This window comes from Taudactylus pleione, unplaced genomic scaffold (genome assembly GCF_031769625.1).
Source record: "Taudactylus pleione unplaced genomic scaffold, aTauple2 ptg000117l, whole genome shotgun sequence".
NCBI lineage: Eukaryota > Metazoa > Chordata > Amphibia > Anura > Myobatrachidae > Taudactylus > Taudactylus pleione.
Genome location: NW_028284519.1, coordinates 20,164,604 through 20,308,782, shown reverse-complemented (window position 1 = coordinate 20,308,782; position 144,179 = coordinate 20,164,604).

Genomic DNA, 144,179 nt, shown 5'->3' with positions numbered 1-144,179 from the left:
TGTCACCCAGGTGTTATTAGGAACTAAGATTAAAGTATTGATGTCACCCAGGTGTTATTAATGACTAAGATGACAAATAGTATTAATGTCACCCAGGTGTTTTAGTGACTATTTAGATGACCAATAGTTTTAATGTCACCCGTGTGTTATTAATGACTAAGATGATTAATAGTATTAATGTCACCCAGATGTTTGTAAGGACTAAGATGACAAATTGTATTAATGTCACCCAGGTGTTGTTAAGGACTAAGATGACAAATAGTATTAATGTCAATTAGTTGTTATTTAGGATTAATATAACAAATAGTATTAATGTCACCCTTGTGTTATTAAGGACTCTGATGACAAATAGTATTAACATCACCCAGGTTTTATTAAGGACTAAGATGTCAAATAGTATTAATGTCACCTAGTTGTTCTTAAGGACTAAGATGATGAATAGTATTAATGTCACCCAAGTGTTTTTAAGCACTAAGATGATAAATGTTTTATGGTCACCCAGGTGTTATTAGGGGACTAAGATGACAAATAGTACCCAGGTGCTTATAGGGACTAAGCTGAGAAGTAGTTTTAATGTCACCCAGGTGTTATCATGGACTACGATTACAGTATTAATGTCACCCAGGTGTTATTAAGGACTAAGATGCCAAATAATACTAATGTCACCAAAGAATTGTTAATCTATTAGAGTACTAAGATGATAAATAGTATTATTGTCATCCAGGTGTTTTTAGGGGACTAAAATGATTCATAATGATGATTAATAATAATAATGACAAATAGTACTAAAGTCACCCAATGTGTTATTAAGGACTATGGTGAGAAATAGTATTGACCCAGCTGTTCGTAGTGGTAAGTTGACAAATAGTGTAAATGTCACCTAGGTGTCATTAGGACTAAGATGACAAATAGTATTAATGTCACCCAGCTGTGTTTAGGGGACTAAGATGACAAATAATATTAATGTCACCCATTTGTTATTAGGGTATTAAGATGACAAATAGTTTTAATGTCACCCAGGTGTTATTAGGGACTAAGATGACAAATAGTATTAATGTCACCTAGTTGTTATTAAGGACTAAGAAGATGAATAGTATTAATGTCATCCAGGTGTTATTAGGGACCAAGGTTACAGTATTATTGTCACCCAGGTGTTATTAAGGACTTAGATGACTAAAAGTATTAATGTCACCCAGGTATTAGTGAGGACTAAGATGACAAATACTATTAATGTCACCTAGTTGTTATTAAAGACTAAGATGACATATAGTTTTATTGTCACCCATGTGTTATTAAGTACTAAGATAACAGTATTAATGTCACACAGGTGTTATTAGTGGATTAAGATGACAAATTTTACTAAAGTCACCCATGTCTTATTAAGGACTAAGATGATAAATAGTATAAATTTCACCCAGGTGTTATTAAGACTAAGATGACAAATAGTATTAATGTCACCCAGGTGTTATTAATCAGTAAGATGGCAAATAGTATTAATGTTACCCAGGTGTTTTAGGGTTCAAAATGACAAATAGTTTTAATTTCACCCATGTGTTATTAGGGACTAAGATGAAAGTATTGATGTCACCCAGGTGTTATTAATGACTAAGATGACAAATAGTACTAATGTTACCCAGATGTTATTAAGGACTAAGATGACAAATTGTGTTAATGTCACCCAGGTGTTTTTTAGTACTAAGATGACAAATAGTATTAACGTCACCTAGTTGTTATTAAAGACTAAGATGACACATAGTTTTAATGTCACCCATGTGTTATTAAGGACAGAGATGACAAATAGTATTAATGTCACCCAGGTGTTTTAAGGGCTAAGATGACAAACAGTTTTAATGTCACCCAGCTGTTATTAGGAACTAAAATGAAAGTATTGATGTCACCCAGGTTTTATTAAGGATTTAGATGACAAATAGTACTAATGTCTCCCATGTGTTATTAAGGACAGAGATGACAAATAGTTTTAATGTCACCCATGTGTTTTAAGGACTAAGATGACAAATAGTTTTAATGTCATCCATGTGTTATTAAGGACTAAGCTGACAAATAGTTTTAATGTTACCGAGGTGTTATTAGGGACTAAGATAAAAGTACTGATGTTACCCAGGTGTTATTAAGGACTAAGATAAGAAATAGTATTAATGTAACCCAGATGTTTAATAAGGACTAACATGACAAATAGTATTAAAGTCAGCCAGGTGTTATTAAGAACTAAGATGATAATTAGTTTTAATGTCACCCAGGTGTTATTAGGGACTACGATGACAGTATTTATGTTACCCAGATGTTATTAAGGACTAAGATGACAATTTTTGTTCATCTCACCCAGGTGCTATTTAGGACTAAGATGACAAATAGTTTTAATGTCACCTAGTTGTTATTAAAGACTAAGGTGACACATAGTTTTAATGTCACCCATGTGTTATTAAGGACTAAGATGACAGTATTAATGTCACCCAGGTGTTATTAATGACTCGATGACAAATAGTATTAATGTCACCCAGGTGTTTTAAGGGCTAAGATGACAAATAGTTTTAATGTCACCCAGGTGTTATTAGGAACTAAGATTAAAGTACTGATGTCACCCAGGTGTTATTAATGACTAAGATGACAAATAGTATTAATGTCACCCAGGTGTTTTAGTGACTAAGATGACCAATAGTTTTAATGTCACCCGTGTGTTATTAAGGACTAAGATGATTAATAGTATTAATGTCACCCAGATGTTTGTAAGGACTAAGATGACAAATTGTATTAATGTCACCCAGGTGTTGTTAAGGACTAAGATGACAAATAGTATTAATGTCAATTAGTTGTTATTTAGGATTAATATAACAAATAGTATTAATGTCACCCTTGTGTTATTAAGGACTCTGATGACAAATAGTATTAACATCACCCAGGTTTTATTAAGGACTAAGATGTCAAATGGTATTAATGTCACCTAGTTGTTCTTAAGGACTAAGATGATGAATAGTATTAATGTCACCCAAGTGTTTTTAAGGACTAAGATGATAAATGTTTTATGGTCACCCAGGTGTTATTAGGGGACTAAGATGACAAATAGTACCCAGGTGCTTATAGGGACTAAGCTGAGAAGTAGTTTTAATGTCACCCAGGTGTTATCATGGACTACGATTACAGTATTAATGTCACCCAGGTGTTATTAAGGACTAAGATGCCAAATAATACTAATGTCACCAAAGAATTGTTAAGCTATTAGGGTACTAAGATGATAAATAGTATTATTGTCATCCAGGTGTTTTTAGGGGACTAAAATTATTCATAATGATGATTAATAATAATAATGACAAATAGTACTAAAGTCACCCAATGTGTTATTAAGGACTATGGTGACAAATAGTATTGACCCAGCTGTTCGTAGTGGTAAGTTGACAAATAGTGTAAATGTCACCTAGGTGTCATTAGGACTAAGATGACAAATAGTATTAATGTCCCACAGCTGTGTTTAGGGGACTAAGATGACAAATAATATTAATGTCACCCATTTGTTATTAGGGTATTAAGATGACAAATAGTTTTAATGTCACCCAGGTGTTATTAGGGACTAAGATGACAAATTGTATTAATGTCACCTAGTTGTTATTAAGGACTAAGATGACAAATAGTAATAATGTCACCCATGTGTTATTAAGTACTAAGAAGATGAATAGTATTAATGTCATCCAGGTGTTATTAGGGACTAAGGTGACAGTATTATTGTCACCCAGGTGTTATTAAGGACTTAGATGACTAAAAGTATTAATGTCACCCAGGTGTTATTAAGGACTAAGATGACAAATAGTATTAATGTCACCCAGGTATTAGTGAGGACTAAGATGACAAATACTATTAATGTCACCTAGTTGTTATTAAAGACTAAGATGACATATAGTTTTATTGTCACCCATGTGTTATTAAGTACTAAGATAACAGTATTAATGTCACACAGGTGTTATTAGTGGATTAAGATGACAAATATTACTAAAGTCACCCATGTGTTATTAAGGACTAAGATGATAAATAGTATAAATTTCACCCAGGTGTTATTAAGACTAAGATGACAAATAGTATTAATGTCACCCAGGTGTTATTAATCAGTAAGATGGCAAATAGTATTAATGTTACCCAGGTGTTTTAGGGTTCAAAATGACAAATAGTTTTAATTTCACCCATGTGTTATTAGGGACTAAGATGAAAGTATTGATGTCACCCAGGTGTTATTAATGACTAAGATGACAAATAGTACTAATGTTACCCAGATGTTATTAAGGAGTAAGATGACAAATTGTGTTAATGTCACCCAGGTGTTTTTTAGTACTAAGATGACAAATAGTAATAACGTCACCTAGTTGTTATTAAAGACTAAGATGACAAATAGTATTAATGTCACCCAGGTGTTTTAACGGCTAAGATGACAAACAGTTTTAATGTCACCCAGCTGTTATTAGGAACTAAAATGAAAGTATTGATGTCACCCAGATTTTATTAAGGATTTAGATGACAAATAGTACTAATGTCTCCCATGTGTTATTAAGGACAGAGATGACAAATAGTTTTAATGTCACCCATGTGTTTTAAGGACTAAGATGACAAATAGTTTTAATGTCATCCTTGTGTTATTAAGGACTAAGCTGACAAATAGTTTTAATGTTACCGAGGTGTTATTAGGGACTAAGATAAAAGTACTGATGTTACCCAGGTGTTATTAAGGACTAAGATAAGAAATAGTATTAATGTAACCCAGATGTTATTAAGGTCTAACATGACAAATAGTATTAAAGTCAGCCAGGTGTTATTAAGAACTAAGATGATAATTAGTTTTAATGTCACCCAGGTGTTATTAGGGACTACGATGACAGTATTAATGTTACCCAGATGTTATTAAGGACTAAGATGACAATTTGTGTTCATGTCACCCAGGTGTTATTTAGGACTAAGATGACAAATAGTTTTAATGTCACCTAGTTGTTATTAAAGACTAAGGTGACACATAGTTTTAATGTCACCCATGTGTTATTAAGGACTAAGATGACAGTATTAATGTCACCCAGGTGTTATTAATGACTAGATGACAAATAGTATTAATGTCACCCAGGTGTTTTAAGGGCTAAGATGACAAATAGTTTTAATGTCACCCAGGTGTTATTAGGAACTAAGATTAAAGTATTGATGTCACCCAGGTGTTATTAATGACTAAGATGACAAATAGTATTAATGTCACCCAGGTGTTTTAGTGACTAAGATGACCAATAGTTTTAATGTCACCCGTGTGTTATTAATGACTAAGATGATTAATAGTATTAATGTCACCCAGATGTTTGTAAGGACTAAGATGACAAATTGTATTAATGTCACCCAGGTGTTGTTAAGGACTAAGATGACAAATAGTATTAATGTCAATTAGTTGTTATTTAGGATTAATATAACAAATAGTATTAATGTCACCCTTGTGTTATTAAGGACTCTGATGACAAATAGTATTACCATCACCCAGGTTTTATTAAGGACTAAGATGTCAAATAGTATTAATGTCACCTAGTTGTTCTTAAGGACTAAGATGATGAATAGTATTAATGTCACCCAAGTGTTTTTAAGGACTAAGATGATAAATGTTTTATGGTCACCCAGGTGTTATTAGGGGACTAAGATGACAAATAGTACCCAGGTGCTTATAGGGACTAAGCTGAGAAGTAGTTTTAATGTCACCCAGGTGTTATCATGGACTACGATTACAGTATTAATGTCACCCAGGTGTTATTAAGGACTAAGATGCCAAATAATACTAATGTCACCAAAGAATTGTTAAGCTATTAGGGTACTAAGATGATAAATAGTATTATTGTCATCCAGGTGTTTTTAGGGGACTAAAATTATTCATAATGATGATTAATAATAATAATGACAAATAGTACTAAAGTCACCCAATGTGTTATTAAGGACTATGGTGACAAATAGTATTGACCCAGTTGTTCGTAGTGGTAAGTTGACAAATAGTTTAAATGTCACCTAGGTGTCATTAGGACTAAGATGACAAATAGTATTAATGTCACACAGCTGTGTTTAGGGGACTAAGATGACAAATAATATTAATGTCACCCATTTGTTATTAGGGTATTAAGATGACAAATAGTTTTAATGTCACCCAGGTGTTATTAGGGACTAAGATGACAAATAGTATTAATGTCACCTAGTTGTTATTAAGGACTAAGATGACAAATAGTAATAATGTCACCCATGTGTTATTAAGTACTAAGAAGATGAATAGTATTAATGTCATCCAGGTGTTATTAGGGACTAAGGTGACAGTATTATTGTCACCCAGGTGTTATTAAGGACTTAGATGACTAAAAGTATTAATGTCACCCAGGTGTTATTAAGGACTAAGATGACAAATAGTATTAATGTCACCCAGGTATTAGTGAGGACTAAGATGACAAATACTATTAATGTCACCTAGTTGTTATTAAAGACTAAGATGACATATAGTTTTATTGTCACCCATGTGTTATTAAGTACTAAGATAACAGTATTAATGTCACACAGGTGTTATTAGTGGATTAAGATGACAAATATTACTAAAGTCACCCATGTGTTATTAAGGACTAAGATGATAAATAGTATACATTTCACCCAGGTGTTATTAAGACTAAGATGACAAATAGTATTAATGTCACCCAGGTGTTATTAATCAGTAAGATGGCAAATAGTATTAATGTTACCCAGATGTTTTAGGGTTCAAAATGACAAATAGTTTTAATTTCACCCATGTGTTATTAGGGACTAAGATGAAAGTATTGATGTCACCCAGGTGTTATTAATGACTAAGATGACAAATAGTACTAATGTTACCCAGATGTTATTAAGGAGTAAGATGAAAAATTGTGTTAATGTCACCCAGGTGTTTTTTAGTACTAAGATGACAAATAGTATTAACGTCACCTAGTTGTTATTAAAGACTAAGATGACACATAGTTTTAATGTCACCCATGTGTTATTAACGACTAAGATGACAGTATTAATGTCACCCAGGTGTTATTAATGACTAGATGACAAATAGTATTAATTTCACCCAGGTGTTTTAAGTGCTAAGATGACAAACAGTTTTAATGTCACCCAGCTGTTATTAGGAACTAAAATGAAAGTATTGATGTCACCCAGATTTTATTAAGGATTTAGATGACAAATAGTACTAATGTCTCCCATGTGTTATTAAGGACAAAGATGACAAATAGTTTTAATGTCATCCATGTGTTATTAAGGACTAAGATGACAAATAGTATTAATGTCACCCAGATGTTTGTAAGGACTAAGATGACAAATTGTATTACTGTCACCCAGGTGTTGTTAAGGACTAAGAGGACAAATAGTATTAATGTCAACTAGTTGTTATTTAGGATTAATATAACAAATAGTATTAATGTCACCCTTGTGTTATTAAGTACTCTGATGACAAATAGTATTAACATCACCCAGGTTTTATTAAGGACTAAAATGTCAAATAGTATTAATGTCACCCAGGTGTTTTAAGGGCTAAGATGACAAACAGTTTTAATGTCACCCAGCTGTTATTAGGAACTAAAATGAAAGTATTGATGTAACCCAGGTTTTATTAAGGATTTAGATGACAAATAGTACTAATGTCTCCCATGTGTTATTAAGGACAGAGATGACAAATAGTTTTAATGTCACCCATGTGTTATTAAGGACTAAGATGACAAATAGTTTTAATGTCACCCATGTGTTATTAAGGACTAAGCTGACAAATAGTTTTAATGTTACCGAGGTGTTATTAGGGACTAAGATAAAAGTACTGATGTTACCCAGGTGTTATTAAGGACTAAGATAAGAAATAGTATTAATGTAACCCAGATGTTATTAAGGACTAACATGACAAATAGTATTAAAGTCAGCCAGGTGTTATTAAGAACTAAGATGATAATTAGTTTTAATGTCACCCAGGTGTTATTAGGGACTATGATGACAGTATTAATGTTACCCAGATGTTATTAAGGACTAAGATGACAATTTGTGTTCATGTCACCCAGGTGTTATTTAGGACTAAGATGACAAATAGTATTAATGTCACCTAGTTGTTATTAAAGACTATGGTGACACATAGTTTTAATGTCACCCATGTGTTATTAAGGACTAAGATGACAGTATTAATGTCACCCAGGTGTTAATAATGACTAGATGACAAATAGTATTAATGTCACCCAGGTGTTTTAAGGGCTAAGATGACAAATAGTTTTAATGTCACCCAGGTGTTATTAGGAACTAAGATTAAAGTATTGATGTCACCTAGGTGTTATTAATGACTAAGATGACAAATAGTATTAATGTCACCCGTGTGTTTTAGTGACTAAGATGACCAATAGTTTTAATGTCACCCGTGTGTTATTAAGGACTAAGATGATTAATAGTATTAATGTCACCCAGATGTTTGTAAGGACTAAGATGACAAATTGTATTACTGTCACCCAGGTGTTGTTAAGGACTAAGATGACAAATAGTATTAATGTCAACTAGTTGTTATTTAGGATTAATATAACAAATAGTATTAATGTCACCATTGTGTTATTAAGGACTCTGATGACAAATAGTATTAACATCACCCAGGTTTTATTAAGGACTAAGATGTCAAATAGTATTAATGTCACCTAGTTGTTCTTAAGGACTAAGATGATGAATAGTATTAATGTCACCCAAGTGTTTTTATGGACTAAAATGATAAATGTTTTATGGTCACCCAGGTGTTATTAGCGGACTAAGATGACAAATAGTACCCAGGTGCTAATAAGGACTAAGCTGAGAAGTAGTTTTAATGTCACCCAGGTGTTATCATGGACTACGATTACAGTATTAATGTCACCCAGGTGTTATTAAGGACTAAGATGCCAAATAATACTAATGTCACCAAAGAATTGTTAAGCTATTAGGGTACTAAGATGATAAATAGTATTATTGTCATCCAGGTGTTTTTAGGGGACTAAAATGATTAATAATGATGATTAATAATAATAATGACAAATAGTACTAAAGTCACCCAATGTGTTATTAAGGACTATGGTGACAAATAGTATTGACCCAGGTGTTCGTAGTGGTAAGTTGACAAATAGTATAAATGTCACCTAGGTGTCATTAGGACTAAGAAGACAAATAGTATTAATGTCACACAGCTGTGTTTAGGGGACTAAGATGACAAATAATATTAATATCACCCATTTGTTATTAGGGTATTAAGATGACAAATAGTTTTAATGTCACCCAGGTGTTATTAGGGACTAAGATGACAAATAGTATTAATGTCACCTAGTTGTTACTAAGGACTAAGATGACAAATAGTAATAATGTCATCCATGTGTTATTAAGTACTAAGAAGATGAATAGTATTAATGTCATCCAGGTGTTATTAGGGACTAGGGGCCTGATTCAGACCCACTCGCGAGCGGCTGTCAGCTCGCAAGTGGGTCGATGTTCTGGACTGAGCATGCGCACGACGGAGGGAGCTCCGTCGTGCGCGTGCGCCAGACGTGACGAGCGAAGGAAAGTCCTTCGCTCGTTGTGTCTGATCAAAGGGGGCGTGCTGTCGATGTTGATTGACAGCACGCCCCCTTTGGTAGGCATGCCGGGGGTGTGCCTCCCTGACGGGGGCGTTCCCACGGGAACGCCTCCTGTCAGAAGCCGGCCCACTGACATCACTAGTGATGTCAGTGGGAGTGATTTTGGCTCTGATAGAGCCAAAATCACTCCGGAGCTTGCGGTTGAAAACCTCAACCGCAGGCTCCGGCTCGCAGTTTCGATGGTCGCGATGGTCAAGATCATCGCGGCCATCAAACTGCACGCTCGTATAGCCTGTGGGTGGTGACCCACAGCTATACGAGCGTCCAGGAGGACGCTCCATTTTCATGGGGGCCGGCCCTCATTCAGAGCGTGCGCTCTGCTCAGAGCGTACGGCTCTGAATGAGGGCCTAAGATGACAGTATTATTGTCACACAGGTGTTATTAATGACTTAGATGACTAAAAGTATTAATGTCACCCAGGTGTTATTAAGGACTAAGATGACAAATAGTATTAATGTCACCCAGGTATTATTGAGGACTAAGATGACAAATACTATTAATATCACCTAGTTGTTATTAAAGACTAAGATGACATATAGTTTTATTGTCACCCATGTGTTATTAAGTACTAAGATAACAGTATTAATGTCACACAGGTGTTATTAGTGGATTAAGATGACAAATATTACTAAAGTCACCCATGTGTTATTAAGGACTAAGATGACAAATAGTATAAATTTCACCCAGGTGTTATTAAGACTAAGATGACAAATAGTATTAATGTCACCAAGGTGGTATTAAGTAATAAGTAGATAAATAGTATTAATGTCACCCAGGTGTTATTAAGGACTAAGAAGACAAATAGTATTAATGTCACCCAGGTGTTATTAACAACTAAAATGACAAATAGTATTAATGTCACCTAGTTGTTATTAAGGACTAAAATGACAAATAGTCTAAGGACTAAGGTGACGAAAAGTATTATGTCACCCAGGTGTTTTTAGGGGTTAAGATGACAAAAAGTATTAATATTACCCCGCTCTAATTAGGGACTACTATGGCAAATAGTATTAATATCACCCAGGTGTTTTTAGGGACTAATATGAAAAATTGTTTTCATGTCACCCTTGTGTTATTAGGGGACTATGATGACAAATAGTATTAATGTAACCCAGGTATTATTAGGGACTAAGATGACAATTAGTATTAAAGTCACCTAGGTGTTATTAAGGTATAAGATGACAAATAGTATTAATGTCTCCCAGGTGTTGTTAGGGACTAAGATGATAAATGAAAAGAATAATTGGTCACTGCGCATAATAAATAGTGTGGGGTGGGCTGTAGTTGTTAGAAGGATGCCCGGCCTTAATAAGTACATAGAATCACCCTCTGAGACAACCCTAAAAATATATTTTAAAAATAGACAGCTATTTGATTCCTTTCTAACTTCACAGGCACAACAACGCCTGGATTATACAGGTTGAGTCTCCCATATCCAAATATTCCGAAATACGGAATAATTTTGGCATGACTGAGATAATAAAACCTTTGTTTTTTGATGGTTCAATGTACACAAACTTTGTCTAGGGCACAAATTATTAAAAATATGGTATAAAATTACCTTCAGGCTGTGTGTGTAGGGTGTAAATGTAACATAAATTTATTTCATGTATGTACACAAACTTTGCTTGAGCCACAAAATTATTGAAAATATTGAATAAAATGAGCTGCAGGCTATGTGTATAAGGTGTATATAACACATAAATGCATTCTGTGTGTATATTGGGGTCCCATTCCCAAGATATTTCATTATGATGTGCAATTATTCCAAAATACGGAATATTCCATTATCCAAAATACCCCTGGTCCCAAGCATTTTGGATATGGGAGACTCAACCTGTACAATACAATCCTACTACACTTGGGGAAACCGCTCGGGCAAATTGTTGGGTGCAATGTCCAAGCCTTGGAAAAATCACTAATTTGTTACTGCGTTGCGGTTTGTCTCCTCGAACACAAACTATACCCATACTAAAGACATATTGGAACAATTTCATCAATTTACTCCAACTTATATAGCCCTATCCCTACACAGGAGGCTACACATGCTCGCCTATTATCTCAAGCTAAATTGCCCAAACTAATGCAATCTCAATGGGCGGTTTTGGAGGGAGAGATCAAGGAGGAGGAATTGGACTGTGTGATTGCTGGCTTGTTGCCTCACAAGGCCCCCGGGCTGGATGGTTTCACTGGAGCATATTTTAAGATGCTCAAAGGTGAAATCATACCCTCACTCCTTGAAATGTTTAATACAATTTATAGATCCCATCCTGAATACCCTTCCTTTACCAAAGCATTCACTACCCTTATTCCTAAACTGGGAAAAGACCCGATGTCGGTGGAATCTTACAGGCCAATTGCTCTCCTAAACAAAAATTTTAAAGAATTTTCAAAGATACTGGCTAATAGGTTACATCAGATCCTTCCGGAGCTTCTAACTTCCCAACAACTAGGTATTGTTTGGGGACGACACTCTGTAAAAGCAATACGCACTGCAATAGCGGCAACAGTGGCTGCGTCTCAAGGGAGAAAAGGGGGACATATGCTCTTAAGTTTAGACACACATAAGGCCTTTGACACCGTGGCCTGGCCCCATCTGTTTAAGGTGTTGGAGGACAGAGAATTTGATGACTACTTTATAAAACGTATTCGTTACTTTTATACAATGCCCTCCACTTCCCTTCTAGTTAACCGCCATAGAGGAGAACAAATGACTATGCAGCGGGGTACAAGGCAAGGGTGCCCATTATTGCCGCTTCTCTTTAATTGACCCTTTACTGCATCTTGTGCAACATTCATCTACATTTTAGAGAATCCAAATAGGTAATATAGAGGTAAAAATATCTGCGTTTGCGGATGATATATTGCTATATATAAACAGCCACCAAAATTCTCTGCCCAAAGTCCTTGATCTCTTGCGAGACTTCGGAAGTGTGTCAGGATTTGAGGTAAACTTCTCAAAGTCATTAGGTATGTACTTAGGACCAGGGGTAAATAGGCCAACTTGGAGCCGAGAACTTCCGCTCAATTGGGCAAAATCCCACTTTACATATTTGGGCATTAAGCTATCTAAACATCCCTCAGAACTATATTGGTTAAACATAGGGGAGGCAATATCGGCTATTTCAAGTGAATTAGAAGGATGGAATAATTTGACTCTTTCCTACCTAGGCAGAGCGAATGTAATTAAGATGTCAACTTTCCCACATCTTTTGTATTTAATGCAATCCCTACCACTACTGATAAGCAATACTGACCTGATAAAAATGAATGGTCTTTTCCGCAAATTCATTTGAAAAGGAAAGAGACCAAGGATAGCAATGATAAAGCTCCAACAACATAAATCGAACGGAGGTATTAACTTTCCCCAGATTCAAATATACAATCATGCAGCTATAATGAGACATCTGCGAGATTGGATTTCAAACAGCGACATTTATACTAACACAGCGTTAGACGCCCAATTCCTTTTAAAAGGTAATCTAACAACCCTTCTTCACTGCTTTGAAGCGGAGATAGTTCAGGACATAAAAGATAACCTTTTACTCTGGTCGACATATCGCTTATGGCATAGACTGAGGCGTAAAGATAATCTAAATGAATACAAGTCTCTATTTCTGACATTTCTAGATAATAAGGCTTTCCAGCACGGGGAGGCTGCTCATTATTTTACAGTTTTTTGGGAAAAGGGACTTAAAAATCTTAGAGGGGTAGAGGACTCGTCTGCCAGAAAGATTTGATGCTTTGATGAGGCCAAAACAAACTTTCCAATTCTACAACGCTTCCCACTGGCTTATTTCCAAATGCAACATTACGCTGCCTCTGTTGCAGAGAGATTCTCGGAAGGAAATTGGTCGAATACGCTAGATGAAATGTTGGGTTCCCCGCCTGCCGCCAGAAAAGCCATATCTGCACATTACATATTTTTATGTTCCCCGATGGACCATTCTACTAGTCATTCAGGAGTACAACAATGGCTAGTGGATTTCCCAGATCTTAATTGTCCCTTATTAGTTAAAAACTTAATTTCTTCATGTCGCTTAATCCCTCCAATGGATCTTCAGAGTCGAATTAAACACTCACTTAATAACACAGAATGGTATGAGACAAGATTTCTACTTGGTGAGCCTCCCATGTTACTAGAGAACTTGCTTTTACTTGATAGATTGTCTATTGATTTTGGGCTCTTCTTGGCTCTCCTCATCTCTAGGTCCTAGCTGGAATATATCTCCAAGATATCAGCTAGGCTGCGGTATATACGCCTATGTATAGGAGAACTGCCGCTTTATTTATATGTATCAGTCTGTAATTTTGTATTCTGTTGTGTGGAAGTACAGACGCATATATATGTACACCAATATATCCTTTATTGTATTATACTATGATCGACTATTGTAATTTGATGTGATGCTTAAATAAAAGTATTTGAAAATAAAAAAAAGAAGGATGCCCGGCCTTCAACAATAAATATTATAAACAATAGGAAAGAAAAACTGCGCTCTATAAACCTCTACTGTTATGTGTCAATAATGAGTGAAAAAGAAAAGACCAAATAACATGTTTAGTAAAATATCTTTACTTAATGAGTGTGTAAAGGACAATTAAATCTGATGTCATCTTACAATAAAGCCGATACCATACATGTATACATACCATGCATCAAACAAAAGATTGATAGGGATCACTAAATACAAACTGATGCTGGAGATCTTTGTGGTCCACTTGTATGCCGATATAGGGTATGGTCTGATTATATGCATATACAGGGTATGAGAGGTTATGCAATGATTCCTTTATGGCCACGGATTGTGAGGACATTGGCCAAATGGTGTGAGTCAGGTCTGGGTAGAAGGGAGTCAATAGGATCCACTGGTGGATGTGGACGATGTGATTCACTTGGATATAGTGCTAGATGCACTTGAAATTGAGTTCCAGGTATAGTGCAGCAACCCACTATTCATCCTTCTTGATGGTCTGAGTCTCTGTGTTGTGAATGCCGCAATGTTGGTCTCCATTGCCTGGGGTGTTTGCAGGGTTGATTGTAGGTAGGCCAGGGGGTTGGAAGCAGGGACTCTGTACTGGAACACAGAATCCGACGCACTGACCTGAACTGTATCTAGTGATGGATGCCACTCTTGGTCTGTGTCTTGTGGGAGCTGTATCCTCTACCTGGCAAGGGGATGTCGCCAGTATCGATGGTTAGATCTGTGCCAGGCACATCCTCCAACTAAAGAGACTCGCCTGCCATCTTCCCAGATGCTGCGGCTGCTCTGTCATCCTAGTTTAATCTAGGATCCTCTCCTGCTCGGGAACTGTGTGTTTGGTCCGGCGCCTGTGGAGTGCAGCTAACTTCCGGGTCACATGACTTGGTGGGAGACAATGTAGAACAGACTTAAATACTTGTACAAGTTTGCTGTTAGAATGTATTGACGTTAAGTCTATGATTAACTCCTTATTCACCTACGTGTTTCACTTTCAACACTCATGGGGTCTTCTTCTGGAAATAGAACAGTGTGAGTGGTGTCTGTCGGCAGGGAAAGGGTGTTATCTGTCTTTATATACTGCCTCTTTTTTGATTGGTTATCCTGTCTTTTTGGTGTGACAGGTTGGGTGTTTCATCTTGCACCTTATTGGTTTGATTATCAGTCACTCAACCAGGGTATCTGGCATAAGTGGATTTCTTTAGTGGATAAAGCATAGGTGAAATGTCCGGAAGGGGACTAAGTTGACAAATAGTATTAATAAAATATTATTACTGTCACCCAGGTGTTATTAGGGGACTAAGATGGCAGATATTATTACTGTCACCCAGATGTTATTATTAGGGGACAGAGATGGTAAATATTATTACTGTCACCCAGTTGTTTTTAGGGGACTAAGATGGTAAATATTATTACTGTCACCCAGATGTTATTATTAGGGGACTAAGATGGTAAATATTATTGCTGTCACCCAGATGTTATTAGGGGACTAAGATGGTAAATATTATTACTGTCACCCAGATGTTATTATTAGGGGACTAAGATGGTAAATATTATTACTGTCACCCAGATGTTATTAGGGGACTAAGATGGAAAATATTATTACTGTCACCCAGATGTTATTATTAGGGGACTAAGATGGTAAATTTTATTACTGTCACCCAGATGTTATTAGGGGACACAGCAACAGAGCAGCTGTCGACATCTTTTCCGCAGGTAATGTAGCGCTGATTGCAGACGTGATCTCTTCTTTTTTGTGCCATTATCTGATGACTGATCCCTGTCTGCATCAGGCATGATGTCTTCTTCTATTTCTCCATCTCTTCCGAGTTCACCTGGTGGAGATATAAATTATATATATACAGTATGTTATATGTGTCCTCTAAAGTGATATGAATAGTTCTGGCAGTATGACTATTACCAGACAATCTACTAGTTATTACTCAGACATTGTACAATAACTAGTGGGTTCCATGTTTAACTCATTAAAGATAACTCATATCCTATATATAAGGAACTATATGCTGCGGCAGTGATTACTTCTTAACTAGGTATTTGAAGGCCCCATAGCAAAGGTTTATAAGGGCCCCAATGTACCACCCAATGGAAAAAATGTATATAACACATGTAACTTTGACAAAGAAAATGGGCCCCCCCTAAGCTCTGGGCTCCATAGCAGCTGCACCCCTTGTACCTATGGTAGTTACAGCCATGATAGTAAATGCAGAGATCTCAGTTACATACAATTGCAAACATATGGTTAAGCCACCAGCCACACCAAGGTGTTTCTGCTCTTGGTGGTCCTACGTTATATAATAATAGCACCCACTTTGGGTCATATGTATTTATAATTTCTGAGCTACCTCACCTGGTGGCCACCTATATCCTCCAATATGGCACAACAAGGATCAGCACACATTCCAACTACTGATCCCATCAATGGAAAGTAAACCAGAAAGTATATGCCACCCGTGAAAAAAGAAATATATATACCTATTGTTATAAGGGATGGCACTCCTGGCCTCACATTAACAATGCACAGTAACAGTGACCCTTGTCAATTCCAATGTTTCATGTCTTTATGACATTTCTTCAGGGCTACTACATTACCTTACTGGTGGGAGGAGCACTCTGACAAGCTGTACAGTGGTTGTGACGAGTGCCGGTCATTGTATACTATATATTCTATATCCACACACACAGGTGCAAGATTCTAATTTTCATCAGGGTACATACAGACATAATACCTAATACCCACACCGGACCGCCCATGGCGCCACTTCAATGCATGTGATGACATCACAGATCTCACGAGATTCAGTGCCATGGGACATCCACACCACAAGTGAGCTGTATATAAAGAATGTGATTGGGATCCTGCTGCACCATTGTTGGTCACTTGAAAAAGGAGCGTGGTCACTAGAAAAGAGGGCATGCCCAGCACTCACGGAGATGCTGGGCTGCCTCCATGCTTTCTCAGCAGTGTAAATAGATGCCATGTGCATGTGCATGGCATCTATTCACTTGGCCGAGTTGCTGGTGACTGTTTCATTGAAACTTTTCCCCCATGCGGGACACAGCAGCCTGCAGGTGGGATGGCTGTTTCAGTGGGGCGCCTTTCAGTTACTTCAAATCAGGCAGGGTGCAGCATCCTGTTGAGATGGCCTAGGAGGAACACTATAGATATACGGGTTAATGCGGCCCTGGATGCCACATAAGTAAACCGTAGCTAGACATTTTGGTGCCCTGTGCTAGAAAGAGAATTAGTACCAATTTACATTACACTGCACAGTAGTGGTCGTTTGTCACATTAGACCATACTTGCCTACCTTTTGCTTGTCCTCCCCGCCGTTACAGAGGAGTGCATATTTTAGCCAATGCAATGCCAAACGCAGCTTGGGCTTGCACTGCATGCGATGAGGTTAGCAATTTCTGAGTAAGGTCAGATGTTGTGCAAGTGTGCGTGAGGCTGCAATGGTACTCGATGTTCCAGATGCTTTCGCAGACTTGTTAAGTGTGATGGATGTTTGTAAGGTAAAGTGGGTGTCCTTATGTTTGGCTGGGACGGCATTGTGATTGCAATCATTAGCATATTTTCGCACTGAGACTGCATGCGATTATGGAGCTGCGATAGCAATAGTGATCCATGCTGAATGAGGCCCAATGTTACATTATACATGTTACACCACACTGTAGTTACCTTTATACACACAGACGGTGTAATTTTTAGCATTACTGCCTCACAGCATTGAGGTTGTGGGTTTGACTCTCACTATACCCACAACTGTGTACAGTTTGTATATTCTCCCTGTGCTTGCGTGGGTTTCCTCTGGGTATTCTGGATTCCTCCCACACTCTAAAAATATACTGGTAGATTAATTGGCTCCCAACAAATTTAACCCCTAGTGTGTATGTGTGTGTACATGTTGTAGGGAATATAGATTGTAAGCTCCACTGGGGCAGGGACTGATGTGAATGGGCAAATATTCTCTCTGTAAGGCACTGCGGAATATGTGTGCACTATATAAATAATAACTGGCAATAAATAAATAATATACGTTACACTACACAGTAGTGCCCCTTGTACACATTATGCCACACAGTAGTGCCCTTTGTACACATTACACCACAGTAGACCCCTTATACATGTTACACCACAGTAGACCCCTTATACATGTTACACCACAGTAGACCCCTTATACATGTTACACCACAGTAGACCCCTTATACATGTTACACCACAGTAGAGCTGCTTATACACATTACACCACAGTACAGCTACTTATACACATTACACCACAGTAGAGCCCCTTATACATGTTACACCACAGTAGAGCCCCTTATACACATTAAGCTACAGTAGAGCCCTTATACACATTACACCACAGTAGAGCCCCTTATACACATTATGCCATGGTAGAGCCCCTTATACACATATACCATGGTAGAGCCCCTTCACCTCATTCCTCCTCCTCATTAAATTACAGTAAGTCATGTGCAGCTAAAGTCACAGCCCAGCATCTCTAGTACACTGTGAGTGGTGTTTTTCTGCAGTCTGTGATGCAAATAACATGCATAATTTAAAGAGAAAGATGGTAAGCTACACCTTTCTACGTGGCTCAGTCGCACCAGGCTTCTTGTGCCATAAGGCGCAAACACACTGGGGATATGAGGACTCATCTGTAGTAAATTTATTATGACTATTTACTTGTGCATATAAGTGATTACGCACCATGGTAACTTCATTGGTGATCATAAGATGTGGCAAGTTATCACGTTGATGGGGCACATCATTATATGACAGGATCTCACTCTGTAATAAAGAAAACCATAGTCCATTTAGAATAAAACAATGACCTTATTACTATGGGGGCTCAAATTTTACTCATTTATTGAACATATTTTGAGAGAAATCCCTCATCCCCTGGATGCTATGGTTCCCCATGTCATTATTACTATGGGGGCCCATATCTTACACATAAATATTGATTAAGTATTCTCTATAAAGCACTTATTTATGAAACAAATTTTGAGATAATTCCCTCATCCCCTGGATGCTATGGTTCCCCTGTGTCAGTTTGCACTTGCAGCCCCCATAAGTTTCTATGGGGGCAGCTATATTGTGAAATTTACCAATGTGAAGCATTCTGGAGCTTTGCCCCTGTAGCTAACTCCATCTTTATCCTATAGTCTACATATGGCACAATTTGCCAGTAGAGCAATCCATTGGATACCCCTCTGGTAATGGGCATTTCAATATGTGCAATCTGAAGACCACGCATACCCACTAGTGTGCCAGGGATCCCGCAGCAGAAAGTACAGTGGGCCTGATTCAGCACGGATTCCAACTGCAACAGCATATGCAGATTGGAAGATGGTGCATAGCGCGCATGCATGTGCACCGCGGTGCGCAGGCATGAGATAGCATTGCGATGGTACTGCAATCTCTGCACGCAGAAAGAAAGCCATCACAGAGTGGGTGACAAGCAGTGACCTTTTGGAGGTGGTGACGGGGGAGTGGTCTGAGAAACGCATGCGTGCCTGTCCTTTTGAATGGCGTTGCATGGGCGTGCATAAATTAGCCACTGTGACAGCATATAGCTGCGGGAGACGAGGTTAGCAATTTCTGAGTAAGGTCAGACCTCCTGTAATTGTGCATGAGGGACCAATGTTACTTGATGTTTCCAATGTGTACGCAGGACTCCAAAGTATTACGGATGTGAGATAGTGGTAGTGGCTGTCTCTATGCTGGCTGTGTGACGGCTTTGTGATTCCATTCATTAGCAGATTTTCACAGCAGACCTGTGTGTGCAATCGCAGCCGCGATCGTAATAGCAATCCATGCTAAATCAGACCCAGAGATCGCATCACCGATCACTTTACTCATCGCAGGGATGGGCTCCTATTAGCCCCTGTCCCTGGATGTGTTCCTTCATATATCTGGGAGGTATATAATTTCTTGCTGGTGAGAATATCAGTGATAGAAAATTATAATTATTGGGTCTAAACCTGATAATTGATAAATATGCCGCTTTGTAAAGTATTTAGGTTATTTCAGGGTTGATAATAATAGTAAAACTACTACTACTACTACTACTACTGCTACTAATTATAATACTATTACTACTACTACTTTTTTTACTACTACTACTAATAATTATAATACTATTAGCAATTTACTTGTGTAGTAAAGTGATTACTCACCATTGTAATTCCCTGTGTGATTAAATATTGCGTCTCGTAGTTATTGGACACATCGTACAGGCTAGCGATGACTCTCAGTCCTGCCTATAATATAAATATGTATAGAACAGCCCATTAGAGATTAAAAAAAAAATGTTTTTGTTACATTGGCTGGCCAAAATGTAATCATAAATATTGATTACAAAATATTCTTTATAAAACACTGTGTAGTATATTTGAACTACAGTACATAAAGGATATTGATAATAATAATTTGGCATTGTAGCTAAGATATAACTCACCATTGTATGTGCTTGGGTTACAAAATATTCTGTACTGTTGCCGTTTAAATCTTCAGACACATATGAATATGTTCTTACATTGGTCTGTAATACAGATAATAGTAATCCTTTTTGATTAAAAACAATGTGCCAAAATAAAATAAAAAAATAATTAAAAACTGTAAAGTGCTGTGTATAATATTTGTGAATATACTACTATTACTTCTGATAAAAATACTATTATCAACAACAACAATAATAATAATAATAATAATAATAATAATAATAATAATAATAATAATAATAATAATAATAATAACAATATAATTTACCAGTGCACTGAAATGATGACTCACCATTGTAATTTGCTGAAACATCAATGTTTCGATTATGTAACCGCTGGGAGTCATATAAGTGTTGATGTAGACTCTGACCTCATTCTGTAATATAGATACCAGTAGTTTGTTTATATTAAAATCAATGTCTTTCTGACACATGGAGCCCAAAATGGACTAAAAAAACCTTTTAAACATTCTCTAAAAAGCACTGTGTAATATATTTGTTTAATATAAATAAAGTATAGTAATAATAATAATAATAATAATAATAATAATAAGGTATCTGTGTAGGGAAGTAATACATTGCCATTGTCATTTGCTGTGTTTGACTGTCTAATGTCTCCTTACTTCTGTATGATTATTAATGTACAACCAGGCTCTTATATCGGTCTGTAATACAGAGACCAGCTGTCTGTATGATTATTAATGTACAACCAGGCTCTTATATTGGTCTGTAATACAGAGACCAGCTGTCTGTATGATTATTAATATACAACCAGGCTCTTATATCGGTCTGTAATACAGAGACCAGCTGTCTGTATGATTATTAATATACAACCAGGCTCTTATACCGGTCTGTAATACAGAGACCAGCTGTCTGTATGAAGAATACTTGCCAACATTTTTAATCTTCTCTTAGGTACAGTAAAAGCCCAGAGAGGAGATGCTTCATTTAGGGGGCAGGGCTGGGCCTATTACATCATTAGGTATGCGGTTGCATAATTTTAGCTCTCTCCCCTGGGTGGGATGCAGGAGATTCAGTCACTCTTCCAAGTGTGCGGGGGCTACTCGAAAAATCATAATCCTCCTGCACCTTCCGGGAGAGGAGGCTAGTATGGTATGAAGGGGCTGCAAAAGAAACAAAAAGTGCCTGCTTATACATGTAATATCTGCAGAATTTACTGCAGGAAAAGAGGAAGCACATTGTACATACTGTATGCCATCATTCAGTTACACCATACTGCCGAACACTCTTAAAAAGTCCCAATGAAGGGAAGTCCTATGCACAGGCAGCACCCAGATAGGTATTTCCGACAAGAGTCTAAGGTTCTGTGTAACAAAAATTCTGCCAACTCCCTTTCTCTCACTCCCAGTCCCAGCCTGGACCACGGTCTAGGAAATTTGAAGTTATTTTTAAAATGGACTGTGCTACAGGGACATGACCCAAACCTGCATGTGCCACTAAAAAGCTCTTGGTAGCCTCATCTAGGGCAGGATGTAGCAAGGGGCGAAATGTGGTCAAACCCCCAAAATTCTGGTTGGCAGCATTTCTCATATGCACAAAGCCCTGGAATGTGATACCCTACGGGGCCTGGTTCCTGATGGCATTACCCTATAGAAGCCTATGGGCTTCTACCGGGAGAGTGCTGTGAAAGGGATCTAATTCTATCCCTCCCAGCACCCCCCGTGGCGCTTGGGTCCTTGTTCTTACACCGCAAAGGGCTGCTGTTACCGAGAGATTGGTCCTTTGCCGTGTTCATCATGCAAACTGGCGTATGCTAACGCTGGCATACATGCGAGGGGTGGCAGGATGCTTTACATTCCGAATGCGATGCCTCATGCATCCCAACCCTAGACAGACAAATGAAATATAATTTGGGCACTTAGGGGGTCATTCAGACCCATTCGCGAGCAAAGGACGCTCACAAACGGGTCGATGTTGCCCCACTGCGCATGCTCACGACGGAGGGAGCTCCGTCGTGCGCATGCGCGAGACCAGGACTGCGACAGCCAAGCTGTCGCTCCGGGTCTCGCACCAAAAGGGGCGTGCTGTCGATGGTGAGTGACAGCACGTCCCCTTTGGTGGATGTGCCGGGGGCGTGATGGCCAGACGGAGGTGTTCCCATGGGAACGCCTACCGTCTGAAGCTGGCCCCACTGACATCACTAGTGATGTCAGTGGGAGTGATTTTGGCTCTGATAGAGCCAAAATCACTCCAGGGCTTGTGGCAGGGAGACCTACCGCAGGGTCTCCGTCGCAAGTCCGATGGTCGCGATGGTCAAGACCATCGCGACCATCATCATGGGCGCTCGCATAAGCTGTGGGTGGTAACCCACAGCTATGCGAGCGTCCATGAGGACGCTTCTAAAACATGTAGGAGGGCCCTGATTCAGAGCGAGCGCTCTGGTCAGATAGTCCGGCTCTGAATCAGGCCCCTAATGTTCTCCTGCTTTAGTGAATCAACTATAAAACATGTAAAAGGACAGTTACTGTATCCTGTAGATAGCTATTCCAGTTTGTGAAAAGTACTCATATTCTAGTTGGTGGGGCCAAAAACTTTTCCCCCTTCAGTGCTGGAGAAACACCAAGCTATTGTTATTAGCCTTCCCAGTGTGGACACACTGCCCTGCAGACTTAACATAGGGATGTGTCATGTCAGCACATCTGGCAAATCATGGTACAGCTATCTGAATTCTGCACACTGACCTTATGACATGTGTAAGTGATAGAGTGGTTACTATGGGTGTTGAAGCTTGCATATATCATTATGGTTGCTGCTATTTCCTAGTTGGAGAAAGGACCTCTGTGACGTATCCACCACGTGACCGCTGCAGGAGGCTGGACCGCTCCTGTGTTACCATCTACTAGGGCATAGAGGGGGAATAAATATTTGTGGTGAGCACAGCGAGCCACCGTGCCCGAAGCGTGGCGAGCGCAGCGAGCCCGCGAGGGGACACTTTTGGTCCCCCGTTAGCATCCCCGCCCTTCCCCCTTTCAGGCCGGGTCACGTGGGTGTGACGTCACAGGTCCATCTGCGCTGTATAGTTTAGTCCTAACCATATCATTATGTCTAGTGTAGAGCAAAACCATGCATCCCTACTCTGTGGCCTGTAAAGCAGGCTGGTTTTTTCCTTTGTGGCGCCCAATATCAGGGTGGCTCCCTGGTGATGAGGATTGTGGTACAAAGAGAGCAACCCCATAACTCTGGAATGGAAGGTTGGTAATGGTAACTTACTTTTAATTGTGATAAAACTGAATTTCCTCTTTATTAGCATAGATATACTGTATATGGTATTATGTTCTATTTGTATATCATAGTTTATTAGCATAAATGTGTAAACATTTTGTAAACTACAGTAACTGGATTAACACTACAGTCATGGTCATTATCACTTACCCAGGTTACATATCTTGTAGGTGTTTCTCCCCAAGTGTCACCTGGAGGCCAGCCTTCCATAGCTACCTATTAGGCACAAATAGCAGTTGGATTATATGCACCCTGTATGTGTATATAGGAAGAGAACATAACCTCATAACTACAAATACTGGCAAGTTTCTCTCAGAAATGGTATCTGGCTCCATACTGAGTCTATCAATAGATCAAATAGTGTTCCTTGCTCCGCAATTAATACACAGAGTAATGGGCACTGTTCTACATGTAATATCTGCCCATCTTCTCTGCTTTGCTGACTGTAAGCTCTGGTAAATGTCAGGAGCCTATATCTACACAATACATTATATATAGAAAACATATTGAGGCAAGTATTAAAATCAATTAAAATCTTAGAAATGTTTTTCAATACAATACACATTTGGAGATGCCACACATCAAGCACCTTATATAGAATAGCAGGAATAGTCATCAAAATAGATATTGTGCACAGTATATTTTAATGAATGTAAGAGGCCTATTGGCAACTAAATTCAGTTGGTAGTAATGCCTGATGTCACTTCTTTTGTTTCCTATTGGTTCTATTGGTTCATGCAATCTGTAACTCATCTACTCTACTCTCTGTACTATTACATAAAAGTCCTATATCTCCCTTCTGTATTGTTCACTTCTGAGCTGGGAGAAATATATGTGTTATGACAAGATTAGAATTGGACCCATTATACCACTAGTGATTGGCACTAGTTAAACCTGGGTACAGAGTATTGAGCTGATGATAATTCAGTCTGGCCATCAATGATATAATCATATGGTTGGGGAGGTGTTAAAATAATGAAAATAAAATCCTTCCAACTGAAGCTATCTCTAAACATGGCCATAGCAGGCCTGCCCTCTGAAATTTCTCATGTTGTGGAATGACATCACATTGAGGAGGTGGGTCCACAAGGACAAGGAGGAAGAAGAGTTCCCAGGAATGTTCAAAGAATGATCCAGCAGCTCTACAGGGTGCAGGATACGTGCCTGGAGCACCCAAAGGTGGCTCTGTGACAGCTCTATAGGTTACATTTCAGACACCCTAAAAGCCAAATGCAGGTGCAACAGGGCAGTTGCAGTGTCACCCCAGGCATTGTGCCATGGATGGTGGCACCACGCACACATTCCTTGTTGCGGCTCTGAACTTAAAGTTCATACAAATTAATAGAAAATATCAATAAACTAAAAGTTAAAAAACAAATTCTAAATGAAGGGCCTGCAGCATCTATACATCCCCACTGCCATCACTAGCTCATGTATACAATACTCACTATGCCATTGGTTGGTTGGTTGGTGTGAGACACAGGATATGCTTTGAGTTATCTAGTCCCTATAGCATTCACATAATATTATAGATATAGTTTTACTTTGGTTCCCAAATATCACTAAAACCTTTAATTATTTTTTATACATTTATAACCCAAATTCAATATCTATTTTCTGATTCACTCTTGATGCCTTTATCAGTATTGTTCTGTCAATTGATAATAATGATGTCTGAAACTATTACCATAACTTTTCATGTTGCAGTTTTATTACTAGAATAAATCCCTGACACAATGCAGCTGGCAATGTTATAGTTTCAGGCTAATAGGAGGAGTAGAACAAGAGACATCACCAAATAAGAAACCTACTCGTTATAAGAAGTCATATATGAGAACCTACTATAGTCACTTATATCTCTCACTTGCCTTATAGCAAAGCTTCTGACTTATCACTATATAAAGGTGTTTGTAATTGTAATGTCCAGAGCCTCTGGTCTGTATTATCTGTATATACTGTATTTAGGCCAATATGATGCATGCATTATTCCTTAGTAAAATACATATATATATATATATATATATATATATATATATATATATAATAAATAAATTAAGTGGGCAGATGATTTCTATGTACTATAACTACAGTTCCTAAAGAGGTGTGTGTCTACCCAGTCTAGCTATAGTATTAATATAACAGATTAAACAAATATTATGAACCACTATGAGATCTCAGTTTCATTACCTGTTCAGGTGAAGAAGCGGCCTCCCGGAATTGGGTTTTGAATCTATAGTATAAAGAAAAATCCTATAACTGTGCAAATATCTGTCCTGGGACAAATTCTCTGACAACCTCCCTGTCCAACCAACTCTCTCAGAGTGATGAGAATCCTGTGACATCACAGAGCTCTGGGGGACCTGACTATGACATAACAATGGAATTTCAGCCTTTTATGCTTTCATCATAAACACCTACCGTATATTTAGTGTAGCCTAAATTATGGCCTAATGAATACACAGTAAGAATGAGTGAATGGTATAATGATATCATTAGCATTTTGAAATCCAAATTGACAAATGGCAAAATCCTATAGTACTTTTACAAGGACACAATAAAAACACAGATTTTGCATTACATTATATTTGAAGATGCAACATCAATGCCATCAAGAAGGCGGTTTATTTCTTATTTATTGTATTTACATATACCTTAGTCACCACATTTCCCTATTTATTATGTGTAGGCCAAGTGGAGAATAGAATAACAACAAGCAACTATGATGATGTGAGCTGGGCATCCATCACACGGCCTACTAATCACAGATGCAGAATGGGATGTATAAGGGGCGTTCATTCATATAATGATCTATACAGAAAAGTCCAACCAATTGGAAAAGCAGATAAATGGTTTTATTTCAAAAGAAGATGAGCGGGTCTGGATTAGTTCAGATTTCCACGCCGAGTTCAGATTTTTCCCGGCAAAAACAGGACTCCGAAAGAGGCAAAACATTATTTTTCATGGACAAACATCATCATTCCTGGACTTTTGAACAGGAATGATGATGTTTGTCCATGAAAGATGACATTTTGCCTCTTTCTGAGTCCCGTTTTTTGCCAGAAAAATCCAAACTCGGCGTGGAATTCCAAACCCGCTCATCTCTGATTTCAATATTATTCAGCATTTGCACATAGTGAGCTATACTGTAATTTCCAACTCACTCACTGCAGACAATATGAAACATTTTAAATGAACCTATATATACAGTGTGATTAAAGGGAACCTCCATACAGTATTTAGGTATTTTGCATTACATTATATTTGCGGATGCAATATCAATACCATCAAGAAGGTGGTTTATTTCTTAGTATTAGTATTGGTATGTGTCTTGTCACACATACTAATAATATGCAAATGCCAGCTGACGGAATGTTACGGGTTTCCCAAATCCCGCCAGCCAATCAGAGGCCGATTCACATCTAGCAGCCTCTCATTGGCTGGAACCCATTTGTACCCCTACTAATGAGAGGCTGCTAGATGTGAAGCGGCCTCTGATTGGCTGGCGGAACGTGGGAAACCCCATGACGTCCAGTCAGCTCACATTCACATAGTATTGGTATGTGTGACAAGACACATACCAGTTCTAGTCTGTATGGTATCGGGTAAGCGTGTTCTTATTTTGCCAAAATTCCCCCGGGATCCTACGGAGACCAGTGTGAGGATCAGGTGAGTATAGGATCTTTGTTGCTGGTCCATACACACGGATTCTACTTGGAGAAGAGAACAGAAACATCTGGTAGAAAGTAAGTATGTGTGATTGATGTATGTGTAATAAATCTTTACTAACTATGGTGTGTGTGTCATGTCTTTATTTACTATTTATTTTACAGTGGGGGTACGTGTGCCGGCCGCCAGCTAGTTCTTGTAGGTCCACAAGTGCCAAAGGGCAGGCATGCTGGCACCTGTAGTTCCACGATAAAATACAACAGTTTACATCTATTTTATACTTTATTACCCACATACCAACAGCCCAGGGGTGTGGGGAAGAGCCCCACGCTTCAGGCCAAGCCTGAGGTTATGGGAGAGGGGAACCCATTTTTTTTTCGGGGGTCCCCACCTCCCCTGAGATCCCCGGCTTGGCCTGACCGACTTGGTGTGAGAATGCTTTGGCTCTGGAGACCCGGTAATAGGGTCTCTGGGTTGTGGCAAAACACCCTGGTCGTTTTGGGTCCGGTGCTGGTTTTATTTATAGTGGGACTCCTACGCTATTTTTTTCCCCCTATAATTAAAACCAGTACTGGCCCTGCAGCCTGATGCAAGTACAAATAGATAAAAATAGTAAAATATAGCAGCAAAGTCTTTTGATAAGCAAACCACACTGTCACATATAGCACGGTTTCTTTGCAGAAAAAGGTGGCCGGTTTTGAAATACTGTAACTATATCACGTACATTCCTTCTCAAATCAAAGAGGCAATTTTCATGTAGAATAATCAGTGGAGTGATTATGTGATTGTTGGCTCATAGAAGCAGTTTTTATGCAGAAAAGACAGTAGAGCAATAATGTAATTTTTAGCTCACTGGACTTTTGGAAGTATAGGGTATGCGGCAATAGACACACCGGCAGATGCCAGAAGCCGGGGTCGTTGTGGTCCCCAGCCGCTAAACCTCCCTCTTCTGCACGTCGCTGATGGATGCAATTAGGGATCCGGCAATGCATCCCGCACTTGGAAATCAGTACTGACCGCCTCAACATGCTGCTACTATTTATGTATTAATGTTACCCAGGTGTTATTAAGGACTTAGATAACAAATACTATTAACATCATGGGTTTTCAAATCAACAGTATAACCAGCAAACTGACTCTACACTCAGAAATACAAATACCATGCTATTTGTGAATCAGCACAATATAGCCAGTAAGTATATTAATTCCACCACTAAACGCCTATGGCCTATTGTCAACATGGATCACACTATTAAATCTCTATTAAACTCTAAGATTATGCTTGGATATAACCGTGGGAAGAATCTAAAAGACTGGCTGGTGCACAACGATGTTAGTTGTGGGCCTCCCAATACGGACCACTTTCTCACTAAAAAACCTGGATGTTATCGGTGCACTGGTTGCACTACCTGTGGATACTTGGAAACAGGACCTGATGTTGTACATCCACACTCTGGGAAACGCATACCCATCAAACATGTGTTGTCTTGTACCACCAAGTATATCATTTATATGATTCGCTGCCCTTGTGAACTTGTCTACATAGGGAAAACTACCTGTACAACCCGGATCCGAATGGCCCAACATCGGACCGCAATCAGACAGGCCCTAGAGGGGAAGGAAGTGGATCAACCCGTGGCATGTCACTTCAAGAATCTATGACACTCCTTATCTACTTTGGTGTACAAGATAATTGATCACATCCCCCCTACAAAACGAGGGGGTGACAGAGAGAAGAAACTTCTCCAACTCAAGATTTTTTGGATTTATAAGATGAACACGGTTTCCCCTTCTGGACTGAACGAACAGTTATCTTTTTCATGTTATTACTGAAAAAGATTTTCCTGATATTAGAGCTAACTTACTCTCCAGCACATACTGGGTATTTCTTACCCTCCATGGTCCAGCAAGGCATTTTACATCTCATGGACTGTGGCGATAGTATTTCTGCCATTGTTTTCCCTTGTTTTTCCTTGTTTTTGCCCTTTCCCATCTTTCCCACTTCCCCTTGGACGTGTTTGGCACAGTGGGCCCATCAGCCGTGCATATACTCTGGATTATTTATGTCCTGATTACAGCGATTCTACACTGGATACGCCTTATACTGTCTGATCTTTGAAGCTAAGCAGTGTAGGCCGGGTCAGTACTTGGATGGGAGACCACCTTGGAATACCTGGTGCTGTAACTAGACACTATCCTTAATTGCACTTCAGCCTTCCTTGTTTTCCATATTTTCCTCATGTTTTGTCCCCTCCTTTTCCACTATTTTAATTATAATATATATGCATTTTTGTTGTGTCTATGAAGTACAGCAGCATTTGAGACCTACAGCATCTTTGGTTTGCCTTATTCCTTAGTGAGTTTCCAGTTGTGTCACTGTGGACATATATATATTTATATATTTATATACATTTATATTATGGTCCCAGTTTTGTCATGGCCACACACCATTTGTTGGTTCTGTTAAAATTTATTCAGGGCCACTCGTATAGGGTCTTTTCATTATGTACCCATGACCTCTGTTTTTTTACATATATACTTTAATTGTATGTGTACTCCCTTTCCCTGCGGCTTGTACTCATGGGATTTCTTTGCCATATGCAATTCTATTTGCACATTATTTTCATTTACTTATTTTATTTTGCTCACTGTTTGTTGGGTCACACTTTACTGTATTGTATTATATTTTATTGACTTACCTGCCCGTGCATTCATGCTTACATACATTGATTACATTCGCATTATATTTCTGACACTGGCGCTACAATTATGATTACATAGACCATATGTTGGTATCATGTGCCGTATGTATTGCTTTTTGATGTTTTCTGCTCTATTATCCAGTTACCTGCGACTGCTACTCTGAACCGGGTTGCCACGGCAACCTCCAGTGGCGTCCTCGGTTCATAGCGGCCGTGTCACCATGTATGCGCCGGTCCTTCCTGAGTGACGTCATTCACTCGGCGGGCGGCAAGGCAGGATGCATGTTCACTTTATGGGATGTATGGGGGTATAAAGGTATGTTTGTCATCACGTTGTTGCTGTTCTTGATAAAAGTCCAATCGACGGAAACTTTGAACGCAGACCTTGTGGGGTCGTGAGTCTTATTTTTTTCAAGTCCTGAGAGTGCCGCTGTTGTTTTGTTCATATATATATATATATATATATATATATATATATATATATATATATATTAGGGGTGTGCACCGGCCACTTTTCGTGTTTTGGTTTTGGATCTGGATCTTTCTTCATGTTTTGGATCTGGATTGGTTTTGCCAAAACCACCCTTCCGTGTTTTGGGTTCTGGGTTTTGTGTTTTGGATCTGTATTTTTTTGAAAAAAAGCATAAAAACAGCCAAAATCACAGAATTTGTGGGTTTTTCTGCTCCTATGCTATTATTAACCTCAATAACCTTAATTTCCACTAATTTCCAGTCTATTCTGAACATCTCACACCTCACAATAGTGTTTTTATGTCCAAAAGGTGGCACCGAGGTAGCTGGATGACTATGCTAAGCGACACGAGTGGGCGGCACAAACACGTGACCCATCTAGGAGTGACACTGCAGTGGCAGACAGGAGGGCAGTTTGAAAAACTAGGCCCCAAACTGTACATAATGCAAAGAAAAAAAAGAGGTGCAAGATGGAATTGTCCTTGGGCCCTCCCACCCACCCTTATGTTGTATAAACAGGACATGCACACTTTAACAAATCAATCATTTCAGCGCCAGGGTCTGCCACACAACTGTGGCTGAAATGATTGGTTCGTTTGGGCCCCCACAAAACAAGCTGGCAATTAATGTGTCCCTGCACAAACTGGCTCTACGGAGGCAAGATGTCATCCTCATCCTCCTCATCCACCGATTCCTCACCCTCTTCAGTGTGTACATCCTCATCCTCACAGAGTATTAACTCGTCCTCACTTGAATCCACCACCACAGGTCCCTCTGTACGTTCTGGAGGCTGGTCTCCCTGGAAGAGCTGATAATTCATTTTGATGAACATCATCTTCTCCACATTCTGTGGAAGCAACCTCCTACGCCTTTCGCTGACAAGGTTCCCGGCTGCACTAAACACTCTTTCGGAGTACACACTGGAGGGGGGGCAACTCAGGTAAAATAGAGCCAGTTTGTACAGGGGCCTCCAAATTGCCTCTTTTTCCTGCCAGTACAGGTATGGACTGTCTGACATGCCTACTTGGATGCTGTCACCGATGTAATCCTCCACCATTCTGTCAATGGTGACAGTATCATATGCAGTGACAGTAGACATGTCAGAAATTGTTGCCAGGTCCTTCAGTCCGGACCAGATGTCCAAACTTGGTCCTGCCTGCCCTGCATCACCGCCAGCGGGTTGCTTAGGATACCTAAGTTTTTTCCTGGCAGCCCCAGTTGCGGGAGAATATGAAGGAGCCGTTGACGTGTCACGTTCCGCTTCAGCTGACAGTGTGTTCACCAGCAGGTCTTTGCACCTCTGCAGGCTTGTGTCGGCCGGAAAGAGAGACACCACATAGGCTTTAAACCTAGGATCTAGCACGGTGGCCAAAATGTAGTGGTCTGATTTCAGCAGATTGACCACCCTGGAATCCTGGCAAAGCGAATGAAGGGCTTCATCCACAAGTCCCACATGCCGAGCAGAATCGCTCCGTCTTAGCTCCTCCTTCACTTTCTCCAGCTGCTTCTGCAAAAGCCTGATGAGGGGAATGACCTGACTCAAGCTGGCAGTGTCTGAACTGACTTCACGTGTGGCAAGTTCGAAGGGCTGGAGAACCTTGCACAACACGGAAATCATTCTCCACTGCGCTTGAGTCAGGTGCATACCCCCTCCTTTGCCTATGTCAGAGGTGGATGTATAGGCTTGTATGGCCTTTTGCTGCTCCTCCATCCTCTGAAGCATATAGAGGGTTGAGTTCCACCGCGTCACAACCTCTTGCTTCAGGTGATGGCGGGGCAGGTTCAAGAGTGTTTGCTGGCGCTCCAGTCTTCGGCACGCAGTCACTGAATGGTGAAAGTGGCCAGAAATTTTTCGGGCCACCCAAAGCGTCTCCTGCACGCCCTTGTCGCTTTTCAGAAAATTCTGCACAACCAAGTTTATTGTGTGAGCAAAACATGGGACGTGCTGGAATTTGCCCAGATGTAATGCCCACACAATATTGGTGGCGTTGTCAGATATCACAAATCCCCAGGAGAGTCTAAGTGGGGTAAGCCACTGGGCGATGATTTCCCTCAGTTTCTCTAAGAGGTTGTCGGCGGTGTGCCTCTTACTGAAACCGGTGATACACAGCGTAGCCTGCCTTGTAACGAGCTGGCATTTCTGAGATGCTGCTACTGGTGACGCTGCTGCTGTTGCAGCGTAAGGTGATACATCTACCCAGTGGGCTGTCACAGTCATATAGTCCTTAGTCTGCCCTGTTCCACTTGTCCACATGTCCGTGGTTAAGTGGACATTGTGTACAACGGCATTTTTCAGGACACTGAGGACACTTTTTCTGACGTTTCTGTACAGTCTCGGTATCGCCTGCCTAGTGAAGTGGAATCTAGACGGGATTTGGAACCGGGGACACACTACCTCCATCAATTGTCTAAATCCCACTGCACTAATGGCGGATACCGGACGCACGTCTAACACCAACATAGCAGTCAAGGCCTCAGTTATACGTTTTGCTTCAGGATGACTGCTGTCGTACTTCATCCTCCTCGCTAAGGACTGTTGGAGGGTCAATTGTTTAGTAAAAGTAGTGGTGTTCCTACTTCCTCTCTGGGATGATGAACGACTCCCAGCAGCAGCAACAGCAGCAGCGGCAGCAGTAGGCGTAGCAATGCAGGATCCTCCGGAGGAATCCCGGATAGGAGAGTCAGTCATGCCAGTGACATGGCCTGCAGGACTACTTCCGATCCTGACTAAGGAGGAAATTGACGAGGAGGGAGTTGACGGTGTGGTTTGCAGGCGCTTGGATACAACAGGACAACGGGATTTAGGTGTCCCTGGACTGCTTACGGTCTTAGCCAAAGTTTCTGAACTTGACAGTAACTTTTTATGAACGCGCTGCAGGTGCCGTATAAGGGAGGATGTTCCTAGGTGGTTGACGTCCCTACCCCTACTTATTTCACCTTTACATATGGTACATATGGCAAGACAGTTGTTGTCCGGATTTGGATAGAAATATTGCCAGACCAAAGAGGTGGAATGTTTGGTCTTCTGCCCAGGCATGACCGTGATGGGCTTTTTCATCCCACGGACAACAACTGTCTCCCCCGGAGCCTGATTTAAACAAACCACATCACCATCAGAATCCTCCTCGCCAACTTCCTCCTCAGCGCCAGCTACACCAGTATCCTCATCCTGTTGTACTTCAACAGTGACATCTTCAATTTGCATATCAGCAAGTGGACTGTGGGTGCTCCTTTCAACACCTCTTCCCGTCCAGTGCTGGGAAGGTCAGGCATCGCAACCACCACCACACTTGGACTCTCCTTGGGGATTTGTGATATCTTCTTAGAAAGCACAGTTCTTCGCTGTGCTTTTGCCAGCTTAACTCTTTTGATTTTTTTAGTGGGAGGAGGGCTTCCATCGTCATGTGAAGCTGAACCACTAGTCATGAACATACTAGGGATCGACCTTAGCCGTTCCTTGCCACTCCGTGTCGTAAATGGCATATTGGCAAGTTTACGTTTCTCTTCAGCTGATTTAAATGTCTTTTTCAAGGTCATTTTCCTGAACTTTGCCATTTGGGATTGTATGTGCCCTCTACTATGACATTGGGCATCGGCCTTGGCAGACGACGTTGATGGCATGTTATCGTCTATGTCATGACTAGTGGCAGCAGCTTCAGCACTAGGAGGAAGTGGTTCTTGATCTTTCTCTATTTTATTTTTATTGGAGAAAGTTTGGTCCTCCATTTATGTTATATCGATTTGATATATACGTGCGGCTAAACACAGAAAATAATTTTTTTTTTGGTTTGGACTGGAGTGTACTTTCGGGGGTTACAGCACCCTTAACGGTCAAGCCAGCCGGCCCTTTACTTATGACACAGGCGCACGCTTGGCACTACTTTGTTGATGCACGTGCGGCTACTGCGCACACAATTCACAAACACAGAAAATATATAATTTTTTTTTTGGTTTGGACTGGAGTGTACTTTCGGGGGTTACAGCACCCTTTAACGGTCAAGCCAGCCGGCCCTTTACTTATGACACAGGCGCACGCTTGGCACTACTTTGTTGATGCACGTGCGGCTACAGCGCACACAATTCACAAACACAGAAAATAATTTTTTTTTTGGTTTGGACTGGAGTGTACTTTCGGGGGTTACAGCACCCTTAACGGTCAAGCCAGCCGGCCCTTTACTTATGACACAGGCGCACGCTTGGCACTACTTTGTTGATGCACGTGCGGCTACTGCGCACACAATTCACAAACACAGAAAATGTTTTTTTTTTTGGTTTGGACTGGAGTGTACTTTCGGGAGTTACAGCACCCTTAATGGTCAAGCCAGCCGGCCCTTTACTTATGACACAGGCGCACGCTTGGCACTACTTTGTTGATGCACGTGCGGCTACAGCGCACACAATTCACAAACACAGAAAATATATAATTTTTTTTTTGGTTTGGACTGGAGTGTACTTTCGGGGGTTACAGCACCCTTTAACGGTCAAGCCAGCCGGCCCTTTACTTATGACACAGGCGCACGCTTGGCACTACTTTGTTGATGCACGTGCGGCTACTGCGCACACAATTCACAAACACAGAAAATAATTTTTTTTTTGGTTTGGACTGGAGTGTACTTTCGGGGGTTACAGCACCCTTTAACGGTCAAGCCAGACGGCCCTTTACTTATGACACAGGCGCACGCTTGGCACTACTTTGTTGATGCACGTGCGGCTACTGCGCACACAATTCACAAACACAGAAAATATTTTTTTTTTTGGTTTGGACTGGAGTGTACTTTCGGGGGTTACAGCACCCTTAACGGTCAAGCCAGCCGGCCCTTTACTTATGACACAGGCGCACGCTTGGCACTACTTTGTTGATGCACGTGCGGCTACTGCGCACACAATTCACAAACACAGAAAATATATAATTTTTTTTTTGGTTTGGACTGGAGTGTACTTTCGGGGGTTACAGCACCCTTTAACGGTCAAGCCAGCCGGCCCTTTACTTATGACACAGGCGCACGCTTGGCACTACTTTGTTGATGCACGTGCGGCTACTGCGCACACAATTCACAAACACAGAAAATAATTTTTTTTTTGGTTTGGACTGGAGTGTACTTTTGGAGGTTACAGCACCCTTAACGGTCAAGCCAGCCGGCCCTTTACTTATGACACAGGCGCACGCTTGGCACTACTTTGTTGATGCACGTGAGGCTACTGCGCACACAATTCACAAACACAGAAAATAATTTTTTTTTTGGTTTGGACTGGAGTGTACTTTCAGGGGTTACAGCACCCTTAACGGTCAAGCCAGCCGGCCCTTTACTTATGACACAGGCGCACGCTTGGCACTACTTTGTTGATGCACGTGCGGCTACTGCGCACACAATTCACAAACACAGAAAATATATAATTTTTTTTTTGGTTTGGACTGGAGTGTACTTTCGGGGGTTACAGCACCCTTTAACGGTCAAGCCAGCTGGCCCTTTACTTATGACACAGGCGCACGCTTGGCACTACTTTGTTGATGCACGTGCGGCTACTGCGCACACAATTCACAAACACAGAAAATAATTTTTTTTTGGGTTTGGACTGGAGTGTACTTTGGGGGTTACAGCACCCTTAACGGTCAAGCCAGCCGGCCCTTTACTTATGACACAGGCGCACGCTTGGCACTACTTTGTTGATGCACATGCGGCTACTGCGCACACAATTCACAAACACAGAAAATAATTTTTTTTTTGGTTTGGACTGGAGTGTACTTTCGGGGGTTACAGCACCCTTAACGGTCAAGCCAGCCGGCCCTTTACTTATGACACAGGCGCACGCTTGGCACTACTTTGTTGATGCACGTGCGGCTACTGCGCACACAATTCACAAAAACAGAAAATGTTTTTTTTTTTGGTTTGGACTGGAGTGTACTTTCGGGAGTTACAGCACCCTTAACGGTCAAGCCAGCCGGCCCTTTACTTATGACACAGGCGCACGCTTGGCACTACTTTGTTGATGCACGTGCGGCTACAGCGCACACAATTCACAAACACAGAAAATATATAATTTTTTTTTTGGTTTGGACTGGAGTGTACTTTCGGGGGTTACAGCACCCTTTAACGGTCAAGCCAGCCGGCCCTTTACTTATGACACAGGCGCACGCTTGGCACTACTTTGTTGATGCACGTGCGGCTACTGCGCACACAATTCACAAACACAGAAAATAATTTTTTTGGGGGTTTGGACTGGAGTGTACTTTCGGGGGTTACAGCACCCTTTAACGGTCAAGCCAGCCGGCCCTTTACTTATGACACAGGCGCACGCTTGGCACTACTTTGTTGATGCACGTGCGGCTACTGCGCACACAATTCACAAACACAGAAAATATTTTTTTTTTTGGTTTGGACTGGAGTGTACTTTCGGGGGTTACAGCACCCTTAACGGTCAAGCCAGCCGGCCCTTTACTTATGACACAGGCGCAAGCTTGGCACTACTTTGTTGATGCACGTGCGGCTACTGCGCACACAATTCACAAACACAGAAAATATATAATTTTTTTTTTGGTTTGGACTGGAGTGTACTTTCGGGGGTTACAGCACCCTTTAACGGTCAAGCCAGCCGGCCCTTTACTTATGACACAGGCGCACGCTTGGCACTTCTTTGTTGATGCACGTGCGGCTACTGCGCACACAATTCACAAACACAGAAAATATATAATTTTTTTTTTGGTTTGGACTGGAGTGTACTTTCGGGGTTTACAGCACCCTTTAACGGTCAAGCCAGCCGGCCCTTTACTTATGACACAGGCGCACGCTTGGCACTACTTTGTTGATGCACGTGCGGCTACTGCGCACACAATTCACAAACAGAAAATAATTTTTTTTTTGGTTTGGACTGGAGTGTACTTTGGGGGTTACAGCACCCTTAACGGTCAAGCCAGCCGGCCCTTTACTTATGACACAGGCGCACGCTTGGCACTTCTTTGTTGATGCACGTGCGGCTACTGCGCACACAATTCACAAACACAGAAAATAATTTTTTTTTTGGTTTGGACTGGAGTGTACTTTAGGGGGTTACAGCACCCTTAACGGTCAAGCCAGCCGGCCCTTTACTTATGACACAGGCGCACGCTTGGCACTACTTTGTTGATGCACGTGCGGCTACTGCGCACACAATTCACAAACACAGAAAATGTTTTTTTTTTTGGTTTGGACTGGAGTGTACTTTCGGGGGTTACAGCACCCTTAACGGTCAAGCCAGCCGGCCCTTTACTTATGACACAGGCGCACGCTTGGCACTACTTTGTTGATGCACGTGCGGCTACAGCGCACACAATTCACAAACACAGAAAATATATAATTTTTTTTTTGGTTTGGACTGGAGTGTACTTTCGGGGGTTACAGCACCCTTTAACAGTCAAGCCAGCCGGCCCTTTACTTATGACACAGGTGCACGCTTGGCACTACTTTGTTGATGCACGTGCGGCTACTGCGCACACAATTCACAAACACAGAAAATAATTTTTTTTTTGGTTTGGACTGGAGTGTACTTTCGGGGGTTACAGCACCCTTTAACGGCCAAGCCAGACGGCCCTTTACTTATGACACAGGCGCACGCTTGGCACTACTTTGTTGATGCACGTGCGGCTACTGCGCACACAATTCACAAACACAGAAAATATTTTTTTTTTTGGTTTGGACTGGAGTGTACTTTCGGGGGTTACAGCACCCTTAACGGTCAAGCCAGCCGGCCCTTTACTTATGACACAGGCGCACGCTTGGCACTACTTTGTTGATGCACGTGCGGCTACTGCGCACACAATTCACAAACACAGAAAATATATAATTTTTTTTTTGGTTTGGACTGGAGTGTACTTTCGGGGGTTACAGCACCCTTTAACGTCAAGCCAGCCGGCCCTTTACTTATGACACAGGCGCACGCTTGGCACTACTTTGTTGATGCACGTGCGGCTACTGCGCACACAATTCACAAACACAGAAAATAATTTTTTAGTTTGGTTTGGACTGGAGTGTACTTTCGGGGGTTACAGCACCCTTAACGGTCAAGCCAGCCGGCCCTTTACTTATGACACAGGCGCACGCTTGGCACTACTTTGTTGATGCACGTGCGGCTACTGCGCACACAATTCACAAACACAGAAAATATATAATTTTTTTTTTGGTTTGGACTGGAGTGTACTTTCGGGGGTTACAGCACCCATTAACGGTCATGCCAGCCGGCCCTTTACTTATGACACAGACGCACGCTTGGCACTACTTTGTTGATGCACGTGCGGCTACTGCGCACACAATTCACAAACACAGAAAATCTATAATTTTTTTTTGGTTTGGACTGGAGTGTACTTTCGGGGGTTACAGCACCCTTTAACGGTCAAGCCAGCCGGCCCTTTACTTATGACACAGGCGCACGCTTGGCACTACTTTGTTGATGCACGTGCGGCTACTGCGCACACAATTCACAAACACAGAAAATATATAATTTTTTTTTTGGTTTGGACTGGAGTGTACTTTGGGAGTTACAGCACCCTTTAACGGTCAAGCCAGCCGGCCCTTTACTTATGACACAGGCGCACGCTTGGCACTACTTTGTTGATGCACATGCGGCTACAGCGCACACAATTCACAAACACAGAAAATAATTATTTTTTTGGTGGGGACTGGAGTGTACTTTGGGGGTTACAGCACCCTTTAACGGTCAAGCCAGCCGGCCCTTTACTTATGACACAGGCGCACGCTTGGCACTACTTTGTTGATGCACGTGCGGCTACTGCGCACACAATTCACAAACACAGAAAACAGTTTTTCTTTTGGTTTGGACTGGAGTGTACTTTGGGGGTTACAGCACCCTTTAACGGTCAAGCCAGCCGGCCCTTTACTTATGACACAGGCGCACGCTTGGCACTACTTTGTTGATGCATGTGCGGCTACTGCGCACACAATTCACAAACACAGAAAATAATTTTTTTTTTGGTTTGGACTGGAGTGTACTTTGGGGGTTACAGCACCCTTTAACGGTCAAGCCAGCCGGCCCTTTACTTATGACACAGGCGCACGCTTGGCACTACTTTGTTGATGCACGTGCGGCTACTGCGCACACAATTCACAAACACAGAAAATAATTTTTTGTTTGGTTTGGACTGGAGTGTACTTTCCGGGGTTACAGCACCCTTAACGGTCAAGCCAGCCGGCCCTTTACTTATGACACAGGCGCACGCTTGGCACTACTTTGTTGATGCACGTGCGGCTACTGCGCACACAATTCACAAACACAGAAAATAATTTTTTTTTTGGTTTGGACTGGAGTGTACTTTCGGGGGTTACAGCACCCTTAACGGTCAAGCCAGCCGGCCCTTTACTTATGACACAGGCGCACGCTTGGCACTACTTTGTTGATGCACGTGAGGCTACTGCGCACACAATTCACAAACATAGAAAATTTTTTTTTTTTTGGTTTGGACTGGAGTGTACTTTCGAGGGTTACAGCACCCTTAACGGTCAAGCCAGCCGGCCCTTTACTTATGACACAGGCGCACGCTTGGCACTACTTTGTTGATGCACGTGCAGCTACTGCGCACACAATTCACAAACACAGAAAATATATAATTTTTTTAGCACTTGGGGGGAGCACCCCTGATGGACAGAGCACCCCCTGGACAACACTACAGCACCCCTTTAGGACTGGGACACTGCACAGGACTTTGGAGTGGACACAGCCCCTATGGAGAACTGACTACACAACACAGTCCAGCCAGCCCCTATGGACTTTGAAGTAGTGGACACAGCCCCTATTAACAACAGCAGCACAGCACAACACAGCCAGCCCCTATGGACTTTGAAGTAGTGGACAACAGCAGCACTACACTACACTACACAGCCCTAACTCCCACCCTCCCTCTTCACTGTCCACAGCCGTGAGAAAATCGCGCCAACGCGTGTAACTTATATAGGATCCTAAACCCCCGAGACTCGGAAGGCGGGATGATGACGTTTTGCCTCGATTTCAGATCCGAGTCAGGCGGGAAAAGTCGAGCCTGACTCGAATCGGACTCGGATCGGGGGGTTTCGGGGGGGTTCGGATTTCAGAACTCCGAACCCGCTCACCCCTAATATATATATATATATATATATATATATATATATATTAGGGGTGTGCACCCGCCACTTTTCGTGTTTTGTGTTTTGGTTTTGGATCTGGATCTTTCTTCGTGCTTTGGATCTGGATTGGTTTTGCCAAAACCACCCTTCCGTGTTTTGGGTTCTGGGTTTTGTGTTTTGGATCTGTATTTTATTGAAAAAAAGCATAAAAACAGCCAAAATCACAGAATTTGTGGGTTTTTCTGCTCCTATGCTATTATTAACCTCAATAACCTTAATTTCCACTAATTTCCAGTCTATTCTGAACACCTCACACCTCACAATAGTGTTTTTATGTCCAAAAGGTTGCACCGAGGTAGCTGGATGACGATGCTAAGCGACACGAGTGGGCGGCACAAACACGTGGCCCATCTAGGAGTGACACTGCACTGGCAGACAGGATGGCAGTTTGAAAAACTAGGCCTCAAACAGTACATAATGCAAAGAATAAAAAAGAGGTGCAAGATGGAATTGTCCTTGGGCCCTCCCACCCACCCTTATGTTGTATAAACAGGACATGCACACTTTAACAAACCAATCATTTCAGCACCAGGGTCTGCCACACAACTGTGGCTGAAATGATTGGTTCGTTTGGGCCCCCACAAAACAAGCTGGCAATTAATCTGTCCCTGCACAAACTGGCTCTATGGAGGCAAGATGTCGTCCTCATTCACCGATTCCTCACCCTCTTGTTGTGTACATCCTCATCCTCACAGAGTATTAATTCATCCCCTCTGGAATCCACCACCACAGGTCCCTCTGTACATTCTGGAGGTTGGTCTTCCTGGAAGATTTGATCATTCATTTTTATGAACATCATCTTCTCCACATTTTGTGGAAGCAACCTCCTACGCCTTTCGCTGACAAGGTTCCCGGCTGCACTAAACACTCTTTCGGAGTACACACTGGAGGGGGGGCAACTCAGGTAAAATAGAGTCAGTTTGTACAGGGGCCTCCAAATTGCCTCTTTTTCCTGGAAGTACAGGTACGGACTGTCTGACATGCCTACTTGGATGCTGTCACCGATGTAATCCTCCACCATTTTGTCAATCATATGCAGTGACAGTAGACATGTCAGAAATTGTTGCCAGGTCCTTCAGTCTGGACCAGATGTCCAAACTTGGTCCTGCCTGCACTGCATCACCACCAGCGGGTTGCTTAGGATACCTAAGTTTTTTCCTGGCAGCCCCAGTTGTGGGAGAAAATGAAGAAGGAGCTGTTGACGTGTCACCTTCCGCTTCAGCTGGCAGTATTTTCACCAAGAGGTCTTTGCACCTCTGCAGGCTTGTGTCAGCCGGAAAGAGAGACACCACATAGGCTTTAAACCTAGGATCAAGCACAGTGGCCAAAATGTAGTGGTTTGATTTCAACAGATTGACCACCCTGGAATCCTGGCAAAGCGAATGAAGGGCTTCATCCACAAGTCCCACATGCTGAGCGGAATCGCTCCGTCGTAGCTCCTCCTTCGCTTTCTCAGCTGCTTCTGCAAAAGCCTGATAAGGGGAATGACCTGACTCAAGCTGGCAGTGTCTGAACTGACTTCATGTGTGGCAAGTTCAAAGGGCTGGAGAACCTTGCACAACACGGAAATCATTCTCCACTGTGCTTGAGTCAGGTGCATACCCCCTCCTTTGCCTACGTCATAGGTGGATGTATAGGCTTGAATGGCCTTTTGCTGCTCCCCCATCCTCTGAAGCAAATAGAGGGTTGAGTTCCATCGCGTCACAACCTCTTGCTTCAGGTGATGGCAGGGCAGGTTCAAGAGTGTTTGCTGGTGCTCCAGTCTTCAGCACGCAGTCGCTGAATGGCGAAAGTGGCCAGAAATTTTTTGGGCCACCCAAAGCGTCTCCTGCATGCCCCTGTCGCTTTTCAGAAAATTCTGCACCACCAAATTTATTGTGTGAGCAAAACATGGGATGTGCTGAAATTTGCCCAGATGTAATGCCCGCACAATATTGGTGGCGTTGTCAGATATCACAATCCCCAGGAGAGTCTAAGTGAGGTAAGCCACTGGGCGATGATTTCCCTCAGTTTCTCTAAGAGGTTGTCAGCGGTGTGCCTCTTACTGAAACCGGTGATACACAGCGTAGCCTGCCTTGGAACGAGCTGGCGTTTCTGAGCTGCTGCTACTGGTGACGCTGCTGTTGTTGCTACATAAGGTGATACATCTACCCAGTGGGCTGTCACAGTCATATAGTCCTTAGTCTGCCCTGTTCCACTTGTCCACATGTCCGTGGTTAAGTGGACATTGGGTACAACCACATTTTTCAGGACACTGAGGACACTTTTTCTGACGTTTCTGTACAGTCTCAGTATCGCCTGCCTAGTGAAGTGGAATCTAGACGGGATTTGGAACCGGGGACACACTAACTCCATCAATTGTCTAAATCCCACTGCACTAATGGCGGATACCGGATGCACGTCTAACACCAACATAGCAGTCAAGGCCTCAGTTATACGTTTTGCTACAGGATGACTGCTGTCGTACTTCATCATCCTCGCTAAGGACTGTTGGAGGGTCAATTGTTTAGTAAAAGTAGTGGTGTTCCTACTTCCTTTCTGGGATGATGAATGACTCCCAGCAGCAACAGCAGCAGCGGCAGCAGTAGGCATAGCAATGTAGGATCCTCCGGAGGAATCCCGGAGAGGATAGTCAGTCATGCCAGTGACATGGCCTGCAGGACTACTTCCGATCCTGATTAAGGAGGAAATTGACGAGGAGGGAGTTGACGGTGTGGTTTGCAGGCATTTGGATACAACAGGATGAAGGGATTTAGGTGTCCCTGGACTGCTTAAGGTCTTAGCCAAAGTTTCTGAACTTGACAGTAACTTTTTATGAACTCGCTGCAGTTGACGTATAAGGGAGGATGTTCCTAGGTGGTTAACGTCCCTACCCCTACTTATTTCACCTTTACATATGGTACATATGGCAAGACAGTTGTTGTCCGGATTTGGATAGAAATATTGCCAGACCAAAGAGGTGGAATGTTTGGTCTTCTGCCCAGGCATGACATTGATGGGCTTTTTCATCCCACGGACAACAACTGTCTCCACCGGAGCGTGATTTAAACAAACCACATCACCATCAGAATCCTCTTCGCCAACTTCCTCCTCAGTGCCAGCTACACCAGTATCCTCATCCTGTTGTACTTCAACAGTGACATCTTCAATTTGCATATCAGCAAGTGGACTGTGCTGTCAGCACTTGCAGAGGGCGTGCAAATGGTGGAAAGAGCCATCTCTTCCCGTCCAGTGCTGGGAAGGTCAGGCATCGCAACCGCCACCACACTTGAACTCTCTTTGGGGATTTGTAATATCTTCTTAGAGCGCACAGTTCTTCGCTGTGCTTTTGCCAGCTTAACTTGTTTGATTTTTTTAGCGGGAGGAGGGCTTCCATCGTCATGTGAAGCTGAACCACTAGTCATGAAAATAGGGAAAGACCTTAGCCGTTCCTTGCCACTCCATGTCGTCAATGGCATATTGGCAAGTTTACGTTTCTCCTCAGATGATTTAAATGTTTTTTTTAAGGTCATTTTCCTGAACTTTGTAATTTGGGATTGTATATGCCCTCTACTATGACATTGGGCATCGGCCTTGGCAGACGACACTGATGGCATGTTATCGTCTATGTCATGACTAGTGGCAGCAGCTTCAGCACTAGGAGGAAGTGGTTCTTGATCTTTCCCTATTTTATTTTTATCGGAGAAAGTTTGGTCCTCCATTTATGTTATATTGATATATACATGCGGCTAAGGCGCACACAAACACAGAAAATAATTTTTTATTTTTGTTGGAGACTAGTGCACTTTGTGGGTTACACCACCCTTTAAGAAATGAGCAAGCCGGCTATTTACTTATGGGACACAGGCGCACGCTTGGCGCTACTCCTTTGTTGATACACGTGCAGCTACAGTGCACACGATTCACAAAGACAGAAAAAAAAGAAGAATTTTTTATTTTTTGTGGAGAGCACTTTGAGGGTTACACCACGCTTTAACAGACAGATGCACGCTTGGCGCTGCTGCTTTGAGGATGCATGTGCAGTGCAGACAATTCACAAACACAGAAGAAGATGTTTTTTTTTGTTGGAGTGCACTTTTAGCGGGTTACTGCACCCTTTAACAGACAGACGCACGTTTGGCGCTGCTGCTTTGAGGATGCACGTACAGTGCAGACAATTCACAAACACAGAAGAAAATGTTTTTTTTGTTGGAGTGCACTTTGGGGGTTACACCACCCTTTAACAGACAGACGCATGCATGGCGCTGCTGCTTTGAGGATGCACGTACAGTGCACACAATTCACAAAGACAGAAAAAAATGTTTTATTTTTGTTGGAGTGCACTTTGGGGGTTGCACCACCCTTTAACTGACAGACGCACACATGGCGCTGCTGTGAGGATGCACGTACACTGCACACAATTCACAAACACAGAAAAACATATATTTTTTGGAGTGCACTTTGGGGGTTACAGCACCCTTTAACGGACAAGCCAACCGGCCCTTTACTTATGACACAGGCGCACGCTTGGCGTGCTCCTTTGTTGATGCACGTGCAGCCACAGTGCACACAATTCACAAACACAGAAAATTATTTGTTATTTTGTTTGGAGTGCACTTTGGGGGTTACACCACCCTTTAACAGACGAGTCAGCCGGCCCTTTACTTATGACACAGGCGCACACTTGGCGCTACTTTGTTGATGCATGTGCGGCCACAGTGCACACAATTCACAAACACAGAAAAAAATAAAAATTTTTGGAGTGCACTTTAGGGGAGCACCCCTGATGCACAGATCACCCCCTGGACAACACTACAGCACCCCTCTAGGACTACAGCCTTTATGGGACACTGCACAACACAGTCCAGCCAGCCCCTATAGACTTTGGAGTGGACACAGCCCCTATGGACAACTGACTGCACAACACAGCCCAGCCAGCCCCTATGACAGCAGCACAACACAGCCCAGCCAGCCCCTATGACAGCAGCACAACACAGCCCAGCCAGCCCCTATGACAGCAGCACAACACAGTCCAGTCAGCCCCTATGGACAACAGCAGCACAATACACCCCAGCCAGCCCTAGCTCTCACCCTCCCTCTTCACTGTCCACAGCCAGAGTGAGAAATGACGCCGACGCGGGGACCTTTTATAGAATCCAAAACCCGCGAGATCCGGAAGGCGGGATGATGACGTTTTGCCTCGATTTCAGATCCGAGTCAGGCGGGAAAAGTCGAGCCTGACTCGGATACGACTCGGATCGGGGGGGCTCGGGGTGGTTCGGATTTCAGAAATCCGAACCCGCTCATCCCTAATATATATATATATATATATATATATATATATATATATATTCAAAGTATTGTATTCTCCGGTATATAAAGTTTTCGGTGGGAAAAACGCGTTCTAGTGACTTATGGCTGTAGTAGGATATTATCAGTAAGCATTTGGCAACAAAGCAAATATTTCCTTTAGCATACTGTATTTCTCTTTCATCAAGGAAATACACTGTGAATGTGGAGAGCGTTAATGTCACCAGAAACTGTAATGATCACATAGCTAACAAAAGTAAAGATATTTTTACACCAGAAAAATTGATTTATGACTTATTGGAAGTTATGATGCTTGTAGTCCATATATGATATATGTAGTCCAAGTCCAGATGGTTGGCACTCATATTTATCCAAACCAACAGCTGGGGTGATAAAGATCCTTAAAATAGGAGCAACAATTCCAATCAAAATACAGAGGTAACAGTCAAAGTGAGCAAAATAACAATATTTATTTACCACATTAGAATTTTATCAATTTGAAGGTCAAAAGTTGACGTTTTGGCCTAGAATGGGTCTTTGTCAAGACCTCTCAAATATGTACTGTATTTGCAAGTGGAATACCCATAACGCTGCTTAATATACCTACACTTAATAAATTCCAACATTTGGTAAGATTAAACTTACTCTAATTTATTTTACTGTATAATCCTTAATTTAATTTTGTATATGGTGTATTAGTGTCATCTCTTTTTCTGTTGTGTTTAGTAATATGTAACCATGTGGTACCTTTCTGCATGCATATTATATATTGATATTGTATATATTGATAAATGCCTTCCACTGTGAAATGCTTAATGGTAAATATCCGGTGGGTATGTTGCTTGGCAACTATTGATATTACAGTGCGGTGAGCTGGCATTTGGCAGCAGCTCTCTTGAGAGGTGTGCTGTATTGATGACAGCCCATACTTGATTGGGTCCTGGTTGAGAACTGTTTGTGTTCCAATGTGGTATGTTTGCCAGAAGCTGGTTGTGTTCCTTCCCTAAATATTCTGTTGATGGGTGACCACAAAAATTGTAGTGTGACACAGTCCTCTTGTGTTAGACACTGGCTCTCTGATGGTGGACCTTGATCCCGGGATTAAAAGTATACAAAGTATTATATATGCATTCCAGCGCACATACAGTATATATATATATATATATATATATATATATATTCAATCAATCAATCCAATAACCTTTATCACGTGCTTCTTACAAATGAATCTTACAGCCTGTTATATTTACCTGTGCTGGCCTCTGGCCTTTGATCTACAGTAGTTCTTGATTAAAGAAAACATTCTATAGCATTGTATAGTTTATATTAAACTGCCATCCTCTCTTCCACTTCAGTGCCACTATGTTTCCTAGATGTGCTATATTCTTTTATAAACTGTCATCTGTTTGTTCCGCTGCTCTGTCGCTTAGTTTAGCCAGTCATCTAGCTGCAGTTTTTGGCCAATATGGGTAAAAACTGAAAACAATATTGTGCGCTGTGAGGTTGTCAAAATTGACTGGAAATGCCTGGAAAATAATGTTATTGAGGCTAATAATACTGTGGGAACAGGCCCAAATTAGATGATTTTAACTGTTTTTTATCCATTTTTAAAGAACTCCAGATCCAAAACCAAAACACTTGGGGGCCTATTCCTTTTGCAGAATGGCCAACTGTCCCCATACACTAGTATGGGAACAGAATTCATCAAGCTACGAAAATACAATATTTTTGGAGCTTAAGGCCCTCATTCAGAGCCGTTCGCTATTTGCGGTCGTTCGTTTAAAAACAAGGGGTGGCTATTCAAATGATCCGTACGCACATTGCTGTCTGTTCACACCTCTAAGTCTGAACGAGCGTGCAAAACATACGCTCGTTTATTTCTTAAAAACGCCCCCTGGCCACTCGCATCCTACGTCATGTCCGCTATTTATTAGATTAATCGAGTACATCGACCAGCGTATGAACTGCTCGCTATTCTTGTGGTTGGTGTTTGCTACCACAAATTTGCGTGCAGTTCTGGCTATAAAATAACCCAGTGACGTGGTCAATGACGCTGCTGTTTTAAATATACACACCCATAAAACGCCCGTTTTGACCTTTAAGCACGCCTGCGTTCGGATCTCCACTCCCCATTTTCAAGCACCTTCCCCTGTTACCACCCACATACGCCTCATTCTGTCACTCAAAATAGCAGGCACTCGCTATATAGCGTACAAAGGATTTTCGGCCGCACTGACTGGTTCGCGCATGCGTACTAAAACGCGTACGCATGCGCAGATGTGCAAACATCGCTCGGAACGAGCGTACTGCCGCTAACGAGCGGCTCTGAATGAGGGCCTAAGTGCGGTAGCATTCGTCATCTTCCCGCTTGTGGATCGCAAGAGGGATCCTTTAGGACCCCTCCGCCCCAGTCCGGTTCCTTCAGCTGCGGTTCTTGTGCGCACGCATGCGCACTACCATCACTGCTCTGAAAGGAGCAGTGAAATGATTCACTGCTCCGACAGCTGATGCACAATCAGCTGATGCTCACGGGGACAGCTGAAGCCCCGGAGCGATGATGAATTGCTCCAAATTCTGTGGCGAGTTAGAATGTTAATAAACATCATGAATAGGCCCCTTGAGGGTGGTTTTGACAAAATCAAAACCTTTGAGGGTGGTTTTAGCAAAACCAAAACATGAGGGGTTTTGGGCACATCTTGACTTTATGTTATTATTTATTATTATTATCGTTTATTTACATGGCGCCACAAGTGTTCCACAGCGCCTTACAATGTACATAAACAAATTAGTGACTTACAATATAATGCAGGACAAGGATTTGGATAATATGAGCATAACACCCAAATAAGCAACAGAGCATAGCGACCAAGTGTTAGGTGCCCTTGTGGGGAGTAAGAAGAAGGTGAAAATAAAGTAAGGAGAAGCACAATAGAGTAGAGGGCCCTGCTTGCAAGAGTTTACATTCTAAAGGGGCGGGGCAGGTAAACAGGCTTGACACAAAAGGGTAGACAGGGAGGAAGGAGCATGTAGCAGCAAGTTAGGATGAGAGCTGGAAGGCTTTGATGAAGTAGTGGATCTTGAGAGCCATTTGAAGGATTGTAGAGAGGTGGAGAGTCTGATGTTGATAGGGAGAGAGTTCCAAAGGTGGTGAGCAGCACGGGCAAAATCTTGAAGGCGGGAGTGGAAGGAAGTAATTAGTTGGCATGAGAGGCAGCGTGCATTTGTTGAATGAAGACGGTGGGCAGGAGAGTTAAGGGAGATGAGGTCAGAGATGTAAATGGGAGAGGAATGGCTGAGGGCTTTGTAAGCGAGTGTGAGAACCTTGAATTGGGTTCTGAAGGGGAAGGGGAGCCAGTGGAGGGCTTGTAGGAGAGGGGAGGCAGATGTAAAGCATTTTGGAGAGAAAGATGAGCTGAGCAGCAGCATTGAGAACAGATTGGAGAAAAGAGAGATGGGAGTTGGGGAGGCCAGATAGGAGGAGTTTACAGTAGTCCAATCTGGAGATTACCAGTGAGTGTATTAGGGTCTTAGTAGCATCCTGGGTGAGAAAGGGTCTGATCCTGGAAATATTTTTGAGATAGAAATGACAGGAGATCACAAGAACTGGTGAGTTCACTTAGAGAGGACTTATAGAGGGAGAATAGTAGAGGTCCAAGAACAGAACCTTGGGGAACACCTACTGTAAGAGGATGTGGGGGGGAAGAAGAGTCATGAGAGGAGACAGAGAAGGATCGGTCAGAGAGGTAGGAGGACAGCCAGGAGAGGGCAGTGTCACGTAGATCAAGTGAGTGAAGGATTTGCAGCAGGAGAGGGTGGTCCACAGTGTCAAAAGCAGCATTGAGGTCAAGGAGAATGAACAGAGAGTAGTGGCCCTTGGACTTGGCAGCAAGGAGGTCATTGCTAACTTTCATGAGGACAGTTTCAGTGGAGTGTAGAGAATGGAAGGGTCAAGGAGGGAGTGGGAGGAAAGAAAGGTGGAAAGGCAGTTGTAATCAATATGCTCAAGGAGTTTGGAGGCAAAAGGCATGAGAGAGATGGGTCGGTAGTTGGCGAGAGTGTTACAATCAAGGGTAGGTTTTTTAAGAATGGGGGAGACAAGGGCATGTTTGAATGCAGAAGGGACAGTGTGAGATGAGAAGAAAAGATTGAGGAGGTGGGCAAGATGGGAACAGGCACAAGAAGAGAAATGTAGCAGAGGAGATGTGAAAGGATAGGATCAAGGGGGGAGGTGGAAGGGGGAGAACCGAATGAGGGCCATGACTTCCTTTCCAGATACAGGGGAGAAGGATGTCAGAGTAGGTAAAATGAATGGGGGGGGGGCAGATGTGAGGGTAATGAGTTTGGATGCAGAGGATTCTTTGGGGATATTAATTTGAATATTGAAGCCTCCTAGGATAATGGAGGGAAGGTCTGAGGAGTGAAAGTGAGGGAACCTCAAGCAAAGTTGTCAAGGAATTTGGAAGGAGGGCCAGGGGGGTGGTAAATGACAGCTACTTGCAGGTGTACTGGTTGGAAGATGCATATAGTATGAACCTCAAATGTAAAGAATGTAAGGGATGTTCAAAGGGTATGAGTTGGTAGGAGTAACCGGGGGATAGAAGGACCCCAACACCACCACCATGGTGACCCCCGGGCCAAGGGGTGTGAGAGAAAGTGAGGCCCCCAGAGGAGAGAGCTTCAGGAGAAGTGGTGTCAGATTGTGAAATCCAGGTTTCAGTAATGACTAGGAGATGCAAGTTGTTGGAGATGAAAAGGTCATGGGTGGGAACCAGTTTATTACAGACCGATCTGGCATTCCAGAGGGCACAGGATATATGGACAGTGTTTGTGGGGGAGATGTGAATGAGATTATCAGGGTTGCTGTAATGAGTAGGTGAGATTAATTTGGGGACTGAGATGAATAGAGTGGAAAGATTGTGCAGGCAGCAGTGCTGGGAAGGAAACCTTTAGGTGGTGGGCAGGGAGGGAGATTAACAAGATGTGGATGGAGGTGGGATGAGGTGATTTGGAGAGGAGGATTGGAGGAGAGATTAATGGTGGGGTAGTAGGACCATGGTGGGGAAGAAGAGAATGAAAGTGGAGTAATTGGAGAGGAGAGGGAGGAAGGCAGACATAGGAGGGGAGATAAGGGAAGGAGGAGCTGGAGGAGACAAGGGGGAAAGGATAAAGGTGGAAGAAGGGGGCAGAGCAGATAATTAGGTAGACACTGAGTGAAGGGGAAGTGGAAGAAAACATGGTCATGATGTGGCTAAGGTGAAAAGGGGGTGGAGAACTGGAAGTAGGAATAAAGTATGAATGTGACTGAAAGTGCAGGAGATTTGCAGAAAAGCAAGTGAAAGTACAGTGAAGGAAAAGGTGTCTGCACACCTTTTCCTCCACTTATTCCGCTCAGTAATAACAAAAGTTTATTATTGAGCGGAGTAAAAGTGGAGACTTAATGGGTTAAGAAAATGAAGAATAATGTAGACTGTGTTAGAAGATAGATGACATGAGGCTAGATAAAGAACTAAGGTAGAAATACATTATTTCTATGAAGTAGACTGACATTGGCTCAGATACAGTATGTTTTGAGGTATTTGTGAAACTACAGAGTTAGCAAAGATATTTGCAAGTGAAGTGTTAAGTTCTTACAGTGAGCAAACAGAGTCCAGTGATGAATGTCCTGGTTATGCAGACAGCAGGTGTTTGTAGTGAACATATTTTGAACTCACATTTCTTGTTTCTAAAATGTTGTCATTATCTTCTGATTTTAATCTTTAACATTATTTAGTCACTGCCACACTTACTGATTTAATGAATATCAATAAAGATTATTAAGTCTTATTTTATGCCCAGTGCACCTTTTGTGAGGAGACCCATTTTGAACTATACAGTTACGATGGCTATGTTGCTGGTTCCTCCCATGTAACTTCCCCACATTAAAAAAAGACTGTACTTCTGAAGAAATATAATTAATACTGGTATGGGTCTTGCTGTTCTGTTGTAGAAAATTTAAGCTCTTTAAATGAACATAAATTGCGCCTGGCTACAATTGCGGTCAACACTGCATCAGCCCTATTGAGTACAATTGAGGGCATAATGTGCCTTTCCTGAGAATGTTGATTCAGTTTCAACAAACAGTATTGACAGTGAGGACTCTGCACCTGAACTTAACAATTGAGCCTGCTACTTTTAAGATAGTAGAACTTTTTTTAAATAAAGGCGCAAATAAAGTTCCATTAATCTAAATAAATATAAAAATATACAAATCAAAGCAGCCGTCAATCCGAGGATTACCACTGTCATAGCACTATATATATGAGATAAAAAAATCCAGAAGGTATTGTGACTAAATCACTGGAAAAGTTATTGATGAGAGTTATATATGCCACAGGTTCCTTCTGTTAGCCATCCAGATAATGAGCAGCCTTGATTGTCAGATCACCTGTTAGAGGCTTATAAAAGGTGTGTGTTACAAGTCGCGGTCACGCCTTGTCTCCCTCTAGCAGTTTACCTTCTCATGACGCTGTTGTTCCGGTTCCCTCAGTTGCTAGGAGATCTGCATGCCTCAGGAGGTCACATGTTATCCATAGCACAGCGTGATTGGTTTGTCTTCCTATTTGTACACACTGGCCTTTTGCTGCCTTGCAGACTATAGGTCCTCATGGCTCAGCTGCACCATCAGCATTCTGTATAATCTTGGGGAAGGGTACTCTGGTACTCCAGTGGTATTACCTTGCTCCTGGCTCTCAGTCTCTCCAATGGCTCCCTAGCCGCACCAGCAGCTTCCATGCTGCTACTGACTCACCAGCCTTTTCAACGACTCCCTAGCCAAACCATCAGCTTATGTCCTGCTACCAACTCACCAGCCTTCTCTACGGCTCCCTAGCTGCATCAGCAGCTTCTGTGCTGCCCCCGACTCACCAGCCTTTTCTACAGCTCCCTGTCACTGACTCATCAGCCTTTCCTATGGCTCCCTAACCGCACCAGCAGCTTACGTGCTGCTGTCGTCTCCCTAACCACTCTACTGGCTTCTTAGCTGCACCAGCGGCCTCCGTGCTGCCACCGGCTCTCAAAGCCATATCACAGTATACGGACTTATGTACTGCCTCTCAAAGCCGCAGTACACAAACTAGTAAACAAACTTGTGTACCGGCCCTCAAAGCTGCAGTACACGTATTCGTACATAAACTAGTACACAAACTTGTGTACCAGCTCTCAAAGCCGCAGTACATGAATCAGTACACTAACTAGTACACAAACTTGTGTACCGGCTCTCAAAGCCACATCAATTGTGAACATTCTTCTGCCATCGGCTCCAAGCCGCACCATCGGCTCTCAAAGCCGCATCAATTGTGAACTTCCATCTTCTAACTGCTCCAAGCCGCACCATCGACTCACAAAGCCACATCAAGTGTGTTATTTCTTCTGCTACTGGCTCCAAGCCACACCATTGGCTGTCAAAGCCACATCAATTGTGTACTTTCTTCTGCAACCGGCTCCAAAGCCACTACACATGCATACCAACTTCTACAATTGGCTCCTGCTGCATCATCGGCTCACAAGCCACACCATCGGCTGTCAAAGCCACATCACTTGTACTCCAAACTCTGCTACCAGTTCTTACTGCACCATTGGTTCCCGAACCGCAACTTCAGTTCACTAAGTCGTACCATCGACTCTCAAGCCTTACCTGAATCTGTAGATTAAAAAATAGGGGGTATACTGCGCACTAAGCTGTGGGTTAGTTGTGCAGGGGGGGGCAGCGTTAGAAATGGATGGGTATCTGGCCTCCTGTTTAGTAAACAATAAACATATTGGATTTAACGCACTCTATAAAACCCCTTTGCGTGAGGGCTCTAACCTGAAATGGTTTGGGGAAATCATATGTTGAAAATACATTTATGCAAGGAATGAATCTGGCAATATAAAACCTAATAGAAAGGAAATAACGTGATGTGTTCATTATATCTTTACTGTGAGCATGACAAAAAGGTCTGACAAAACAGAGAACATGAAAAGGTTAAAAAATATTAATAATCAATATACATGTAACGATGGGAGCAGGCTCTCCACATCAAAATACTTGAGTCACCAAAAGGAAACGAATAAAGCAATACGGTAACCAAACAGCCGTAGTAGTGGATAGGAAAGTCAGCGGACATATGGGAATAATAACAGGTAGCAATCTGGCAAGTGTCCACCTGTATAGAAATCCCTGGTTTGTCTGAAACTGTGCTGAGGCACTGTGGGTTTGTGCAGTTTGTAAGGCAGAGGCGAATGTCAATAGATGCTCTCTGAAGGTGTTGAGGGGTTAATAGGGTGTCAATGGTAGCGGCGTCCCACTGGAGGATGTATACAGTTCCCTGGGATGGATTCTTCCCGGGGTAGGAGTACGGGACTCTGGAGGGTGTGAGGGTGGTCAGTCCCCTGGCTCGCGTCTGCCGTACCTGCTCCGAGCGGCAGCGTGGGTCCAAATGAACGGGCCGTGCGCTGCCGGCACTGATGGGGTGGACTTCGTCTGCCTCGGGAGGAGGTATGACGGCAGCTGCCGCTCGGAGCAGGTGAGTCCTTGGAGTAAGTATGTGCATATGATTCACGTACGGTAAAGCCTAGAGCGCGGATATTTGTTTGCGACCTGTAGTACTGGTTGTGTAAATTCACAATTTTGGGTTGAGAATGATCTGATTTTAATGGGCAAGTAATGGGGGTGACTTGCTGTGCCATTGCTGTCGATCCTACACCGATGTAAGAGCACATCGCGGACATCGTCCGCAATTGAATTATTGCATACAGTATCTCTACTAATAAAATAAAAACATTGTGTCTGTCTGTTTGTTTCAAGTTGGCACAAGAACTACTAAATAGATTTTCATGAAAACTGCATAATTCTGTACTGGAAACGCCTAGATATAACCTACACTTTGTTTCATCTCGATTTGTCAAGTTAAACCTAAGGAATAACGAAAACAAAATATATTGACATCATTAATGCAAGAGATAGGTGTGGAACAATGCGCGCGGCCGGTAAGTGGTGGGGGGAGAGGTGCTTTGGGCATGCGTTCACTTGAATAGGATAGGCTACTGTACATAGCAGTCTGTACACAGGGCACACAGTGATATTGGTGTGAGTGGTTGGTGAATAGGATAGGCTACATAGCAGTCTGTACACAGGACACACAGTGACGTTGGTGTGAGTGGTGGGTGAATAGGATAGGCTACATAGCAGTCTGTACACAGGACACACAGTGACATTGGTGTGAGTGGTGGATGAATAGGAGACTACATAGCAGTCTGTACACAGGGCACACAGTGACATTGGTGTGAGTAGTGGATGAATAGGAGACTACATAGCAGTCTGTACACAGGCACACAGTGACATTGGTGTGAGTGGTGGATGAATAGGAGACTACATAGCAGTCTGTACACAGGGCACACAGTGACATTGGTGTGAGTGGTGGATGAATAGGATAGGCTACATAGCAGTCTGTGCACAGGGCACACAGTGACATTGGTGTGAGTGGTGGGTAAATAGGATAGGCTACATAGCAGTCTGTGCACAGGGCACACAGTGACATTGGTGTGAGCGGTGGATGAATAGGATAGGCTACATAGCAGTCTGTACACAGGGCACACAGTGACATTGGTGTGAGCGGTGGATGAATAGGAGGCTACATAGCAGTCTGTACACAGGGCACACAGTGACATTGGTGTGAGTGGTGGATGAATAGGAGACTACATAGCAGTCTGTACACAGGGCACACAGTGACATTGGTGTGAGTGGTGGGTGAATAGGATAGGCTACATAGCAGTCTGTGCACAGGGCACACAGTGACATTGGTGTGAGTGGTGGGTAAATAGGATAGGCTACATAGCAGTCTGTGCACAGGGCACACAGTGACATTGGTGTGAGTGATGGATGAATAGGAAAGGCTACATAGCAGTCTGTGCACAGGGCACTCAGTGAGATATATGTGAGTGGTGGGTGATGGCGCTGCTGCCACCAGTCTGTATAGCGCTGCTGGTCACGTGGGCCACTCTGGTGATAGGGCCCCTATGCAAAGCAATACAACTTACCCACTCTTCAGTTGTCTTTTCAGGGAGCAGCCGGAGAGGACCTGCTACTCTCAGCTTTGGGGAGGGGGGGGGGCAGAGCCAGGCGATAGTCGTCATTAGGCCCCGCCTCTTTATAGTAAAACCCAGCAATTTGCGGGTAAGTGAGGAGGGGGCGGGGCTTATTGACGTGATTTGCGTCATTTAGCCCCGCCACCTCCCTATGGACCCACAAATTTCTTGGAAAACCTCCCCATCCTGCCCACTTCACTAGGAAGTGGACGGGATGCGGAAGATCTGCCTAAGCTTCTAGGGCTGTGGGGGGTTACCCGAAGACTCGGGAGCCTCCCGCGACTCCCAGGAGAGTAGGCAAGTATGCTAGAACACCTCAATTAAAAAAATGTTGGCAGAAGCGATTTCATCTTGGGCAAAACTGTGGGTAACAGCTGGTTTTTATATATGTTTTGGATTCTTTGATCTAGTATAGAATGTTGTCTTTAAAATATATATGTATGCTAGCTGCAGTACCTGTCTCCGCTCAGGTGGAAGTCAGTGAACATGGAAGTCGAGCAAGCCCTTTTCCCTGCAGCACTGTCACGACCAAGGGAAAATTGTCTCCTAGGCATTGGATCCCCGCGGATCCCTGTCCACAGCCCCCTGACGACTGATCATGATGATTCTTAAGGGGCATACACACAAGACGATATCTTTGAACGATATGAACGATAACGATATTGTTCAACGATATCGTTCAACAATATATAATTCATATTGTTCCGTGTGTATGCAATGAACAAGCAACGTCCCGCTGGACGATAACTATATCTTTGGTCGTCCGTACATGCAGGCCAGTTTGAACGATATCGTCAAGAATTACCTGTTCAGAGATGTGGCAGGATGACTTCACTGAAAGATATCTTTCAAAGTTATCTATCAGTGTGTACACCCAATATCGTTTGTCCTGCACTACAGAAAGTTCAAGGGAAATCTTTCACCAGTATCGTTTGGAGTTTATCGCATTCAGGCAAACAAACAAACAAACAAACAAACAAACTGACAGACGTTCTCATTTATAAGATGTATAGATAGCTATAGAACACATTGGCACTGTCACACTATATATATGCATACAGAACACCGGGCACTGTCACACTGTGTATGTATGTATGTGTATATATATATATATATATATATACATTTCTCACCTTTCAGCGCAGACTGCAGGTCCCTCCATCGTACGCATGCGCATTCGGGCACCATCGACCCGCTTGCGAGCATCCTTCGCTCGCGAGCGGGTCTGAATCAGGCCCTGTGTGCACTGTGGCCGCACGTGCATCAACAAAATAGCGCCAAGCGTGCGCCTGTGTCCCATAAGTCTGTTAAAGGGTGGTGTAACCCCCAAAGTGCACTCCACAAAAAATAAACAATTCTTTTTTTTCTGTGTTTGTGTGCGAAATGTATGCGCAGTAGCCGCACATGCATCCTCAAAGCAGCAGCGACAAGTGTGCGTCTGTCTGTTAAAGGATTACATCGGTGATAGCATCCAAGTAGGCATGTCAGACAGTCCGTACCTGTACTGGCAGGAAAAAGAGGCAATTTGGAGGCCCCTGTACAAACTGGCTCTATTTTACCTGAGTTGCCCCCCCTCCAGTGTGTACTCCAAAAGAGTGTTTAGTGCAGCCGGGAACCTTGTCAGCGAAAGGCATAGGAGGTTGCTTCCACAAAATGTGGAGAAGATGATGTTCATAAAAATGAATTATCAACTCTTCCAGGGAGACCAGCCTCCAGAACGTACAGAGGGACCTGTGGTGGTGGATTCCAGCGGGGACGAATTAATACTCTGTGAGGATGAGGATGTACACAACACTGAAGAGGGTGAGGAATCGGTGGATGAGGACGACATCTTGCCTCCGTAGAGCCAATTTGTGCAGGGACAGATTAATTGCCAGCTTGTTTTGTGGGGGCCCAAACGAACCAATCATTTCAGCCACAGTCGTGTGGCAGACCCTGGCGCTGAAATGATTGGTTTGTTAAAGTGTGCATGTCCTGTTTATACAACATAAGGGTGGGCGGGAGGGCCCAAGGACAATTCCATCTTGCACCTCTTTTTTTTCTTTGCATTATGCACTGTTTGGGGCCTAGTTTTTCAAACTGGCATCCTGTCTGCCAGTGCAGTGTCACTCCTAGATGGGCCACTTGTTTGTGCCGCCCACTCGTGTCGCTTAGCATAGTCATCCAGCTACCTCGGTGCAACCTTTTGGACATAAAAACACTATTGTGAGGTGTTCAGAATAGACTGAAAATGAGTGGAAATTAAGGTTATTGAGGTTAATAATAGCATAGGAGCAGAAAAGCCCACAAATTCTGTGATTTTAGTTGTCTTTTTGCTTTTAAAAAAAAAAAAAAATACAGATCCAAAACACAAAACCCAGAACCCAAAACACGGAAAGGTGGTTTTGGCAAAACCAATCCAGATCCAAAACACGAAGAAAGATCCAGATCCAAAACCAAAACACGAAAAGTTTACAGAAATATGTAACTGTGGTAATCAAATATCTAGTGATGTTAACTAGACATATCCATATGATGATGTTGAAAATGTTATGGTTACAGCTTGTCATTTTATTTTTTTAAGGATATTGAGTTGGTGTAAACAAGGATCTACCAAAAAATTCTGGTCCTATTTGTTTCATTTTAAAGGCTTGTTTAATGCCTCACAGCTATATCCGCACTTAACAATGTTCACATTGTCTACGCTTCGACAATATCAATCCATACATACATATGGAGTACTTTGGGTTCTGAAGTAAATATGCACTTTTATTTATTTTTATACTATTGTTTGGTTTTGAATTGTGTTGTATTTTGTGCAACATTATTTCCTATGTAAGAAATATGTGCTTTCAGACTTCGTATGCAACTTAAACAAAAGGCCTTTATTAAAATAAAAGATTTTTTGAACAATTCAAAAATGATGTATTTCTATTTATTACAATAACACCATAGAATTTAATGTGATTTTCTGTGTAAAACTCTGAAAAACTCTGCTCTTGTCTGAATGGGGTCTACCTGTAGTGTGAAAGGGGGGTCTCTACCAAATACCCAGGATTTTGCACAGGAGAAATTCCCGGGTCTGAGTAGGAAATTTCCCGGGTTGTATATCTTAATAGGGTATCAGTGGTGGAGGAGTTACATAACAGAGTTAGTTGGTATAGTAGGTGTCACATGTTACAACTTTTAGAACCACACATGCACGGACTGATCAAGAGTTGGACTACGGGCAACATTTTTTTCACCTCTTATTGGAATAACTAATAACTAACTAGCCCATATAACAATCACATAGATAAATAGAGCTAACATGAACAGAACGTAGAATATTAATATCAGACGGTCCAACACTAAGGCGGTCAGGCACCACTCGAACTTGGCAACATCTTGCTCTTTAGTGCTGATCAAAAATTTGTGTATCTTTAGAATTGTTAACAGCAGCCGCTTTAACAGCTTCACCTCTGGGGTGACATCCACTTCTGTTGCTGAGTCCATTGGTATCTCCAGAAGCTCCATGTTTGTCTTTCTTTCGTTGCCATCTAGAATAGACCATAGTAAGACAATGGCCAACAAACCCTCAGTGCTAGTTCCTAACCTCCACTAGTACTCACCACTTTCCAGAACCACCGTAGTGACTGGATCAGAAGGCGTTTTTCTTTTGAAAATCAGGAGAAATGACAGATATTTAATGAATATTATCTTTACCCAAACTGGGACACGTCTTTGCTCCTTAGACAAATCTACAATGTAGGATGTCACTTGTGATCCAAGTATACTGATTACCATGGCGGCCATGCACAGACAGCAAAATATACCTGTGAAACAAATAAAACTTGTTTAACAACAGTGTCCTATACCAGATTGCTAAGGATTTTCTGAACTCGCTACCATTTATATAAAGAAGACTTTAAAGGAAAAAGACAGCTTTGAGAAATGTGAACATCGTTCTTTAGGCAGATTTCGATACGTCAAAAATCGGCATCAGTATGAATGGTATACAAGAGCTTATTTCCCACTATGCCAAGGTAATCTGAACGTGCAAGTAGTGGAACAACCATAACGTATTGATATAAAAAATATTGTGTCATTGTTCATTTTTAATTGATAAAATACTGAGACAAGGCAGAAATTGATAAGCTTCTTTGGGTGTGGGTTCTGTGCCACCCCTCTGAATAGAGGTTTCATAATTAGTTATGCTGCCACTAGGAAATGAAGGGGAATCCAGGATCCACTTTGATAATAAAGAAAACAAGAAATTATCTCTTGGGCACAGATAAACTAGAAAACTAGAATGTCCAAGTGTAAGCAGTCCTGAAATGTTCACTTAGGGAAAGGTCATTAATTACCACTTCGGACTTGAACAGAGTGGATGTCTCTATCCAAGGAACGAAACCCCACTATTTTATCTATTGAATGCTTCTGTGTAACACTTTTGATCCTCATATCTGCACAACAAGTAAGTTTCCATATATGAGGAAGCCGTAAGTGAGATGCCCTTCACAATGAAAAGCGGCTTCATTGATAAGAGTAATCCTGGTATATTTCTGGAGTTCACTAGCGGTGGTGAGCCTGTCACCATTCCTCCATTTGGAAAGGAGACCCCACGGCTGTGAGCGGTAGTGGAGATCTGTATACCGGGTGGCCACCTGTGTATGCGCCGGGCCTGGGATCATTAACAGCAGGTGGGGTGTCTCTTAATAAAACAAATTTCACACATTCGTCAGTCCGAGTCCATGTTTCTTTAAATTCTGGGACTTGTGGTTCTTCATTCTAAGATTCACAACTGGAAATTCTGTTTTAATCAGTGTCATTACAACTGAAACTTTAAGGATATTAACTCCAAACAGCTTGATGTATCGTGTATGTAATTATTAGGGGTGTGCACCGGCCACTTTTCGTGTTTTGGTTTTGGATCTGGATCTTTCTTCGTGTTTTGGATCTGGATTGGTTTTGCCAAAACCACCCTTCCGTGTTTTGGGTTCTGGGTTTTGTGTTTTGGATCTGTATTTTTTTGAAAAAAAGCATAAAAACAGCTAAAATCACAGAATTTGTAGGTTTTTCTGCTCCTATGCTATTATTAACCTCAATAACCTTAATTTCCACTCATTTCCAGTCTATTCTGAATACCTCACACCTCACAATAGTGTTTTTATGTCCAAAAGGTTGCACCGAGGTAGCTGGATGACTATGCTAAGCGACACGAGTGGGCGGCACAAACACGTGACCCATCTAGGCGTGAAACTGCAGTGGCAGACAGGATGGCATTGAAAAACTAGGCCCCAAACTGTACATAATGCAAAGAAAAAAAAGAGGTGCAAGATGGAATTGTCCTTGGGCCCTCCCACCCACCCTTATGTTGTATAAACAGGACATGCACACTTTAACAAACCAATCATTTCAGCGCCAGGGTCTGCCACACAACTGTGGCTGAAATGATTGGTTCGTTTGGGCCCCCACAAAACAAGCTGGCAATTAATCCGTCCCTGCACAAACTGGCTCTACGGAGGCAAGAAGTCGTCCTCATCCTCCTCATCCACAGATTCCTCACCCTCTTCAGTGTTATGTACATCCTCATCCTCACAGAGTATTAATTCGTCCCTGCTGGAACCACAGGTCCCTCTGTACGTTCTGGAGGCTGGTCTCCCTGGAAGAGTTGATCATTCATTTTATGAACATCATCTTCTCCACATTTTGTGGAAGCAACCTCCTACGCCTTTCGCTAACAAGGTTCCCGGCTGCACTAAACACTCTTTCGGAGTACACACTGGAGGGGGGGCAACTCAGGTAAAATAGAGCCAGTTTGTACAGGGACCTCCAAATTGCTTCTTTTTCCTGCCAGTACAGGTACGGACTGTCTGACATGCCTACTTGGATGCTGTCACCGATGTAATCCTTTAACAGACAGACGCACGCTTGTCGCTGCTGCTTTGAGGATTCAAGTGCGGCTACAGCCCACACAATTCACAAAGACAGAAAAAAAAAAAGAATATTTTTATTGTTTGTGGAGCACACTTTGAGGGTTACACCACCCTCTAACAGACAGACGCACGCTTGTCGCTGCTGCTTTGAGGATGCAAGTGCGGCTACATCGCACACAAGTCACAAACACATAAAAAAAATAGTTTTTTATTTTTTGGAGCACTTTGAGAGTTACACCACCCTTTAACAGACAGACGCATGCTTGTCGCTGCTGCTTTAAGGATGCAGGTGCGGCTACAGCCCACACATTTCACAAAGACCGAAAAAAAAGAACAATATTTTAATTGTTTGTGTAGAACACTTTGAGGGTGTCACCACCCTTTAACAGACAGACGCACGCTTGTCGCTGCTGCTTTAAGGATGCAGGTGCGGCTACAGCCCACACAATTCACATAGACAGATAAAAGAAGAAGAATATTTTTATTGTTTGTGTAGCACACTTTGAGGGTGTCACCACCCTTTAACAGACAGACGCACGCTTGTCGCTGCTGCTTTAAGGATGCAGGTGCGGCTACAGCCCACACATTTCACAAAGACCGAAAAAAAAAGAACAATATTTTAATTGTTTGTGTAGCACACTTTGAGGGTGTCACCACCCTTTAACAGACAGACGCACGCTTGTCGCTGCTGCTTTGAGGATGCAAGTGCGGCTACATCGCACACAAGTCACAAACACATAAAAAAAATAGTTTTTTATTTTTTGGAGCACTTCGTGAGTTACACCACCCTTTAACAGACAGACGCACGCTTGTCGCTGCTGCTTTAAGGATGCAGGTGCGGCTACAGCCCACACAATTCACAAAGACAGAAAAAAGAAGAATATTTTTATTGTTTGTGTAGCACACTTTGAGGGTGTCACCACCCTTTAACAGACAGACGCACGCTTGTCGCTGCTGCTTTGAGGATGCAAGTGTGGCTACATCGCACACAAGTCACAAACACATAAAAAAAATTTTTTTGATTTTTTAGAGCACTTTGAGAGTTACAACACCCTTTAACAGACAGACGCATGCTTGTCGCTGCTGCTTTAAGGATGCAGGTGCGGCTACAGCCCACACATTTCACAAAGACAGAAAAAAAAAGAACAATATTTTAATTGTTTGTGTAGCACACTTTGAGGGTGTCACCACCCTTTAACAGACAGACGCACGCTTGTCGCTGCTGCTTTGAGGATGCAGGTGGAATCTAGACGGGATTTGGAACCGAGGACACACTACCTCCATCAATTGTCTAAATCCCACTGCACTAATGTCAGATACCGGACGCACGTCTAACACCAACATAGCAGTCAAGGCCTCAGTTATACGTTTTGCTTCAGGATGACTGCTGTCGTACTTCATCCTCATCGCTAGGGACTGTTGGAGGGTCAATTGTTTAGTAAAAGTAGTGATGTTCCTACTTCCTCTCTGGGATGATGAACAACTCCCAGCAGCAGCAACAGCACTAGTAGGAAGTGGTTCTTGATCTTTCCCTATTTTATTTTTATCAGAGAAAGTTTGGTCCTCCATTTATGTTATATTGATATATATACGTGCGGCTAAAGCGCACACAAACACAGAAAATATTTTTTTAATTTTGCTGGAGAGTAGTGCACTTTGTGGGTTACACCACCCTTTAAGAAATGAGCCAGCCGGCTCTTTACTTATGGGACACAGGCGCACGCTTGGCGCTGCTCCGTTGTTGATGCACGTGCAGCCACAGTGCACACAAGTCACAAACACAGAAAATATATATTTTTTTGGTTTGGAGTGTACTTTGGGGGTTACAGAACCCTTTAACGGTCAAGCCAGCCGGCCCTTTACTTATGACACAGGCGCACGCTTGGCACTACTTTGTTGATGCACGTGCGGCTACTGCGCACACAATTCACAAACACAGAAAATAATTTTTTTTTTGGTTTGGACTGGAGTGTACTTTCGGGGGTTACAGCACCCTTTAACGGTCAAGCCAGCCGGCCCTTTACTTATGACACAGGCGCACACTTGGCACTACTTTGTTGATGCACGTGCGGCTACTGCGCACACAATTCACAAACACAGAAAATATTTTTTTTTCGGTTTGGACTGGAGTGTACTTTGGGGGTTACAGCACCCTTTAACGGTCAAGCCAGCCGGCCCTTTACTTATGACACAGGCACACGCTTGGCACTACTTTGTTGATGCACGTGCGGCTACTGCGCACACAATTCACAAACACAGAAAATAATTTTTTTTTTGGTTTGGACTGGAGTGTACTTTCGGGGGTTACAGCACCCTTAACGGTCAAGCCAGCCGGCCCTTTACTTATGACACAGGCGCACGCTTGGCACTACTTTGTTGATGCACGTGCGGCTACTGCGCACACAATTCACAAACACAGAAAATAATTTTTTTTTTGGTTTGGACTGGAGTGTACTTTCGGGGGTTACAGCACCCTTAACGGTCAAGCCAGCCGGCCCTTTACTTATGACACAGGCGCACGCTTGGCACTACTTTGTTGATGCACGTGCGGCTACTGCGCACACAATTCACAAACACAGAAAATAATTTTTTTTTTGGTTTGGACTGGAGTGTACTTTCGGGGGTTACAGCACCCTTAACGGTCAAGCCAGCCGGCCCTTTACTTATGACACAGGCGCACGCTTGGCACTACTTTGTTGATGCACGTGCGGCTACTGCGCACACAATTCACAAACACAGAAAATAATTTTTTTTTTGGTTTGGACTGGAGTGTACTTTCGGGGGTTACAGCACCCTTAACGGTCAAGCCAGCCGGCCCTTTACTTATGACACAGGCGCACGCTTGGCACTACTTTGTTGATGCACGTGCGGCTACTGCGCACACAATTCACAAACACAGAAAATAATTTTTTTTTTGGTTTGGACTGGAGTGTACTTTCGGGGGTTACAGCACCCTTAACGGTCAAGCCAGCCGGCCCTTTACTTATGACACAGGCGCACGCTTGGCACTACTTTGTTGATGCACGTGCGGCTACTGCGCACACAATTCACAAACACAGAAAATAATTTTTTTTGGGTTTGGACTGGAGTGTACTTTCGGGGGTTACAGCACCCTTTAACGGTCAAGCCAGCCGGCCCTTTACTTATGACACAGGCGCACGCTTGGCACTACTTTGTTGATGCACGTGCGGCTACTGCGCACACAATTCACAAACACAGAAAATATATTATTTTTTTAGCACTTGGGGGGAGCACCCCTGATGGACAGAGCACCCCCTGGACAACACTACAGCACCTCTTTAGGACTGGGACACTGCACAGGACTTTGGAGTGGACACAGCCCCTATGGAGAACTGACTGCACAACACAGTCCAGCCAGCCCCTATGGACTTTGAAGTAGTGGACACAGCCCCTATTAACAACAGCAGCACAGCACAACACAGCCAGCCGCTATGGACTTTGAAGTAGTGGACAACAGCAGCACTACACTACACTACACTACACAGCCCTAACTCCCACCCTCCCTCTTCACTGTCCACAGCCGAGTGAGAAAATGGCGCCGACGTGGGTACCTTATATAGGATCCAAAACCCGCGAGACTCGGAAGGCGGGAAGATGACGTTTTGCCTCGATTTCAGAATCCGAGTCAGGCGGGAAAAGTCGAGCCTGACTCGGATCGGACTCGTATCGGGGGGGCTCGGGGGGGTTCGGATTTCAGAAATCCGAACCCGCTCACCCCTAGTAATTATATGCATTTGGATCTGGATTCACCTTTGTGTTTTGGTTTTGCAATACCACCCTCACGTGTTTTGGTTTTGGAAATGTAGTTTTGTATTTATTCTTTTAAATTTAAAAAAAATCTAAAATCATTTAATTTGGACATGTTTACATGCAATCCAAAACCCGAGTTCTGTTTTTAAATCAGAGTTCCGAACTGACTACAGAACCGAACCAGACTTCCGTTTTACTTGGAACCCCAAAGTAATTCTGAACTTGGACTTGGTTTGACTCAGAACCCCTAAATACAGTTGTTGTCGGTTCTCTGGGAACCAGCCAGTTATAGAGATATATAACCTTTAGCAAGCTCAGTTCCACATCTCTCTGTTTTTGAAAAACAACTATTACCTACTTGTATCCCAGGAATGATTGTATAACTGGTGAAACTGCACTCCAATATTCATCTGCAACTGGGAGCTTCTATAACTAGTGGGAAAATTCCCTTGCCCAGTTAGTTAGGGAGAAGATAGTCACAGGGCCGTCTCTTCCATTGGGCTTGTTGGGCAGTTGCTCAAGGGCCCGAAGCTTCAAGGGGCCCAGCCAGTAGGAGAGATCAGGTGGCTGCAGCAGCAGGGCACTCACACAGGCAGGTAGAGAGTTTTTTTAGTTTCACTTTCACTTTCTGCCTGTGAGGCTTACGTGAGCTAATGCAGAGTGCAGAGAAGAAGCCAGGCAACACCCGCGGAGCTGGTGACAGACTCGGCTCCACCACACAGGATAAAGGTAAGAGTTGGAATAGGGGAGGCAGATACATTTGGGAGTGGGGGCTGATGGCACTATTATGGGAGGGGGAAACAAAGACATATGGGGAGTAGGGGCTCAGGGAGCTGATGAAACTGCTATGGGGGAAGGGGAGATATATACATATGGGGAGTGGTGGCTGATGGCATGCTATGGGAGGGTGAGACAAATACATGGGGAGTAGGGTCTCAGGGAGCTGATGATACTGCTATAGGGGAGGGGGAGGCAGATACATATGGGGAGTGGGGGCTGATGGCACTGCTATGGGAGGGTGAGACAAAGACATGGGGAGTAGGGACTCAGGGAGCTGATGATACTACTATGGGGGAGGAGGAGGAGGCAGATATATGTGGGGGCTGATGACCTGTTATGGGTGGGAGGCAGAGACAAGGGTGTGTGGCAGCTCAGGGCTGAGGACTGCTATTGGGGGGAGGGCAGAAGGCAGAAACACATGGGGAGTGGGGGCTCAGGGTGTTTATGACACTGCTTTGGAGGAAAGGAGGAGATATATTGGGAGTGGGGCCAAGGGGGATAGGACACTGGTGGACTCCATCATCCACATTGATAATAAGGGACCCAGCGTTGACAGTCTTCTGGCGTCATCATTCATTCTGATTCCCAATACGGGCAGCAGACTCTCTTGTGTACTATATAGTGGCTGTGTCATATCATTGCTCTGGGCAGCATATATGACCATTTACATCTTTTTCCCGTGAATGAGTGGGTAGTGGCCCCAGTGCATTGCTTTGCCCAGGGCCCACACTGCTGTTAAGACAGCCCTGGATAGTCATACTTGTTTCTATGCATTGTAGTAAAGTGTTTAAAGCTAAACATGTGTCAGCTAGGCAGTGTATATAGGGATTATCAGATTTTTTTTACAAAGTGTTATTTACCTTATCTGATTATTGACAAATTGTACTGCCATTAGATCTGTATTACTATTGCTATATACAAATGGATAAAGCTGTGCTCAAGAAAGTTACAGAATAAAATCTAATGAATTAACCAATTACATCTGTATACATTAATTTATTACAATACATACACATATACTGATTAGTTGTTGTTACTAACAAGGTGTCAGGATGCGGCCTGGGATCAGCCCACTGAACTGACGTTTTTGGACTCTGAGACATTCAGACGCCAGGTGTAGTGATGAGCTATGGCTGAGTATTATCCCCGGGGCCTGCTAAGGCTTCCATGCGTGCGTCCTGGTTCCCGTGGTAGCGGGCATGAGCGCAGCCATGTCAGTTCATCTCACCTGATCAGTCTCTGCCAATGGCAGTCCTGTGGTCTCTCAGCTGATCTCATGATCCAATTGACCAACTGCCTAGGGGTATTTAGGTCTCATTCCTGCAACAGGAAGTTGCCTGATCAACTTCGCTGTAAAGAAAGAACACTGCTGTTTTCTTGTGACATCCTTCTCATATTCCAGAGGCTGTATTACTTTCCTCAGTGTTCCTGGCTTCCTGTTGTCTTATGCAACCTCCGTGTACTCACTACATGTGTGCCTGAACAAGTCCATGTTCGCACTCATCATGTGTCTCAAGTAGCATCTTTGTGTACTCAGGGCCTGATTCAGACCCGCTTGCTAAGCCACGTTTGCACGCTATGGACAATTGTCGCCCATCTGCGCATGCGTATGTGGCAATATGCGCATGCGCGAGCCACTCACTGCGATCGGGAATCGTGCGCTCGTAGTACACAGACTGGACGCTATTTTGAGTAACAGATAGTGTCACTCAGTGCATGCATCTGTCTGCTATCATGCATGATCTAATGATATGCAAATCATTACATTGTGTATGATCGATCTTGTGTCACATCGTGCAGCTTTTGTTGCACAAAGTGTCCTGGAGTGCCGGGAAGCTGCCAGGGAGGGTTCAAGGTAAATTGCTCACGATAGCACAACATTGAGCACATTGGACCTGATCCAGATCCGCTCGCTAGTAAGTGGCCGCTCGTTGCAGACGATGTTCGCTAATGTGCGCATGCATGTAGTTCGCAGTGCGTGTGCAGCAAAGTAGTACAAGCGATCGGAATGTGCTCGCTCACCCTGCAAAGACAGCCCAGTGGAATGAGTGACAGGGGCAGGCCAGTAGTAACGGGGGAGTGGAGTTGTGGACGCAGGCGTGCCAGAGTGTTTCAACGCCATTTCTGGGACGTGCATAATTAACAGGCAGCGTCATAGTACACGTCACCTTGTTGGATAATACACTGAAGTGATCGCAGTGCTTGCGGTAGGGTACAGTCAACCGCAAGCACTGCGGTCAGATCCGATGCAACTCGATGTACCGATGGTTGTATATACTTCATGGAGATGACGTACGCAAGTGGGCAGCTAAAGACAGGCTGATGGGCATCTGTAAGCACAAAATGATCGCGAGCGGCTGCCTTAACGTCACTTAGCTGAATTTCCATACGCTGGGAGCGAGCGGCCGCATCTAGCTAGTGGGTCAGAATCCGGTCCATTGTTCCATGTGTAGGCACATTTACACTTTCAAATGGCTTTAGTAGCATGCATACAACTGAAATTATTCTGCAGTGTGTTGTAGTAAGGTAACATTTCCCTTCTCTCCCTATATCATGGTTATATGTGTAGCTCTTGATGGTTTGCCGCTGTTCCTCTAGTTGCTCAAGCATATAAAGTGTGGAATTTCACCTCATTAATACTTCTTGCTTTTGCTGATGATATGGCAGGTCATATTTTTTTGCAGATGTAACAATTTTCTAGAAGACATCGTAGAATGCTGAAAAAGCTCCAACATTTTACTGGCCTCTGGGATCTTAAGTTACCTTTGAAGTCAATGGTGGCACCCATCCATTGGCTGAGAGGCGGAAGACTCGTCTCTCTCAGCCAATGAAAGCTCAGCATCGGGATTCAGCAGTCATTCAGCGGTCATTCGGATAGTACTGTCCTTAGAGGACAGTACCTAGGGCCTGATTCAGACCCGCTCGCTAAGATGCATTCTCTTGCTGCTGCCGATGGTATGCAGTGTGTATGTAGTGTGCGCATGTGCATACCTTAGCGAACGTTCACAATGCATTCGCTTGCTGTGCATAGACAGCCCAGCAGAGTGAGTGACAGGGGAAGCCGTTTGTTGGTAGTAACAGGGGCTGGCCATTAAAAACGAGGGAGTGGTGGTGAAAACGCAGGCATGTCTGAGCATCTCAACGGCGTTTTAGAGGTGTGCATGATTAAAAGACAGCATCATAGTACACGTCACCTGGCTTGTTTTTACACTGAAGTGCTCGCAGTGCTTGTGACAGGGTATGGTCAACCACAAGCGCTGCGATCGCATCCGATGTTACCCGATGTACCGATGGTTGCATACACTTCCTGGACATTACATGCACAAATGGGCATCTTAAGACAGGCTGGTGGGTGTCTGCATACACTATGTGATCGCTCTCTAAGAAATACTGGGCGTGCTAATGCATTGCTGTGCGGAAGCAGTGCCTACGCAATTTGCATAAACATCTTGCGAGCGGCTCTGAATCAGGCCCTGTTTTGCCCGTGGATGCCTACATGGACAGAAGAGGACATGATCTACGCATAGGAGGAGGTGAGTATGGATTTTTAATTACAGGTACCCTATGGATTTCTACTGGAGAAGGGGACATGATGGCTTCAGGGATACATAGGTGAGTATGGGGCCTATTCATCATACCTAAAAATTTGATAGAGGTAATTAGGTTTAGAACTCGCATGGAGTTTTACCTAATTACCGGAGGAATTCATCATTCCTCCTCTCCATAACTATCTATTTAGAAAAACTGTCATTTTTGCGATTTTTAGGGAAATAGATAGTTTTCCCTCTCTACACTAACTTACCGCAGCTGGAATCCGTGTTGGGCATGCGCTGTTACATCTGTAAAACCATCACTACCTACAGCTGCGGCAATTTTGTGTCCCCCTCACCCCCCCTCCCCCTTCCGCTCACCTCCCCCGTCCCCGCACTTACCTGCCCCCTGCAGCGCCTCCGGCTCCGGTGGCTGGTCTGACACGTGATCTCCCAGCAGTACACTGTACAGTTTAAAAAAAATAAAAGTTTTTTTTTTTCTAAACTTTATTGTGTTCTGCTGGGAGAACACGTCTCAGAACCAGAGGAGGGACCAGAGCGATGGAGGAAGACGCCGTGGGACCTGCCCACGCTGACACAGGTAAGTTTTAAGTGCTATTAGCCACCTCACAGTGGCGAATAGTAACACCATCAAATTCCGAAAACACATCATTTTCGGAATTTGATGAATAGCATAATTTCCACATCCCCTTACTAATGTATGGGGAGTGTGGAAATTAACGCAGGGGGACTTAACCAGGAGATATCAGTGATATCTCCTGTGTTAAGTCTCTTCATGAATACTAAAATAACGTTAATTAAGTAAAATATCCTTAAACATGTTATTTTAGTGTTGATGAATAGGCCCCTATGTGAGATAGTGAGTGTGAGTGTACATGCGTGTGCATATATGTGTTGATAAACTTGTACTGTCACGGTGTGTGTGTGTTCTGTGTTTTTTTAATATATATTTTGCTGTGGAACTACAGGTACCAGTTGGCCTGTAATGGGCCCATAATGCCCTGCATGCTGGTACTTGTGGTTCTCCAAGCTCCAGCATGCAGGGGAGGCTTGCTGGGACCTGTAGTTCCACAACAAAATACAATATTATCTCAGATTTTTTTACACCAAACTACACTATCAACCCGGTACCCATCTGCCTGGGGATAGCCCCGGGCTATCAGCCTAGGCCTGGGGTGCCCTGAAGAGGTGACCCCTTTATTGGAGGTCCCCAGCTCCTCAGGGTTCCCCGGGGAGAGCTGACTAGCGGTCAGGGGTAATGCTTTGGCTGGGGGACCCAGTGAAAGGGTTCCCCTGGCTGTGGCATTACCCCCCCCCCTCTAGAAACAGTCTGGTGCTGGTTATGGAATCTACAGTGGACCCCTACGCTTTTTGTCCCCTGTATTTCCATATCCAGGACCACACAGAGCACAGTGCTTGTTGTGCTAAATACGTCTTTTGTCCCCTGTATATTGACAACCATGGCTAGTTCTGAATAGCCTGGTGCTGGTTGTGCTTAATACAGGGGTCCCTACATCATTTGTCCCCTGTATTTAGCACAACCAGTACTGGGTCTCCAAAGCCCGGGGCTGGTTGTTTTTTTGGGGAGGGGGCCACAACGTTTTTTTTCTAATTTTACACAGGTTTTAATTTTTTAAACACAGAAGCAAAGATGGATCTCACTGATCCCGTACGTGCTTCTGTGTTTGTTTATTTATTTACACACAGATGCATGTATCACAGATCTCCCTGATTCATGCCTGCATCTGTGTAGGTTCAGATGTGAAATTCGAATGGAAAAAGGAATTCTATCTGAGATTTCTTCATGGGTTCTTTTTTGTGTCTTTTGTGGACGATTTGCACTATATTTCGGCTGTTAAAACTGTTAAAATACGAATCATTAGTAAATTTCAAGGTCCTATTGATGTCTATGGCAAAGTGCTGCTGAGTTGTATCGATGGTCTATGTGTCCGAAAAACATGTTACCATCCAAGTTACAGCTATTGTCGGCAGAGTTTTAGACATCGAATGGAGCAAAGTCGGCAGAGTTTAGTCTTTAGTAATTTCCGAAATAGCATTTAACGGCCAAATTGCCCCATTCGATGTCATTTGACCTTTGTAAATTTACTTCTTTACTAGTAATTCTATGCGATGTTTGGGCGGACTAAAGGATTTCTTCTTGCACCCTCCTGGGATGTGAGGAGAAATCCGACAAAAGTGTCGGCCCCGTGGCTGTTTTCCGGCTTATCGATGGTGACAGTCCAGCCAGCATTGATGGTGGGCTTCCAATGTCCATCCCTACTCCCTACCTCCTAGAAAATAATATCTATAAGCCAGAATACCTGAAAATAGGGGCAGTCGATCTTAGGAGCACATGTGGCAAAGATGGCATTTTGTTGAAAATTGCAATATATTTAACCTTTTTTTCAGGGAGGGATTCTTGGACCCCCTCTTAAACGTCTACGCTGATGGATTGTATCCAACTGTGGGCCTAATTCAGACCCGCTCGCGAGCGCTGAGCGCTCGCAAGCGGGTCGATGTTGGCCCAGTGCGCATGTGCACGACGGACTCGGCTCCGTTGTGCGCATGCGCGAGACCCGGATAGCGACGGGCAAGCCGTCGCTATGGATGGGAACGCCTACCGTCTGGGGCCAGCCCCACTGACATCACAAGTGATGTCAGAGGGAGTGCTTTCGGCTCTGATAGAGCCAAAAACACTCCAGGGCTTGCAGCAACGAGACCCTACCACAAGGGTCTCGTCTCAAGCTCGATGGTCGCGATGGTCTTGACTAGGGGTGAGCGGGTTCGGTTTTACTCAGATTTACTCGGATCTTTAAATGGCATTTTATTGGCTATCGCCTATCATGTGTTTTGGATAGCCAATATAATAAATCCGAATTTGTGGTAAAGTGGCGATAAGAACCGTGTAAATCCGAGTAAAACCGAGCCTGCACATCCCTAGTCTTGACCATCGCGACCATCTTCCTGGCCGCTCGCTATAGCTGTGGGTGGTCACCCACAGCTATATGAGTGGCCAGGAGGCCGCTCTAAAAATTCAGAAGGACACCCTGATTCAGAGTGAGCAGTCTGTCAGAGCGTCCGGCTCTGAATCAGGGCCTGTGTTCGAATGAAGAGTTTTCACCTAAGAAAACAACTTAATTGCGAATATATGTGCCCCAAAACCGTGATTGCAAAATATCCTAATTTGTGCTACATTTTTAAAACTTCAGGTGCCTGCTGGGAATAGTAAAAATGATCCGACCGCGCTGAAATTTTGCGCAAGAGTTGCTGTTATGGACCCACAACTTTTCAGCTCTATTGGAATTTCGAACTCGCAAATTGTTTTTTTGACCCACTCTAACCAAGAACCCATCAGGGAATGCAGTGGTAGGGGCCTAAGCTTAATGGTATTGTCAGCTACCAGAATGGGTGTGGCCAGCCACCAAAGAGGGACTTGGCCAACCATTAAGAGACATGCAAAGAACAGGCCCCTTTATAAAGGAGGGGACAAGGGTCTGTCCCGAGAACCACCCACTGTGATTGGCAGAGGGCTAATCTTGGTGTAGTTTCCAAACAAACAAACCAAGCACCCAACTTCATTCATGATCCTGCTCCACCAGATTACTGACCCTTAGAGGAGGGGTTGCTGCCCTCAGCCAGTGGGGCCCAGCAGGAATTTTCCCAGCACACCTTCGGGCCAGTCCTAACGTGTACAATATTTTAGGGAGCTTACATTTGCTCCATTGTCATTTTATGTACAATATCAATCAATCTATATACAAATACATTTTATTAGTAGCTTATTTATTTATTTAGATTTAGTGATCTATTCCTAACAGGAATGGCTTGCTTTAGGGTAGCATGCATACCACAGATTAACCTATTGTAAGAGTTAACAGACTTACCTATTAATGGTGCTGTATCTGATAAAGGTAATATTTCATTCAGAATCAAGAGAAGCACAGAGAATCCGAATAATATGGTGACTTTAAAGCCAAGTCTGTCTCCTTTATCCACCTGAATAAACATACTGGCAATATCCATCAATATCATGAAGCAGACGGGCAAGATTAAAGTCACAACATGAATTTCAGAGACTCTTTCTATTGTAATCTAGAAAATAGAATATAAATCATTAGTATCCTACAGAGAATGCATGTTCAACATATATACTAAATTAAACAACTTAAAAAAAAAAGACAACATAAATGCATCACATTTCCTAATCACACTAAGGGCTCTATTTACTACAATCCGCATTGGTAATGCAGATTGTAGTATGATATTACCGACTGAATTCGCATTGCGAATTCAGGCAATATCACAGGGATTTACTACAAATCCCTTGCAGGGACAAAGCTTGCGATAAAGCTCTGTCCCTGCAAATCCCCCTCGGAGCCTTATCACAGTATTTTCGCAAAAAATACCGTGATTAAGTGCCCGCGCATGCGCCGACCGGTCGCCGCTGCTAACCCCCCTCTGGCGCTAAGCCCCCGCCCCCCGGTGCTAAGCCCCGCCCCCCGCAATCATGGACCCCCCGCGACCGCCCCTCCCTTAATAGCACTTACCTGCATGCTCCAGGCCTCCGGTGATGTGCTCCATTCCTCCCATACTGCACTGGGGCCCGATCACCTGATGACCGGGCCGCAGTGCACTGTGGGAGACCAGCTGACCGGAGGGGAGCCATCACCGGAGGCTCGATAACCGGTCCCTGGAGTCAGGTAAGTAATTTATTTTTTTACTATTTTTTTTTTTTCTTTTTTTTTACAGTAATCAGCTTGCGGTCAGTTTAGACCACACAGCTGATTACTGGGACCGACTCCCGGCTCTGCTCTCCCCGTTAGAGCAGGCCAGGAGTCCGGTAACCGGGGGAGATCCTGGATAACGCCACCTCCGGGTGGCGTTATTATCGGCTTTCCCCGATATTTTTTTCACATTTATTTTTAGTAACTATGGTCGGATCACATTTCCCATTACAGTTATGGGAACTGCGATTTGCTTTACTAAAAATAAGTGATAATTAGGGGTTGGAGTAGAATTTTACGAATTCTACTCCAATTGCCCTATAGTAACTATAGGTGATACTAAAATAATGTGAAAAGGGTGTGAAAACACCCTTTTTCACTTTATTTTAGTAAAAATAATGTTAATAAATAGAGCCCTAAGGGCTCTGTTTATTAACATTATTTTTAGTAAAATAAAGTGAAAAAGGCTGTTTTCACACTCTTTTCACATTATTCCACCTAAATTTACCCTTTTCACATTATTTCACCTAAATTATTTCACCTAAATTTACTAAAGGGCGAATACTCCCGCTCTGGCATCGCAAAACGCTCCTTCCCTATGGGAAGAAGGTCCGGGTTGTGAAGAGGGATCCTTTCAGCAAACACCTGCAATCAAAAAACACCTCACCCATACTTGCAGGCCCCCCAAAATCTATTTGGCTATTTTTTATGTTTGTACCCCCACTTTGCACTTTTCTGCCCTCTTTTTTAAAATGCTTTTTGGGGTGTTCCTCACTTTTTTTTTTGGAGGGGGGGGCAGGTTTGACGCAATTATCCTTTGGTGGTTTCCCCACCTTTTCACCCCAAATAGCGATTTTGCACTTTTTTTCTCCACCTATTCATAAACGTGTTTGCAATGGAATATGGAGACAAGTTTCCGCTTGGCGAAAAGTCGCAATCGGTGATACTTTTTTGCGGATCTCGGCTTTTCGCCTCGAACTGAATACGGGCCTAAGTCTGAGTCTGTGGGGGAGATGTACTAAACCTTGCAGAGAGTTAAAGTGGAGAGAAATAAAGTACCAACCAATCAGCTCCTACCTGTCATTTGTCAAACACAGCCTGTAAAATGACAGGAGCTGATTGGTTGGTACTTTATCTCTCTCCACTTTATCTCCAAGGCTTAGTACATCTCCCCCTGTACACAGGGATGTAGTCGGGATGCGGCCCCGGAAAACAAAGCTGTGCTGTTAAAATTGCAGCCTGGCATCTCTGATACAGACTGAGTGGTGTTCCGCTACGTCTGCAATGCGAATAACATGCAAATTTAAAGAGAAAGACTCTACACCCTTCTGTTCGTTACACTCGCACCAGGCGTCTCTTGCGTCGCATGGCATATTGGGGCTAGGGGTGTGGGACACATCTGTATGAGGCATGCAGAGGCCTTGTTTGATCTATCTGCCTATTTATTCTAAAACATCTACAAACTTATATCAGTAATACATTTACAAAATGTTGAGTAGTGGAGATAATAACAGTTATTAAAAACAAAATGTTGAAACATAAGAAGTTGACGGAGGGTAAAGGCCCCTGAAAGCAGTGACTGACACAGGGGAGGCTGGAAGCCAGGAAGGGAAGTGAGAACATACATTTTGCAGCCACATGTGATGTGTATCAGGGGAGAAAGGTCTTCAATTACTTCATGGGTGGAAGGGCCCTGCTCACCATGAGCACTGATGTTGTGTTATCTGTGTCTTTGCGTCACATATGTGCATTTGACATTTGTGTTTACCATATACTTCATTATGGAACTCATTTTCAATGCAGGTTGAGTCTCCCATATCCTTGGGCCAGGGGTATTTTATACAATGTAATATTCCGTATTTTGGAATATTTGCATACAATAATGAGATATCTTGGGAACGGGACCCAAATCTGCACACAGAATGCATTTATGTTGTATATACATCTTATACACACAGCCTAACGGTAATTTGACACAATATTTGTATAATTTTGTGTCTTAAACAAAGTTTGTGCACACTGAACCATCAAAAAGCAAAAGGTGTCACTATCGTAGTCATGCTAAAAAAAATCTGTATTTTCGGAATATTTGGATATGGTAGTCTCATCCTCTATTGCAATGTTCAGGAAGTTTGAAAGGTTTATTGCATAGATCAGATAGAGGAAAATACCTCCATCATTTAACTGGGCCAGAATGTAAAACAATATTGTTTACCAACATAATTGCTCCTTTATCTGCAATGAATAATGCCTTTTGAACAAGTATGACTTTGGATTTCACGAAACAATAACGGGAATGCAGATGTACTGCACAGTATCACCTCTGTACTTTAATGGCAATTAAGCAACATTTTCTTTTTTACCGTGTAAATAACTTTGCTGTAATTTGCTCCATCTGTAGGAAAGTTTTGATCTGTCACAGTGACGTTTATAAGTCTCCAGTCGCCTTTGTATAGAAAACAAGATTCTGACTCATCATAGACGTGTGTGGAGTTGCTTGCAGGGATCATAACAACTTCAGCATCTGCAGAGAAACACAGTGTTTTCTATATGCACATATTAATGTACTTCCTCTATAAAATGGGCCTATAGATGTGTCCTTTCTTAAACTGGGTACACGCTTGTCCAATTATCATCCAATCCAACTTCAGACCAACTGGTTTGTCAGACATTGGCATTCTGGTTTCATACAATCTTGGTCTTCTGGTCTTGTGAAAAGATTTTTAAACCTGCTGAAAAATCAGGAGACCATATCGCCAATCACAGACCAATTTAGAAGTGTGTAAGCTCCTGAGACTGATTTCTCCAATTATTCTCCCAATTCATCCCAGTGAGTGGCAGCTGGTCTGCCAAACATTGGAAGAGTGTGCATTGTGACTTTCATAAGATTGTTTCAGCAGATGGAGATTGGAGGTCTGCTGAAAAATTGGACAGGTGTGTACGCAAGGATTGGATGTAGAATATGCTACCAGTAGGATTGTGGAAACAGTTTGATCTGCAGTTGGATCCCCTGAGAATTGACAAGTGTGTACCCAGCTTTACTGTGCTTCAATTGTGCCAAATAGCTCTTTTCTCGCTAACAATGTGGTGTCTTATTCACATAATAAAACAACTGGGAATTGTGCTTCATGTGCTACATTATACTGGTGTAAAACCAATGCCGGTGGTCCGAATCCTGACTGCTGACATCCCGACGGTAAGTATTAGGCTGCCCATCCACTAGGCGATTAAACCTAGCGATGGAGCGATAATGATGGTCGTTATCGCTCCATCACTTGGTAATCGCCTGCAAATTGGGCAGTAAAAGGTTAAAAACGACCAGCGATGCGTGTGCTCGCTGGTCGATTTTAAAATCAATCATTGCCCGAACATGATGGTCAACCTGACGACTGCTGTCAGGTTGCCATGTTCGGGGATGATCGATCTGCATACACTGAACGTCTGAACGTTCAGTGTATGCAGTTCACCCCGCGGGAGACGACGGCATCATAATCGTGCCGTCGACCCCCGCATTGTTAAGTGGATGGGCAGCATTAGGGTTAGGGGTTAGGTTTAGGCACTAGGGGGAGGGTTAGAGTCAGGGTTAGGCTGTGGAAGGGGAGGGTTAGGCTGTGGGAGGGGAGTGTTAGGGTTAGGCTGCAGGAAAGGTGGTTGGGTACTTACCTGCATGCGGGATTGTGAATGTCAGGATGCCGCTGTCGGTATTCTGACTGTCGGCATCCCAAGCCCTGACACACTGTATGTGGCTTTTCAAAGCATCTGCATTGCAACTAAGAAGCAAAACTTAAAGAGATATATGGTACACTACTCCTCTTGGGATGTCTCAGTCGCATCTTGCACCATATGGCCTACGGACAACCAGTAAGCGAGGACACATCTGTACAATGTGGCTCAGCTTACTGAAGGTCAAACGTTTGTCCCCTTCAACCAAGACCATATTGCTGCACACATGTGCTATACTAGAGCTGTAGAGAGCAAAAGGTCCTTAGATAAAGGGAGAGGTGTGGCCATAGGCGTAGCTTCAGTAGGTGCAGGGATGTGGCTGCTATGGAGCCCACCTGTGTCTGGGGTTAGGCTTTCCCCCAGCACCCATTTATGCTGTCATCCACGCTCTTACCTCCCGATGCCCGTGGGCAGCTTCTTCTTTCTTAGCAGTGTTACTGCTGCAATGCACAATGCTGTCTCTCCTCACTAATGCTGGGAGGAGGAGTAACCAGGTGAGCTTGCTGTGACATCCCTGGACCAAGGTCAAGCCTCTTTCCAGCATCAGCCAGTGAGAAGAGACCAGGAGAGCAGATGTGCCTGCAGGCAGCAACACATGAACACACCGCTAAGGTGAAGCCACCTGCGGTTTTCAGGAGAGTAAAAATTTAGGTATGAGGTTCCCCCAAGACTAGTTATGCCCCTGGGCATCACCAAATCCTGAGGGCATGGTCACGTCTGGTTCCATTATACCTCTACAATTTCCAGTGTTGATAAATTATCCCTACTAGCTCAGACAGACTGATCAGTGTAGTGTGTTGTTGTTCTTCTGTTAATAAAATATATGATATATTTGCTCTATTGGTAATAAAGTACATTCTACTGAATGGTAAACCAATTGCAGAACTCCAGGTTTGTATTTGGAAGGGCAGTCGGTGTGGCTCCCCTATTTGAATTTTGGACTGCTCTGCTCCTCTCCCCACCTCTGGAGCCGGAACTGCTCTGCTTGCTTTACTCTATGCTGCTGCAGCTCTCTGTGTCTTTAAATGTGGACAAGGTGGCGCCTCAACGTTGATCTGATGTTTGCAATAAAACTTCAAAATAAGCTTGGGCACTATCTGCAAACACTCTGTATGACTTGGACACTTTCTGCATACACTTTGTGTGTCTTGAACACTTTACAATCTTTGCCTTTATACAGTAGTGCACCCTGGGTGCGTTAATACAGTTGTGCAGCCTGAGCCCATAACCTGTTGAAAATGTGTGCACAACTTGGTAGTTTAGCGGAGTTGTATACACACCAGCGGATATGTAATTAATCCAGGACATTAGTCTAGTGAAACTTAACCAATTTGTGAGGTCTACTAAATAGGAGGATTTTACAGCCGTACTCACTGTTGCACTAATGTCCAGAGCATGAAGCGGAGCTGGGTTAGGCAGCTCATAAGCCAGTGACTGTCACAGGTATTGCTGTAACGTTGCAGGCGCTAGAACAGCTGTCACAGGTACTTGTCTCAGAAGCAAGATGGCACCGTGCATGCATAGTAATACTGTAGTATCGGCAGCCATCTTGGTAAGGGAAATGAAGTACAGTATCCCTTGAGGAGTTATATTGCTGTAGATTGCGCAGTAGTGTACTCCACTTCCAACACCTAGAATGTTCCAAGCAGTGCTCTTTTTCCTGGTGCCAGTGACCATGACCCCTCAGAGTAACAAATGTAAATTATTGAGGTTCTTAAGGATTATTGAGGATGCTCTTCCTATAGAGTCTTAGGGGTAAATTTACTATAGTGAGAGTTTTTAGAAGTGAGTTTTAGAGATGTTGCCCATAGCAACCAATCAGATCCTAGCTGTTATCTTCTAGAAGGTGCTAGTTAAATGTTAAGTAGAATACGATTGGTTGCTGTGGGCAACATCTCTTCTAAAACTCACTTCTAAAAACTCTAATTTTAGTCAATTTACCCCTTAGTATTTAATCCTATCCTGTATTGAGGAGTCCTACTGTTAACTCCATATTTAGAGTGTGAAAAGGGAAGAAAGAACGATGGAGGGGAGGGGGGGGACCGGGACGGGTACTTAATGCATAGTAAACCCTTTGAAAAGGTAATTATTTAAAACTGCATAAGTAGAGGGAAATATTCACCCTTAACTTTAAATTTCATAACACAACTTTTAATATTTAATAAGTAAAACATTTTTTATATATAAAATGTAAGTATTTGCAGCAAAATGTGAAAAATATAGAGTGTGAAGTTAGAAACTTGTGAATCTAAAATGTTATTAAATACTGGAGGTTTTCCGCCTTTGACACATTGTATTTATTCCTCCAATAAATAATTTTTCATATGAATATTTATATCTGCATACGGATATGTTGTCACTTTCGATATATAAGATATCTGATTGATAAACCTATCACTAAAAGTTTGCTGTTATTCACAGTTCAAGTATGAAATAAATACAGTATAATAGAGTAAATGTAATAACAAGGGAATTGCAGGGATCGCGCGTTCCAACAAATTACAGGCTATTACAGTTACCCCCATGTATTTTCTGTCATTTGGAGAACCATTACATTACATTTAAAGCTTACCCCTTTTTACCAGTTTGGAATTGCCCCTCTTATTAAATTGTCTAGCAGTGCTCCTCACAGTAATTATAGCAAGAAAAGCTGGGTGACAATTGTCTTTATTACCAAAAAGCAACAATTATTTACTGTATTCATTTCTGTCTGTCTGTCTGTCTGATGGGATATTTTTACTAAATGATCCTATATTTATAGAGCCTGCACTAACCGAACATCTGTATCGATGATTATCGTTGCAATAAAGATTTAAGTATCGCTACTATTTAGCAATCCAGATATCCTTGTAGTGATCACTGATTTCTCTACAGTGGCCCCAGTGGCCTAACTATAAATTTTGCTCCCCCCTGCCAAAAAAGTTTCTTAATATTTTTTCAGAATTATCCAATAAAAATCTTTTGGTCTGCCGTGAAAGAAAATGCTGATATTCTAGGGTGCCGTGATTCAAGAATGTTTGGGAACCAATACATTAGATATAATATTCCACCTTGTGTACCAATAAGTTGGCTGGTGTGCAAACTGACTAGTGCCCTCTCCTGCGGCTATTGACTCCATCTCCAGCTTTTCATTACACCCTCGCTCCAGGAGCGCAAGAATCTATATTCAAATGTTGGCTATGACCTGTAAGTCATTAATAGTAAATGCACAGCTGCTGAGCATTGACTGTCAACAAAATACATATCGGTGCTGACATATGATAGTAGTATCTTGTCCTTCTGTCGCCAAGGAGAAGTCCTGGACAGCCAAGGATGAGTAGAGTTGCATCATGAGAGGCAGAGAGTGGAGCCATATGCTGTGCAGATGCCAGTATGTACTAAAGATTTACCTGCAGCTTTAGTGGATATTGGTGGGTGTAGGTTGGGGGGCCCATGTGCACTGCACACCCTGCATGCATTATTAATACACCTGTGGCACAGTGACCTATTACAGTTTGCGAAAAACTGGTTTAAAAACATACCTGGATAAATATAAGAACTAAAGGACAGATTACAATGTTGTCTGTCAAAGGGGAACTTGTAGACGTCGATTCTGCAAGAACTAACAATCCGCATTGCCTTTAGTTTAGTGATGTTGCCATTGCTATCGAGAATGCAGAAGGGGGTTATTTGAGACTTATCCTCAGTTTGAATCCTGGATAAAAAAAAGAAATCATAAATGATGATGCAAAACACAAGAAATTCAATTTGCCGTTATGTCTTGTATAGGGGTGGAAGGAACACCGTAAGGGTTTTTTTTTATCCGTATAGGTTTCCTATATATTATTTTGTACATAAATTACTATGGGGCCTATTCATCAACACTAAATGTCCCGGTAACCATGCGCTAGTTTGCGCATATTTTAGTTACCAGGCCATTCATCATCAGGGGTCAGAAAAGGACCCATGATATTCATCAGTTTGCTTCCGAGAATAAGCGCCATCTTCAGACGGTGCTTGTTCTCTGATCCCAACTGCTTCCTATGGGAAGGAGTTCCGGGGATGCATAAAGGGATTCGACTGGATCCCTCCGCCACCTCCTCACTACCTCCCTGGCGGCTGTGCGCATGCTTGACCTCGCTAATAACCGAGGGGACAGCTGCTTTTCGGGGCAGTTGTCCCCGCACCGGAGCAATGAAGAATTGCTCCGGTGTTAAGTTTCCCCTGCTGCGAGTTGGATACGTAAGTATCCCTCGCAGCAAGATGATTACTTAATCAATCAATGATGAATAGGCCCCTATGCATTTTTAATTAACACAGATGAACAAAATGAACTAATTGCCTGATCTGTACGACACATCGCATTATGTTTTCAGCCTCAAACTGCAAGATTCGCTATTTGTTCTATTCAGCATCGTGCCCTATCCTATAGGGATTCCATGTAAAACAACCGGGGCTTACACTCAGAGAGACCAGGCCCAATGTTCCTCCTGCTATTCCTGACTGGTGGTGATAAAAATAAAATATTGTATCCATCCTGGGGGCACTACAAGTTGGCCTCTGTTTAATAAACTCTAAAAAAGTTTGACTCCTTTGATGACATAATAAATAATTGTACCTGTCACATGTACTGCACCTGGCAGGCTGCAGTAGGTTCAAGGTTTGGATACTAGTTGATGGAACTAAAGGGTTTAAACAGGGCCAAAGTCAAAGATTTGGTATATGTGTAGGCGTGCGGAAGTCCAAAGCAAGTAACTGAAGGTTACATTACAGCCATAGTCAAGAAAGAAGCAGAGGGTAACAGGGCCGGAAAGGTAGTGCAAAGGAACACAAAGTCCAAAAAGTCAAACAACAGGATCACATACTGGGAGCAGATTAAAGTGCAAACAAAATAGCCAACTTCTAATTTTCTGGTTCTCCAACCTTCAATATTCACAGGCTGCAGATAATTGGTTGTGGCCAGAGAGTATGCAGAGTTAGTATATCCAGAATGTTTAAACATTTTTAAGCATGAACCTACAGTAGATTATCTTCATCCACTGTGGCTCAACTGCCAAGACCACTGAGCAGATAAGGGAGGAACAGATATTCTTCTAAGTATTCATCTTTTTCTTAGGCATAGTACTGGTAAGTTTGTTGAATGAAGCACAGTGATAACAAAGACTTCTTCCCATCTGCGGTTTGTTCACTCTCTGTGAGGTGATGCCGTATGGCTCCTATCTGCATTGGTTCTTTTCTTCTGACCAGGGGTTAGTCATTTGCAGCAGGTATGGACTGGACTAGGATGGAAACATAATCCCTCTTGCGCTCTAAGGGATATATTTACTAAAGCTTCTAAAACAGACAAATTGGAAATGTTGCCCATAGCAACCAATCAATCAGATTTTGTGTATCATTTTCTACAAGAGAGAGAAATGATAGCTAGAATCTGATTGGTTGCTATGGGCAACATTACCACTTGTCTGTTTTAGGATCTTTAGTAAATATACCTCTAAAATGTAATTCTGACAGCAATAGATCAATATTCATACACTTTTGTATACATTTATTGAGTGTAGTAGGAGTGTCAATGTAAGACAACTCATCTTTATTTTTGTATGATAAGCCTCAACAATACTGTTAAGGTGCGTACACACAGGGCGATAAAGTGGACGCCTGAACGATAACGATATCGTTATCGTTCAGTTGTCAACTTTATCGTCCATTTTTAACCCCAAAAAGATGAACGATGACGACGACGAGCGTTCCCGCGGGTCGTTCGTCATCGTCGTTCATCGGGCTGACATGCAGGCCAACCTGACGATCTCGTCAGGTTGCTGCATGTCAGGGAATGGGGGAGAGAGCCCGGCGCTGAACGATATCGTTAATGATATCATTCAGCGGCTGTGCTCAATGTCATGAACGACACTGAGCACAGCCTGCCGGGGACAACACTACACGATATCGCTCAGGGAGCATATCGTGTAGTGTGTACCCACCATTACAGATGAGCAGCCTCATTCTAGTGCGTTTCATAAATCCAGTGAGGAAACTCTGACATGTACATTACACTGGCAAGTTATCCGAGCTACAGTCATGGAACTGAGCCGCAGGTCACCAATTCAGAAGTCAGTGCAGTGAGGAAAATGGGCAGGAATGTCAGTATCTAGTCACGTTTCTCCAAATAGGTTGTAACCCAGGTCAAGGCCTCATTCTTGAGTAAAGATAAAATCAAACTCACTTTCCGAATGTCTGTGTCTTTATAAGACTGCAACTTCCATCTAGAGATCCAGATTACAGTGAGCGAGGAATGCCTGGAAGCATGCATGATCTCTGGCAAATTTCTATAAAAGCCACCCAAGGTTTCTGAAGAATTTCCGAAATATTCAGGTGGTTTTGTAATAGATACACTGTAGTATGTAATCGAGTTGCCTTTGCTGGCTTTTCTTCCATTTTCTGAACAAACTGCAAAATGACAGCGTCTGCTTATGAAGTGTCAGTATACATGGTACTGCAGGTGTTCTAGTAGGGAGTAACGTCCATTTTTAATGTTTTGTCATGTAAGCTGGCAGACAACAGCACTGTACATTCAGGATTTTGATCTCAGTTGCTGGAAACTAAGGACCTCATTCAGACCCGCTCGCTAGTGCTGTGTGCTCGCAAGCAGCCTGATGGTTTGCGAACACGCATGCGCACGCTTCGTTCTGCGCGTCCGCAAACTACTCTGTGCGTTCGCAGCCTGCTCACTCGCCCAGCAAAGACAGCCCAGTGAAATGAGTGACAGGAGAGGCCGTTTGTGGGTGGTTACAGGGGCAGTACACTAATAATGGGGGTGTGGAGGTGCGAAGCAGGCGTGCCTCTGTGTTTCAACGCCGTTTTTAAGGCGTGCATAATTAACAGGCAGCGTCATAGTACACGTCACATGCCTGTTTTTTTACACTGAAGTCCTCACAGTGCTTGAGGCAGGGTAAGGCAACCACAAGCTGTTCGATCGCTACCGATGATGCTCTATGTACCAATGTTTTAATACACTTCCTGGAGATGACGTGCGCTAGTTAGCGTCTCAACATATGCTAATGGATGTCTGCATACACAGAGCGATCGCTCGCACAGCCTAAGTAGGTGTGCTTCTGCCTTGGCGAGCGATCGCTTCCCATGCCGTCACTTTCACAAATTTGCATGCATATGCTGGATGCGAATGATCGCATCTAGCGAGTGGGTCTGAATGAATGAGGTCCTAAAGGGTTTAAACAAAGTCAAAGTCCAAGACAGAGGCTGTATACATGGGTACACAGGCAGGAGTCCAAAGCTCGTACCCAAAGGACAAATCAAAGCCATCATCAGGAACATAGCCAGGGGTAACAGAGCCAGAAAGGAAGCCAACCTAAAGTCAGAGTTGAAGTCCAGGGAGTAAAACAACAGGATCACACACCAGGAGCAACTAGATTAAGTTGGAAACACAAACATCAGCCCCGGATTGTCTGGTTCTCCAGCCTTAAATGCTCACATGTTCCAGAGGATTTGGTGTGGACAGGAAGTGGGCTGATTGTGAGCTCGTCTAGTATTTCTGAGCAGGAAGTTAGATCAACAGCAGCTGCTGTGGCTCAACTGACAGGACACTGGTCCATTGACCACAATGTCTTGAGACCAGGTCCCATACCTCCCAACAGTCCTGAATTTGGCTGGACAGACCTGTTTTTTTCGGGTACTGTCCCACCATCACACCACAGACTGTGGTGTCTTGTGGTGGGCGGAAGTTTGTGAGACCTCCTCTCACCTACTGCTCTACTAGCAGAGCAAGCAGTGAATAGCTGTTGTACCCATGCATGCTGCTTCTATTCACTTGAGAGTGGGGCTAGGGATGTACTTAATAAGTCTGGTGTCATGAAAACGGGGGGAGGGGGGGTGGAGGGCAAGATTTGCTGGTGTGACATTTTATGCTAGGTCACTTCCCCGTTCAGAGGTCCCAATCCGCACTATAAAAAAGTTGGGAGGTATAAAGTCCCATAGAGTGCATTGTTTGTTTCTTTCTGTAACGGATGGGAGAGCAAATTGTGAGATGGGGATGGGATAGCACAGTGTGGAATGGGGGATATGCTAGCACAGTGGGGATGGCAGAGCTCAGTGTGGGATGGGGGATTGGAGAGCACATTGTGGGAATGGGATGGGATAGCACAGTGTGGAATGGGGGATGTGCTAGCACAGTGGTGATGGGAGAGCACATTGTGGGATGGGGATGGGATAGCACAGTGTGGAATGCGGGATGTGCTAGCACAGTGGGAATGGGAGAGCACATTGTGAGATGGGGATGGGATAGCACAGTGTGGAATGGGGGATGTGCTAGCACAGTGGGGATGGGAGAGCTCAGTGTGGGATGGGGGATTGGAGAGCACATTGTGGGATGGGGATGGGATAGCACAGTGTGGAATGGGGGATGTGCTAGCACAGTGGGAATGGGAGAGCACATTGTGAGATGGGGATGGGATAGCACAGTGTGGAATGGGGGATGTGCTAGCACAGTGGGGATGGGAGAGCTCAGTGTGGGATGGGGGATGGGAGAGCACATTGTGGGATGGGGATGGGATAGCACAGTGTGGAATGGGGGATGTGCTAGCACAGTGGGGATGGGAGAGCTCAGTGTGGGATGGGGGATGGGAGAGCACATTGTGGGATGGGGATGACAAAGTATAGTGTTAGATGGAACGAGCGTCACTCCTAAGTCTGCGTTGCAGCGTTAAATGACAGCCATACATGTGAACTGATGGTTAAGGAAAAAGGGTTAATTAAAACCCGAAATGTGAGTTCACATGTATGGCTTTTTGACTGTCATTTAACGCTGCAACGCAAAACCAGGAGTGCTGCTCATTCTAATCTATGTATTGTTAACTTTGTGGGCTGCCATCCGGGCAGGAATTGCATATACAGGCGTGCCAATCATTGGATCTGTATATATATATATATATATATATATATATGAGCATAGGAGCTCTGAAACGTTGACAACTACCTATACAATTTACTGTATTTTTTGAAATGTCAGTCCCGGAGCTATATTGTTGTATATATATATATATATATATATATATATATATTACATAGATATATAAAATTTGCTTATGCAAAGGATCTAATACCAGCCCCCATGCTGCTTAGGTTAAGTCTGTCGAGAATCAAGTAGCCAGTGGAGTCAAGCCAGCACCGAGAGTCAAGAGAGAATCCAACGCATGGTGAGCTGAGGAGTGGCGCTGACCCACAGAAATGACACCCAAGCAGAGATGCCGTGGCAGGCAGACATAGAATAAGGTAAGTGTGGTAAGGACACTGAGGGCATGGAGGGACACTGTGGGGGATCAAAGGTTCCCCAGAGAAAACACATAGATGTAAGGCAGACTTTCGTGCAAATGGCCTGTACCTGCCAGGGACCCTGGGATGGGGGGCCCCTAAAAAAATTGGTCTGCCGGGCCCCATGATTTCTATTGCCGGCCCTGGTGATGGATGCTATATTATACAATAAATAAATAAATAATAATACTTTTGACAGTCAATGGCAAAAGATTAACTGTGTAGGTTTATAGATCAGACCCAATGAATGGAATGGAAAGTGTGATAGGGAGATCTGGGCCCAGAAGGTGGAAAGTCTCTCTAACATGATTCAGAAGAATGTTAAAAGTACAGTTACTAATTTCAATGCACTTACTTCCTAAAGTTGTTCCAATAAAGTAATTAGTAGAAAAGAGCAGCAAAACCATTATAAGATGTCTTAAGGGGTAGATTCAATTAGCCCTGTAAAGTTATCCGGGGTGAAAAAGAGTGATAGCCTTGGGCTTTATCCACTGATGCTATTCAATTAGAAGCCCTTTTTGCACCAGAGCTTTTGTTAAACTCTTGTTAAAAATGGGCGTTAAATTTTGTTAACAGGTGTTAATGCATAGATGGGAAGATGTACTAAGCCTTGGAGAAAGATAATGTGGAGAGAGATAATGTACCAAGCAATCAAATCCTAACTGTCATTTTTCAAACAGGTCCAGATGTACTAAGCTCTGAAAAGTGGTAAGCTGGAGAGTGATAAACCACCAGCCAATCAGCTCCCAACTGTCATTTTTCAAATACAGCCTGCAACATGACAGTTGGGGGCTGAGTGGCTGGTCATTTATCACTTCTCAGAGCTTAGTACATCTCCCCCAGAGCCTGTAATGTGACAGTTAAGTGGAGAGAGATAAAGTACCAACCAATCAGCTCCTGTCATTTGACAGGCTGTGTTTGACAAATGACAGTTAGGAGCTGATTAGTTGGTACTTTATCTCTCTCCACTTTATCTCTCTCCAAGGCTTAGTATATGTCCCCCAGAGTCCGTGATAAGTTCACCTACCTATGTGTTAACTGGGTCTTTTCACCAGTTAATAGCATAGTTATTGGGGATATCTTTTAAAGTCTCATGAGACCTGAAAAAAAAATCCTGTTAAGTGGGGCTAATTGAATAGCCCCGGGCGATCAATTATCCTGCTGCAATTTATCACGGCTAATTGAATCTCCCTCTTATGGCAGAAAACACGCATTTTTGTATTAGTGTGAAAACAAGACAACTACTCTGCATAAAACAGAAACGTTAAATTCAGATGCAGAAGCTCCTAGGGCCTCATTCAGAGGCGGTCGTAGGATGCAACAGCGCAGCCGCTTGCATCCCGAACGGCCGCCTCCATGACGGTCGTTAGGCTGTGGGTTAACACCCACAGCTCTAACGACCGACAAGGGTGATGGTCGCGATGGTCAAGACCATCGCGACCATCGGGGCTTACGACGAGACCCTAAGGTAGGGTCTCGTCAACCTTAAGCCCCAGGGAGCTTCCTGCTCTGATCGAGCAGGAAGCTCCCCACTGACATTACTGATGATGTCAGTGGGGCCGCCCCCAAACGGCAAGCATTCCTACTGGAACGCCTCCGTTTGGCCAGGCACGCCCCCGGCCCGCCCAGAAAAGGGGGCGAGCTGTCACTCAACATTGACAGCTCGCCCCGTCTACGACGAGACCCCTAACGATGGATCACCCGTCGTTAGCCGGGTCTCGCGCATGCGCACGACGGAGCCGACTCTGAATGAGCTCCCTAGTGTGGCCACAATGTTAGCACCACATGACAATGCTTAGTGATATTTTGTATATTTTAAGTAATTAATTAAATTATTACTTATTTTGTATATTAAGTAATTTACATTCCCTTTTTATCCATTAATACGGTGAATCTCAAAATACCTTGATTTATTACTGTACGTGTTTTTATTTAATAAACAAATCATTGCAATTTAATATTTTTTTAAACTTACATTTCATAGACATAGAGGTCCGGTTGCCACAATTGTTCACCTGTTATATATATCTCATTGATCCCACAATATAAATCTGGCTCCCATGATACATATTCATTATTCCATGTCTGCAGACAGAAAAGGTTCAGTCTAAGAAATGACATTAGCAAACACAGACCAGCATATTGCCATAATGGAAAGAACAGTATTTATTATGGAAAACAACAGGCTACATATGAAAATTAAATAAAAAAACTAATTGATGCATAACTAAAATACACTAATTTATGTAATTTCTGTAGTGGTCTGAGGACCTCATTCAGAGCCGGACGCTAATTGCGGTCGTTCGTTCAGAAAAAAGGGGTGGCTATTCAAATGAACCGTTCGCTCTTTGCGGTCTGTTCACGGCTCTATGTCTGAATGAGCGAACAAAACTTGCGGTCATTTTTTGGATAACTACGCCCCCTGGCCGCTCGCATCCTATGTCATGTCCGCTATTTATTAGATTAATCGAGTACATCGACCAGCGTATGGACTGCTCGCTATTCTTGTGGTTGGTTTTTCCTACCACAATCTTGCGAGCAGTTCTGACTATAAAATAACCCAGTGACGTGGTCAGTGACGCTGCTGTATTAATTATGCACACCCATAAAACGCCCGTTTTGACCTTTAAGCACGCCTGCGTTCTGATCTCCACTCCCCGTTTTCAAGCACCTTCCCCTGTTACCACCCACATACACCTCCTCCTGTCACTCAAAATAGCAGGCATTCGCCATTTAGCGAACAAATGATTTTCGGCCGCACTGACTGGTTCGCGCATGCGTATTACGATCCGTACGCATGCGCAGTTGGGCAAACATCACTCGGAACAAACGAGCGGCCGCTTAGAGCGGCTCTGAATCAGGCCCTGAGTGTACAGTAGATGTTTTGGTGATTGGAAAAACTTCAGCGGTAGCATAAACACAACTTGCTAACTTCGGGTCATGTACAAGTTGTGTGAAATCACAAGCGTAAAATGCAGAATGCAAATTAAATTTTTATGGATGCGTTTTACATTTGCGATTACTTGAGATGTGCGTGGACCCCCGTATTTTGGCTTTGGTTCTAATTTATCATGGTGTTTTGGTTTTGGCAAAACCACCCTCAAGTGTTTTGCTTCGGCTATAAATTCCTTAAAAATTTATTTCAAAATTGTATAAAAACAGCTAAATTTATATTATTTGGACCTGTTCACATGCAATCCAAAACGCGAGTTCAGTTTTTAAATCTGAATTCTGAAATGACATCAGACCTGAGCCGGAACTTGGCCCTCTGCACCCCAAAGTGATTCCAAACTGGGACTGGATTCGACTCGTAACTCCTAAGTTCGGTTGTGTTCGTATTTCAGGAAAACCGAACCACACCGAAACACATCTCTAGCAATTACTCGCAACTTGTGTCTAGTGCTGGTACAGTAGCAGCAAAATCAGGGAGATGAAAAACAAATAATCCCTTTGAAAAATGCCACTACCAACACTAGGCTTAGCCAGTCAGGACTATAGCAGGGAAACCTGCAGCGAAGGGTCCCCCTGTCCTAGTGCTAAACCATGACAGCATGGTGCTGTTTTCCCTAGAGAGATTGGGGACTGTTGGTATATGTTTCTAGAGGTAACTGGTATGGAAGAGTGAGCGTATACACCAGCAGATGCTCTGAGACAATGAAATGTCCAGTACTTAACCAGTGGGGTGATTTATTTAGAAGCAATGTGATTATACCAGGGCCGGCTCTAGGGGTGTTCGACCAGTGCAGTCGAACAGGGGTACCACCCATAGAGAGCGCACCCCTCCCCAACATCCCGATTTCAGCCTGCTGTTCCACCCGTGGGCTGAAGTGGCCCACAGGTGGTCAATGCGGGCACGCCTCCAAATAACATCATGTAGGGGGCATGGCCTATGGTAATTAGACCACACCCCCATTTTTAGTCGCGCATCACAGTGAGCCGGCACAGAGTGCTCCTACCCCTGGAGCCGGCCCTGGATTATACAGCCATGCCCACAGTATGGCTGTATAATCACATTGTATAATACATAGCATTTGTTGCATGGAAATCAGCTTAAGCCAGGGCTTGACAAATGTTTCTAAAATCCATGAGCCAGGATGAAAGTGTAGGAGCCAGACCCCCCCCTTCCCCCGGGGCAGCATTACTGAGCACCTATGCCCCGGGCAACCAACCCTCATGGCCATACCACTAACGGGGTACCCCAGGTAAACCACCCTCCCACAGCCACATTACTGAGCAGCTAACCACCCTCTCCAGGCAACCAACGCCCAGAAAGACCACCCCACCGCAGCCAAAAAACCCTGGGCAAGCAAAGCCACTGTCCGCAGTGGCCGAACTAGAGAATGGTGGGACCATGTGCAAGAATATACTTTGGGCACCCCTATGCAGTGCTCCCAGTAGTAGTCTGCTATGCAGTGCCCACAGTAGTGCCCAATATACAGTGCCCCCAATAGTGCCCCATTAACAGTGCCCCTTATACAGTGCCCCCAGAAATGGTCCCCCTATGCATTGCCTCCAGTAGTCCCCCCTATGCAGTGGCCGAACTAGAGAATGGTGGGACCATGTGCAAGAATATGCTTTGGGCACCCCTATGCAGTGCTCCCAGTAGTAGTCCGCTATGCAGTGCCCACAGTAGTGCCCAATATACAGTGCCCCCAATAGTGCCCCATTAACAGTGCCCCTTATACAGTGCCCCCAGAAATGGTCCCCCTATGCATTGCCTCCAGTAGTCCCCCCTATGCTTTGCCCCCAGTAGTAGTCCCCCCTATACAGTGCCCCCAGTAGTAGTCCCCCTATGCAGTGCCCATAGTAGTAGTCCCCACTATGCATTGCCCCTAGTAGCACCCTCCCTATACAGTGCCCTAGTAGCACCCCCCCCTTACACAGTGCCCCAGTAGCGGCCACCTCCCCATACAGTGCCCCCAGTAGCGGCCATCCCCCTATGCATTGCACCCAGTAGTGGTACCCATATACAGTGCTTCCAGAAGTGGCACCTCTACGCATTGCCCCCAGTAATTGTCCCCCCAGTAGTAGTCCCCCCTATGCAGTGACCCCATTAGTTGTCCCCACTATGCATTGCCCCTAGTAGCGGCCCCACCCTGTACAGTGCCTCAGCAGCGGCCCCCCCATACAGTGTCCCCAGTAGCGGCCAAACCCCTATGCAGTGCCCCCTACACACACAAAAAAACCCACAACTTACCCGATCCCCGCTCCAGCCGACGACCGCCGCTATCCGCTCCTCCTGGCCTGCTCTGCACTATGGGAGAGACGTAATGACGTCTCTCCCATCACCCGCTGTGGGGGGGAGCCGGAAGGCAGAGCTCATGAGTGAGCTCCTGCCGGCTCCCTCCATGGACGACACAGCAGCCAATGAGAGTTTGTCTGACTCTCATCGGCTGCTATAACAACCACACAGCTGCCGCTGGCAGCTGTGTGTTTGATACTCTGTAGTTTGGACCGCACTCGCGGTCTGCACTACACTAGCGGCAGCAGGGGATTGCTACAAATCTGGTCGCCAGGCAGCCAAATCTGGTCACCATGACGACCTGGCCCCCGGGTTTTGTTGAGCCCTGGATAAGCAGAGTATACAGTTCACCAGCCGGTGACAGGATGCAAGCAGAACCATGCTCTCTAGCGGTGGTAGCAGCTCTCTGGTGGTGTGGAATGGCGGTAGTCACAAGTCTCTCTGGAGCTAAGTGGAAGACTACAGGCTTCCACTGTGGCACTCTAACACATTTACAAGATGGTGCCACACATGTGCAGTAATAGGGTCAGTGGCCATCGTGGTCAGGAATTCGAAGTCTCCTTGTAGGACCTTAAGCATGGAGTCTGCACAGTAGCACTCACCAACTCTAATAGGGACCCCCCAAAAAATGCACCCTCTGTGTGACATCATAACATCACATGTTCAGGAGGGGGCGTGGGGAACTGCCATAACATGTTGCTTACTTGAAGACACTGGGATATGTTATCATCCTGGTCATGCTGGGTCCTGTAGATTTCCAAGAAAAAATTATAGAAAACAAAGACATATTCACCACGAATAATATTTTATTGAAATAAAGACACTCCCACATATTGGGGCACATGCAAAGTGGCTATAGCTGCGGGCAGCCGCAGTAGCCTGATCTACTACCTTATGCTAATACATGTATCTGTTTAACTAATGTGTGGGATCGTGAGTGTGCAACCGGAAATCCATGCCGTCCATTCATTTTATGCTGCCCACTGCAACTGTCAACATCAGTATCTGCACTTGTAATATCCCCATGCTAAGCGCAAGAGATCCATCAGAAACAGGCTTGCTACTCCTGTATGCACAACTCAGAATCACACAGAGCTTTTGAAACAAGCCTTTGACCAGAGCCGTAACTAGACATTTTGGTGCCCTGTGCCAGAGAGAACATTGGCGCCCCCCCATTTTTTAAATAGGAACATAAGATAGTGCACCTGAAAAAGGGCCGTGGCTTCATGGGGAAGGGCCAGGGAAGAGATAGGGGTACTCCTGGGGCAGCCAGTAGATGCTGGGTATAAAAGAAGAGGAAGCTACAAATGAGAATGATAATAAATAGGAAAATTGACAGGCCCAAACAGCGCCCCCTGCCCATGGCACAGGTCGCAGTACGCTAGTTACAGCCCTGCCTTTGACACTCCCACCAGTCAGGGTAGATACGTGCGATTACATTGCCTGCAACTCAGGGGGGAGGTCTTCTGCGTTCCATGCAGCATCCATGATCCTTGCCTTGGTAAAATAAAAACTTCATAAAACACTACAAGACTGGATGTAGGAGCCCTGATGCAAATAATAGCTTCTATATCTGTTTGTTGCTTCTATGTAACCAATCAGAATGGCTTATCACAAGCTAGACCAAGCAGAGGGAACCATTAAAATGACAGACTTAGAACTTGTCATATGTAACAGGGCATCTATAGGGAGCAGTCTTGCAGTGTTTCACGTGGTTATTATTTTGCCAAGCCAACGACTGTGAATGGTACATTTAAAAAATAAAATAAAAAATAAAAAATGTGCAGACAAATAATGAATTATGAGTTTGAAAATTTACTTTAAAAGCCTTCTGAATCTCAATAAAAATTATTTCTGTAACAATAATTTCTGTAACAAGTGTAATACAGGTTGAGTCTCCCATATCCAAATATTCCGAAATACAGATTATTTTTTTTTAGGGTGACTGAGTGACACCTTTGGTTTTAGATGGTTCAATGTATATAAACTTTTGTTTAATGCACAAAATTCTTAGAAATATTGTATAAAATTATCTTCAGCCTGTGTATATAAGGTGTATATGAAACATAAATGCATTATTTGTTTAGACTTGAGTCCAATCCCCAATATATCTCATTATGGTATGCAAATATTCCAAATACGGTAAAATATGATATACAAAATACCGCTCGTCCAAACATTTTGGATATAGGAGACTCAACCTGTACAGACAAATATGTTGACTTTTTAGGGGATTGAACACTTTAGCAAGCCACCATATTTATTTCTGATGGTATCAACTAATGGACGATCAATCTTATCACCATTGATTTTGAACCAGAGGTCGAACAACCACAAGCGATCCTCCTCCAAATAGATTTGTATATGACGGTGGACTGAGAGTCTCCAAGTCCCACCTAAAAGTCATGTTGGATATTATGCGGGTGCATCTGATTGCTCAAACTGGATTTAGACATGTGTACACTACAAGTGGCGGCATGGCCCTTGGTAGGCAGATAGACAATCCATCTACCCACAGTAATATGTATCAACATGCAATAATATGTATCAAGAATAGAGGGCCTGATTCAGACCCTGTCGCTATGAGCGTATGCTCGCATGATGCGTATGCAAATATTTGAAGGTGACGCGGCAGGGAGCGGTCACTCGCCAAGGCATATGCACGCCCATCGTACCTGTACGAGCGTTCACTTTGTGTATGCAGATTCCCCTTAGTGTATGCAGAGACGCCCACTGCCCCACGTCATCTCCTGGAAGTTTACGAAAACATTGGTACATCGACCACTATCGGATGTGAACACAGTGCTTGTGGTAACTTTTTTTTACCGCGAGGAAAACAGAGGAAAAAAATGGCTGGTGACGTGTACTATGACGCTGCCTGTTAATTATGTACGCCTCTAAATGGCATTGGAACACTCGGGCACGCCTGCGTTCTCATCTCCAACCCCCCGTTTTTACTGGACTTCCCCTGTCACCACCCACAAACGGCCTCTCCTGTTACTCACTCTGCTATGCTGGTTTTGCTGGGCGAGCGAGGGATCTGTGATCGCACAGTGTAGTTCGCACATGCGCACTGCGATGCATACACATGCGCAGATTAGCAACCATCGGCAATTGCGAACGGACTGCAGATACTGGCCCTGATTCAGAGCCGGACGCTATTTGCGCTCGCTCGTTCATTAAAAAAGGGGTGGCTAGTCAAATGAACCGTTCGCACTTTGCGGTCTGTTCACGCCTCTATGTCTGAACGAGTGAACAAAACTTGCGGTCGTAATTTTGAAAAAGACGCCCCCTGGCCGCTCGCATCATACGTCATGTCCGCTATTTAATAGATTAATCGAGTACATCGAACAGCGTATGAACTGCTCGCTATTCTTGTGGTTGGTTTTTCCTACCGCAATCTTGCGAGCAGTTCTGACTATAAATCAACCAAGTGACGTGGTCAATGAAGCGCCTATATTAATTATGCACACCCATAAAACGCCCGTTTTGACCTTTAAGCACGCCTGCGTTCTGATTTCCACTCCCAGTTTTCAAGCACCTTCCCCTGTTACCACCCACATACGCCTCATTCTGTCACTCAAAATAGTAGGCATTCGCTATTTAGCGAACAAATGATTTTCGGTCGCACTGACTGGTTCGCGCATGCGTATTAAAATCCGTACGCATGCGCAGATGTGCAAACATCGTTCATAACGAACGAACGGCCGCTTACGAGCGACTCTGAATCAGGGCCACTGTCCGGATCTGAATAAGGCCCAGAGTTTCTTAAGCTATGAGTTGGAACCCAAAGCATGGGTCTCTGTGATCTATGGCCCCGATTCAGAGCCGGACGCTGTGACCAGAGCGCTCGCTCTGAATCAGGGCCCACCTCCATAAATATGGAGCGTCCTCCTGGACGCTCGTATAGCTGTGGGTCACCACCCACAGCATATACGAGCGTGCAGGATGATGGTCGCGATGGTCTTGACCATCGCGACCATCGCCAGTGCGAGCAGAAGCCTGCGGTTGAGTTTCTCAACCGCAAGGCCAGGAGTGATTTTGGCTCTATCAGAGCCAAAATCACTCCCACTGACATCACTAGTGATGTCAGTGGGGCCGGCTTCTGACGGTAGGCGTTCCCTTGGGAACGCCTCCGTCTGGCAGGCACTCCCCCGGCACGCCCACCAAAGGGGGCGTGCTGTCAATCAACATCGACAGCACGCCCCCTTTGATCAGACACAACGAGCGAAGGAAAGTCCTTCGCTCGTCGCGTCTCGCGCATGCGCACGACGGAGCTCCCTCCGTCGTGCGCATGCGCAGTGCAGACCATCGACCCACTTGCGAGCGGACAGCCGCTCGCGAGTGGGTCTGAATCAGGCCCTATATTTGCAAACCATTTGTGGGTTTATTATCAGTAACATTAATATGCTTCATTTGACAGAAAAAAGTAACACTAAATTATTTTTGTTCTTGCCAAAAAAATATTAAGAAAGCCTAGTGTAAAAAATCATTGGATAAACTTGAAGAACATAGAATATTATAGTAAACTTCTACTAGATTTCACACTTACCATAGTGAATACAATAATTGTAGTAAGAGACTGCAAACTTGTATCCTGATGGGAGAGAAAAAAAAATAAGACTTAGCAGGCAAAGCATTCTGATACTATCCTGATAGTAATGACACTTATTTCTGCAATCAGTAAAACGATTAGAAGTAGTATAGTAAAATAAAGGGCAACGGTCTTAAAAGGTAACATAAGATCATTAAAGACAAAATTATACTGTGGAGAAAAGTAGGTGTGTACTAGAGGCCTGGTTCATCGCAGATCGCTTTTGCGATCGTGGCTGCGATTACACACGCAAGTTTGCTGCGAAAATGTGCAAAATGAATGCAAACACACAACCGTCACACAGACAGCAGAGAGACGCCCACTGGCGCTATCTCACATCCGTAATACCTTGCAGTCCTGCTTATACATTGGGAACATCGAGTAACATCGGCCCCTCACTCACAATTACAACAGGTCTGACCTTACTCAGAAATTTCTAACCTTGTTGCACGCAGTGAGTACTCAAGCTGCGTATGCCGTCGCAGTGACTAATTTATGCACGACCCTGCAACGGCGTTCAAACGGACAGGCACGCCTGTGTTTCTCCAACCACTCCCTCGTCACCACCACCAAACGCTGATGTCCAGTCCCTTGATTGGCGATGGCTTTGCATCTGCGTAGGAGATTGTAGTGGGATCGCAATGCTAAAGCACGCATGCGCACTGTGGTGCAAACGCATGCGCAGTATGCACCATCGGCCCTTCTGTGTACGCTGTTGCAGTTGTGATCCGTGATGAATCAGGGCCCGGGAACTCATAATAAAGGTTGCTCCCTTTATTAAGCCACTTTCTGTGAGACTCAGGGCCTGATTCAGACCCGAACGCTAAGAAGTGTTCGCTCGTAGCTGCCGATGGTTCGCGTTGTGCGCATGTGTATGCATCGCAGTGTGTGTGCACAAACCACTGCGAAAGATCGGGAAGTAATCGCTCGCCCAGCATAGACAGTCCAGCTGAATGAGTGACGGGTCAAGCCGTTTGTGGGTGGTAACGGGCTGGCCACTACAAATGGGGGGAGTAGAGGTGCGAATACAGGCATGCCTGAGCGTCTTAACGCCATTTCAGAGGCGTGCATAATTAATAGAGATGTGCGCTGACCCTCGTGTTTTGGTTTTGGTTTTGGATCTGGATCTACTCTGGTTTTGGATCTGGATTGGTTTTGCCAAAACCTCACCTCTGTGTTTTGTTTTCGTGTTTTGGTTTTGGATCTGGATTATTTCTTAAAAAATCATAAAAACAGCTAAATTCTAGGGGTGAGCGGGTTCGGATTTCTGAAATCCGAACCCCCCCGATCCGAGGCCGATCTGAGTCAGGCTCGACTTTTCCTGCCTGACTCGGATCTGAAATCGAGGCAAAACGTCATCATCCCGCCTTCCGGGTCTCGCGGGTTTTGGATTCTATATAAGGTACCCGCGTCGGCACCATTTTCTCACTCGGCTGTGGACAGTGAAGAGGGAGGGTGGGAGTTAGGGCTGGCTGGGCTGTGTAGTGTAGTGTAGTGTTGTGCTGCGCTGTGCTGCTGTTGTCCACTCCTCCAAAGTCCATAGGGGCTGGCTGTGTTGTGCTGTGCTGCTGTTGTCCATAAGGGCTGTGTCCACTCCTCCAAAGTCCATAGGGGCTGGCTGTGTTGTGCTGTGCTGCTGTTGTCCATAGGGGCTGTGTACACTCCTCCAAAGTCCATAGGGGCTGGCTGTGTTGTGCTGTGCTGCTGTTGTCCATAGGGGCTGTGTCCACTCCTCCAAAGTCCATAGGGGCTGGCCTGTGTTGTGCAGTCAGTTGTCCATAGGGGCTGTGTCCACTCCAAAGCCCTGTGCAGTGTCCCAGTCCTAAAGGGGTGCTATAGTGTTGTCCAGGGGGTGCTCTGTCCATCAGGGGTGCTCCCCCCAAGTGCAAAAAAAAAATAAAAATTCTGTGTTTGTGAATTGTGTGCCCAGTAGCCGCACGTGCATCAACAAAGTAGCGCCAAGCGTGCGCCTGTGTCATAAGTAAAGGGCCGGCTGGCTCATCCGTTAAAGGGTGCTGTAACCCCCAAAGTGCACTCCAAATAATATTTTTTTTTTTTCTGTGTTTGTGAATTGTGTGCGCAGTAGCCACACGTGCATCAACAAAGTAGCGCAAAGCGTGCGCCTGTGTCATAAGTAAAGGGCCGGCTGGCTCGTCCATTAAAGGGTGCTGTAATCCCCAATGTGCACTCCAAATAATATATTTTTTTTTTCTGTGTTTGTGAATTGTGTGCGCAGTAGCCGCACGTGCATCAACAAAGTAGCGCCAAGCGTGCGCCTGTGTCATAAGTAAAGGGCCAGCTGGCTTGACCGTTAATGGGTGCTGTAACCCCCAAAGTGCACTCCAAACAAAATAAAAAATTATTTTCTGTGTTTGTGAATTGTGTGCACTGTGGCTGCACGTGCATCAACAAAGGAGCAGCGCCAAGCGTGCGCCTGTGTCCCATAAGTCTGTTAAAGGGTGGTGTAACCCCCAAAGTGCATTCCACAAAAAATAAACAATTCTTTCTTTTCTGTGTTTGTGTGCGAAATGTATGCGCAGTAGCCGCAAGTGTATCAACACAGCAGCAGCGCCAAGCGTGCGCATGTGTCATAAGTCAAAGGCCGGTTTGGACTTCTGGTCCAGGCTGAAGGACGTGCCAACAATTTCTGACATGTCTACTGTCACTGCATATGATACTGTCATCACTGACAGAATGGTGGAGGAATTATTTTCTGTGTTTGTGAATTGTGTACACTGTGGCTGCACGTGCATCAACAAAGGAGCAGCGCCAAGCGTGCGCCTGTGTCATAAGTAAAGGGCCGGCTGGCTTGTCCGTTAAAGGATGCTGTAACACCCAAAGTGCACTCCAAAAAAAATAAAAAATTATTATTTTTTTCTGTCTTTGTGAATTGTGTGGGCTGTAGCCGCACCTGCATCCTCAAAGCAGCAGCGACAAGCATGCCTCTATCTGTTAAAGGGTGGTGTAACCCTCAAAGTGCGCTCCACAAAAAATGAAAAATTCTTCTTTTTTTTTCTGTCTTTGTGAATTGTGTGGGCTGTAGCCGCACCTACATCCTCAAAGCAGCAGTGACAAGCGTGCGTCTGTCTGTTAAAGGGTGGTGTAACCCCCAAAGTGCGCTCCAACCAAAATAAAATAATCTTCTTTTTTTCTGTGTTTGTGTGTGAAATGTGTGCGCAGTAGCCGCACCTCCATCCTCAAAGCAGCAGCGACAAGCGTGCATCTGTCTGTTAAAGGGTGGTGTAACCCTCAAAGTGCGCTCCACAAAAAATTAAAAATTCTTTTTTTTCTGTCTTTGTGAATTGTGTGGGCTGTAGCCGCACTTTCATCCTCAAAGCAGCAGCGACAAGCGTGCGTCTGTCTGTTAAATGATTACATCGGTGACAGCATCCAAGTAGGCATGTCAGACAGTCCGTACCTGTACTGGCAGGAAAAAGAGGCAATTTGGAGGCCCCTGTACAAACTGGCTCTATTTTACCTGAGTTGCCCCCCTCCAGTGTGTACTCCGAAAGAGTGTTTAGTGCAGACGGGAACCTTGTCAGCGAAAGGTGTAGGAGGTTGCTTCCACAAAATGTGGAGAAGATGATGTTTATAAAAATGAATTATCAACTCTTCCAGGGAGACCAGCCTCCAGAACGTACAGAGGGACCTGTGGTGGTGGATTCCAGCGGGGACGAATTAATACTCTGTGAGGATGAGGATGTACACAACACTGAAGAGGGTGAGGAATCGGTGAATGAGGAGGATGAGGACGATATCTTGCCTCCGTAGAGCCAGTTTGTGCAGGGACAGATTAATTGCCAGCTTGTTTTGTGGGGGCCCAAACGAACCAATCATTTTAGCCACAGTCGTGTGGCAGACCCTGGCGCTGTAATGATTGGTTTGTTAAAGTGTGCATGTCCTGTTTATACAACATAAGGGTGGGTGGGAGGGCCCAATATTATTTGCTTCATCTAGTTAAGGCCAAAAGGTTGCATTCAGCTAGCTGGTTGACTAAGCTAAGTTACACAGTGGGCGGCACTAACATGTGGCACTTCAGTTTCTAATTTACAACACGGATACAGGCCCTCTTTCAGAGCCGTTCGCTATTTGCGGTCGTTCGTTCAAAAACAAGGGGTGGCTATTCAAATGATCCATTCGCACATTGCGGTCTGTTCACACCTCTAAGTCTGAACGAGCGAGCAAAACATACGCTCGTTTATTTGATAAAAACGCCCCCTGGCCGCTCGCACCATACGTCATGTCTGCTATTTATTAGATTAATCGAGTACATCGTACAGCGTATGAACTGCTCGCTATTCTTGTGGTTGGTTTTTTCAACCGCAATTTTGCGAGCAGTTCTGAGTTTAAAAAAATCAAGTGACGTGGTCAATGACGCTGCTGTATTAATTATGCACTCCCTTAAAACGCCCGTTTTGACCTTTAAGCACGCCTGCGTTCGAATTCCACTCCCCCGTTTTCAAGCACCTTCCCCTGTTACCACCCACATACGCCTCATTCTGTCACTCAAAATAGCAGGCACTCGCTATATAGCGTACAAACGATATTCGGCCGCACTGACTGGTTCGCGCATGCGTACTAAAAACCGTACGCATGCGCAGATGTGCGAACATCGCTTGGAACGAACGTACTGCCGCTAACGAGCGGCTCTGAATCAGGGCCACAGTGTTAAACAGTGTGGGTTGGATACACCAATAGTGCACTTACTGTGACAGCAGTGTCAGCAGTGCGGGGTTGCTGACGGTGTCCTCAGTACATGGAATGGCAGTGCTGTGGTGCTGGCAGTGTCCTCAGTGAAGGGTATCGGTGATGTTGGCAGTGCGGAGGTGCCAGCGGTGTCTTTAGTGCAGGTTTGCTGGCTGTGTCGGCAGTGCGGGGGTGCCAGCGGTGTCTTAGTGCAGGTTTGCTTGCTGTGTCGGCAGTGCGGGGTGACAGCGGTGTCCTCATTGCAGGTTTGCTGACTGTGTCGGCAGTGCGGGGGTTGCTGGCTGTGTCCTCAGTACATGGAATGGCAGTGATGGCAGTGTTCTCAGTGAAGGGTACCGACGGTGTCGGCAGAGTGGGGGTGCCAGAGGTGTCCTCATTGCAGGTTTGCTGACTGTGTCGGCAGTGCAGGGGTGCTGATGGTGTCCGCAGTGTGGGAGTGTCGGCAGTGTGGGGGTCGCTGACGGTGTCCTCAGTACGTTGGGCAGCAGTGCAGGAGTGTCGGCAGCAGTGGTGTCGGCAGCGGGGATGCTGGCTGTGGGGGTGCCAGTGGTGTCGGCAGCGGGGGGTGCCAGCGGTGTCAGGTGGCGGGGGGGATGGCGGGCGCCATCTTCTTTTCTTCCTTTGTGCTGTTTTCAATGGGCTTAACGCTGATTGGATGAGAGCCATGACAGACGGCTCTCTCAGTAAATCAGCGTTAAGCCTGCTCAAAACAAAACCTTGTGACTTGACAGAAGGGTCGCATGGTTTTGCCTCAGGTCAGGAATCTGGGGCAGGTAGGGAGATCCGACCTGCGCTTGGAGCCCCGGATCCCCGAAATTCGGGTGTGTTCGGATCTCTACGATCCGAACCCGCTCATCTCTAATAATTAACAGGCAGAGTCATAGTACACGTCACCTGGCTGGATTTTACACTGAAGTGCTCGCAGTGCTTGCGGTAGGGTAAAGGCAACCACAAGCGCTGCAAATGCTTCCGATGGTACCTGATGTATCGATGGTTGCATACACTTCCTGGAGATGACGTGCGCAAGTGTGCGTCTTAAGACAGGCTGGTGGGCGTCTGCATACACAATGTGAACGTACGCCAAGACATAGTGGGTGTGCTTATGCCTTGCCGTGCGATCGCCTGCCTTGCTGGTTGTGTGCCGGATTTGCATACGCTGGGAGCGAGAGTACGCATCTAGTGACTGGGTCTGAATCAGGCCCTCAGTACCCTCCCTTTCCCACTCTCTAAGCTCTTCTTGGGAACAACCTCCACTGTCTCATATCTGTATACTGTAAAATAAATGATTTTTATTTTCAGGTCTAATTCAGCACGTTTAAGTATACATGCCGACTTTCTGGCAGCCCCTTGCGGGAGGGGGCTGCCAGGTCGGTGCAGCTGGGAGGGCGGGGTTGGCTTAAGTGGGCGGAGCTGGGGCGTGTCCGCAAGTTCGCATTATTGTGGCCCGCCCCCCCTCTTTTTAATGCCGATATTACGGTATTACAAAGCAGGGCGTGGGGCTACGATTACGCGATTCAGGGCGAATCGCGTCATCGCCCCCAGAACCGCCCACTTTCATGTGAGGTCAAAGGGGTGCTGGCCGACGATGCGGGAGACTTGCCTGACAGTCCCGGGAGAGTAGACAAGTATGCGTTTAAGTCATACTTACCGACATTCTGGCAGCCCCCTCCCCCTGCTTAACACCATCTCCAGGTGGCATTATTATAGCAGGGCTCCCACCCGGTATTTTTTCACAATTCTCCCTTAGTAGATTTCAGGCAGATTACAAGTATGGGAAATGCAATCTGCTTGATAAAGAAATTAGAATTAAAGGGCTTGGAGTAGTTTTTTAAGAACGCTACTACAATTGCCCTTTAATAGATTTCATTAAAACTAAAACAATGTGAAAATGGTGTGAAAACACTCTTTTTCACATTATTTTAGTAAATAAAAGTTCGATAGATAGGGCCGTCAGAGAGCACTACCCGATACATTTTTGTGTCTTTAAAGTACTGTTTAACTTCTATGTATTTGTGGTGGAGACAGTGGGCTTGATTCAGAGATGTATGTTCATCCGAGGATGAACGCACATCTCAGATGATTAGGGGTCTGCGTCTGCGCAGGGCCCATTCCGCGCATTTACAGAACGAGTCCTGCGATCTCACTCACAGCCCCCCCAAGCCGCAGCATGATTGACATGCTGCGTCATTTGGGGGCGGATTAGGGGCATGTCTGGTTGTCGTTCCCGGAAACGGGGGGGTGTTGTCTCTGTTTTGATTCGCGGCGCCCTAGAGTATCAGTATTGTTTTCATGGCACCCCTAAGCCAAAAGTTTGTTACTGAGAAATTCAGAAAAAAATGCAGTGAATTAGTAAAGTAAATTGTGCTACCTGTCATCCTTAGGTTCAGTTATCTAGTGGGTGACAGGTTTGCGCTTCTGTGTGTCCACATATTTACATTACATTGACCATAAATAATTTGATTTGGTGCTGGACCACCAACCTGAGGCACCCCTGCAAGTGTCCCAAGGCACCCCAGGGTGCCGCGGCATACAGTTTGGGAACCACTGATATAGCCTTATGCGACAATGCGAGCTTTGTAACAGGCGATAGTCCCATCATTGGGGATATGTACAGTACATTTGCAATGCACCCAAAGATCTATGATAGAATAAACATGTTGTTCAACCCTTAAGCCTATGGTTCCCATTGCTTTACCTGCATTATTGGGGTCTGGACTGTCACCTGGGTTAATAGTAATTTTCCACAGCCTCTCTCTCTTCAGTAGCATTTCCATTGTGTACTTCTATGTGTATTAGTTCTATGAGCCTCTAAGTTTTAAACTCATCATGGATGCAGCTACTGTGTGTATGTTGTGCACTGAGATACTCTGCAGCCTCACTATTTAACTCTGACATGCATCGTTTAAGGGCGTTTGGGGTGTCTGTATGCCTGGGCTCATAACCTGTTGATATGTGTGTACTATTTTGTGGTATTTACAGTTAATAAATAGTAGATACCAGCGGCAATCCAACACAGACTGCTTAACAGTAGCCATCGTGGTTAGTACAGATGCTTCATGTTCTGAAGCATCATGGAAGTAGCGCATTAGAACAACTTCTGTAGAGAGCCATAATATGCACAAAGAAGTATGGACATGTAGAGAAGAGATGTGCCCAGCGCTGGAGGATGGAGCTCAGCTCAAAGGCACTTGCCAGGAGGAGGTTGCTACTGGTTATTTGCTGGAGGAGGAGGCCACCTGAAAAATTTTGCTGTATTCCATCTGTGAGAAGCTGCTGACACTGGAGTCTCGGTTGTTAAGGCTCATTGATATTCCAGCATTTCAAGGCAGAGTCAGGCTCAGAAAATTAGAGGTCAGTGTGGCAAGCCAATGGGGCTTGTGCCCTGTCCTTTGAATCTTAATGCTACCATAAACTAATCTGGGCTTTCTGAATCATTAGCTCCGCCCCCTCAAATTTGCTTATATTATCCGGCACAAATGTCTCCTGATTAGTTTGAGGTTGAACAGGAGAAGAGGTACCACCGGCAAGGTTGATGAGGATGACAACGCCATAAATTAAAAAAAAAGACAATGGGTTGAAGAATAAGAGATGCCACAAGCAATAGGAAAAAATAAGAAAATGGGCAGCTCCCTGGAATAGACTAGCAGCAGAATACCTAAGATAAAAAAAGCCCCGGAACAGTGGAGGGTTCTGGCAAAAGTGCTCATGTTTACCCTCCACTGCCCAGGTAGACACTATGGGGTATATGTATTAAAGTGCGGGTTTTCAGAAGTAGAGATGTTGCCCATAGCAACCAATCAGATTCTAGCTATTATCTTCTAGATAAATTTTAAGTAGAATCTGATTTTATGCTATGGGCAACATCTCCACTTCTAAAAACTCTCACTTTAGTAAATATACCCCTGTGAGTCAAGGGGACAAGAACAAAGCAGCAAGGTGTTCAGAACAAGTGTCTTGAGCATGTAATATATTTACCTACCTTCCCCATGGGTACTACTGTACCATTAATGAGCCTCTAGATGCCTTCCCTCAGCCACCAATGCCCCTAGGTTACACTTGTCTCTTGGTTTGGGCAGTTGGCCAATATTGCCTCCACTGTACCACAACTGTTTTTAAACCTGTCAGCCATTAAGCACAGTAAGCCTAACCTCCCCACCTCCACCAAATGCCTCTATATTGTTGGGTACTAAGCCTCCACCCATAGGTGTCTTGCGGAAATGCCTACAACCCCATCAACTGTTATCTGTACTGTGTAGTAGGCGTAAGGTTTACTGAGCACGTAAAGTCACTTAGGCCTGTCCACTTTAGGAGTTGTTAGCCATACAGTAAATTTGTACACTGGGCATTAGGCCCAGGTACTCTAGACACCAGGCAGGGAATCCCTGGAGTTTAACATTTCAGACTTTGGGCAGCACCCAGGTTAAAGGAACATTGTGCTTTTAGGTCCAAAATAGTGATTTGTCATTGTAGACCTTCCCTGATTGCTCTGTCTGTTTATACTGATGTGCGCCGACCCTCGTGTTTTGGTTTTGGTTTTGGATCTGGATCCCCCCTGGTTTTGGATCTGGATTGGTTTTGCCAAAACCTCAACTCCGTGTTTTGTTTTCGTGTTTTGGTTTTGGATCTGGATTTTTCCTTAAAAAATCATAAAAACAGCTAAAATCACATAATTTGGGCCTGTTTTTGTTCCTACAGTATAATTAACCTCAATAACATATATTCCCATTAATTTCCAATAAATTTTGACCACCGCACAATATTATTTGCTTCATCTAGTTAAGGCCAAAAGGTTGCATCCAGTTCAGCTTCTAATTTCCAACATGGATACAGTGTATTTTATTCAGTGTGAGTTGGATACACCAATAGTGCACTTGCTGTGACAGCAGTGTCGGCAGAGCGGGGTTACTGACGGTGTTCTCAGTACATGGAATGGCAGTGCTGCGGTGCTGGCAGTGTCCTCAATGAAGGGTACCAGTGATGTCGGCAGTGCGGGGGTGTCAGCAGTGTCTTTAGTGCAGGATTGCTGGCTGTGTTTGCAGTGTGGGGGTTGCTGGTGGTGTCCTCAGTACATGGAATGGCAGTGATGAAGGGTACCGTCGGTGTCGGCAGAGGGGGGGTGCCAGCGGTGTCCTCGGTGCAGGTTTGCTGACTGTGTTGGCAGTGCAGGGGTGTTCTCAATGCAGGGTGCCAGCAGTGTCGGCAGAGTGGATGTGCCAGCGGTGTCCTCAGTGCATGTGTGCTGACAGTGTTGGCAGTGCAGGGGTGCTGGTGGTGTCCTCAGTGTGGGAGTGTCGGCAGTGTCGGCAGTGTGGGGGTCGCTGACGTTGTCCTCAGTATGTGGGGCAGCAGTGCAGGGGTGCCATCAGTGTCGGCAGCGGTGGTGTCGGCAGCGGGGGATGCTACAAGTGGGGGTGCCGGTGGTGTCGGCAGCGGGGGTTGCCGGCGATGTCAGGCGGTGGGGGATGGCGGGCGCCATCTTCTTCTTTAAGTGTTCATTTTCAATGAGCTGAACGCTGATTGGCTGAGAGCCATGACAGATGTCTCTCTCAGCCAATCAGCGTTAAGCCCATTCAATACAAAACCTCGTGACCCGACAGCGGGGTCGCAAGGTTTTGCCTCGGGTGAGGGATCCGGGGCAAGCAGGGAGATCCGAGCGTCGCTCAGATCGCCCCGGATCCCCAAAATTCGGGTGGGTCCGAATCTCTGAGATCCAAACCCGCTCATTTCTAGTTTATACTGATCTGTATTGTCACCTGTAATTGCTGTTTTCTTTCCTCTGATTGTGTAGTTAGTGTGACCAGCAACTATATAACTTCATGCTTTTTTCTCACATTGGAACCCAATGGCAGGGATGCACCACAATATGAGGTAAGTAATCACACTCATAGAGGTATAAAGATATGTTGCTCAGCTATCTTGAAGTGTCAGGAAACAAATGATTCATACTTAAGACAGTCCAGGATCAATACAAAACTGCCAGATATCTGAAGACAAGGATTAGGCAAAGTCCAATAGCAAACTCAGAGACCTGGTACACTGGAAGACAATAATCGCAGGGAGGTATGAGGCAAAATGTAATCCAGAAAAAAAGTCCAGAGTTCAGTACACATCTTAAATGATTAAGCAAAGCATAGTCAGATAGTAAGCTGGGACAGTACATATTACCTCAAGCAAGGAGCACACAGAAGAGCAGTCAAAAAGCAAGCCACAAGTCAGAATCTGATGTCACATTCAAAGTTTGCAGGATGTCACAAATGTAGGTTCACAGAGCAATCACCTAGCATTGACTGCTAGGTGAGATTCCATTATAAAATTAGAAGAGTTTTGAGATCTAAACACAGACAGTGCAGCCATTTTCAAACAAACCCAGGAGCTGGAACTGGTCTTGACCTGTGAACAATGTCTCCAAGCACCCGAGAGCCATATCGACTGGCTAACTTACTTAAGTGGCACACACTTTGGAGTCAACACATTGGTTATTGTTAATAACTTACTATTGTTAATAGTATAGTAGTGTAGGTATGGGTAAGCTGCCACATTCCTGTGTACTTGCACTGTATGAGTATAAGGAGCATGTATTCAGGCCCCCACCCTTTGTGTTTTTTTTGCAGTAGTGCTTCCTGGAGGCTGGGGGCAAAATGTGTCAAGTTGAATTCTTCACAGGTTAGTTCATCCAGATCTGTTGAGTCACCACCTCTACAACGATGTCCACACAAGCTTGCCATACCCCTTAGTGCCGAAGCCCAAAAGATCTCCTGGCATTCTGCATATGTGTAAATATAAATAATATTGTACGGGACCGTACATACTCAGTAGCCACAAAGGCAAAAAATGATTTCTTATTTCACAGGCAACAGTGACATGGTTATTATTATTTGTAGTACATTTGTGTTATTTTACTGCTGATAGGCACATTAGTAGAATTTTACAACTGAGTGGCAACCAGGTTGATTTTTCCTTTTAAATGACTGCTACTTTAAAATACAGTCTGGCAAGGAACTAGACGATGTCTGTAGTCCACAGGCTATTACATATACCAGGGCCGTAACTAGGGTAGAGCAACCTGTGCCACGGCACAGGGCACCGCAGGGCAGGGGGCACTGTTTGGGCCTCTCAATCTTTTTATTTATTATCACTCACTTGTAGCTTCCTCTTTTTTTTATCCCCAGCATCTCCTGGCCTTTCCTATCTCTTCCCTGACCCCTCTCCATGAGGCCATGGCCCTTTTTTTGGGTGTGTTATCTCCCTATTTTAAAAAATAGGGGGAGCGCCAATGCTCTTTCTGGCAAAGGGCAGCAAAAAGTATAGTTACGGCTATGACATATACCCCCTAGTATCTAAAAGAAACAACAATTTTTTTTTTAAATGTATAAGGGATAATGAAATCTCACCAAATTGACAATACTAAGCAGAATGAAATCGACATTGATGACAGTAGGGGTTCTCCAGTCTTTTACCGGGCGCACGTTGTTACTTGGAAAGGTCAAGTTCTCTCGGAGATCACGGTAATTGCAACACTCACAGGAAGAAATACCTAGGGCAGGAATAAAGCACATTGATATCACACTGTGTTCTTGTCATATGATGATAGATGATACAATATGAGCTCAATCCAATTAGGTGCAGTGTTCTCGCCCCCATGAGTAAGTGCGGATATATATCACGCTTACAGTACCACTGGACTGGTGGATTTTTGTTTAGGGCTACTACAAAATACCACAAATCTGGGGCGAAATAGGGCAGCAAGGAGGGGTTGATGGCATTCACAAGCCATTCCAACGGCAACACCCCCCCTAATGTGCAGGGGGCGAGTTAATTGGATTGAGCCCTATATGTTATAAGTGTTGGGAGCTAACTAGATTATGATAGTCTTCTTAATAGATTGTATAACTTGCAGTTACGTTCTAAATGTGTGCATACAAAAATATGTAACCTTTTGAGAATTTTGAAGCATGCAATTGTTTCAGCAATAGGCAGCAGTGTAAAAACACAGTTCAACTTAATCACCATTTACTAGCAGTGTTTTGTTAGTAAAATCACTGCCCTTTTAAATATCGGGCATAAACACGAACAAAAGTGTGTGTGGAGCTTTGTGTTACCAATTTAGTGTAGAAAAATACAAAGCAAAAGACAATGGGTCTGATTCAGGATTGCACGCCAGTGCACTGCTGATCGCAGATTCCGATGCGGAGGACCCATTCTGCGAGTGTGCAGAATGGGTCCTACGTAGCCGTACGCAGACCCTTGAATGCCTCTGCCTGATTGACAGGCAGAGGCATTTAAGGGGAGGTGCGGGGTCGGGCGGCGTTCCCAGAAACAGGGGCGTGTCCGCCCCATTTCCCGGGAGTGGCCAGCCCAGGATCTGCGTTGATCAACACAGTGTCCTGGACTCGCAAGCCGGCCAGCATGAGTAAGCTGAGGCTTACTTTGCTGACCCGAGGCGCGGCACCGTTCACCATCGCGGCCCACGGCCACCAATGGTCACGATGGTGATCCCAGCCTGCGACCTCCATCACATTGCTGGATCACAAATGCAGCAGGGGGTGTCGTACACCTCCTGCTGCATTTGCATAATATCAAGAATCACAATTGCAAACCTGCCTGCATGCAGCTTTGCAATTGTGATCCTTGCTGAATCAGGCCCGTTATATTTAAACATATTAATAATGAAAAGAACAAAATCATAAGATGCACCCAGGAGCTTAAAATCATATAAACATCAAATACTGAGACACTGAGTGAATACTAGTTACACTAAATTGCAACAATAAATAATCATATAAGTAGCAGGAGTATCTGGGATATAGTCGGCATTCTGGCGTGCGGGATGCCGACGCTCTGAATACCGGTGCTGAAATCCCGACAGGTCAGGATCCCGGCACCAGTTTCCCGACCTCGGGCATCCCAAAGGTAAGTATTGGGGTGTTAGGGGGAGGTTAGGGTTAGGTAGCGGGGTTAGGCATTAGGGGGAGGGTTAGGGTTAGGCACCAGGTAGGGAGTGTTAGGATTAGGGTGCGGGGAGGGTAGGTTTAGGCAGTAGGGGGGTAGGTTAGGTTTAGGCACCGGGGAGGGGTTGTTAGGATTAGGACGCATTGAGGGGGAGGTTAGGTTAAGGCACTAGGGGGGGGGGGATTAGGGTTAGGCACTGGCCAGGGAGGGTTAGGGTTAGAACAATACTTACGTGTATCCCCTATGGGTGTCGGGATTCTGGCTGTCGGGATACCGCTGTCGGTATTGTGACCAGCAGCATCCCGACAGCCGGGATTTCATACCCAACCCTCTGAAAAATTATATAATGCAGAAATGGTATTACGGATTGCGACACTAGTCTCTTAATTTCTGTCACTGGGACCAATGGAATAACCGTTTAGTCAATTCTGGTATCTCAAATCCCTCCAAACACCGAATATAAATATGAGACGAGCAATATGGATTTGAATTTCAATATTATCAGAGATAATCAGATATTGTGCTGTGAAGCTCACCAACAGCCGGGATGCCTGTCCAGCAGATTGTTCCAGAATGGATGTTGGTGAATAGGACTTCCCCATTGTTGAGCAGTTTGTGCAGCTCATCTCAGTAACTGCATTGGTCCCCAGTGAAGAAGCGCTATGTGCTGTTTGTGCTATTGCTCCTCACTTAGCTGCTCGGATGCTGTGGCACACAGCTACTGCAGGTCATGTGATCTGCGGTCTGGAACAAAAGATGAAGTGGAGAGCCCAATGGTGAAGGTAACAAAAGACAGAAGTTCTCTGTGTCACACAGTTCTTAACTCGTTTTCCTGTTTATCTGCCCTAAATTAGTAGCACAAAGTGACACTTATTGTTTTCTTGGTTCTTATGACAGTACCCCACTGTCAATGGTACTGGATTGTGGTTTGACACGTAACATCAGGTGTCAGCCAGAATCAAATTCTTATTCTATCATCTAAGGAACATACTGTAGCCAGAAGGAAACACTTAGGACCTGATTCAGGTTGGTTTGCAAGGCTGCGCTCGCACGCAGCCGGCCGATGTTTGCATTCTGCGCATGCTTATGCATCGCAGTGCGCAAACCGATCATTGCAATCTGGAATCGATCACAGTAAGCACGCAGTCCCATTACACAGTGATTGACAGGAAGTGACCGTTTGGGGGTGGAGAGGGTGGGTGGTCGGACGAACGCAGGCGTGCCTGTGCGTTTGAACGCCTTTACAGGGGCTTGTATAATTAAGCCCCTGCGATTGTATACATAGCCAGAGATGTAGTTGGTGACAGGAAGTTTAGCAGTTTGTGGGGCAGGTCATGGTCAATCACAACTGTGCATATGGGTTCGATGTTACTCGATGTTACTGATGTTTTTGCTGACATGTCATGGGAAGTGGGCCGCTTTATACAGTGGTGGGCGTCTTGGTATAGTGCTGCGGTTGCCATGCGATTGCATTCATTACCATATTTTCGCAGCGAGCTGGTGTGTGCGAACGCAGCCGTTCGAACTAACCTGAATCAGGCCCTTAATTCCCTCAGAAGATCTGCCTACACTCATACATGAATTAGCATTATCGTGCTTGGCTATTGCAATGTCCTCTACCTGGATCTCCCAGCAAAAGAATTGGACTGCTTGAAGCTGGTACAACATGCAGCAACCAGACTGTTAACTAATCTGCCTGGTTCATGCCATATAATAACCATTTTCTATTCCATTCACTGACTGCCAGTAAGATGGTGAAGCTTTTTCAGATTGGCTTACTGACTTGTAGCAGGGTTCTCGGCAGAGCTCAGCACTGGGACTAGTTAGTGGTGCCTAGCCCTAGATATAAAGATTCACACAGCGGGAGGAGCGGGATCCGGTTGCTTACCTAATCCTGAAGATGCTGAAAAACATTGGGGGATCCATCCTAGCCAAGGTTTGCTGTGGGAACCAGATCCAGAGATTATGCGCTGACTTCCAGCATTGGCAAGCTTGAATCTTTATAGATTTGATCAAAACTAATGAAATTGAGGCATTTTGAAATTGCTGTTGGCTGCGAGCCAACTAAGGTACGCAGATGGCCAGCTAATCAGGAGCAGCCATGGCAATACTCTTTTATTAGCCGGCACAACCAGGAAGAAGTCAGTCCGATAATGGAGGAGAAGCATGGAAGAATTTCCCAAGAGCTGCAGAAGCCGCAGAGAAGAAATTCATTAGAATGAAGTTTAAAGATGCAGGAAGACAGAACCAGAAGAAGTGGCAGAAGGAAGAAAGAAGACACTGGGTCAAAAATAGAAGACTCCTAGAAACCTAAGACATGGCACAAGGGACTCTTGTGACTCTTCACAACCTTGATGTCCAGGTGAAGCTCAGCAGGAGTTTAGAAGCCAGCACGAGTCAAGTCAACATTTGGCAGTGGACAAGCTGACACATATGCCCTCTGGCCAGCTGAGAGCTCTTTTAATAGAGCTGACACTTACCCTCCACTGCTTTGTTGAAACCTGCACCAGTCAAGGTACCCCTCTGCTGTGTGTTGGGTACTAGGCACGTAATTTTCCCAATTACCCTACAGAAGTGGGAGACCTGTGCTCGGGTTCCCTTTGTGCAGCAACGGGCTGGCAGGCATTTGTACTGCCACTCCTGTATGGCAAGTAGGTAGGCCCTGTGTAGATTTACAGCACCAGAGTAACCTGTGTAGTGGCTGCATAAGTTTACATGCACGTTCCTCCCACCAGCTCTCGATCGGAGGTAACCCCCATTATCTGTACACTGTGTATTGGGCACCCATTAGTTTTCAGACAATCCTGTCACCTAGCAAACAGGATATCCATAGTCATGTCCCCATTAAAGGTAGGCTGTGGTGTACCCTTGTCGTATGTTTTGTTATCTGTTCTCCATTCTCTTTACCCTCCATTGTATTGTAGGTGAGTTAAGTAGGATCAGTAAAGGGATAGTGCACTTCACGTAGTCTGCAGCAGTGTTGCATGTAGGCCAATGTTGTTGTAGTTGTAGGACCTTGTGTTGTTTAGCTAGGCTAGTGTGACATCCATGAAACGGACACCCCTAGGACCATGAGGGGTTAATACCACCTTGGGCCAGGAAGGAGTTAATACATATCTCCACAGCACGTGTGAAGCACAGGGACAGCGGACGCTGATTGGATGAGCCTGTCCTGTCTCTCAAGCGGTGGGTGTGGCCAGGTGCCCGCGAAGAAGAGGGTCAGTTATAGAGTGCGCGCCAGGAGCTGAGTAGAAGTGTGGCGTGCAGCGCGAGAACAGCGGGCAGAGACCGCCAAGCTGCAAAGCTCTAGTGTAGTGTGGAGCAGCCGATCCGGGAGCGCGGATGCCGGGGACTCGCGGAATATAGACCGGGTCAGGTGAGCCACAGCAGTGGGAAGATGGGACCAAGGGCAGCACTGAGCAGCACACCATTAAGGTGTCCAGCACAGCAGCAAGAGCCGCTCGTGGAGGTACGCAGCCACAGTGGCAACACAGTACAGGGTAATCATCCTCCCTGCCCCATACCACAACAGCAGCCATCATAGGGTAACCCCAAAGCACCCTCATTTCTGTTATAATACTTGCAAGAGAAGACGCTGTCCTATTGCGATTTATAACTTTTTCTGCCAACCACAAGATGGCCGCAGGCCAACAGCAACACTTGCTTTGAGTTGCCATGCTGCCAACCACAAGTTGGCCACCGATTAACTGCAGTATAGACATACAGCTCCAGCAGTGGAAAAGTTACATAGCCTTGCACCAGAGGTAACTACAGGAGTGGAGTGGTGAGTGGAGGACTGATTGCACCACAGGCAAAGCTGCACTGACACTCAGTATTAGTGGACTTTCTCATACCTTGTTGCAAATAGCAGAACCTCAGTGTTACTTTCACTTTCATTATATACGAGTTATCTGCTTCACTGACCAAGCTTGCTACTATTTACCCTGCATGTTTTCCGGAACACACCAAGACTGTCCTATTTCACAGCACAGTGATTCTTTGATACTTGAAAGCTGGAATACAATACTTAAAGGAGACAATATAGCCCATCAACCTGGGATAGAACTGTGGGACACTTTACAGTAACAGTTGTCTAGGAATATTGAATAACCTTCTGATTGCCTGAGAATTGAATGTGCCTATAGAGAGAAAAGTGGAATTAACATTCAGTGACTGAATTGCTGTACTGCGTACAGGACTTCCATATACAAATTGACGATTCTTCCCTCCCAGATTTAATACTAACAAATGTTACACTAAGTGGGACTAGTACCATGGTCAACTTAAACTGATCTATAAGAGCTCCACCAGCTGCAGCAGCGAAGACGGGTAGGAATACAGGGCCTGATTCAGACCCGCTTGTGAGTGCTGAGCGCTTGCAAGCAGGTCGATGGTGCCCTAGTGCGCATGCGCACGACAGAGGGAGCTCCGTCGTGCGCATGCGCGAGACCCAAATAGCGACGGCCAAGCCGTCGCTATGGGTCTTGCACCAAAGGGGGCATGCTGTCGATGGTGAGTGACAGCACGCCCCCTTTGGTGGGTGTGCCGGGGGCGTGGCTACCCAGACGGAGGCGTTCCCATGGGAATGCCTACCGTCTGGGGCCGGCCCCACTGACATTACTAGTGATGTCAGTGGGAGTGCTTTTGGCTCTGTTTTTATGTGTAATCTCATTATTGATGTTTTTCCCACTGATGCAATACAAAGGCTGCCTCATTGAGTGAGGTGTGTTATTTATGCAAGTGCCCTACCGACTCTCTAATAAACCCGTGTTCACAAAATAAAAACCACAAGCTGCCTCGTCACTCCTTCATGTGCTTCCATTACTCTCACCTCTCCGTAAGTCGAGTGAAGATTGAACCACAACACACAAGGTAAACTCTTTACTTACCATATTAAGTCAAGGTTACCACAACTGGCGTCACGAACAGGATTAACGGAGTCCAAAGTGAGAAGGTTGGAAGTATAGAAGAGTCATGTCGACCGATCCACCAGCTCAGGCAGTGCCGCCTGCTGGTGCAGGAGCACCGATCAACCCGCCTGTGGCACAGATCAATCCTATCATGCTCCCCTATTTCTTCGGAGCCCCGTGGCTTCCCCACGTATTCTGGTGAGGACCATGGCACAGAAGGAAGCACTCTCACCGAGTTTAAAAGGAAGATGACCTCTATGTTCTGTTTGTACCCGCTAAGTGATCAGCAGCAGGTCGAGATACTCATTGGGCAATTGAAGAATTCGGCACTCAGGGAAGTGACGTCCTGGCCCGCCAGAGAAAAACAGAACGTAGAACAAGTCCTTAAACGACTGGCGACCACTTTTGACGCCCGTACCTTAAACACCTTGAAAATGAGGTTATATGCATGTAAACAAAAACCTGGGGAGAGTCTGCGTGACTATGCACTCACCCTTGAGGAGGCCTTGAGGGCAATCCAGGCTGTCGATCAGGAAGAAGTCAGGAATCCGGATGAGATCTTGGTCACCCAATTGATAGAAGGAGCTAACAGAGAAGGAACACGAGCTCAACTGCGACTACTGCGACTACAACTTCTGACGCATACCTTCCTAGACTTTAAAGAAGCAGCTATCAAAATGTTGGGCACGGTCGAAGAGCATAATACAGAATTTCCGGGATTACCAAGTCAGTCCTACTTGGCAGAAGCTGGCTTACGGAATGCATGTCATGCACCCAAAGAAACCAACCCCACCTCCCATGGGTTGCAGCTGCCATCCCCTGACCCAATACAACTGTTGAGGAAGGGGCACAGCCTAGCTCAATCCCAACCGGCGGATTATGAAGAGCCGCGGTGGCGACCGAGAAGACAAAGGGCTGATGACTGATGGGAACCACCACGGAGACAAGGAAGAAGATCAACAGATCGGTTTGATGCTCAAGGCCGTCCCATCTGCAGGCGGTGCCAGAAGGCAGGGCACGTGGAGAGACACTGCAGGCAAGAGGAGACGTTAAACTGCAACAACCCGAGGGTGGGGGTCAAGCCTCGGGGAGAACAGGAGGAGTAGACCCGAATCCTGAAGCGTGGTGGCCCCGTTATGTCAGGACGTGTCCGACAATCCCAATTGTCATAAACGGCTTGGAAGTTGTGGCCATGTTAGACACAGGATCCCAAATTACCACCATACAGCTACCTGCTTTTCAACGCTATTGGAAGGAGGGGCAGTTGCTGATGCCACCTCCCTCATGGCTGCAACTAATTGCTAGTAACGGACTGGGGATCTCCTGTGTGGGGTACTGGCAGGCTAATATGCAGATCGGAGAAACCCACCTTCCACTACAGGGATGTCTGATCACTGAGAGCAGTGAAGCTAAAGTAGCACCAGTGATTCTAGGAATGAACATCTTACAGCAATGTCCAGAGGAGCTATTGGCCACACTAAGGAGTGAATTGTCTCAGTTGGTCACCGGGGAGCGAAGAATCATACAGAAGACTATCAGGGTGCTTCAAGGTCATCAGAGGTTCGCCCATAGTGAGGGAGAGTTTGGAAAGGTTAGACTAATGGATAGTAAGCCCATCAAATTGCAACCCACTTCAGAGACCATCCTCTGGGGCAAGGCATGATGCGGACCAGCTGGCAAAAGCTATGAGGCCTTAATTGAACCCTGTTTAACGTCCGCTCGCCAGGAGGCGGTAGTAGCCAGTACCCTAGTCACTGTGAAGAACGAACGAGTCCCAGTACGGATCTTAAATCCCCATAATTACGCAATCAAGTTGTATCGACGCCAGCCACTGGCCCGATTATTGTTGACCTCATTTCAAGATGTCGTATATCCATCCCTACAAGTGTCAAGTAACCACAGAAAGTAGTACAGCTGATGAGCAGGAAGATGAATGGTGGACAGAGATTCAGGTAGGGGATGGCAGCACACCGAGAGACCATAAGGCCAATATCCTCCAGGTTGTGAAGAATAATGCTGAGACTTTCAACCATAGCCCTACAGATCTGGGCATTGTGAAGGAGATACAACATCGTATCCTGACAGGGGATGCCCCACCCATAAAGGAGCGGCATCGCCCATTGGCACCAGCACTATATCAGCCCGTACGGCAACTGTTGGAGGACATGAAGAGCAATGGCATCATCAGAGAGAGTCACAGCCCATGGGCGGCCCCTTTGGTGTTGGTTCGCAAAAAGGATGGCCAGCTAAGATTCTGTGTAGACTACAGGAAGCTGAATGCCATCACACATAAGGATGCCTATCCTCTACCCCAAATTGAGGAGTCTCTGACGGCGCTTAAGTCTGCCAAGTATTTCTCAACCCTAGATTTGACCAGCGGCTACTCGCAGGTTCAGATGATGGAAGAGGACAAGGAGAAGACCGCCTTCGTCACACCAATGGGGCTCTATGAATTCAACCGCATGCCATTTGGCTTATGCAATGCTCCCTCAACCTTCCAACGCATGATGGAGTATTGTCTAGGCCATAGGAATTTCGATGTGGTTCTCCTATATTTGGATGACATTATCATCTTTTCAAAAATCTACTCTGACCATCTGCAACATTTACGGGAGGTTTTCCAACAGCTGACTAGATACGGCCTGAAGCTGAAGCCATCCAAGTGCCACCTGCTCAAGCCCCAAGTTCAGTCCTTAGGTCACATTGTAAGCCCTGAGGGTATGACCCCAGACCCCAAAAAGGTGAAAGCGGTATTGGAATGGCCCATCCCGCTGACAGTCAAAGATGTCTTACGGTTCCTTGGATTTGTAGGATATAATCAACGGTTTGTGAAGGACTTTACCAAAGTCGCCGCTCCTCTATTAGAAATTCTACGAGGGATCCCTAAGGATAAGTATAACAAACGAATTCCCATAGAGTCGATGACTGAACGACAGACAGCCTGCGACCTGCTGAAGAAAGTCCTGACAGAGGCCCCTGTGCTGGCCTACCCAGATTACATCCACCCGTTCCGGCTGTACACGGACGCCAGCAAGCAAGGGTTGGGAGCTGTACTTGCCCAAGTTCAGGAAAATCAAGAGCGTGTGATCACTTACGCTAGTCGCAGTCTACGTCCCACCGAATAAAACGGCACCAATTACAGTGCCTACAAACTCGAGTTTCTTGCCTTGGTGTGGGCAGTGACAGAAAAATTCAGAGACTATCTAGCGGCAACACTGTTTGTAGTTTATACGGACTGTAACCCACTGGCTCATCAAGCCACCACCCCTCTAGGAGCTTTGTAACAAAGGTGGTCCTCCAGACTGGCCAACTACCAGTTCTGAGTAGTATACAGAAGTGGGCGAAGTAACGCGAATGCCGATGCACTCTCCCGGCTACAGACGGGCGAAAGTGAATTGGAAGGAATAGACAGGTGGGAGCAGATTGAAACTCCCAACTTCAGTCTGAAAAGAAGAGCACCGGAACAGTATGCTATGGTTCCCATCCCCGCGAGAGTGCAGGAAGTTCAGGGCGTGGATATGGAAAGAGATTGGACTGTCTGGCAGGATGCGAGCCCAACCTTAAAAAGGGTGAAACAGTTGCTGGCCTCTCGTCAGGGGTTGACCCGTATTCAGAGACAAGCTGCAACCCCGGACCTTATCCAATTGTGGCGGCAAAAGGACCGTTTGACGTTGCGAAGAGGCCTATTGCTACAACAGAGCACAGATCCAGACACATCTGTTGATTGAGCAGTTAGTGGTGCCCCCTGCGAAAATCGATCTTATCCTACGGGCCTATCATGATCACTCTGGCCATTTCGGCTGTCAAAAGACCAAGGCGACCCTACATTGAAGATTTTACTGGGGGAATATGCATCAGGATGTGGAAGACTGGTGCAAATCTTGTGACATATGCACAGCACGTAGACCGGCTCCATCAGAAGAGAAAGCACCGCTGCACCCCATTGTTACCAGACAACCACTGGAACTCGTAACTATCGACCATGTGTAGCTAGAACCAAGTAGCAATGGATATCAATATGCTGTAACCATAATTGACCATTACACCAAGTTTGCCGTTGTACTGCCAGTCCTGGATATCACGGCAAAGACGACAGCGGAAATCATCTGGCGAGCATTTGTACGGCTCTACAGGTACCCTGCTAGTATTCTAATGGATCGGGGGCCTGCGTTTGAAGCCCAACTCTTCCAAGAACTATGCCAGTTGTACGGGTGTATGAAATTACGCACTACAGCATACCATCCTCAGGGCAACGGGGCCTGCGAAAGGATGAAGCAAACTGTGATAAATTTACTCCGAGCTGTACCCCTTCCACAAAGACATGAGTGGCCCACTCTGCTAGCAGAACTGATCTTTGTCTACAACAACACTGTGCACAGCTGCACAGGATACATGCCATATTATCTGCTTTTCGGACGATCTGGGAAACTATCCGCTGACGTTCACTTAGGCCTGGCCTCGGATGATGCCACAGATTCTTGCTTCCAAGGGGATTGGGTCGTAGAACACCAGTGTAGATTACAGACTGCTCGAGCTCTTGTGAACCAACGTATGGATGCTGTCCATGATCGACAAAAGGATCGATACCATGCAACCGCACATGCCAGACCGTTAACCGTAGGAGATGTCGTGCTAAGGCGAAATAATCAGCGGCACAGCAAATTGGATTCCCAATGGGAGCCTGATCCATATGTAATTACCGGCATACCCAACGCTGAAATAGCCATGTACCAGATTGATAAGGTAGAAGGTGGTCAACCGAAAGTTGTACACCGGGATCAACTCAAATTGTGCCCTAACCAACCCAGAGCTCCAGAATTACTACCTGATTATCCACCATCACACCCAGCCCGAGACCAGTTGTCGATACTAAATGACCCATTGAGTCTTGTCCTGAGTATGTATTGGCCTGTCGTGGCCGGTTCCCCGACCCCAGAAATGAGGCATCCGCCTGTGGTTGAGGAAGTCATTGCAGTCGTCCCTGAAATTGGTGAGGTGAGACGCTCGACCAGGAGCACCCAAGGAATACTGCCCGCACGTTACAGACAATAGAGAGGTCGGTAGAGGCACCTTTATTACTGTTTATATTTTCCTGATTACACTAATCTGTTTGACATTGATATGTTGTATTTATGTGTACATTTCTGCTAGTGTGATAGTTAATGGTTAGGCGTAGTCAGGGTCATGATCTATTCATCCTATGTTCATTGATGCCCAGGATTTGTGACTTACAGATGCCAATACTCTGTCTGTTATTTGGGAATTATCCTTTTTTCTGTTTCCCTTTATTATTGGACCAAGCGTGAGGACACGCATCATTTCAGTATGGAGGGATGTGACACCCATGTAACGGACACGCCTAGGGTCGTGAGGGGTTAATACCACCTTGGGCCAGGAAGGAGTTAATGAGTTAATACATATCTCCCCAGCACGTGTGAAGCACGGGGACAGTGGGCACTGATTGGATGAGCCTGTCCTGTCTCTCAAGCGGTGGGTGTGGCCAGGTGCCCACGAAGAAGAGGGTCAGTTATAGAGTGCGCGCCAGGAGCTGAGGAGAGGTGTAGCATGCAGCGCGAGGACAGCGGGCAGAGACTGCCAAGCTCTAGTGTAGTGTGGGGCAGCTGAGCCGGGAGCGTGGACGCCGGGGACCCGCGGAATATAGACCGGGTCAGGTGAGCCACAGCAGTGGGAAGATGGGACCAAGGGCAGCACTGAGCAGCACACCATTAAGGCGTCCAGTGCAGCAGCAAGAGCCGCTCGTGGAGGTACGCAGCCACAGTGGCAACACGCAGTACAGGGTAATCATCCTCCCTGCCACATACCACAGCAGCAGCCATCATAGGGTAACCCCAAAGCACCCTCATTTCAGTTATACTACTTGTAAGAGAAGGCGCTGTCCTATTGCAATTTATCTTTTTCTGACAACCACAAGATGGCCGCAGGCCAACAGCAACACTTGCTTTGAGTTGCCATGCTGCCAACCACAAGTTGGCCACCGATTAACTGCAGTATAGACATACAGCTCCAGCAGTGGAAAAGTTACATAGCCTTGCACCAGAGGTAACTACAGGAGTGGAGTGGTGAGTGGAGGACTGATTGCACCACAGGCAGAGCTGCACTGACACTCAGTATTAGTGGACTTTCTCATACCTTGTTGCAAATAGCAGAACCTCAGTGTTACTTTCACTTTCATTATATACGAGTTATCTGCTTCACTAACCAAGCTTGCTACTATTTACCCTGCATGTTTTCCGGATCACACTAAAGGTGCCCACACACATAGCGACATTTTAAACGATTTGGCCGATTTCGACGAATCGTGACGACGAATCGGGTAAAAAAAAGTACAAGTCGTGAGTTTATACTCACGAGCACGATGCCGATGCGCGTCCCCGCTCGTCGTACATCGCATCTTCTGATCTGCCGTGCTGTAGGGCAGATTAGCCAATCTAGGATACAATGCATTGGCTGCAAGATAGATCTTTAGTCAGATTGGACATTTTTAACTCCAAATCGTGATCACGACGGCAAGGGAGCTCCCGTGAAAGTTCATGAGGAAATTGGCCATAAAATCGTATCGTGAGGACATCGGTATATGTGTGGGCACCTTAAGACTGTCCTATTTCACAGCACAGTGATTCTTTGATACTTGAAAGCTGGAATACACTACTTAAAGGAGACAATATAGCCCATCAACCTGGGATAGAACTACGGGACACTTTACAGTAACAGTTGTCTAGGAATATTGAATAACCTTCTGATTGCCTGAGAATTGAATGTGCCTATAGAGAGAAAAGTGGAATTAACATTCAGTGACTGAATTGCTGTACTGCGTACAGGACTTCCATATACACATTGGCAATTCTTCCCTCCCATATTTAATGCTAACAAATGTTACACTAAGTGAGACTAGTACCATGGTCAACTTAAACTGATCTATAAGAGCTCCACCAGCTGCAGCAGCGAAGACGGGTAGGAATACAGTGTTTTGTGTTTAAGGTCATCTGGACATTGAAATTGTTAGTTAGTTTAGTACTGTCATCATTGCTGAATTGTTTTCTTGTAGTGTGCAACCGTTTGAGATAAGAATGTATGCTTAATACTGAATTTAACTGTAAATAGTAACGTAAAAGTTGTCTTACATTGTACGGTCATACTGCCAAAGTATTATTACACCAATCCGTATGGTGCCGTGCAAATTCCATTGTTTTTATGTGTAATCTCATTATTGACGTTTTTCCCACTGATAATGCAATACAAAGGCTGCCTCATTGAGTGAGGTGTGTTATTTATGCAAGTGCCCTGCCGACTCTCTAATAAACCTGTGTTCACAAAATAAAAACCACAAACTGCATCGTCACCCCTTCATGTGCTTCCATTACTCTCACCTCTCCGTAACTCAAGTGAAGATTGAACCACAACACACAAGGTAAACTCTTTACTTACCATATTAAGTCAAGGTTACCACACTAGTGTTGGTGAGAACACTATTGTATTATCACAGGGCCAGATAGCAATGTGGGGAGGGTTTACACCCACTGTGTTTGTGTGAGAGAGAACTCTGCAACCAAGGTGACAAGTTACTCCCTAGTAAGTAGTCTTTATATGTGTGTTTCTCTTGTGGTCCATTCCTTATGATACATGAGGGTTCTAGGGCAGACTGTATGTGTTTTTGCCTATTCATGTTCCCTATAGGCGTAGTTTGTCTGATTCATGTGGGTGCTACATCAGACTGGGGCATTCCTCATACGTCATTCAGGTTGTCAGATGGATAATACTGGCAGCCGTCACCTAAGCTTGTGAGCGCAAATAAGTAACAGTCAGGTGTCTGAGGGGCCTGTGCCCTTAATGAAGATAACCTGACCCACCTACTGAATAGGCAGTCTCCTTCTTGTAAAGTATGTTTTAACGTGTTGTGATTGCCAAGCCCTCACTTCTGTCTATTTCCAGAGAGACGTTATCCAGCCTGTGTTCCAGGACCATCTGCAACATCTCAGCTGCCTGAAGGTGATAGCGTGTGAAGCTACAGGTACAGTAAGTGCCTGGCTACACTGCAACACACTCTCCTCCACAACTCTTCACAGACTATCAGAGCCCTACATAACCAGGGTCCAAGGTACTTACATCCCCACTCACTTACTTCCATTTGCAGATGAAGGACTATTAGCAGTATCTACAATCGCACATAATCATTTTACTATCTGGATCTGATTATCTGGAACTCGCTTCCTGGCACTCACCTGTTTACTGAAGCATTTCATTAATGTCCCTTTAGTTTATTGAAAGAAAAAGCCTATTATCCTTACTTTTATTTTGTGTCTTATTGGGAGAGAAGTGCCATATAAATATTATTATTATTACTTTCAGGGCCTGATTCAGAGTTATAAGTAAATAAAAAAGGAGCAATTTCCACCTTGGAAAAACAATGTGGCACTGAAGGAGGGGCAGATGTAAAATGTGCTGAGAGATCTACAGCTGGGAAGAGACATGTCCTACCTTTATTCTAAATTTTAGTGTAAAAACATACAGTAGCTGTCCAGATATTTCCCTATGGAAAAAAAATAATAATATTTTTTACACCTTGCACTGCAACATGACTTGTTTCAAATTGCCCCTTTTTTGTTCCTCTTTTTATATCCTCCTAACTATGAATCAGGCCCCAAGTTCAAATTTCATCAACTATTATTAAGATATATAATAAATTAAATGGAAGCAATATTACTCATATATAGCACCCTATAGGATTGTCCCTACAGGTGTGCACTTGGGGAGTTTAGCTACTGTAGCTATAAGCTCGGTACACACTAAACAATGTGTGTACACAGCGATGTGACTGACGACTTCCCCCCCACCAATCGGGCAGCCGGTACACATTACACTATCAGGTGCCCGACCATCTGATATGTCGGTTCCTGCCGCCTCCTGCTGCATGGGGTCGTCAGTCATATTGTAAGATTAAGCTGCATATAGGGCTGACCTGATGATTCGGCTGTCGACCCTGCGGGAGCGTGCAATGGCCGTCAAAGTGGGTACACACTGCATGATTTGAACAATTTGTCGTTCTGATCTGTAGGAATCAGGCAAATCATTCAAAATATTGTCAAGTGTGTACCCAACTTAAGATTTTTAATGGGCTATGCATGGGTTAATATTAGAGACATGCGGTTTGGTTTATCTGAAATATGAACACACCCAAATTTAGCGGTTCTGAGTCAAATGGAGTCCTAGTTACGAATCACTTTGGGGGTCCGAGTCGAACCGACTCCCATTGCGGGTCTGCTGTCAGTTCAGAACTCGGATTTAAAAAACAAACTGGGGCTTTGGATGGCATATAAAGTTTATAAACAGGTCCAAATTATTGATTTTAGCCGCTTTTATTGATTTTTTTTTTTTATACATTTTTAAGGAATCCAAAACTGAATCCGAACCAAATCACGGGGGTCCGCGCACATCTCTAGTTAATATCTCTACTTTATGTGTACTTATTTGTTGTCGTGCATTGAATGGGAACATAAGATTCTACATACTATGATCAGAAACTAAGCCTAATGTAGTGTTCTTTATGCACAGTAGATAGATAAATGAGCAAACTAAAAGAACAGTTACAGCACGTAAAAATATACTTTATATAGGCACGAAAGACGCCCTGATTCAGAGCCGCTCGCTGCTGGCGGGCGCTCGCTCTGAACCTGGGTTTTTTTTTTTTTTACTTCGGCCGCTCGCAAAGCTGTGGCATTACCATCGCGGCGCATGCACAGGGCATTACCATCGAGCCACTTGCGAGCACACAGCGCTTGCGAGTGGCTCTGAATTGGGCCCAAAGTCTCTTCCATTACCTGATGTGAAGCATAACTTTAGGATAAAGTATGTACTTTCTATAGTCTAAATAACCTATGTGAGATATAGTGTTGCAGGTACAGTAAATGTGTATAGAAGCCTTATACGTGACACAGACATGGAGAAGAAATAGAAAAGGGGAGAGTAGGAGAGATATATAGATCCACACAGCCACATACAGTACAGGCAGACACAAAGTCCCTGCAGCGGCAGGGGGGGGGGCGATGACATGATTTGCGCTGGATCGCATCATTGTGGCCCCGCCCCCTGCTTCACAATTCTGGTAATCTCTGCTTTGTGTAGTGGGAGCAGGGCCATGATGACACGATGGCGCAGTCATGCCCCAGCTCCGCCCCCAATAAAGCATGACGTCCCCACAAACGCCCCCTTATGCCGCGCCACGCTCCCCCTCTATACCGACCTGGCTGCCCCCTCCCAGACGGGGCAGCAAGAATGTCGGCAAGCATGGTGCGGTTACTGCAGAACCTTGTGTGGATGCGGCAGGGAAATCTTGCTATTTTTGCTCACAAGTACACCCAGCACATATAGTTAGAACCTCTTGCTTAACTGAAACCCCCTCTCAGACTGCAATTTAAAAAAGAGAAATAAAGTGACATTGCTGGCATTCCAGAATTCCAGTCAATCAGGAATCATAGCTAGAATGAACTGTGACGCTTGAAGGTATAGTTATTAAAGCACTGTGCTAATTTACAGATTTTAATTGCATGCAATTTACTAATCCTGGGTCCCTTTTTGAAGCCCCTGTGGCTGTTTTACCAACTGTCTAAAGTTGCCGGTGAAGGGTCACAGCAAAATTAAATGGTGATCTACAGTAGCAAAGCCTTGACGACTTTGCTGGTCCTCCCAATGCCTGGTATAAGGTCTATGGGGACAGCAGTGATCGGAGATAAATTGAGGGAAAGTGAGGAAATCTCTTTCTCTGGTGAAACTTCTGGAGAAAAGTCTGTTCTGAACTTCATAAACAGACTCTTTATAATGCAATTAGGGATGTGCGCCGGACCATTTTTGCTGAATTTGGATTTGGCTCTTATTCATCGTCCGGATTTGGATTTGCCAAACCTGCCGAGACTGGTTTTGGCTTAAACTAAAATCACATAATTTGGGCTTTTTTTTGTTCCTAGAGTATTATTAACCTCAATAACATTAATTTCCAGTCATTTGCAGTCAATTTAGACACCTCGCAGCTCACAAAATTGTTTTCACCATTATTCACCAAAGGTTGCAATGAGCTGGCTGGTTACTAAGTGACAGAGCAACAGCACAGACACCGCAGTTTAGTCACAAATGAAACATTACCACACAGTAGTAACAGAAATGAAAGGTAGAGCAAGATGGAATTGTCCTTTGGCCCTCCCACCCACCCAGTAGGGTACGGCCAGCAGAGTCACAGTACTTGTTTACACAGTTGGCTACGGCCCAAGTAGTCATGGTGCTTATACACACAGAGGGCTATTGCCCAAGGAGTCATAGTGCTTATACACACAGAGAGCTATTATCCAAGGAGTCATGGTGCTTATACACACAGAGAGCTGTTGCCTAAGGAGTCACGGTGCTTATACACACAGAGGGCTATTGCCTAAGGAGTCATGGTGCTTATACACATAGAGATCTACTACCCAAGGAGTCATAGTGCTTATACACACAGAGAGCTATTACCCAAGGAGTCATAGTGCTTATACACATAGAGAGCTATTACCCAAGGAGTCATGGTGCTTATACACACAGAGAGCTATTGCCCAAGGAGTCATAGTGCTTATACACACAGAGAGCTATTGCCCAAGGAGTCACGGTGCTTATACACACAGAGAGCTGTTGCCTAAGGAGTCACGGTGCTTATACACACAGAGGGCTATTGCCTAAGGAGTCATGGTGCTTATACACATAGAGATCTACTACCCAAGGAGTCATAGTGCTTATACACACAGAGAGCTATTACCCAAGGAGTCATAGTGCTTATACACATAGAGAGCTATTACCCAAGGAGTCATGGTGCTTATACACACAGAGAGCTATTGCCCAAGGAGTCATAGTGCTTATACACACAGAGAGCTATTGCCCAAGGAGTCACGGTGCTTATACACACAGAGAGCTGTTGCCTAAGGAGTCACAGTGCTTATACACACAGAGAGCTGTTGCGTAAGGAGTCACGGTGCTTATACACACAGAGGGCTATTGCCCAAGGAGTCATGGTGCTTATACACATAGAGAGCTATTGCCCAAGGAGTCATAGTGCTTATACACACAGAGAGCTATTGCCCAAGGAGTCACGGTGCTTATACACACAGAGAGCTGTTGCCTAAGGAGTCACGGTGCTTATACACACAGAGGGCTATTGCCTAAGGAGTCATGGTGCTTATACACATAGAGATCTACTACCCAAGGAGTCATAGTGCTTATACACACAGAGAGCTATTACCCAAGGAGTCATAGTGCTTATACACATAGAGAGCTATTACCCAAGGAGTCATGGTGCTTATACACACAGAGAGCTATTGCCCAAGGAGTCATAGTGCTTATACACACAGAGAGCTATTGCCCAAGGAGTCACGGTGCTTATACACACAGAGAGCTGTTGCCTAAGGAGTCACAGTGCTTATACACACAGAGAGCTGTTGCGTAAGGAGTCACGGTGCTTATACACACAGAGGGCTATTGCCCAAGGAGTCATGGTGCTTATACACATAGAGAGCTATTGCCCAAGGAGTCATAGTGCTTATACACACAGAGAGCTATTGCCCAAGGAGTCACGGTGCTTATACACACAGAGAGCTGTTGCCTAAGGAGTCACGGTGCTTATACACATAGGCCCTCATTCAGAGCCGCACGTTAACAACAGTACGCTCGTTGCGTTCCGATGTTGACTAACCGCGCATGCGTCGGTGTTACACTGCGCATGTGCGTACGGCAGATTGCGAGCTTTTTTTCTCTCGTTCCTAAAATAGCGTACCGGAAGTGACATGTCAAATGTGATTGACAGAACAGGGCGTTTTTGGGTGTTCACGGGGGTGGAAAAACGCAGGCGTGGCGAGGCGTTTTTGGGGCGTACATACATTAGCAGATGCGAACGTCAAATGTGTTCGGACCGTCTCATACGTCACTGGAACATCCTCTTTCCCTTCAAAATGCTAGCAGAGCTTAGGGTCTGGATTACTCGACCACATTGCCGATGGCCTTCTCCTCCGTCCCGGGACTCCACGATGTTGCAGCGATTAATCGCGCGTGGTCACAAAAGCAATTAGTGTTGTATTGAAAACCGGCTTGGTATGTGTTTGGAAAGCAGTTTATTGGGATAGCACAAAAGCGTACGTAGGTGGAAATCATACCTGCTAATGTCAGGATTACACAATCAATTTGCGTACATTTTTTGGGTTTTATTTTGGCCTCATTTTGTTGTTTATGGCCTATTGTGACAATAATGTCATCATGTTTTAATTAGCTCCCCTTTTTTTTTTAACTGTGGAATTTGCATCGTTAGGTGAATTTTTAAACGTTCCTTCAAGTGGCCTTTTTATAAAAAAAATGAAATTGTTTTTTTGGTCAGTTTTTGCCTTTAGGGCCAGGATTAAATGTAACCCATTTGTACAATAATGTCACAATACAATGTCAGATTTTTATCATAAATTTATTGTTTAAACACAAACCAATTGGCATAATATTTTGTTGCCTTTTTTTCTGGCAAAGATACTTTTTCACAAAAATAAATAATCAATAACTGCTAACATAAACGTACAAAAATAAATTAAAAACATTTCACAAGAAAGGAGAGGGAAGTTTTGACCAGAAAGGAATATGAGCCAAGCACAGAAGGAGTGTGGGAAAAGTCGCCATTGCTGTCACCGTTTTTTCGCCCGTTTGGATGGGGGAGGGTGGGCGCCAGACCGGGTCCGGGATGTCATCGGGCTGGCCTGTCCAGAGGCAGATGTTGTGGCCTCTGGACTAGGCACAGGGCTAGGCATATTTGGAGGATTGGCTGATGTTGTGCCAGAGGTGGAGGATCCTGATGTTCCGGCAGGAAGGGAGGTCGGCTCCACCATGTGCTGGCGAACGAGCAGCTCCAGGGCATCGGCGATGCGGATGTTGGCCCTGGTATTTTCCGCCAGGGCCTGACCAATGGTCACGTTGGCCGCAGCATTTTGCTCCAGGGCCTCAGCCACCCGTATCAGACTGGCGTCCATCCTCTGCAGAATCTCCGAATGGAAATCCGATTTTAAATTGAGTTCTGTGAGGAGGCCCACTGCCTGTGAGGGGGCACGCCCTGGACTGGCTTCTGCAGGGTCCTCAGCCGGATGTACTGGTTCCTCCCCTGCTGAGCCAGCAGAAATTCTGCGGCCAAGGCTCCCCTCTGGAGCAGACTCATCCGCCTGTGTCTCTGTTGGAAAAATGAGAAAAGAGTCACATTAGAATCTACATATTGGCACAATAGCATTTGAGAGTTGGTGACATCACAAGACTTACCTGGGCCAACATGAGGAGCCGCAAAGTCTGGCATGTCCGTATCCATGTTGGACACGCCAAACACCTCCACAGGCTGCACACACCCCTGTGCCAGCTCTTCTAAGTCTGTCAACTCCAATGACACAGGGGTGGGACCCCCACCTGTCCCCCTTGCATGCCTAGCCCTGTCGGCAAGTTTTTGCTTGAGACGATATTTGAAGTCGCCCCATCTGTGGAATGAAATTGGAACCATTATCCTTTTGTTTAAAATGGGGCTTGTTTATAGGGTGGGAAAGTGTTTACTTACCGCCTTTTTACATCCTGGGCTAGACGGACATAATCACCCACCCTATTGACAGCAACGGCTACCTCTTCCCACATTCTCCCTTTCTGGCTTAGACTCATATTCCTGTCTGCCTGTGGCAGGATGTCCACACACTTCTGTATCAAAACCTCCATCTCCTTTCTTGTGAAATGTGGCTGCCTTTTTTTTTTGGCAGCTTTGGCGGGTTGACTGGGGCCAGCAGTCTCTTCCATGTCATCGTCCTCACCTATTTGGGTAAATATGCTGATTTAGCCACTTCACAACTTGCACAATATTATGTTTGAAAATAATCATTGAGACAAAATGCATGAAGGCCTTACCGCCGGAATTTTGCCCATTGTTTCCCTGGTTTGAAGCCATGTCTCTGCTTCCAGCATGAAATCATCCAGAAATTCTATGTGATTTCGTGACGTATTTATACATGCGTCCTTAGTTTGCGGCCGCATCATTGATTGTGCGTCCCTATGATTCATCCTTAATTTGTGCGGGAAAATAAACACTATTTATGGCTTGGTGTGTGTGGATTCGAGGTTGCGTTGTTGGATTATTGGCGGTTAAGTTGGTTGGAGTTTGTGGTTTACGGTTGGAGGATTTGGCGGATTTTGGCATTTTTTGGGTTTGCTACAGTTTATTTTTTTATCCGTTCGCATTTTTGTCGTTTTTTTTGGGCCTCGTTTCCTGATTTGGTAAGTTTGGTGAAGTCTAACTTGTGGCCAATTTGTGTCTACTTCTTGTTTTTAATTTAATATTTTCAGCTTAACACTAATTTCATCTCTTTTAGATTTTTTTGGCTTGCGGACCCAAAGACCTTTTTGAGGGAAATCTTTTATATTAGCTCTTGGTAAGTCCATTATTTTTCTTGCATTTGCGAACTAATTAGCGCATTTTTCACTGTTGGTCTAGTGACTTGCATTTGCGAACTAATTTGCGCATTTTGGGATGCTTATTCATCATGTAAACCAGTTTTTGTTTTCCCTTTTCCATTTTTGGCTTACATTTGACCCCTATTTGACGTACGGTGTGCAATGTCGTTTTGATCGATGCCCAAATGTGTGTTTCGCCTATTTTATGTTTTGGCTTGCACCAATTTGACAAACATAAATTCACCCTGTAAATTTTTGATGTATAATTTTTGGCTTGTTTACTGTTTTGACGTATCAAGACAATACCCCGGCATGTAAGCAGCTATGGATGGTATCATAAAGCTAAGTTGTTTTATGTTACTTTTGGGGTGGCTCAAAAGCCTTACATTGTAAACTATGAATTTCAGGTAGATCTGGGTCGAATTGTTCTGGCCCTGCTCCCAGAAGCCGACCAACCTCAATCACGTCCCAGGCGTAGGCATCGTAGGCATGCAAGGGCCCAGATATTTCGAACACGTGTCACCCTTTTTGGAATGCCCGATGATGAGGTTTTAAGACGCTACCGTCTACCTCCCAAAATCATCATAGACACTCTCTCATTAATAGAAAGTGATCTTGAGCGGCAAATTGACAGTCCAACAGCAATACCACCACTGACGCAATTTATGGCGGTGTTACATTTCTGTGCCTCAGGATCGTTTCAAACAACGGTGGGAATTGTGGCGGGCATCTCCCAATCCTCCTTTTCCCGGATCCTGAGGGCAGTGATGGAGGCACTTTTCAAGCACCTCCATCATTTTATTAAAATGCCTTTGGATATGGGTGCCCTTAGTGTGGCCAAGGCCAATTTTTACCAAATAGCTGGCTTCCCACACATCATAGGGGTTGTGGATGGTACTCACATACCACTTCAGCCTCCAGCACGGCTGGGGGCAATATTTAGAAACAGGAAACACTATCACTCCCTGAATGTAATGGTGGTATGTGATGCCTCCCTCCAGATCCTGTCCCTGAATGCTAAATTACCAGGAAGTGCACATGACTCCTTCGTCATCCGGCAATCAGGGATATGGCAGAAATTAACCAACCTACAAGCTGGTGATGCGTGGCTTCTGGGTAAGTGGAGACCTTTAGTACATAACAATGTTAAGCTTGATACACAGTGTTCCTGATGTTGTCTCTTATTTTTCACAGGAGACAGTGGATACCCTTGCATGTCCTGGCTGCTCACTCCTTATTTGGCTCCCACACCAGGCCCACAAAGTGCATTTAATTCCGCACTTACAGCCACCAGGCAAGTGGTGGAGCGCTGTATCGGCCTTTTAAAAGGCCGATTCAGATGCCTCCACCGCTCTGGTGGCGAGCTCATGTATTTGCCGGATATGGTGTCGAAAATTGTGGTCCTGTGTGGGATATTTCACAACATCGCCATAAGGAGTGGTGTCCCAATGCAGCCAGAGGATGCTTACCTGAGGATGGCCCCCCCGAGGTTGGTCGGAGGTCAGTATGTGGGGGGGCCATACGCGATGATGTGGTGGCCAGATATTTTAGGTAAGTTTTACCAAAACTACAGTGTTTATACCTAATGTGTTTGTGTTTGTTTGCGAACATCTAATTTATTTTTATTTTTTTCACCATCTTCTGTTTGTTCACATAATCTTTGCCACTCCAACGCTCACTACTTCCTGCTACCCTTACCAAACCTGGATCTGGTGATTTTGGGCATATATTCTGGAACCCATATCGCAACGCCATGTTTGTGGAATCATGTTGGCATGGTCCTTCGTCAACCAGTTCTTGATTGTTTTTTTTATTTAAATATTTTATTTGTATGTGTTGTATTTGAGATTATCACTGTTTTTTTTTTTTGGGAGTGACCACTTTGATTTCTCATTGATGTTGTGAATAAATGTTTGGAGAGTGAAATGGTCTTCCTTTTTTTGGACGTTAACAGCAAGTGTAACCAGGTTAACACACCTTACATTTGACTAAGGGGTAATCCAGTACTGACACCAGTTGATGTAAACTGAAATATGTTTTCAGGTTCCCAACCCACACCAAAAGGAAGCCTGTCCAAACCTTTGGATTTGGAAGATTGGCCTAAGCAGCTTGCACACCAACTAGGAACCTGTAAAATGTCGAAATATCTAATTGACACTACACCCAAAAAGGGAAATGACATTGTTACTGTTATGTGTTTCTTGTGGCTGTTTAACATACAAATACAAAACACAATCTAACTTTTAAAAAAGGGAAATCCTTGCAGGAACAGTCTACTTATGTCAGGGAAAACTATTTTTGTTTTGGAAAAAAAGAATGAGCCAGAACGTATATTAGAACTAAAAAATTTATTTAGAAAACGAAAATAAACAAAAAAAACTACTGGCGAAGGATGCCAGACAGCCGGTCAAGGCCCACAAGAAAGCCAATGACATGTTGGCGCATCTGGGCAACACATTCGTCCACCTCTTGCCAACGCCTCTGTTCCTCTGTGGGTGAGAAAAGTGTGTGGATTAATAAAACAATAGGGAATCCACATTAAAAAAACAAAAACACAACGAAATCACTCCTAAACCTAAAAAAAAGAAACCAAAACAAAAAGGGGGTGCTGCCAAAAATATAAGGCCTATGTACAAATTCCCACAGGTGTGATATGTGTATGTTGAAATCAGCAGGAAGAGGTAAAGGCAAACTGCAAAATCACCAAAAGTAAACCAAAAAAGCACGAATAAAGGCACGACACATGATTACATACAAACAGTTTGTGGTTAAAAAAAATGAGAAAGAAAAACATACCGGGAGCCAAAACGGGAGCTCCGGAAGTCCCTCCATGTTCTTCCTCGGAGGAGCCTTCATTCCCCAAAGAATGGGGAGGGGTAATGACGGACTCCGGGGAGGGGGTAATTGGAAGAGGGGTGGGTGGAGGAGAGGTGGAAGTGGGACGGAGGGGAAGGAGGCCCGACAGTTCCGGGAGAGGGTCTTGGAAGGCTGGGGAGGAGTGGGGTATAGGGGAAATATTTGGGGTGGAGTGTTGGCTGGGGGTTGGGGATAGTGGGTGGGAACGCCGTCTGGCCGGACGGTGACGGCGTAGTCTTGGCTGTCCACCTAAAATATGTCAAACAAATTGAGGTTAGTTTCTGGCCAAATCCGGGGCCCAAAAAAAAAACAAAAAGCCACCAACAAAAAACATGCAAATAGGAGTAGAATGAAAAAAACAGAAATAGAGGGAAAACATGGCCATGCAGATATGAGGACAAATAATAAATAGGACAGACAGGAAAACATGCACACGCAGATATGAGGACAAATAATAAATAGGACAGACAGGAAAACATGCACACGCAGATATGAGGACAAATAATAAATAGGACAGACAGGAAAACATGCACACGCAGATATGAGGACAAATAATAAATAGGACAGACAGGAAAACATGCACACGCAGTTTGCCCCACAAACACAAACATGAAAACCACAATACATAACACTTACTTTCCTGTATCTGCATGCGAAAGCATGCCAGCAAGCGGGGCGTTCGCCGTTGCAGGTCTGACCACCTGCGCTCCAGCTGCCCGATGTTGCGGCGTGAACCGAAGGACCGCAGGCGGGACCGTGCCTCCGCATACGCGGAGCGCTTCTGCCGGTTGGTGATGGGTGGAGGCTGGCTGGTGATACGGCGATCCATCACCTCCGTAAGCACCAGCAGCTCGCGCCTGGTGAATGCGGAGGCTCTCATGATGGCAATGGTGTTTTTCATACAAATCATTTTTGATAAAGTGTGCAAAAAATTTCTGATTGGCTAATGTATTTTGGAAATTAACAGGAGCAATTTTATTGGTTAGTGTATGAGTCATGTGTTCGACAGGGCCAGAAATCTCTGGAGAGTTATGATAGGCTTGATGCAGTGACATGCGTAAGCAAATTTAAATAAAGAAATGAACCCCGGAAAATATGCGGGGATCCACAGCAATAGAACAATTGTTTAATTGTGGTTCACATGTTTTTTGAACAATAAAAGCGAATGTTCCATCCGTACGTATTCAGCGGGTAAACACAAACACGGACAAGAGTAAAGTTTCTTGCATTGTGTTGAAAAAAAAACAACAATTAAGCTAATTGATACATTGATTGGCATGATACGATTGATGGAGGTAGGCAGAATAAAGGAGCAGGTAATCGACATCTGACAAGGCCACTTCCGGTTTATACTTGTGCGTGCGTTCCTTTCAAGCCATTTCGGGGATGTACACTCGCTATGTCGCACGCTCGTTAGTTAGAGGAGGGGTCGCCTGAGTTTAGGGAGGAATTTTAGTTGCGAACGAAAATACGAGCGAGCCATTGAATTTAAATAATTTTGTACGTACGCCTAACTTACGTGCGCCCGCTTGCGAGTGGGTCTGAATGAGGGCCAAAGAGAGCTATTGCCCAAGGAGTAACAGTGCTTATACACACAGAGAGCTATTGCCCAAGGAGTCACGATGCTTATACACACAGAAAGCTATTGCCCAAGGAGTCACGGTGCTTATACACACAGAGAGCTGTTGCCCAAGGAGTCACGGTGCTTATACACACAGAGAGCTATTGCCTAAGGAGTCACAGTGCTTATACACACAGAGAGCTATGGTCCAAGGAGTCACGGTCCTTATACACACAGAGAGCTGCTGCCCAAGGAGTCACGGTGCTTATACACACAGAGAGCTATTGCCTAAGGAGTCACAGTGCTTATACACACAGAGAGCTATGGTCCAAGGAGTCACGGTCCTTATATACACAAAGGGCTATTTCCCAACGAGTCACGGTGCTTATACACACAGAAAGCTGTTGCCCAAGGAGTCATGGTGCTTATACACACAGAGAGCTATTGCTCAAGGAGTCACAATGCTTATACACACAGAGAGCTATTGCCCAAGGAGTCACGGTGCTTATACACACAGAGAGCTATTGCCTATGGAGTCACGGTGCTTATACATACAGAGGACTATTGCCCAAGGAGTCACAGTGCTTATACACACAGAGACCTATTGCCCAAGGAGTCACGGTGCTTATGCACACAGAGACCTATTGCCCAAGGAGTCACGGTGCTTATACACACAGATGGCTACTGCTCAAGGAGTCACGGTGCTTATACACACAGAGAGCTATTGCCAAAGGAGTCACGGTGCTTATACACACAGAGGGCTACTGCCCAAGGAGTCACAGTGCTTATACACACAGAGAGCTATTGCCCAAGGAGTCACAGTACTTATACACACAGAGAGCTACTTCCCAATTAGTCATGGTGCTTATACACACAGAGGGCTATTGCCTAAGGAGTCACAGTGCTTATACACACAGAGAGCTATTGCCCAAAGAGTCACGGTCCTTATACACACAGAGGGCTATTGCCCAAGGAGTCACTGTGCTTATACACACAGAGAGCTATTGCTCAAGGAGTCACAGTGCTTATACACACAGAGAGCTATTGCCCAAGGAGTCACGGTCCTTATACACACAGAGAGCTATTGCCCAAGGAGTCACGGTGCTTATACACACAGAGAGCTATTGCTCAAGGAGTCACAGTGCTTATACACACAGAGAGCTATTGCCCAAGGAGTCACGGTCCTTATACACACAGAGAGCTATTGCCCAAGGAGTCACGGTGCTTATACACACAGAGAGCTGTTGCCCAAGGAGTCATGGTGCTTATACACACAGAGGGATACTGCCCAAGAAGTCACAATGCTTGTATACACTATACAGTAGTAACAGTACACTACACAGTGGGATACAGCACACATTATAATTATAATATATTAATTTTTTTTTCCTTTTTTCATATTTTTTTTAAAGAATAACAATACACTTTTTTTTACACTGGAGCAGATGGGCAGTACGTTAATCAGCAGCTGAGCATACATCAGCAGTGCACAGCCACTTAACAGCACAGCCAATGGATTCTGGAGTCTGGACAGTAGACACAGGCTACTACAGTCACTGTAATTATTATCAGAGTAGCAAAGCATACATCAGCGTGCTGACTCATTCCCCTACAGTCACCTAACATTAACAGCACAGCCAATGTCGTCTCTTTTTTTTTTTATATATACAGGCACTGGCAGCCGACTTTGCAGAGCAGTGTGCATCTTGTGTGCTTGGTTTCAAATGGCGCCGAGTCCCAGTCCCGGCGCCTTATATAGAACCAAGTCTCGCGAGAATCCAACGCCGGGAAGATGACGTTCAGCCTCGAAGTGGAATATGAGTCAGGCGGGAACACCCGAGCGACGGCTCGGGAGGACTTGTATTCCACATGTTCGGAGTGGTTCGGATTCCACAAAATCCGAACCGCTCATCCCTAAATGCAATGAAACAAATTTGCCATTTTTAGTTAATAGTCAAGCGCAGAAGGATATGGACAAAGGTCTCAGACAATTTCTCACAAACAGTGAATACAGTGGTGTAATTTTAGGTATGCCTAAATTTACCTTTGTAATGCTGTTCAGAGACGGCCCCAGGTATACTAGCACCGAGAAATTTTGGAGCACCCCCCCCACACACTTTCCTTCAAATCCAGATATATTCATGATTAATAGTTTTACTAACTGAAAAAGATATTCCCTAGTTTTTAATAGGGATGAGCGGGTTCAGTTCCCTGAGAACCGAACCCACCCGAACTTTGGTGATCCGAGGCAGATCCGAGTCGCTCAGGTTTTCCTGCCTGACTCGGATCTGAAAACAAGGCAAAACGTCATCATCCCGCTGTCGGATTATCGTGGGTTTTGGATTCTATTTTTCATTCCGGCTGTTTAGAGTGAAGAGGGAGGGAGCTGGGAGCTGTGCTGTGCTGCTGTTGTTTGCACGCTGATGCTGTGCATAGGGACTGGCTACTGTTGTCCATATAAGGGCTGGCTGTTGTCCTATCCATAAGGGCTGGCTGTTGTCCTGTCCATAAGGGCTGTCTGGCTGTTGTCTATAGAGGGGCTGTCTGGCTGTTGTCCTGTCCATAGGGGCTGGCTGTTGTCCTGTCTATAGGGGCTGGCTGGCTATAGTGCTGTGTTGTCCAGGGGGTGCTCTGTCCTTCAGGGGTGCTCTTTACCCAACCCCAGTGTGAAAAAAAAAAAAAAAATTGTGTTAGTGTAAGCCACACTTGTCATCAGCGCAGCGGTGCTGTGCTACTGTCTGTTAAAGGGCTGCTGCCTCTTTCAGGGATTCACCCCATGTTAGCCACACCTGTCATCGGTGTAGGTGCACAGGGGTGCTGTGCTGCTGTCTGTCAAGGGGCTGCTGTCTCTTTCAGGGGTTCACCCCCAGTGTTCAAATAAAAAAAAAATAAACAACCAATTTTTTTTGTGTGCGTGTTAACCACACCTGTCATTGGCGTAGGTGCGCAGGGGTGCTGTGCTGCTCCTGTTTGTCAAGGGGCTGCTGGCCAAAAAATAAATAAACAATTTTTTTTGTGTGCGTGTTAGCCACACCACCTGTGAAAAAATAAGAACAATTTATTGTGTGTGCGCGTTAGCCACATTTATTAGCAACGTAGGTGTGCAGGGGTGCTGTGCTGCCTGTGTTGTTTATCAAGAGGTTGCTGCCTCTTTTGGGTGCTCTCCCTCCCAAGTGCCCCCTAAAAAATAATTAATCAATCAATCAATCATTCAATATGTTTTTTTTATGTGTGTGTGTTAGCCATGGCACCACAAACGCCTCTGCTGAGATTTGCATTAACATTTTCAAAGGTGAAAATAGAGGATATGGTTTAAAAAATGGAATAAAGCAGCTAAAACTGCATAAACCTTGTATCGGATGATGTGTGTCATGTGTGCAAACCACTTACCCTACTAAAATAAATAAAGACACTGAGACGTGGATTTGGCAGATAACTTGATGGCGATTTATTGGCGCAATAATTATTTATTATTTATTTATTATTTATTTAAGGATGTATGGTGGCAAAGAAAGGACGGCCAGAAATCAGCCAAATCTGCAATGCCCACACACAAACAACAACAGGCATAGCAGGCGTAGATCGCCCAGAGCGCATAAACATAACAATATAAACCATATAATCAACAAAAAGATATCGCTCACCCTCTACCTTGACTACCTACCCATTTAGGTGATGATACTGCCACCCGTTAGGTTGGTACAGCCAACTACCAGTCAACGAGGGGAGCGCATTTCAACTAAATAATTGCACCCGGACTGGTGACCTGCCGTTCTTTCCCGCCACGCTAAAGCCAAATCCACAACAGCACAGCCAAAATTTAAAGGGAGGGAGGGTGGGGAATCTGGAAACAAAGAGGCTTTGGTCCACACTTCTAGCCCCTTATATAATGTAAACTAAAAAAGTAGGGCAAAGGAAAGCGCTAACACATAGGCCCTCATTCAGACCCACTCGCAAGCGGGCGCACGTACGTTAGGCGTACGTACAAAAATATTTAAATTCAAGGGCTCGCTCGTATTTTCGATCGCATCTAAAAATCCTCCCGAAACTCAGACGACCCCTCCTCTAACTAACGAGCGTGCGAAATAGCGAGCGTACATCCCCGAAATGGCTCGAAGGGAACGCACGCACAAGTATTACCCGGAAGTGGCCATGTCAGATGTCGATTACCTGCTCCTTTATTCTGCCTACCTCCATCAATCGTATCATGCCAATCAATGTATCAATTAGCTTAATTGGTTTTTTTTTTCAACACAATGCAAGAAACTTTACTCTTGTCCGTGTTTGTGTTTACCCGCAGAATACGTACGGCTTAAACATTCGCTTTTATTGCTCAAAAAACATGTTAGCCACAATGAAACAATTGTTCTATTGCTGTGGATCCCCGCATATTTCCCGGGGTTCATTTCTTTATTTAAATTTGCTTACGCATGTCACTGCATCAAGCCTATCATAACTCTCCAGAGATTTCTGGCCCTGTCGAACACATGACTCATACACTAACCAATAAAATTGCTCCTGTTACTTTCCAAGATACATTAGCCAATCAGAAATTTTTGGCACACTTTATCAAAAATGAAATTTAAGAAAAACACCATTGCCATCATGAGAGCCTCCGCATTCACCAGGCGCGAGCTGCTGGTGCTAACGGAGGTGATGGATCGGCGTATCACCAGCCAGCCTCCACCCATCACCAACCGGCAGAAGCGTTCCGCGTCTGCGGAGGCACGGTCCCGCCTGCACTCCTTCGGCTCACGCCGCAACATCGGCCAGCTGGAGCGCAGGTGGTCTGACCTGCAACGGCGAACGCCCCGCTTGCTGGCATGCTTTCGCATGCAGATAGTGGAAAGTAAGTGTTATGTATTGTGGTTTTCAGGTTTGTCTTTGTGGGGCAAACTGCGTGTGCATGTTTTCATGTCTGTCCTATTTTTTCATTCTCATCATATCTGCGTGTGCATGTTTTCATGTCTGTCCTATTTATTCATTCTCCTCAAATCTGCATGGCCATGTTTTCCCTCTATTTCTGATATATTCATTCTACTCATATTTGCATGTTTTTTGTTGGTGGTGGGTGATTTTAAAATGTTATTTGGCCAGGATTTGGCCAGAAACTAACCACAATTTGTTTGACATCTTTTAGGGGGACAGGCAAGACTACGCCGTCACCGTCCGGCCAGACGGCGGTCCCGCCCACTCTCACCCACCCCCAGCCAACACTCCACCCCAAATAATTCCCCTATTCCCCCCTCCTCCCAAGCCTTCCAAGACCCTCTCCCGGAACTGTCGGGCCTCCTTCCCCTCCGTCCCCCTTCCCCCTCTCCTCCAACCACCCCTCTTCCAATTACCCCCTCCCCGGAGTCTGTGATAACCCCGCCCCGTTCTTTGGGGAATGAAGGCTCCTCCGAGGATGAAGATGGAGGGACTTCGGGATCTGGCGTTTTGGCTACCGGTATGTTTTTCTTTCGCGTTTTTTTTAACCACAAACTGTTTGTATGTAATCATGTGTCGTTCCTTTATTCGTGATTTTTGGGTTGTTTTTTGGCGATTTAGCAGTTTGCCTTTACCTCTTCCTGCTGATTTCAACATACACATATCACACCTGTGGGTATTTCTACATAGGCCTTGTAATTTTTGCAGCACCCCTTTTTTTTTAAATTTTGGTTTTGGAGTGATTTCGTTGTGTTTTTGTTTTTTTAATGTGGATTCCCTATTGTTTGATTAATCCACACACTTTTCTCACCCACAGAGGAACAGAGGCGTCGGCAAGAGGTGGAAGATTGTGTGGCACACATGCGCCAAAATGTAATTGGGGTGCTTGTGGCCCTTGACCGGCTGTCTGGAATCCTTCGGCAGTAGTTTTTTTTTGTTTTTATCTTTTTCAAAATAAATTGTTTATTTCTAATATACGTTCTGCCTCATTCGTTTTTTCAAAACCAAAGATAGTTAACCCTGACATCAGTAGACTGTTCCTGCAAGGTTTTGCATTTTTTCAAAATTAGATTGGGTTTTGTATTTGTATGTAAAACACCCTCAAGAAACACATAACAGTAACAATGTCATTTCCCTTTTTGTGTGTAGTGTCAATTAGATATCTCTACATTTTACAGGTTCCTAGTTGGTGGGCAAGCTGCTTAGGCGAATCTTACAAAGCCAAATGATTGGACAGGCTTCCTTTTGGTGTGGGTTGGGAACCTGAAAACATATTTCATTTTTGCTCAACTGGCGTCAGTACTGGATTACCCCTTAGTCAAATGTAAGGTGTGTTAACCTGGTTAAACTTGCTGGTAATGTCCATAAAAAGGAAGAACATTTAACTCTCCAAACATTTATTCACAACAGAAATCAAAGTGGTCACTCACAAAAAAAACACAGTGATAATCTCAAATACAACACATACCAATAAAAAAACAAACAAAAAAAACAAATCAAGAACTGGTTGAGGAAGGACCATGCCAAAATGATTCCACAAACATGGCGTTGCGATATGGGTTCCAGAATATATTCCCAAAATGACCAGATCCAGGTTTGGTAAGGGTAGCATGAAGTAGTGAGCGTTGTAGTGCCAAAGATTATGTGAACAAACCGAAGATGGTGAAAAAAAGAAAACACAATTAGATGTTCGCAAACAAACACAAACACATTAGGTATAAACACTGTTTTGTTAAAACTTACCTAAAAAATCTGGCCATCATCGCGTATGGCCCCCCCACATACTGACCTCCGACCAACCTCGGGGGGGCCATCCTCAGGTAAGGCATCCTCTGGCTGCATTGGGACACCACTCCTTATGGCGATGTTGTGAAATATCCCACACAGGACCACAATTTTTTTGACACCATATCCGGCAAATACATGAGCTCGCCACCAGAGCGGTGGAGGCATCTGAATCGGCCTTTTAAAAGGCCGATACAGCGCTCCACCACTTGCCTGGTGGCTGTAAGTGCGGAATTAAACGCACTTTGTGGGCCTGGTGTGGGAGCCAAATAAGGAGTGAGCAGCCAGGACATGCAAGGATATCCACTGTCTCCTATGGAAAAGAATTGACAACATCAGGAACACTGGGTATCAAGCTTAACATTGTTATGTACTAAAGCTCTCCACTTACCCAGAAGCCACGCATCACCAGCTTGTAGGTTGGTTAATTTGTGCCATATCCCTGATTGCCGGATGACGAAGGAGTCATGTGCACTTCCTGGTAATTTAGCATTCAGGGACAGGATCTGGAGGGAGGCATCACATACCACCATTACATTCAGGGAGTGATAGTGTTTCCTGTTTCAAAATATGGCCTCCAGCCGTGCTGGAGGCTGAAGTGGTATGTGAGTACCATCCACAACCCCTATGATGTGTGGGAGGCCAGCTATTTGGTAAAAATTGGCCTTGGCCACACTAAGGGCACCCATATCCAAAGGCATTTTAATAAAATGATGGAGGTGCTTGAAAAGTGCCTCCATCACTGCCCTCAGGATCCGGGAAAAGGAGGATTGGGAGATGCCCGCCACTATTCCCACCGTTGTTTGAAACGATCCTGAGGCACAGAAATGTAACACTGCCATAAATTGCGTAAGTGGTGGTATTGCTGTTGGACTGTCAATTTGCCGCTCAAGATCACTTTCTATTAATGAGAGAGTGTCTATGATGATTTTGGGAGGTAGACGGTAGCGTCTTAAAACCTCATCATCGGGCATTCCAAAAAGGGTGACATGTGTTCGAAATATCTGGGGCCTTGCATGCCTACGATGCCTACGCCTGGGACGAGATTGAGGTTGGTCGGCTTCCGGGAGCATGGCCAGAACAATCCGCCCCAGATCAACCTGAAATTCAAACATTTCAAAGTAAGGCTTTTGACCCAGCCCAAAAC